Source organism: Diadema setosum, chromosome 16 (assembly GCF_964275005.1).
Source record: "Diadema setosum chromosome 16, eeDiaSeto1, whole genome shotgun sequence".
Classification (NCBI taxonomy): domain Eukaryota; kingdom Metazoa; phylum Echinodermata; class Echinoidea; order Diadematoida; family Diadematidae; genus Diadema; species Diadema setosum.
Window position 1 is genome coordinate 35,063,984 of NC_092700.1, and position 144,179 is coordinate 35,208,162.

At 37.9% G+C, this 144,179-nt stretch overlaps 1 protein-coding gene and 1 pseudogene across 1 annotated transcript; one reads left to right on the forward strand and one right to left on the reverse strand.

Moving 5' to 3' along the window:
• Positions 1 to 5,505: 5,505 nt before the first annotated feature.
• Positions 5,506 to 94,125, reverse strand: LOC140239849 (uncharacterized). Its single transcript, XM_072319672.1, has 22 exons — positions 94,044 to 94,125; positions 67,122 to 67,394; positions 66,206 to 66,478; positions 62,670 to 62,800; positions 61,623 to 61,759; positions 61,140 to 61,261; positions 47,850 to 48,122; positions 46,982 to 47,254; positions 46,244 to 46,471; positions 45,453 to 45,713; positions 44,971 to 45,246; positions 44,213 to 44,485; positions 42,420 to 42,644; positions 32,706 to 32,966; positions 31,492 to 31,719; positions 28,504 to 28,779; positions 27,641 to 27,768; positions 26,496 to 26,718; positions 21,305 to 21,386; positions 7,845 to 7,888; positions 6,518 to 6,780; positions 5,506 to 5,601 (listed from the first exon to the last, which is right to left on the reverse strand). Exons 1-22 carry the CDS (start codon positions 94,123 to 94,125, stop codon positions 5,506 to 5,508), a joined length of 4,428 nt encoding a protein of 1,475 aa, XP_072175773.1.
• On the forward strand, positions 68,990 to 72,471 carry LOC140240173 (uncharacterized; annotated as a pseudogene).
• Positions 94,126 to 144,179: the final 50,054 nt, after the last annotated feature.

Consider the following 144,179-nt stretch of genomic DNA (forward strand, 5'->3'; position numbering starts at 1 on the left):
TACAAGAGAATAATACGTGTTGGATTACTGCAAACTCTAATCCACATAACGATATCATATACTTTGGTAAAGTAGCATGTTTTAAAGAATGAATGAATATTATACACAACCTCTAATTTACATACAAACATGGTTTTTGCATAGTGACATTATTACGATGTTATCCCTTCACCAATAATCGATTTGAAATTACCTTCATAACAAGCATATAGTTGTAAAGAAGAATAAACATCTATTATCAATGTATCATGGCCTCGAAAAATAGTCTAAGATATTACGTCTTACTACACAGTAAGAGCTCTCACGTGGTTTCAAACGGTACATTGAATCTATTTCACCATTAGGTACCATTACACCTTTTAAAAATACTCAAACTTTACTGGTCCATTTGGGATTGACAAATGGTGTTAAACGATTTGTCAGTTTGAAAATGTAAAATTCTACTCGTCTCGACGTAAACCATTGAGAAATCACCACTTTAGTTACACAACATTGAGACTCGTAATGGACTCATTAGGTTTCTTTTTAATTGCTTCTGTAATGCAATTTAGAAGTGGGACGTCCGCCTTTTCCTGTTCACGATTTTTTTTTTTTTTTTTTTGGGGGGGGGGGGGTCCTTGAATCTAATCCATGTATGATGACGATGAGTCAACTTTGTTTGTTTTTTATTTGCTTTACGTTGCTACAATTTGGTTCCGTTCAATTGAATTCAAATTAATTTTTATTGCTCGATGAATCATATGTATTTCACTCTTTTTGTAACCAAGGCAAGATACAGCAAGATACAGCGAAACATTACAATGGCGAGACAGTGTAAAAATGAATGAAAAACAATAACACGTAGGAAGCCTTTATGATTATCTTCACCCTTGAGTGTACGAAAAATTACGTATCATTGAGAAATATCTTAACAAGTAACCGATAAAGCAAAGACTAAAAGTGTATGTACATAATGGTTTTCACGGTTTATTGGTCAAAAAAAAAATGGCATGTCCTCAAAAAGAAAAATGTAAGATTAAATTTGAAGAAGTTTCATTGTTTTTGTAACGTACTCGGTTTCTGTTTCCAGATCATGTTTATTCGGTTTGATGGTTTCCGACTTTATATCCATGCACGAATGACACTGTGTCAAATTTATTTTCTTGCTTTATACTGCATTCATTTCAATCCAAATCTCAAAAAAAAAAAAAAAACTATACAGATTGTTATGCAAATAAGAAGCGTAGATTGTACACGTCAATTTTAAAGGAAAAGGTTGATTACAAAGGCACATCGTCAGATTAATAGCAAAGAAAGACGAGTACTAAAAAAGACACAGCCATGTTGAGACCTTCATAGAAGTCAAAGTCTCACGCTTCAGACAAGAGACTCACGCCCCACAAAATAAAACACACACACACACACACACACACACACACACACACACACACACACATCAATCATGGATTTCCGACCACCAAGAGAGTTAAATTTTTAGGCAATTTACATTTTTCTCAGAATCAGCCAAAATATTACAAAAGTTAACAAAACAAAAATATATGCATTAATAAATAAATAAATAAATAAATAAATAAATAAATAAATACAATAAAATAGATATGTTCAGCATGTACCAGAGCCTAAGACTTACACCTTAAGGAGCTAAAGCTCCGTACTATTGATGGGGGAAGGGGGAGAGGAAGGCACTCGCTCCAACATCATCCCCATCCCCTGCCCCATTTCCTTTTCCTTTCTCAAATTATTCATTCATTTTGGTCGCCCATTGTCAAATCTGTGATCAGGTTTTTGACGGACAGCGGGTTTATTTCAGGAGATAGTTTATGAATTTGAAGCTTAATCTCAGGTATTTATAGATGAATTAGAAAAAATACATTGGGCGTAGGTGTTACTATGACGAAAATAACTCTTTTTTAAGAACATCAGCCATAACACGCAGGAACTTTCATATTCCTGAAAGCAAAACCAATACTTGTTGTTGTTTAGATTTGATTTGCCTTTTGTATTGCCCCAGGAATAAGACAACTTACAAAGGAAAGAGGCATACGCGAAACAAATAGCTTTAGAATTTTCAAATAATAACGTTATTCGTAAATATTGTCATGACCTTGCAAGAGTAGATTCAGAACTATATCATGGAAGACAAACAGTACACTAAATTCCGTATTCCCATATGTGAATGAAAAGAAAACTACAGGACACCCCACATGCATGGAAACTTCAGTAACAGCTAAATAAAATCTTCCACAGTCAATCACACATGTATCAATTATTACGGTACCATTTCCCCCATTATGACCTTGTCTCATGACTGACTGGCATGACTGATGTGATCAACGCTAAGGGGAGCGCTCTTGCAGATGAGCTTATATCAAGATTGGAACCTCCAGGCAAACTCATATTATGGCAGCATCGTTACGTCAAAAGTTGTACCTGCTGCATAATGAAGTCATGTGCACTTTGGGCCTTATACCCTGTTTTGTTTATTTGTTAGTTAGTTGGTCCGTGTGCAACATAACTCAAAAAGTTGTGCACGGATTCTGATGAAACATCATACAGGAAAGGTTGAGAATGACACAAGTAACAAACGATTAAATTTTGGTAGTGATTCAAGAATTTTTTTGGGGAATTTATGAAGGATTTTTGATATTTTGACAGGTAGGGTCAATGAACTTGGGAGTTCAGGCTGCGCATTTTTGAGATTTTCCAACGCGCACTAAAAAGTGCATGATTTACTAGTAGTTTCTGCTAGGGTGAGGCGCTCCACTTAGCTATTTCGAAAGGGTTTATGACGTAACAAAGGCTTCTATGCGTCCCACTGGTTCCTTTTTTCCGACATGTTTGTTAACTTACAGATCTTAACAAATTTAATTTGTAGAGGGAGACAAAGTGAGGTTCTAAAAAAGTGCAACAAAAAGTTATACATGCTTCGCTCCCTCAAACGTTTCCACCTCCCCACAGCTGATTTAGTTACTGTATACTCAGGATACATACGTCCTGTTATTGAGTATGGCTGCCCAGTGTTCAGTGGCTCCCTCACAAAGAAACTTGAAAGTCAGTTGGAAATGATTCAGAAAAGAGCCTGCAGAATAATATTAGGCAAAAACTACACATCGTACATTACAGCTCTTGAAACCTGCAAGTTGGGCACTTTAGCTGAAAGGAGAAGACAGCTGAGTCTAGAATTTACTTGTCGGATGGTTAAAAACCCGCTCGTATCCCACTGGCTACCTGCTAAACACCAAGGGCATCAATACACATTGCGTTCGAACACAAGGTACCAGCAATACAAATGTAAAACAAAACGGTTTCAGGACAGTGCAATTCCATATTTCATTAATCTACTGAATAATAAAGATTAGAAGTTTTTATGCATTTGTATATAAAGTAGCATTTCAAGTATGATGTTTTCCGGCTGTATGTTCATCAGTCTATTTGCCTGTGTTGCTTTTGATATGGTATTATTTGTAATAGAAAAATATATTGCGGATTTGAGTAAATGACCGGATATTTGGTACATATGAAGTAATAGTGAGAATTTAATTGATCTTATCAGTTTTTGAGCCATAATTTTTTATGATTGTTATAGCAGAGACGGGTAGATTTCGCTTTTCTTTTTTAATGATTATTTTTTTATGAAATGAAATTTTTTAATGATTAGTTGTGTAATGATATGTTGACAGTGAATTTTTCCCTTTTCCTCATTTCTTCTTTTTTCGTTTTTTCTTTTCTTTTTGAAAAAGTAATCCGAGTATTGATGGGCTGGTACCCTCACTGATTTTATTATCAGTTGTAATAGTAATGATTTTTTTTTTTTATTCAGTGTTGAGCAGTGTTGCCATGTTGACAGGATATTTTTTATCTCCTTTTTCTTCTCGTTTTTGTAAAAGCAATTTCAGAATTGATTGGGCTGGTACCCTCATAGATTGATCACTTCTTGTGATTTACCACATGTGACCACTGTAATATTTGTTCTTTTTTATGTCATGTCCTTATATCATTGTTTGTACAGAGCACCGAAATAATCTGCCTATTTTTATAACTATGATTGTAAAACATGTGCAATTCAGCCTTTGGCTGCCAGACATGATTTCTAATAAAACCTGTTCAATCAAAGTGAAGAAACTTGCACCTGAACCTTCACCCCTCTGAATAATATCTTTCTTTCAAATGCTTCTTTATTGGGAAATCGAGCAATTTTTTTTTTTTTTTCAGCATGTATACCTATGAGTGTGGAAATCAGTGATCTCTATGGAAGAGCGCAAAGGGATTTTCCCCGGTGGTGGACAGGAGAAAAATGTCTTTGGGAAGAGTAAGATCATCGGTGGAAAGTAGCTGCTTGGCGGAGGTCTTCGCTCTCAGATTGCTTTTCTAGTTTCCTTATTTTATGGCTCTATACAAGACCCGGCGACGCCAAATAGAACTGAACAAAGGGAAAATATCACTTACATTGTTGCAAATAGGCCTAAACGTTTATTTATGCAATCAAGAAGGTTTATTCTAACTGAAAAAAAAAATACACATCGTTATAAATCCGGTTACAGCTCGTTATTCCGAAGGTTCGTTATTCCGAAGGCTCTTCAGTCCGAAGATTCGTTATTCCGAAGGTTCGTTATTCCGAATTTCACTTTCGGATTACCAAATCTTCGGAATGACGAACCTTCGGAATAACGCCACAAATGTTCGGATTAACGAACCTCTGGGTATAGGAAATTTGTGTGTTTCGGATTAACGAACCTTCGGAATAGCAAACCTTCGGAATAACGAACAGCACCCATAAATCCTACGCAAGGTTATAATCTTCTTGTAATTTGACTGATCATTATTGCCTTAATAAGTGCCTTCGTGTTCTACCAAACACGATAGTATTAGATCAAGATGTTACAAAGTAAGTGAGCTTGTCAGGTCTAGATGAAGAAGATCATCGAGTTGGCGACACACCAGAAAGAAATATAAAATAACTGCCAGGTAATGGTGTTGCAAAGTCGCAAAACCATAACAAGTTATACAGGCGCCTATTAAAGTTTTCATCACCCTAATGATGGCTGTGATGTAATAATCATAGAGTAACGCCAAATAGAATGGCAGAAGCTTCATGAAAATTAAAGTCATTATTTATCATTTGCAGATGAAACAACCAGCATTAGTGCTTCAAAATAGTCCTGAAATGTGAGTTAGGTGTAGAAACAACGAATGTAAAAATTTGAACCGGTATAATCAATGTTAAGTGTTAAGTGTTGTTAAGTATACACAATGTGAACAATAGTTGTAGTGAAAATGATTCCAGACTAAACCGTTTACAGTTATGGTAGGATGAGAAAAATAGTGATATTTCATTAAATTTTAGGCTTTATTGGAAAAGAAAATACAGATTGATTGATTTGAATTCTGCAATAAAAAAAAAGTACATCGCGTATTATCATAACAATACGAAAGGAATTCCACCATTTGCATTATTGTGACTCGATGGTCATACTCATGATATCGGAGTAATAGGACCATTTGCATTTACTCAGGTACTTTGTCGTGGAAAAACCTGCCATGATAGAATGAAGTACTGCGAGATCCGTCGATGTGGTTCGGGTAATAGGGTGAAGAGCTTTTCTGTTTATGAAGAAAACACGAGAAAAGTAGATATAAACGAACAAGAGAAAAATAGTAAAATGAACAGACCTGGAGAATAAAGAATATTAAATTTGTTAAAACAAGACCGTAATCTCATATGAACATTTTATATGATTGTTTTTGATATCAGAAGAATATTACGTGTGCAGAAAAAAGAAATATCACATGACAAAAGTAATTTTGTTAAAAAAATGAAATGCGAAACACTTGGAGGTGGATAAATTCTATATAAGCATGAGAAAAGAAGCGTCAATTCTAAAATTAAGTACTTTCGATCTTACAGGAAATATTTAAGTTTAATAACAGAAATATTTGACAATTTTTTTTTCTACTTTTGGTCCGTCTCGTTCCTTCATCTATTCAATGATTTTATTTATTTTATTTATTTATTCAGTCTTTTTTCAACAGGGTAGCCCCATCAGTAGGCAAGTACTGTTCTTACTGGGGGCCCTGCACAAACAAACATTACAGTTGACAAGACATGATTTTGTGATTACTTAGCTAAACAGAATCAATAGTTATTTATCTCCCCGTGTCAGTTTATATCTATATAATTTATGTAGTTTCCGAAAGGTTTTGTTAAAGATTTTCTCAATTTCTCTCCGGCTGTTTTATTTTCTTCATCTTCTTCTTCCTCTTCAGGGTGACAGGTGTGTGGGGTGCCACATCTCCCCCCCCCCCCACTATCACCGTAATCCCGGTTCAGCGACCCCTGCACCGTCTTCTCCGGTAGGTGGCCGTTATGGACAGGTGTATGATAGTAATTATCGTTGTAAACATGGTAAATGTTGGGTGGCGCAGGTGGTGCAGAGATGATTATGTAGCGAGTGACAACATGTGTATATTCGAAATAATAATTCTTACAACAACGGCAGAAGAATAGTGTCAAATTTACCGAATTTCTACTTTTAGTACCAAACTGGAGCTCGAAGTTATTTTTCACCGGTATCACCGGTTTCTTATGCACAAAGAGTTCGTTCCATTCTGTGCTAGATCCGTTGGAAACCGAAGAAGAGTGAAGCGACTGCTGACTGTAAAGTGAGGCGTGCTTTTTGGCTCTTGTCTGCAGTATCCCCGCATGGATGATTAGGACCACGGCGACAACAACAACGAATGCAACAGGTATACCAACGAATAGCGCAACCGATGGAGTCTCAGCTTGATAATAATAAGAAAAAAAAGAAAAGAAAATGAGGGGAATTGCACTCGTTATGACAGAAGACTACATTACGTGACATATAAACTATAAAGCATTGAAACTCGTGAGCGGATATCACGCCATGTAGGCCCTTCATTACTTTTGCAAACGGTGGCAAAGGCAATACTATTCATATAAGATATCAGTGAGGTGATTCAGCAAACATTGCCTTTGCTGCATAGAACATTGCGTTATATTTATCGCGTAATAATCACCAGTGTGAGCAAAATAACTGAATAATTTCATTTTAGGCTATCGATGTTAGCGATCCAACACCTCACCATGTCTATTCGGACAGATATGTATGATAAACTAATTATAGCATTATGATATCATAGCTTGATGCAAGATGAATAGAATTGATATGGTATAATCTGAAGTTTTTACGGTGTTAAAGGGAAATGACACCCCAAAAATGGATCGAGCAAATGCGGCAATACCTGTAGAACATTTCAGTGTTTGTTTAAGGAAAAGTGGACAATCCGTTCGAAATAACATTTCAGGTTGCTAGAGAAGACTATCACAGTTCGTGACATCAGGTTTAGACAAATTTTGAAAGAATAAGAAAATTTCTTAAATTTCATTGCTTTTTTAATGAAAATGACACAGTCCCTCTCCTTGATATCTGTGATACAATTTCCTTTGTTTGCTGAAAGAGCTCAGTCAAAGTTTTCTTCATTACGGAAGAAAAAATAAAGGAAATATACGTTGAACTCTCGTTGTATTTTGTTTTATATCGTATGTTCAAGAAATAAGGTAGCCTTCACATCCATCAATGGCGGCACCGAAACATTAAATACTCATAATATTTGAACGGATTATCCGATTTTCTTCCAGCCTAATGACTCTGCTAATACTGCTGTATTCACTCAATCCACATTAGATTTTGTTTTTATCATCCAGTAAGGAGAGTGAGTACATCACTATGTTTGATCCAGTTTAGGAGCGTATTTATTGGTAGTGAACTGAATCCTCACTAGATATAAAAGTCATGAAAAGGAGGACTAAAGGGGCGCGACTTTACCAATTCGTTCCGTGCAAAGGTTTCCGGTCCAGTCCGAGGTACAACTGTAGACGAAAATACGCAAACAATGTACACCTTTAGGCTAAATAAATTATCACACAAATATACACCAAAATCAGGTATTAAATTGAGGAACATCACATCTAAAAACAACTGAGTTGAATTGCAGATTACATAGTTCATTATACACAGTTGCAAGTAGCCTAACGTTCTTTATTTCCTTCTTGCTGGTGTTTTTTTTTTTTTCAAGGTGCAAACATACATTCAGCAAAAAAGAAAGGAAACCCTTTTTCAAGTTTAGATTTCTCATAGAATAGAATTATGTGCTCTTCTATAGAACAATAGCAAAAAACAACAAATTTCACATAAAAAGAAACCTGAATAAAGTTGCAAAAATAAACCTTTGATCTCCATGATGTCTTTAAAGCCCTATGGAATGCCATTAGCGAAACAATACAAAATTCATTTCACTCCAGCTATTCATTTCACTTTTAACAAATACATTTCACTCACCAATATTCATTTCACTTTTTACAAAAAAACATTTCACTTTTAGATAAAAATTCATTTCACTTATCACAAAAATACATTTCACTTTTAAATGAAAATACATTTCACTTTTGAATAAAAATTCATTTCACTTTTCACAAAAATGCATTTCACTTTTAAATAAAAATACATTTCACTTTTAAAAAAAATACATTTCACTTTTAAATAAAAATTCATTTCACTCTTCACAAAATGTATTTCACTTTTTAACCAAATTCATTTGACTTTTCACAAAATTTCATTTCACTTTTCAAGAAAAAAAATAAATCATTTCTTCTTTCTGTAAAAAAAAAAAAATAATTTCACTTTGGCGTACCATATCACTCTGACGAAACCATTTCACTGCACTAAAACCATTTCACTCTGATAAAACAATTTCACTCCGATCAAAAAAAAAAAAAAAAATACGTTCCTCTCTTTTCCCGGCCAAAAGGTGGCGCCAGTCTGAGTGGAGTCGCTGCTATGGCACTTTGTTAGCACCAAAGAGCGTACAACCCTGGGCCGTTCACGCGGTTTTGCGGCAGCGGCAGCGGCAGCGGGGGCGGTTTGCCGCTAAACTCTGCCGCAGCGGCACGCTGTGCACACTGGAGCGGTTTGCCGCGCGTAATCTGCAAATTAGATTGTTGCCCTTGGGCACCTGCAGTTTACTAGTAATCAGTTACATAATTATCATGCACATGTATACCGTGAATACATTCCCCATGGATCTGAGAATTTACAAAATCACTTTTCCAAAACGAAACAAACAATAAAGGAAATCAAGGATGCGTAACATGCAAGAAGACTATTGGACAATCAGTACTGGAATCTCAGCTTTTCAACTTTTTGCTTAAAAAAAAAAGAACACTTTCAACACAGACTGTTCAATGAAACTGCAAAATATTCCTTGTGTTACTGATATTGGTATGCACGCAGAAATTATTGCATCGGACCACTGCCATATATACTGAGAAGGCGGTACATAAAATGTGTACATCCAACACCTCAATATCTCAAATATGATCTGCGAATGTCACATTATCCTTGTTCTTGTTTTATTTTAATTTTTTTTGTTTTGTTTTGTTTTGTGTTTTTTTTACAAAATTAGTCATCATCCAAAGTAATGATATCTTACGTGTATCTTGTTTCATGTTAATGAGAAAATGACTAGTATTTTTTTTTTGTTTTTTTTTGTGTCGGTAAAGTAGCCAACTGTATGAAAGATGAGCTCTTAAAAAAATAGAAAAACCAGCAACATACTTTTTTACTTGTTATTCCAATCTTTTACCATAGAATAGTATACTGGTACTATGATATAGATATTTTTTTTTTTTTTAGATCATCATGATTGTGTCATTCATTTTCATGTGTACTGATTTTTGTACTTCATAACTCACTTTTCCTACTGCGCCTTGAGCACGTTACTCATGTGGAATTGGCACATTAAATGTATACTGTATTATTATTATCATCATTACCGATGAACTCTATATGGATGAAATGTTAATGTTTGATTTGATTTCTGTCACAGTTCATGCTCTTTTTGGAAGTGTAAATCAAGTTACAAAGGTGAGGGGATGTTTTAGAGAATATGCCTACCATTCACTCTCCTACTCAAACCTACTAGATCTACGTATGTAGAGTATAATGTAATCCACAAACGGCCCATAATAAACTCACCCACATACTGTACTCTCAGCTATGGAAAAACAAGAGTAGCATTTTCACTCTCCACAACATGTGTTTTATATTATGCATGGGGAAGAAATTAATGGCAGTTTTGCATCCTCTTAGAAAAAACAAACAAACAAACAAAAACAAAAACTACACAAACAAAAACAAAAACTACACACACACACACACACACACACACACGATGTCAGTTTGGATTTCAAATTCATACATCTGCATTACACCATCACATCTACGCTTTCAGAAATCTGGATAGCATTGTAACAGATAGTCGATTTCCAAGTGAACCACACAACTGTTGGGTAAAGTGACTACCAAAAGCCAACTGAGGTCGGTTTTATCTTAAGAAAGTTTTGTGGAATAGCACTAAATCTTTTCTTCGAAATTTAACCACCGAATGAAAACATTAGTTAACAGGAATTTTGACCAACTTATGTCGGTAAATGACAAACATCACTCGAAATACACATCAAACAATGTACATACACTAATACAAACCACACATGTCAAATTTAGCACTTGAGACACTAATTCAGGACAATTGTTCCAACATACAATCTCATTTGATGTGATCTAATTTGGCAGTCTGTTGCACAAATAAAGTACAGTGGTATACTGTTAACATTTGCGAAGGGAAGTAATATAGCACATTCACATGTAAAATGAAAATTCACAAGATCTGACACTGTATGAGCAACTTTGTAAATCTGAATGGATAGAAACGACTTGTCAAAACAATACAGGAATGGTAGTATGGTACTGGATTTATGAATGATTGAAGTACATGTATGATAATTAGCACCATTGATGTAATTTGTATCTTGGACCAATTTTCTATAAGCATATTATTCTCATCTCCTACATCTGAAAAAAAGAAGAATTAATTCAGTGCAAATTCATAGCAGAAATGCATACTTTACAACATGAAACAAATCAGTTGTTTACATTTCACTTTCAAACCTCATAAGGACCAATCTCTCTAAGTAATTAGAAACAAAAATTACTTGTATGACATGTACATGGGTCTAGGGCAATTAACCCCTGGGCAATTACCGCGGACCCTTCCCCTGGTTCTAATCCTAATCCTGAACCTAATCCTAACCCTAACCCAAACTCCTAACCCTTGACCTAATCCTAACCCTAATCTTTACTCTTACCTTACAACTAACCAGTATTTAGCCAGGGGGTAATTGCTCTCTGGGGCAATTGCTCGGATACACGTGTACATACATGTAGGACAGGAAAAATATAGGAGAGAATAGGATTGAGAGAAAAGAGCAGTACAGAGTTCATCAAATGAAGTGAGCAAGAAAGAGCGGATACATAGGTGTGGATGACGCTTGAGATTTACAATGATATGGACATGTATTGAAGTTACAAACACAAACACAAGAAAATCAGGATAAGCAAAGGAATATACAACAAAAATGGGCACCTAGGTGCTTACATGGTTCAATTTAGCTAGTCAGATAACAAAATCAAGTAGCAAACATAATAGCAACATATTACGCATATAATGCAATGACCCGTTATGAGTTATCTGACATCAAATACTAATTTAATGCAAGGAAAGTACAAACTGAGTGTTCAAATTGTACATGTAATGAAAATAATATTCGATGCTATGTCAACTTTAAAGATTTGGGTTTACAAGATAAACTTGAAGCTTTCAAAAATCTGTAGTAACATGCTTCAGGTACACTATAAAGTGCTTGTTCTACTGCTAATTATTTTACTCATTGCAATGCAGCATAATACAATATTGCATCCATACTCCAAAATCAAATACACACATGTGACAGGTACTATGTAGGTGCATAGTGAAAAGGTGGAATTTCATCACATTTTTGAATATGTAGTATGTTGGCTACTGGCCTACTTGGGAGCAATGCACAGAATTCTTGTGTTGTGGGCCTGTACATGTATATGCTATCACATTTCTCCTGAGTCGAGTTCTAACTGCGAAGTGATACACAATAGCCTGCCTTGTATGATAATCATGAAGAACTTGATCACTTCTTACGAGCATAGATGAAATTGCTTGGGGTACATATTCACTACTCAAGTGATACATGAAGGATGCCAGTTGAAGACAATTATATCTTGTGTTTTCAAATTACCATTCACATTATAAAGATTGAAAGTAGTTTGATCCACAATATTTTGGTTAAATTTTCTATAGATTTTTTTTTTTCATTACCATGGAAACACATTAATTACATACCACATTACCTGTAATAGTGGCCACATATGCCAAGTTCTAGGTCAACTCCTAAAAAAGCAAGAGAGTTGTTGTAACTTGGGTTGGAACCAGGTGCAAGCATGGTTAGCAACAATAGTGTTGACAGATATTTGGGCCAGGTGAGGTCATTTAGAATTAGTTTCCATGGCGATGTCACAGTTTGGTGCTCTATACATCCCTTGTCAACTTGTACACACTATGTGTGGGTGTGGTGTGTAATAATGGTATTAGCAGCTTTTCACATATTCCATACTTGTCTACATTTTCATAAGTAAAACTAACTCCTTGAAAAGTGAATACATGTTTCAAAGAAGCATTGACCACTAATAGTATCAATATAGATGTACCGTATCATTCATACATGGTACAGGTGTATAGTCAAAATACAACAATATCCATCATATGACAAATGGCTTGTAAAATAACATGGCCACTTTTATGAGGAGACCACAATTAAAGGTCAGTGCCTATTTCCCTATAACATTGTACTTCTCAAGCAAATGCTGTTTATTATGCAGACTTGATACAGGAAGGGTGGAGATGATAAATAAATGGTTGCATTATGGTTGACTCAGCAAATTTAGAAAATAAGGGATGGATGCCAAAGTTTCAAATCCTCCTTGTTTGTACAGGAGTCCCTTTTAAAATGGTCTCACTGCCATGCAATGTGGCCAGCAGTTGCGATTTAGAACGAAGATCAACTTGAAGACAAGATCAGCTGCACTCACAATGCCTTGAGGACTGTGCCCTGTGCTCCACAACTGCAGATACATGTACCTGAAGAGGCTATTCTCCAATAAGGAGGATGAAGGGCTTTGACTGCGGATGTTCTGTGTCGACCACGTATGAGCAGTTAAAACAGTCCTTCCTGGAAGAATGAAAAAGGCAAGCATATATGGAAACAGCGTGTAAACATTTTGAAGACATATTGATGTGCACTATTTTCTTATGCCCTTATACACATGATATTTCCAGTAATTTTGTATCATATATTTACTAGCAACTCCAGCAAACTAGAAGCAAGAGTGACCAAGATCAGAAGGTCATTCTTCAAAGCTGAAGATCTACTATGCACATACAGGAGTGAGTCAAACATGATATCTGGAAACAGGGGGCAAAATTGTATCAAAAGGGAATGGGGAGGTAGTACAGGCCTGTAAGAAAGCTACAGATCACAACAGAACAATTCACACAATTCTGGCCTTCATGGTGCTATCTGTTTGTTTGTTTGTTTTTTCCCCATGTCTAGCTATCACAAACCAGAACTATCTTTGCAAAGAAGTGTAACTTTGTCTAAAGTCAATTTTTTTGACCAACTCCCCCCCCCCAAAAAAAAACAACAACAACAAAAAAAACAAAAACAAATAAATAAAAGTGACACACAATTCTACATTCAAAGTTACATTTGACTTGCATTTTCATGTCCTACGAAACTGATTAAATTGGTACCAGTACGGGCCGATTACTAGACCTAGGCACCTATGGTACACTACATGTATAATATACACTATTGAAATGATTGATTGGTCCACGCTGCATATTGTGATACCTGTCAAATGTATGGGATGTTGCCATATACATTATAAAGAAAGAGAAGAATCTACATACATGTACATTTCCTTTGAATGAAGGGGCAGGGTAAAGATTATAAGAAGTGCCTTCACAGAAATTTCACTCTTAAGTTAAGTTCACTCTTTAGTTCTAGGTGACATACAAAATATGTACACTTGTACTTGTGTTGTCATTAGAATTATCTGGTACGGTACAATACATGTACCATCACTTCAAAAAAAAAAGAGTTTTTTTTTTCCTCCCACAGGAGTAAGGTCAAGTTCTGAACAATGGTTATGGTATAAATGTACCTAGAATGTCAATCTTTTGAATAATGCACTTTCAGTAAATCCTGAAAGCTGAAACTCACAGCTTTCCAGTCAGTGAGTGAGCTTGCATCAAAGCCTGGTCAGAGATGCAGCCTCCTTTGCATGGTCTTTCCGCATTCGCTGAATAGGAGGGAAGCAGATTCAATAACTGTTTACCTGAGGGTAAATAATATTCATACAAGTGAGGTGTTATACAAATGATGTGTTATACAATGCATTATTACGTTATTTCCTTATATGAATAGGGGGAACTTTTTACTCAGCACAAAGAAAATGTAATATAAATGGGTCTCTTTTAAAAAGCACCTTAGCCCTTCACTCCAATAACCAACACCACATGCAGGAATTGATTACCTGAACTTTTGGTATCTGATTTTTGCTCTTAAGTTGCTCATTTTGCAGTACAGTGTAAGTGCTACTAAAATGCCAAGTGCTTATATCAATGAAACTATTCATGAAAATATACATTTGGTATTGCTACCAACATGAATTAACGCACTGAATTACCTGCAGAACACAATACAGAGGTTCATCTTTCCTACCGAGGAACACAAAGGACTGGCACAGCCTCCTAGAAAAAGTAGTGGCTGCTTCAACCCTTGATACAATATGCCAAGGGTCAGCAATTAACCAACCACTGCATCGCTGGGCATTTTTGTGATTGAGGGTACCACCTATCGGCACCCTATGAATTTGCAGCTCGTTTATTCCAAAAGTATAAAACAAATTTGTTTTTCCTCAAATAAGCTGTAAATACTGCAGTTTCAAATCTCGTGACTGTTCTGTTGATTCTGAATCTCCATTGTAAAATTATGCAATTTTTCTTCGCGTGGCTGAAAAAGGGTAACTCACGATCTGCACCCCTTCCCTCCATAGGTAATAGTGAATTTCATAGTCTGCGTTGTTGCTGAGTGGATATGTAATTGAAACATGTTTACTTTGTTTTGTTGGCTTGATTTTCGTTTCTTTGTTACTGTTTTCATAGCTATAAAATGGCACTTAATCCCACGCGTACCTTTTTGTTCTATACGCAAACAGCCATGATACGCAGGGTGTCGATGTACCCTGCCGATAGCTGGTACCCTTACCACACATTGAAGAAACCGTCCAAGTCTATTGATTGTGGGAAATGTGGGCATCTTTAAAAAAGGCAAGACAAGATAATGCACATGCTTACCAGCTACAGTACAGTTACAGTTAAAGTGATTTTAAAACATTACCCTTAATTTGGTCAGACTCAGCCTGAGAGGATTTGATTCACCTTTCTAACAAGACAAATCAGTCCTACTTCACTGCCTGTCTGATGATGCGAGACTGAACGCGAGTAAATTCAAGTAGATCGGCTTTGTCATGCCAATGTCAATGGACAAAGTTGTGGTTATGTGTACGCATTACCAGTGCGGTGACAGTATGGCAGTACAAAAAAAAAAAAAAAAAAAAAAAAAAAAAGACTACGTAGTACGTGACCTAGATCTAGGCCTGTATAGAGGCAGAGTAAATACCCAGAACATACCTTTTAGTGCCTAACGCGCGTTAGGTCTAGAAACTCGAGACTAGAGTCTAGAACTATGTCTAACGTTAACAGTCAGAGTATCAGGCCTAGAGGCTAGGTGTTTCTGTTGTTGTTTCTATTTGAATCTATTTGCCGTTTACCATCGATCATTTTTTCCCTGTATTAATTTACGCCAAAATTCTACTCATGAATTACTTTAGAAACTTCTTCTAATTCCAAAATTTTCCCTAGGCAGGGCCTGCATTATTTTAATTTTATTAGAAATAATTAAAAAATACCAGGCAGTACTCTATGATATCAAATATATCTAACGTTAGAGTGTCTAGTCTACTAAGAAGCATATTATAAATAGGTTGTATACGTCTACGTACCTATAAATTTTTTTTTTTTTTTCTAATGAGGATGTTAGGCCCTACCGCCTGCCTACCGCTATACAATCGACCATATTGTGGTCCATATGAGAAGTCCTCCCCATTTATGGACCCATACATTACTGGTCATTAGTAGGTGTGGGACTATTTTTAGTCGGACAGTAGGAGTGCTCCTACTGGACCTAGTAGTTCTAGATCTACTCTAGAGTAGACTTCAAGGCTTCAGCACCACGTTGGCAGAATACTATATCAGACATAGATAGGCGTATATGGGACTGTGATATTGATAGACTGCTTTCTTTCGCTGGCGAGTCTGCGTCTATGGCAAAATACGTGCAAGAGAGTGACCGCTGTCAAGGGTCGAAACAAATGGCAAAACCTCGAGAAAACCAAACGAGCAACTTACCATTTAGCCCGATTTCATCACCAATGGTCTCCAATTCGATATTTTCCTCAGGAGTGTTTTTGTGAACATAATTGAGTTTATTGTACAAAAGTTGTCTTTTCTGGACGTCTTCGTTCCGCACCTTTTGGCCGGGAAAAGAGAGGAACGTATTTTTTTTTTGATCAGAGTGAAATGATTTTATCAGAGTGAAATGGTTTTATCAATCAGAGTGAAATGGTTTTCTGCAGTGAAATGGTTTCGTCAGAGTGATATGGTGCGCCAAAGTGAAATTATTTTTTTAACGGAAAATGAAATGATTTATTTTTTTCTTCTTGAAAAGTGAAATGAATTTTGTGAAAAGTCAAATGTTTTTGGTTAAAAAGTGAAATACATTTTGTAAAGAGTGAAATGAATTTTTATTTGAAAGTGAAATGTATTTTGGTGGAAAGTGAAATGTATTTTTGTGCAAAGTGAAATGTATTTTTGTAAAAAGTGAAATGAATTTTTATTTATAAGGGAAATGCATTTTTGTGAAATGTGATATGAATTCCTATTTGAAATTGAAATGTATATTTGTGTAAAGTGAAATGAATTTTTATTTAAAAGTGAAATGTATTTTTGTAAAAAGTGAAATAAATGTTGGTGAGTGAAATGTATTTGTTAAAAGTGAAATGAATATTGGCTGGAGTGAAATGAATTTTGTATTGTTTCCCTAATGGCGTTCCATAAAGCCCAAAAGACCAACGAAAGCTGAAATAATGTAGGAAAATAAAGCATCTTATGTCAAATCTAAATTCAATGAAATTAGAGAAGAAGCAATAATTAACAACAATGTTAGAAATTTTAGGTTTTTTAAAATTAGGAAATTGTAAATAATGTTTGGTTCTTGAAATTGTCACATGGGTTTTAAATCACTAGATTCAAAGAAATAAATAAAGAAATTCTGCTCATTTCATCATCTTTATGCTTATCATTTCCTATGTCAGTTGAAGTTTGACTTGACAGAAAATTCATATTTTCCCTTTTAGTTTCCAACTTGCTTTTCTTAGAGGTTATAAAGAGAAAAAGAGAACAAAAAAAAAAAACCGCTTATTTTTTCCTATTTCATTCATGTCTCTCATTGTGCTAAACTGGTCTTTTGTTATCAAAGTTACCATGAAGGGCATCGGCACATGAAAGAGAACATGTCAATTTTTGCAATTTTTAATGCTGTGCCTTGGAAAAAACCCCGAATGTACTTACTCATGCGCAAAGTTTTCTTTATGATTACCTTACTAGATTAATAGCCAATTAAATTACCTTTAATATGGTATATAATACATTGATTTTTATAAAAATATTCTATGAAAAATATGACCTCGAAAAAGTGTTTACTTTCTTTTTTCTTTGCTGAGTTTATTTATGCCGAGCTTTATTTCGATAGCTACCAGCGGTTCGTAAGTTACGTCGTCAACATAATCAAAAGGGAGTTTTCGCAAGCATAACTCAGCCGGCAGTTGAGCGTGCCGTGTGCAAAATTAACTTCTGCGCCTGATCAAGTCCGAGAAACGTCACGTCCTGAGGAAAACAAGTACGGTACTTGGCAAAAATAGCGTTCGGTCCCGATGCTGGGCAGGAGTGAGCCAGCCAGCCAGTCAGCCAATCAGCGATCTTGTCCCCACGCCTCCGTCCTTACAGGAAAGCGAAACTGTTTAGATATGCGGATGGGCAGTATTACGGGAGTCGGAGTGCGGGGACTGTCACAGCTGATTGTTTCCGCGGACTCTCGGTCTTCCCGTCGTGTAGCGAAAACTCCCTAATTACAGAGAGAAGGACGGACAGACGGACGGACGGCGTACAACTGGAAAACATAATGGGGAGTTTTCGCAAGCACGACGCGGCCGAGAGTTTAGCGTGCCGTGTGCAAACTTTGCTCCTGCGCATGATCAAAGCCCAGAAACATCCCGTCCTGGGGAAAACAAGTACGGCACTCGGCGAAAATAGCGTTCGGTCCCGATGCTGCGTAGCGAGTGAGCCAGCCAGCCAGCCAGCCAATCTGCGATCTTGTCCATACGCTCCCGTCATGTACAGGAAAGCGAAACTGCTAAAGCGGGGTTCCCACTATCGTGCGATCCATTGCGAACGCCACGATAGGACATTCGTAACTGATCGTGGAAAATTTGTTGAACTCGTCTGAAATTTCACGTTTGGATACGGGGTTATGCGAGTCAATACGTGTTGGTACGCTTGGATGCGATATGGTCACGATTGGTCTATTTCAAGCGATACGATCTGTCACGATCTGGTCTCCCGTTCAAATACGATCCGACAGGATTGTCCTGATTGAGTTTACGATTGGTACCGATCTAACATGACCATTACGATCAGGATCCCCGATCTGGTACGTGCAGCAACGTACTGATACGTTCCAATACGAATACCGCGAACCAATACGGGCTGCTGAGATAAGATACGATATCTTTTACGATCGGGATCAGAAGCGACCCCCATTTAAGGAGCGATTGGACCCGAATGGGAATATCATAGTCCGGCTGACGATGGATTTCATTGTTTCCCTTAAATTATGCAGAGTGATTAGACCTATTAATTTTATCCACAACCATTGATGATGGCAAGGCTTGACAGGTTGACGATGATGACAACGTATCCTTTGCAGTATTGCTAATGACGATTATGTTCTCAGAGAGAAAGCAGCACCCAGGCCAGCCATAACCTCAGATATTCCTTCGTCTAATATTACACGTAAAGAAATTAATAGATTATTAAAACGATATGCTCACCCTCCCCCCTCACAAAAAAAAAATGAAATAACGAACCCAAATACATAAGATCAGATGATTGCCCCTCTTCCCCAGAAAAAAACAAAACAGCAAGACAAAATGACCTTTCTCTCCAACACATGAAGAAAATAATTATATGATGAAATGGAAGCTAAGAAAGAGGATGGGATCATTTTGAATGTTATGTAACATAGTATTATGTGTTATATACGCTCGATATAAGAAAGTTGGCCGAATGGATAGCATTGCTTATGGTGTTCGATTTCATATTCGCAAAGTGTATGTATCATATGCCTTTTTATTTCAAAATGTCGTTATCTCATGGGTTATTAAAAGTTTGGTTTATTCGGCTTGAGTTAGTGTTTTACTTAACAATGTTTAACATAACTGATACACACACATAACAGAAAAGTGACTCCCTAATCAAAATGATGTCACTTTTTAACAAAAAAGGAGGTTTTACGCAAAATTATTTCGCAGGGGTATATTGCTACACTTATTGAATAACTATTGTGAAAAATAATAAGAGTGCTCTTCATTGTCATAACCATACGAGTGATCTCACATCCACGACAATGGTCACTTTTACATTTGCAGTAATAATGAGAGTTGAAAATAACCATTTCCCTCTAAAATTGTGCTCTACCGAACATACAAAAAAAAGACATTGAAAAGTGTCGAAATAGATGTAAAGGGGTCAAACGATGGCTGATGAAACAACAACTCTTAATTACTATGAACAATACACAAACAGCAGGATACTGCACCCCCCAAAAAACAACAACTCTGTAATATACTTCTAAAAATTAACCATTTGCCTTTGATATGTACCCATTCAAGCACGATTCATTAAATTATTATCATCTTTGTACTGAGGTTAGTCAATACGTGCAGACATAAATTGCCATTTTATTTTTGCTCATTTTTTGTTTTCGTTACAAAAATTATCCCATATCCTGTTTTGTGTGTCTGTATAATGGTTATAGCAACTCATTAATGAAAACATCATTAACATAATGTATGAAACATCTAAAAATCTGTAATACAGCTTTCATTTTATGAAATCATAAAAAAAATGATTTTGATAATGTACCTTAAAAATTACGACAATTAAACCCCACACCGTCATACAATTTACCGTTTGGAAATAATAATCTAAAGATGCAGGCTACCACCTATCAAAATACAAAATAAATCAATTTATGAGTAAAATAAGGGCAAATGGGCAAAAAATAATGATAATAAGCGGAAGTGAAGTGAAAAAGTCGATCCCGATCAACACGATTAAGAATCACGATTAGAAGGGATTTCATGCGTTTCGATACGATCCTAGACGATCTGATGATCACGAACAAAAACTAATCGTGTTAATCGTAGAAAATTTTTGAACCGTCCAAAATTTTCCTACGATTAACGCGATTGCCACGATTGACCTCAAGATCTGATACAACCTGATAAGACCATCACGCTTGCTGCACAATTAAGACCACGATTTCAATCGTGGCGCCAATCGTGATAGTGGGAACCTCGCTTTAGATATGGGGACGGGAGTCCGAGTACGGGGACTGTCACAGCTGATTGCTTCCGCGTATTCTTGGTCTTCCCGTCGTGTAGCGAAAACTCCCTAATGCCTCTACTGACGCGTACGTTGAATATCACAATAGCTCAGTAAGTTTTTTGAAATAACTCTAAGGCTCAGGAGAGCTGAGAAAGAAAATAGGAAAACGCCACTACAGTTGTGTTTTTTCATCACTATACTGTTATGAAGTATATTTACACAACCCACAAAAACACTGGTTGATACCCCCCCCCCCCCCGTAAAGACCAGGATCCACATAGGTATTATGCATCAAATCCAGCTTGATTTTAGTCCATGAACTATATTGCAGTGTATCTTGCACATGTGTGTACCAGCGGATACGTACTAATCAGGGTGTTCGTCGGAGTACGCGATGTGTCACGCACATAGTGACCTGTATTTGCAGAATTCAATTCAAATTCATTCCAGTTCAAATGCATATAATAGATTGAAACTACCAATGTGAATTTCGACTGGGGAGAATAGGTACCGGCATTCATATGGAGCATTCACTTCATATCCAGAAGGAACACACGTTGCTCCATTGGCGCATGAGTTGTTCTCACAAGGAACTATAATGGGAAAGAAAGCACGGTTAGTCAATAATGTTATTTTGCATCGTTTAATCTCAAATCATTTTGAAGTAGTTTCGGGGTGTGCTTGTTTGTTCGCTTGTTTGTTGTATTATGTCACTCAGCATTTACGTCGTGTGCCAGGTAGAACGAAGCGAACGCATGCTAGGCCCGTATGGCAGTACATCGTACAACCAGAAGTCAGTTCAGGATTAGCTCATGTGCAGACAACATGTGACAGATGGGTACAAATGACCTTTCTTCTTTCTCAGTTGATTAATCTACTAGTCTACAAGTAACAGACTACATTAGCTTGCCCAACGTAACAATGTATGGAATTCATCAGTCATGTTCAAACAACAGATGAACTTGCATAGATCAGGTGACTAGAATGATCCATAAATTGGCATTTTGGAAAGCATCCATTTCATTATTTTGCATTGAATGTAATGGCAAATCATTTTTCATTGATATAGCCAAATACTGCCTTAATGCTGTCAGGTAGATGTGATGGTAAGTGCAACTTGCAAGAACTAATCCTTGAATAATCATAACATCACAGATGCTGATCTCAGTGAATTTAAAAACCAACACGCTCTGCTGGTACCAATGACCTTTTTCCGCTTATGCTCAAAGTGGAACGCCGAACTGGCTTATTTCCTTCCTTGCTGTAAAGAAATACAGCGTCTCAGTGTGTATTTGCACTGTAACTGTTCATCTCGTAGACTTATGTGAAAATGCTCGAATTTATTTCACACTGTGGTGCGTTTTTTTTCCACAAGGTATTCACAAAGTAATATTCTGTTTTACACTGTGAAGTGATGATTCAAAGTGTGTTCACACTTGTAAAACACTTGATTTTAACAGTGTGAAGAGATTTCCCAATGTGTGCACAATGTGTTTCACATTGCATTTCACATTGTGGGACACTGTGTTCTTTCCAGCATGGTTAAATCCATGGGCGTCACCGGGGGGGGGGGGGGGGGTGCGCTGGGTGCGAACGCACCCCCTTTCAGAACCTTAAAAAAAAAGAAAAAAAAAGAAAAAAAAACCGCTTCAGTCTGCGAGCGTCGTCAACGCCGGACGACAGATAATTGTTCTTTGCTTTCATTTTTCTTATTTTTTTTTTTTCACCAGTAGGAAAAACAAAAACAAAACAAAAACAAAAAAACCAAAAACAATCGCACCCCGGCTCTGGCAGCACTGATACTATACATACATCACGTGTTTACTATCTATCGCCCGTACTGTATACGTAAGGTATATTTCATTCATTGTGCAACGGATTATCCCCCCAATCCGCTGGTTTAAAAAAAAAAAATCAAAATGGTAATTCAAGGGTTGGTAAACTGCTTTTGAAGGGTGAGCAAGATTTTTTTTTTCTCTGAGATTTCTTTTAACCATAATTAAAGAGGCATCAATAGTTTGAAACACTGTTCAAAAAGCCTGGAGCCGAATAAAAGATTGTGATTCAGCGTGATTCCTGGTTGGCATTCTGAATGATATGATAAGCAGGATGGAGCAGTGTACTCAGAACATCCGAACAGCAAAGAGTCGCTGCAATGTTGCGCAATGTGATGTAGAATGTACACCTCTGTACCTCACACTTTGTTATATCAAAACTAGATCACGGAGTGTTGCTGTCTAGTTTAATGCCTTGCATTGCCAATAATAAGACTTGACCTGGGCTATTTCCCAACTTTTCCATGTATAAAACACACACACACACAAACACAAACAACTAGGGAATGCTCTAAAGTGCAGATTTTGGACATCCTTCCCCCGCTTGGTTACTTCGACGCCCCCTCGCTGGTCATACCTCCCCCAATCATGAACATAAACCGACATCCTTGACTACCAGTGGCGCACCGCCCCTCCCCCTTAATTTCCAAAGCGAAAAAAACATAGCTACAAACGGCAGATTTTGGACTGTAAAATGTCAAAATTTTCACTGTCGCTCGCTCCGCTCGCTCGTATTTTAACGCTTTGCCATTCTCCTGATGTTGCTGCCTGTATTCAATAATGCCAGCAGTAGCGCCCGGTGCGCCACCCCTCCTTGATTTCCAAAGCGAAAAGGAATAGCTATAAACGGCAGTTTTTAGACTGTAAAATGTCAAAATTTTCAAGCTCGCTCGCTCCGCTCGCTCGCATTTTAATCAATTCAATTCAATTCAAACTTTATTTCATTTTTCGAAAAGAACATTAACATTTCACTTTCTTTGGTAACATAAAATAAGGTTGCATAATCAAAACAAAGTAAATAAAAAAAAACATAATTGCGGAACCTTGGGTAACAAAATTGCCAACAGTTGCGCCCTGTGCGCCCCTTAATTTCCAAAGCGAAGAAATATAGCTACAAACGGAAGTTTTTCTGACTGTAAAATGTCAAATTTTTCAAGGTCGCTCTCTCCGCTCGCGCGCATTTGAATCTTTATCCCATTCTCCTGATGTTGTTGCCAGTAATTGCCAGCAATTGCACCCTGTGCGCCCTGCTTAATTTCCAAAGCGAAAAAATATAGCTACAAACGGTAATTTTTTTAATGTAAAATGTTAACATTTTCAAGCTCGCTCGCATTTAATCGCTTTGCCATTCTCCTGATGTTACTGCCAGTAATTGCCAACAGTTGCGCCCGGTGCGCCCCCCCCCCCTAAAGTTTCAAAGCGAAAAAAATGTAGCTGAAAACGGCATTGTTTTAATTGTTAAATGCCAAAATTTTCGAGCTCGCTCGCTTCGCTCGCTCGCATTTAGTCGTTGTGCCATTCTCCTGACGTTGCTTCCAGTAACTGCGAGCAGTTGCGTCCGGTGCGCCACCCCCCCCCCTCCATTAATCTCCAAAGCGAAAAGATGGAGCTAAAAATGGCAGTTTTTGGACTGTAAAATGTCAAAATTTTCAATCTCGCTCGCTCCGCTTGCTCGCATTTAATCATTATGCCATTATCCTCAGGTTGCTGCTAGTAATTGTAAGCAGTTGCGCCCGATATGCCCCCCTTCATTTCCAAAGCGAAAAAATATAGCTACAAACCGCAGTTTGGGATTGTAAAATATCAAAATTTTCAAGCTCGCTCGCATTAATTGTTATGCAATTCTTTTTTTTTTCTTTTTACAAAAAGTCCCTCCGTGGGAGGGGTATCCCCCTCCTACACCCTCTCTCGCTCGGTTGCTTCGCTCCCTCGCCGAGGATCTCACACCGTCACATATACCTTTTACAGACCTCCCAAAATGCAGCAAAACATTAAATATGAACCTCAGGGTACTTGTTTAGGCCACTGCTGAGAAATTTGGAAGTCAACAGTTATCTACAATTTGAATAATGCACAAAACTCAACTACTCAGTAGTTCTGTGTGTCAGCCACACTTAAGCCTTTTTGTTGCAGTTTTCTGTATTTTTTATCTATAGACACAAATCTAAAAGTATAAGAGCTGATGTAATAACATATAGAGTGTGTGGCAAGAATGTATATAGAAATGTTTGTAAGTTTTGTGGAACTTTATTCACAAAATATACATGATGGACATACATGCAGTGCATGGGTCTGCAAAGGTAGCCTAGTAATGTACTGGAATTTACGGTGAGCCCCGAAAAAAATTCAATTCAAAATCTAACGGTCAATAAAAATGTACTAAATGTTACCTTCCACTTTCAATACTTTATGGGAGTTTCTGAAATGATACTCTCTTCAACATGCCACTGTATTTACACAACTCTTCATTTAAGGCATGCAAATGGAATTTCCTACCTTTAATAGTCCTTCATAGTATTTTTATTTTCACTACGCTCTGTAACTTTTACACTCTTGTTTTTACAAAAAGTTCCTACCGTGGGAGGGGGTATCCCCCTCCCACACCCTCCGCACTGAAGGAGCGGAATGGATCATCGCCAAGGATCTCACACCGTCACTTAATGTACCCCGTATAGTCCTTCATAGCGAAAGATTCGTGTATGTATACAATCACATGTAGAGTATGTGTAAATGTACATGATGACACAGGAGCCAATAAATCAATAAAAAAAAAATCTCACAGTTTACATTTACTGTCAAAACGCACCCCCCTTGAAAAAAAAGCTGGTGACGCCCCTGTTAAATCTCGTGGGTTCTCGTCGCTCTTCCGGGCACATGACACACATGATTTGATTTGATTTGATTTGACTTGATCTGTCCAAAATATGCATACATTATACACTACATATACCTGGTGTATACATGGAATAGGCATTAATTTTCATAATACATATAGATATATAGGAGTGGATCGTGATTATCCAGTCTGACAGTAGGCTACAATCCGAACTCTCCTATCCGGGCATGTCGGGACCGGTGCTCATCCGGGTAAAGGGTTAGGCCGGACACGGGAGACTCAATGTTTTACACACCGACACGCAGCTGCCTACCCAATGGTGGCTACATGCAAATGAATGTAGTTTTAAGTGAACATGTCAAGTCCTCGTCTTTTCTGTTAACTTGCTCAATAAACGATCGCCTGTAAGGTGCCCTGATTCTAAAACCGAAAAATGTTCTGTCAATGTACTTGCTGTGATTTGGGGTTAAATGGATGTTTTTTGGATTAAAAATATTATTGGTAATATTGATAATATTGATATATAATTGATAATAGAGAGATCCGGATAAAGGGAGGCCAGATAGGAGAGGTCGGACTGTATTCAAAGCGTGACGGGGACGTCCATGGGGTGTGCACAATAGATATAACTTATACACCTTTTTACATAAAAATGAAATGAGAAATTGATCACGCACTTTCAGTTTCATTTCAGAGATTAAGATATGGTAGAAGGAAAGGGGAAGAAAGAAAAATTTAGAGGAAAGTTGAAAGTAATTCATTTCGATCGATTACACTTGCTAATAACATTCTCATTCGGCTTTAGAGAAATTGTTCATAATTGCAAATAATAACCTGGTATATCAATAATAAAGTTGAAAAGAGGGCAAATCTACTAGCACATTACTGCTTTTTTTTTCTTCAAAAACTACAATTTCCAATTTTGATGACAATATGAATTAAAAAAAATTATATATCGAAAGTACTCACAAGAAGTCAAAAAGAAAAAAAAAATACGAAATGATTTTTTAAAAGGAAACTGCAGTACGTACACGATATACCAAATGCCTTGCTGTTGAGAAGAAAAAGTCCAGAATTGTTGTTCAGCTCTCTGCTTGTGGAGATCGAAGCACTGAGGGCATTCATGACCATCTCTGTTGTGATGTTACTGCTGGCGCCGAATATGGCAACATGATTGACGACTATGCTTCCCTCGGTAAAAGATTCGACAATACAGCAGCAGAACCCAGGGAGGTCACCGTAAATTCTTTTACACTGGGGGAACATAAAAAAAGGAACATGCATATCTGAATTTACATGTATCCTTATCATTGCCTATCCGTCAATGTATTATACTAACGTATCATTCTCTCAATCACATACGCTAATGGTACATTTAGTCATGTATTGTCATAAGTAATTGAAGATCAATACTTTAAGTTATAACCTATAGCTCTTTCCTCGTATTCTCCATCGGGCATGTCGGGAATGGCGGAGTGATCGAGGAATGCTTATTGTCATAAATAATGATCAACATCTTTTCAATCGAAAAGTCTTATCTTTTTCTACGTCCTCGACATCCGCCCTGACATTCATATTCATAATGTAATTAGAGGCGAACTTGAATCACAACAAATGTTACATTGCTGCTTTTCAGAGAGTTCCAGATTGAGGGAAAGAAATCAACTTAGATTGTCTTTGAGAATATGTTTTCAGTGCATGAGTGAATTTCGATAATATTATTTTTTTTTTGAAATATTTTTGTATCTATTGTATATTGTCATTTGTAATTGCACCGGGGAAGCTATTGCACATTACGACGTGACCCCCTACATGAGAACATTCTGGTACAGTATTCAAACTTTGATTTCAGAAGAACAATGCTTCCTTAAACAATGAATTTAATTTGAAGAAATTACGAAATGAATGGTCACTGACGGTTGGACTAGCTTTCCCTGACCATTTTCCAAATATTTTTTTTTTCTATACGTCCTGTTGCTAGCAAATCCACATGTAGCCGCTATGCTTATGTTTTGCTGGTTTGATACGGACAAACGAGAATAATTTGATATGCTGTTTTTGAAGTTTTGCAAAACCAGATGCTATCATACCAATTAGTAATACCTTGCTAAAAATAGTAATAATAATAATTCGCTATATGATCTCAGATCGTTATACACGTTCAAATGTTACTCACTTCTTTTTCGAAATGCGCTTTCAAAGTGATATATACACCTGACGCGTTGTTGTTGTGAGCATCTGTATAAATAGCTTCGGTGCCATTGATGTCAATCAAGGTAACATTCACGTTGATTTGAATAGTTTCTGCAACAGGAAATAATCCAGGAGAGGTGCAGCAGAAATGGACAGAAATATGAAGGTTCACTTCATGGGAAATTGAACAAGAGGGGATGCACATTGCAGCATTTGTGTTTCTACTGTATTCAGCCTGTGCGCCAAAAAAGTTTTTAACAATAAAACAATATAGGCTAAAGAATAGTCATTACTTCACTCTTTTCCTAAAATGTTCATCTTAAAAAGTATTTGCATGAACACTTGATGAATATAAATATGTACCCAGCTAGCAAACTTGTCCTTGTTATATACGTGTATATATGTATATATATATATATATATATATATATATATGTATATATATGTATATATATATATCTATACATATTATACATATACATTATATACACAATTTTTCTATTCCCATGCCCCATACGTTTTGCGAGATATTTTCCTGTTCCTCCTTTTAAAACTCACACATGTCTTTATAAAATCTTGAATGCGATTATTTATCTGTTTTTTGTGTGTAAATGAATAAGTTGTGTAAATGAATAAGTTAGACTAAATTAAAAGTGAACGACAATTATGATGTTGCTATATTATTTTCTGGTCGTATTGGACCTTTCATCGTCATTATTTTATCAACCCATAGGGCAAAGACACCTTCATTTAATTTCTTAGCATAGCTGCGAATCTTATCTTAGATTTAGTTCTGCGACTCTGAGGGAAAAATAAGGGTCAGAACGAGGAGTGAACAAAACTCACGTTCGAAGTTGATTTCGTGTTCAAATGAGTTACTTAATACGCCATCGGTGACCGTAACACGCAGGGTTTGAGTATCAGCGGAAAGGTCGTAAGGTGGTCCTGGAAGATTTTCACCATTGGCCTCATAGTATGTGAAGGAGAGTGGACCATAAAACTCGAACTCATTCTTTGTCAGGTTGTCTTGTAGACGGAGAGGGACAAGAATGGTGTGGTACTCTCCGTCCACGATAAAGACGGTCGCTTTGGCTGAACCTGGCTCTACTGGCAGCATTGTCACTGGTCACGTGTGAGAAAAATTATGCTAAGTAAATTGTACAGATTAATGAATAATACGACTTGACGAAGCTAGAGAACTCGCAATCGAGCACATGTATCCCCCGAACCCGTCTCCCATACCCCATCTGGATTACTTTTCAGGCAAGAATGTTGTATAATATGGCAACTGTCGCAGGATATAATAATATCCGATGAGAAATGAGGCTAGTATATACAGCACATACAAGAAATATGACATGTCCTCCTATTAAAGTTTGAACAATGAGAGCGCTGGCAATGAAAACTTTTGTTACCTAGAATAACTCCCCATAACCTCCATAGCAAGTCTGAATAAAATCAGACAAGAAATGTGGCGTATAGAGCATATACAAGAAGTGTGACATGGCCTCTAAGTCGGACCACTGAGAGCGCAGTCACCACAAACTGTTGTGTCCTACATGTAGAATGACCACCCCTACACCACTTTAGCAAGTCTGAGTAAAATCCAGTAACAATCAAGTTATTGCCTTTAAATAAACATGCATTTTCGCACATTTTGACATGATCAGGGTGACCTTTGACCCTGTAAAAGGTGGAACAGTAAGGGCAGCATTATCAATACGTGTAGTTGTATAGATTTAACTATGATACATTTACATACCAAATAAAAAAAAATGATCAAGAAACAAGGCCAATGTCGCACACACAAGCAGACCCTGTTAAATTTACCTTTTCATGTATACAGACGGAACAAGCGAGGGCGCCATCACCAAAAACAATAGGCTTCTTTGTTTTACCATAATACACCTTCATGCCAAATTTGAAGATGATCAAAGTAGAACTGTAGCCAGTAGAGCGCTCACAAGAAAATCTCTGCAACGGACGAGGACGCGGACGCAGCGCAACGAGGCCAAATCCGTAGTATCCTCCGAACTCTGTTCGGGGGATACAATTGAGCATATGAATATAAGAACGACCCAAGTCCATGGAAGATCATTTCGAGTAAACTGAAAAAAAAAACTTCATATCTTTTTTATTTGTCCAATAATATGCTATTTAACTGTGGTGGGAAGGCAACTATTATACAAATTAGAACATATATTATTATGGCAATTAACATTTACATTAATTGTGGAGAGGCCATTTTGTGTGGTGGACTTGGGTCGTTCTTTGATTCATATACATGATATTCTGCTATACAGATGGGAGAAGGATGAGAGAGGGCGCTATTATATGAATGTAAGAATGACCCAAGTCCTTCATTCGTACATTAATATAAGATTTAACTCATTCATTTCAGGCACTTCCGGGGGTAATGAGGATTTATCATTTGCACACAAGATGAGTCCATGCATAAGCTACAATTTCCCATGTCAAACTGAATCTGGCCAAAAATTGGACTTGGGTCGTTCTTATATTCATATACTCAATTAGTATGGGCGCCATGTACGTGCATTATTTTTTAAGCATATCACATTTACAGTGTACGCTGTAAAGCTGAAAAAAAAAAGGTTACATGACAACACGCTGACGGACAAATTATTGTCTGATTTGAATTAATTGATGATTGATGGAATTTAATAAAATAGAATTTAACCATTTCTTAGAGATCCTGAAGCAGCTACTAAAAGTAAAGCACGAATAGAAGATATGCATATCAAAATTTCACTTTTATCGTCATATGCTTACAAATATCATATGCCTCTAATTATATTAGTTTCAATCTGAAGATCAATATCAATAACAGCATTGATATGAATACCAATTCCTATACCTCAATATCAATTCATTTCATTTTATTCTTCATCTGAGACGATCGCTATACAGAGCATGTATTCAGCTGCAATAGCTGGTCTTCCATTGGGTCCCGTTTGGAATGTGAGAAGGGACCACTTCATCGCATTATGCACCCTGCTCTTTGTGATGAATGAATGAAGAAAGACAAGCTCTCCAGAACTTCTTTGTTTTTTTTTGTGTGTGTGTGTTTTGGTTTGTTTTGTTTTGTTTTGTTTTGTTTTTTGGGGGGGGGGAGGAGGGGTGGGGGGGGGGGGGCAAGATCTCGACGGTGTGCGATCCTCGGCGAGGGTGCGAGCGAAGCGACCGAGCGGGTGAGGGTATGGGAGGGGAATGCCCCGCCCCCTCCCATGGTAGGGACTTTTTGTAAAAAACAGAGGATAAATGTCGCGTTTCTGGAGCATTTTAAGTTAAATTTCTAGGAAATTAAACATAATAAAAGAAATCACTGCGAGGACTATGATCTGATGATCTTAAGTTATGAAAACTATTTTTACTATGACAACGGGCAGAGCGAGCGAGCCACTTTCACTTTGCCATTCGTCTGAAAAGTGTTCATTTAAAGCTTAAACGTGATCGCATTGTTCGAGCAACAAAAATATTCTTGTACTGCTAGAAAGCAGAGAAGAAAAGAAAAAATGTAAGGCTTCCTAAAGGTATGTTTCAGCGGGAACAATCGAGGATGCGAGGAAACCATATTATATACACTAAATTAACTCATAAATTAATATTAGTGTATATACTAGTACATATAATATATATTGTTCGTGTATCATAATTCTCACATTTTCAGTTATGAAATTGACAACATTTAAACAAGAAAATGCATTTTTTTGTTCATTTTGTTTTTTAAATAATGTTTCTTTTTTTTGTCACAGGGCGAACATCTTATGGGGGGGGGGGGCAAATGCGGAAACGGAAACGGAATTGAACACTTACTCTGGATGTCAATGAGAAAATAGCACGTAGCATTGTTGCCAGCTGAGTCTGAGGCATTGACTGTCACGTTCGTGATTCCAAGCGGGAATCTGCTTCCGTTCTGAACGGAGTAGGAGGGTTCAATCCTGCCATCGACGCTGTCGTTAGCGAGAGCCATGTCGAACCGCACTATATTCCCAAGCGCCAAGGCAACATTGGCAGGGCAATCAAGATCTGGCGAATGACCATCTGTACGAGTAGGATAACAAACGTTAGCGTACATCACAATTTTGTTATCATCTCATGATTAACATCTATACTTAGATTAGAAGCTGTTTAAAATTCACGCTAAACAGTGATGATAATAGTGATGATGATAACGATGATGATAGTAACAACGATTATAGAAATATAAATCTAATGCAACTAATGAAAATGAAGATAATTTAAGGAATGATAATCAGAATGATAACATTAGTAATGACAATCATTCTTATTAAAATAAAGCATTACTAAAACAAATTGCTGCTACTGGGAATGGTACTTAAGAGGGTGATGACAATTTTTACATCGAATGTTATCAGACTACATAATTATGTACGTCAAAGCTATTCCCGCCATTGATTTGCTTTCATGACCAAATGACTTTGAAAACAAACTTGACTTTCAGCTAAAATGTCAAATGATGTCAACTGATAGAAAATATACGTCATACGCCTTTCGAAAAGATATGTAAACGAAACAAGTGCACATAGACTGTTCTTCATATCATAATATTAATATCACATATATAAATATATATTATAACTATAAATATATTGTATCTATAAATATGAATATATTCCATGTACATAACTAAAATAATCCCCAAACTATGGAAGAGCTTCACTACAAACCTTACATTACAACAGACTTAGAATAGGCTGAATGCTCTCCAAGAAGGTCCTTCTGGGATCTTTTCAGAAACTCGCTGTGCGGAATCTTTCTTCTTTAGGAGCATGTGGTTAGGTACAGAAAGTTTTAGAATTTAATGCAACTTTTCTCTTGTGGTTTTCTATATATTCACTTTACATGTAGGACAGTAAAAATTAGAAAAAAAAATCTCATTTTTCTTTTGCCTTCATTGTGAGAAACAAGTTTTGAACTCTAGCTTTGAAATTTTAATGTCTTTAGGCGTGTATGGTCTTGCTGACTTTATTCATAGTATTCGATCGCAAAAGCAAACGTAAATGTACCTTGCACATGAATAAGTAATCTGCATTCTTTCTGAAGTCTTGTGTCATGTACATCGATAATGAGAGTGTGAATCCCCACAGGTATCACGGCGTTAGAGGAAACGTTTGTAGAAACACGGATGGAAACATTGCCGTAGAACTGGTAAGAACTAGGGTTCCTAATAAGATCCAATGACGTCAGTGCAGGATATGTGTATGTGGACTCCCCTTCTCTTGTTTCTTTGACTTGGTCGTCGGGGCATTCAATTGGAAGCTCAGATACTGTCAATTATGAGTGTGAACATACAAAAAGAAAAATGCGCAAATGTGAGTAATATATCTTACCCTCCATATCTGTTCTCTAATTCAGTTCTTTGAAGTCAGATTCACATCAGGCCCGTGCACGTACCCAATATTTTCGGTGTATGAGCCAGTGTGGGAATAACGTAAACAATGTTCATTGAAGTCTTGGTTACTTTATGAGATCATAGTTCACCATAATCTGACATTATCATGGTGGATATCGGGCAAATCTGAACAAGACAATACACGAAACAAACACTCAGCAGCATTATTGAACTAAGAAGATTATACAAGCTCCGTCTGGGAATAATGGTGAGGAAATGTGCCAAACATAATGCTTACGTCACCTGGAAGTGCTAAGGTATAAAAAGAAGGAAAACAAATGGGCAATAGGTAAATCATTATAAGCTTACCTAAATTAAACATTAATCGAAATGTTAAATGTCTTGTTTAAAGTTCAAATTGCGTGGAATTTTGACGGAGAAATGACAGCTGGCAATATATGCTGCCATATCAGAGACTGACGCCGAAACGTCAGTGACGACTGGATGTAACGGGCAGCACTCACACTTTGAAAATACATGTAATATATTTTGTGTAGCCCCCCCCCCCAAAAAAAAAAAAAGCTACTGAAAACTGCTGATCCAATAAAGGCGAGCCAATGGGGTAAAATGGAGTCAAAAGGGGCCTGAGCTTTCGATCCCAGCAGAATCTTCGTCAGAGGCAAAATGACAAACAAGCAGGGAAAGCAATGACATATAAGGACTTCACACAACAAAAACAGTCAGGGACAGGCTGGGTACACAGAACAAAGAAAACAAAGGAGAGGGGGGAGGTCACAGGGCAAGGAGCCCAACAGGTAAAGGGAGGGTGATAAGGGCAGGAGGATGGACAGACAAAAGGCAGAGGAGGGTCAGTAATGATCATGAGGATCATGGGGGCAACCCACAAAACTCTTAAGAGTTTTGTGGGGCAACCACAGAAGGAAAAGGATGAATAGGGAGGCAACATCAAAAAAGATAATGAACACCAGAGGGATAAAGAAAGGGAAACAGTGAAAAAGCAACAGCAAGGGGAAGGGGGGGGGGGGGGAGGGTGGGGTGAACAGACAGTGAGCCCTGAAAGGTGTACCAGGAGGAGGAGGCAACAAAATGAAAGTAATCAAACATATCAAAGTATACATACACACAGCCATGATAATAATGATAGTTATAACAATAATGATAAAGATATTGATAAAAGAAATAAAATAAAACACATATCAAAACAGGGGGGGGGGGGAACAAAATCCGAAGGAGAGAAAATTGTATACATCAAAAGAAGTGTAACTTATATGTTTTGTCGAAAAATGAAATAAACTTTGAATTGAATTGAATTGAATTGAATTGACTTAAATTGAATACATTGTATGTTGACAAGCAGGCATAGGCATAATAAGCACAAATATGTATATAAAAAAAAAGCAACTGTGTGTATGTGTAAGTGGAAGAAGGCTGTATAAAAGAGAGTGGGACTAGAGGAAGGAATCAGTTGGGAATTAAAGGGTTTGCAATTGGAAAAGGCGCAAAGAAAGAACAAAAAGAAATTAAAAGATTAATATATTTGTGTTTGACTAGGTAAGTAGGTTTGTATGAGTGCGTGTCCCTTGATAATGATGAATAATCATAACATTTCAGAAATTTTGTGTACATTAATTGATAACGATACCACAAAAAAAAAATTCACATGGTGTTTCAGAAATAGAGTGCAAGCACTTTAAGCATTGTTATAGTCTATGTCAATGAAGCAAAACAAAAAAATACAACAGTACAATACAGCATTGAAGAGTATTTTTTCCTTCACGATACCACATAAAATGTTTCTTACTGTATTAAATCCGAACAAGGATGCTCGATTTCAGTGTTTCAAACGTGTCATTTAATTGAGTCAGGGAGATGTGTGAGAGAGATACACCATCCTGGTTCAGTTATATCTTACAGTCGTAAACTGTGAATAGTATACAAATATATAATGAATGTTTATGAGTGCAGTGCAGAGAATATTTCATTAGGTGAAAGATGAAATGGTCCATTCAACGAGGGGCAGCCGAGATAAATGGATCAAACATTTTTCACCGAATGAGATTTTCTGTCCATTGCACGAATGAAAAACATTTATTATTTGTTTGATATAACGCCTAAAAAAATGCTATTTGATGTTTTATCAATTTAAAACGAGAGAGTCTGAGATCGCGAGAGTGCTTACTGAACAAGACCACAAATTAGTTGAATCAAGTAACTGGAAATAAACTCACTGTTTGCGACGTTTCGCCAATTATCAATTGGCTTCTTCGGGCGAATGAAGCTCCCGATGATGGAATGGCCCTTAAATAGTGCGAGATTGTGCAGAGCGCACTGGACCTTGTCCAGCGCGCGAAAGACGGCTTGGGATTTTGCGAACGGCCCGGTCCCACGCGTGCGATAAATTGAAGCGGAGACCTCCTCTCTTGTTAAGTGTAGGTCTCTCCACACGTTCCCAGATGGCTTCCCTGACGCCCCTCTCAAACCACCTGGATTCCCTATCCAGAATAATCACTTCATTGGTGTTAAATGAGTGTTGGCTGGCGTTGATGTGTGCCTTAATGTGTTGTGGGGCTTGAAAGCAGTAGTGATGCCCTGTTTCTGAAACAGCCTTTTGATCTTGTCCGACAGATCATACACGTACGGGATAGTGATGGTGACTCTCCTTCCCTTTACACCGTGGGTTCTCCGTGTGTTCTTGCTTGGTTGTTTCGGGGTGTCGGCTTTAGAGAAGGCCCAATCTGGGTATCCACATCCAGCTAAGGCGTTTTTGATGTTGGTCTTTTTTTTCAACCTCAGGTGGACTGTGAACTAGTGTCTGCTCTGTGGAAGAGGGTCCTGATGACTGCAAGTTTGATAACCAAGTAAAGAAGATAAACCAATTAAGATATTTGTCCGTATGGGTCGGTTTTCTGTACACTGAAGTGGAGAGGGTACCATCTGAATCGACGTGAACCTCAACATCTAGGAATGCCAGATGTCCATCCTTGCATGTTTCTTGTGTAAAGGAAATGTGCGTGTCCAAGGAGTTGATGTGACCGAAGAAAGACGCAATCTCTTCTTCATGGAGGATGACAAAAGTGTCATCCACCTAACGGATCCAGATACGTGGTTTGTGTCCAGAGTAGGTACATAGTGCTGCGGTCTCAAATTCTTGCATGTAAATGTTAGCTACTATGGGAGAAATTGGTGAACCCATAGCACAACCATGTTGTTGTATGTAGTGCTTGCCGTTGAAGGACATGCAGGTGGACATGCAGGTGCAAACTTAATCGCTGGAATTTCTCATTTTTTTGCTGGCTTTGTGACCCTAATGTGGTGAACATCTCTGTGTAAGGGAATGAAGAACACTCGCTGCTGCACATAAGGCTGGTTTGCTGTGGAAATGAAACAGAAAAGGAAGGAAATGGAGAGAAAATCCGATGACGGAGAGAATCCATCCTCTGAAAATCGACGTAGCGAGAGACTGTCAGCCCGGCACGGGGACGCTCCCGGCCGAATTAGCACTGAGAACAGCAATGGTTCTTCCCTCAACGCAGCTGGTCAACCAACCATCAAGGCGAACAATGATAGCAGCAAAGCCATTGAAACTGACCATGAGCATACAATGGCCATCAGGGACCACATAAAAGAGGTAATCACCTCTGAGCCAATTCTCAACAAGCTCGTCACCCTCATAGCCGACGCCATCATGGATCGAGTTTCGCAAAACATCTACCAGGCTCTCAACCACGATATCGCTGCGAAAGAGAACGAAGTGTCTGCACTCAAGAAAAAGGTGAAGGACCTAGAGAAGTCCCTTGCTGATATGCAAAACATACAGGAGGAGCAGGAACAGTACAGTAGGCGAGAGTCCCTCAGGATCTACGGAATGCCTGAAAAGCAAAATGAGAAAACAGATGAAGTAGTTCGTGGTGTCGTGAAGGAGCACCTTGACATCGAACTTGGCCTTTCAGATATTTCACGGAGTCACAGGATCACAACGAAGTCGAGACCGGGAGCGAGATCTACTGAAGGGCCAAAACCACTCATTGTCAAGTTCAGCACGTACAACACCAAGCGAGCAGTGTTCGACGCCAAGGCCAGACTTAGTGGTACAAGGATCTTCATCCAAGAAGACCTGACTCAACATCGACGGGAACTGATCAACGCTGCCAAGCAGAAATCAACAGTGAAGAGAGTTTGGACAAACGATGGAAAAATCACAGCGTTGCTGTCTCTCCCTGGATCACACGACAGAAAGATCACCATCAGAAACTCCAGAGATATTGAGAGACTGGAATGATTCGAGGTGAGAATCAACATTACTCAAAAGAGCAAGGAAAATAGACAGGATGGGACTAAGCTATCCATGCATACTCTGTAAGAAAATGGTCAGAAATAATCAAAATGCTCTTCTTTGTGTTAAATGTCGTGAATGGTGTCACTTAGACTGTTGTGGTGAAAGTAATGATGTCTTTCAAAGTGATATAGATTGGATATGTACTCGATGCTACTTAGTAGAATTACCAGGATATGATGATATGAAATCAAAGGACCCTGAAATACAAAGTGATATTGACATCTCAAAAACAAAAGAGAGATCGTTGTCTGTCGAATCACAACTTCAATCTGTAAGAGCTGAAAAAGGATTGAAATTATCTCATTTGAATTGTTGTCCCTGACTAAAAATATTGATGAAATACGTAAAATTGTAGATTTGTCTGATATTGATGTGATGACTCTAAGTGAGACACATTTGAATGTAGAGATACTTAATGCAGAAATTGATATTGATTTATATGATGTGATTAGAAAAGATAGAAATCGCATGGGTGGAGGAACTGCAATATATATAAAAAATGCGATTCGTTATAATGCAAAGCCAGATTTATGTGATGAATCTTTGGAAATGATTGCAGTTGAGGTTAAACCATTGAATGTAAAATCAATTGTTGTTATTGTGTGGTACAGACCACCAAACGCTAATGCACGAGCGTTTGATTTGTTTGAATCTGTACTTCATAAACTGGACGATCTGCAACAGGATTATATCATTCTAGGTGATCTGAATTGTAACATGCTTACAGGTCATCAGTCCTGGCAAAGTAAGCATCTGAAAGAGTTGACTGAAGCTTTCGGATTAACCCAAGTTGTATCTTCACCTACACGAGTTACTGTTGATACTTTGGTTGATGTTATATTGGTTAATAACCTGGATAAAGTTGGAAGAGTAGATGTGATTCCAGTCTCATTAAGTGATTATTATATGGTTTTCTGTACATGGGGTAAACAAAAAATGTGTAAAGAACACTCACATAGATTTAAAGTTAGCAGAAATATTAAAAAAATAGATATTGTTAAATATGCGGAAGATATAAGTAAATTGCGCTGGGACTGTGTATATAATGCCACTGATGTTAGTACTGCGTACTCTGCTTTTGAAAGAGAACTCTTGAAAGTAATAGACCATAATGCTCCACTGAAACGTAAACGTATTAAGAAAAAGGAATCCCCATGGATTACTGATCATGTATCAGTATCTTCGCGGAAATTGGAAAAACACTTCAGAATAGTATCACTAAGAACGGCGTTGATTATGTTGATCTTGACAACGACCTGTCTGATCATTGTAATGAGTCATGTTTATCATCATTTAAAGACATAGAAGAGCATGAAACTCTTGAAGTAATTATGAAGATGTCAGTGAAAAAAGCTTGTGGAAACGATGATACCCCAATGTCGCTCATCAAACCGGTTGCTCATTTAATTGTTAAACCTCTTACACATATACTGAATATGTCAATTAAACAAGCCTCTGTTCCAGATGAACTGAAAGTTTCTAAAATTACACCTGTCTTTAAAGGTGGGAATAAAATGGTGTTTGGAAATTATAGACCAATCAGTATTTTATCTGTTTTTGCGAAGATTTTTGAAAAGATAATATTTACTGAACTATATGATTATTTGACCAGTCATCATCTTCTCTGCGACCAACAGTCTGGTTTTCGCCCTAATATTTCGACTTCCACTGCACTGTTAAAAGTAACAGAGGAATGGCTAGACAAGCTCGATAGAGGTAATCTAGTTGGGGTAGTAACATTGGACCTGAAAAAGGCTTTCGACACTGTTGACCACAAGGTATTGTTATCCAAACTGAAAAGACTGGGTGTCACCGGTAATGCACTGAAATGGGTAGAACACTATTTATTCAGTCGCGTTCAGTATACTGTTGTGAATGGTGTAAAATCCCCCATGAGAGTTATTGAGTGTGGCGTTCCACAAGGGAGCACCTTAGGTCCTCTGTTGTCAACGACCTGGCGGAATGCCTTAATGAATGTAAGGTGTCTCTGTATGCTGACGACACCTGTATATACACTGCACATAAGAATGCTGAATCTGTGGCCGATACTTTCAACAAGGATTTAGAAGCAGTAAATCACTGGCTTAAAGAGAATAAACTTGTACTTAATGTAAATAAATGTGAATGTTTGCTTGGTACCAAAAAACGACTAAAAAGTGTAAAGCATTTTAACGTACATATTGAATCATATGAAATTAAACGAGTAACACATATTACATATCTTGGTGTTAATTATTGATGAACATCTAAAATGGGAACAGCATATTGGAAAAATATCAAAGGAAATAATAAGTAGAATATATCTATTGAAACGGATACGACCTTATATAGCACAACAGACAGCATTGATATATTATAAGAGTATTGTACAAGGAAGATTTGACTACTGTGATGTAGTGTGGTCAAATTGCAGTAAAATGATGATTTATAAATTGCAAAGATTACAAAATCGGGCACTGCGTACCGTTCTGAAGGTTAATTGGAGGTTTTCAACACAATTGATATATGATCAGTTAAGTATTTCTACTATTAAAATAAGACAGAAATATAGAATGTTACATGCAATGTATAAAATTGCTCATGGGGTTTACCCCCAAAGTCTGTGTGAGTTGTTTTCATTTAAATATACAAATTATTTTTTCAGATGTAATATGTTAAAATTTGAGTTATGTAGATTTTCAACTAATTTCAAACGTAGGAGTTTACAGTACAGGGGATGTAAAGTGTGGAATGATCTCCCAGATAATATCAAGATTATGAGTTTTAATAATTTCAGGTCTTATTTGAAACAGCAGCAGTTCTAGTTTGATATCCACTGCGTTATATATCATATTACATCATATCAATTATCATAACGTTTCCTATTATGTTACGCGATGAGTACTATTGACATTTGTTTTATATCAATCTCTTTTCAATGTCTGTATTTTTTTTATTCATATGCTGTTATATGTAGATATACTTTTCCTTTTCTTCGCGATTTTTTTTTTCTCTTTTTTCTTATTTCAATCATCGCTATATATTACGCTGTTACTGAATCTATGTTTCGTTCTGTTATAATGTATACATGCACGGACTTGCAGAATAACAGCCGATGGCTGAGCAAGTTTCCTTTTTATTACCGTGTTGAAATAAAATGAAAATGGAAATGAAAATGAAAATGAAGGAGAAATAGGTTGTACTTAAACAAACTCCTAACGCTTCAACAATCTGATCTATGGAAAGTGAAGTACGATCCTTCCAGCTGTTATCCCGACTAGGACATGTCTTAACCACTTACTGCTTCTGATGAGGGAATCGATGTAAATAGAGCACTTACATTATATGATACTAAGATTTCGTCGTCCGCTAGTTTGAGATGTGAAATCTTCTCAACGAAATCTTGGCTGTTTTTCACGTGGTGAGGCGACTTTCCTACTAAGGGACTTAGAATGTTGGCCACGTGTTTGGCGAGGCTGTAAGTCACAGAGCCAATGCAGCTTACAATGGGTCTCACTGGAATGGGATCAGGTTTATGTACCTTTTGCAAGCCATAAAATCCTGGTACTGTAGGTTCTGTAGGTGGAGTCAAGAACTGTTTTTGTCTATCGCTGAAACCACCTTCCTTGTGGATCTTGTTAATGACACCAGTTACTGTCTTCCTATATCCATTGGTCATGTTGGTAGGATTGTAACCTATGCTCTAATATATGTCTTCTTATCGTCCAACAAATCTAGACATTTGTCAATGTACTTGTCCTTGTCAAGTACAACTACACACCTCCCTTCGTCTGCTGGTACAATTACGATGTTCTTATCACCTGCTAACTCTTCCAAAGCACGTAGTTCTTTCTCTGTGACGTTCGGTTTCGGTAATTCAGAGTGACATAATAGGGTACTCACGTCATGCCGTAACTCCTCTGCAGCATCAGGTTTGATGTTACCTAGTCGGATGGCAGACTCTGTAGCGGTAATCAGTTCCGATACGGGTGCGATAATTCCCTTGATGACAGATTTCTCACCCAACTCGATGGGATGCTGGATGACACACATGTAGGCTTGCTACGTCTCCAAGCCGTCTTTCGCGCGCTGGACAAGGTCCAGTGCGCTCTGCACAATCTCGCACTATTTAAGGGCCCTCCATCATCGGGAGCTTCATTCGCCCGAAGAAGCCAATTAATAATTGGCGAAACGTCGCAAACAGTGAGTTTATTTCCAGTTACTTGATTCAACTAATTTATGGTCATGTACTTCGACTAGATGAATGAGAAGAATTTACATCAGTCTGCTTACTGAGCACTTTACGATAGCGTGCTGTTGTATTCACACACGGCAAGCGCAAACGTTTCACACGCGTAGTGTGCAGTGATCTCAGCGAGAGTGCAATGAAGCAAATCTTATGGATCCAAAACTCTAAATGGATCCACAATTGCACGGATGATGACGTCATAGTGAAATGGGCCGAATGATCAATGTCACACAACCAATCAAATGACAAGGATATCTTCAAGCGTAATAATCATACAAGTAGTGGATGGTCACGAGTGCGAATCATGGTGTCAAGATTTCGCACGAGGTGAAAGATAGAGGCGCTCTATTCAAGCCGAGTTGAATAGATCGCCTCATCTTTCACCGAGTGCGAAATCTTGTTCCACTGCACGAGTAAAGACCATACACCAAAGACGTTCTATATGTAACCTCTTTACCATACACCAATTTGTTTCGCGCACACAGCGCGCGATTGGCGAGCTGCGAGTGTACGCTCGCTCCCATCTGATCCCTGTGTGCGCGCGAGTCTACAACCCGCCGTGTGCGAGCGGCCTTTGCAAAAGGCTAAGGTCAATGGTGAATTTTACACGGGAGTCAATGGAAATAGGTGATGTCAGCCAAGCGCTATATCCATATTTTGTTCATACGAAATTGGACGGCTGACAGCCACAGTATAGACGGGACTTTTAACTAAATGTCACGTGATGGGCAATCAACCAATCGGATAGCTGTGTTCTAAGTAGGTGATGCATAATAAGTGTGTGAGAATAAAGTTTGACTTACTTGAAATATTGACAGAAAACTGACAACTGCCATTATTTCCCGCCTTATCAGAGGCATACGCCGTAACTTCAGTGACGCCAATATCAAACCTACTGCCCGGTGAAGTCGAGTATTCGATGGTTCCGTTAGTGTCGACATTATCGCTGAAGTTGGCTTTAAAGCTGACCACATTCGTTGAAAGTTCAACTATATCTTCAGGACAGGCAATGTTAGGTGGCTCCCTGTCTGTGTTTTATATGCAGTTTTGGTATTTTAAGAATAACGAGGCGATATGTCAATAAGAGTCGGAGATTCATGTTCATGTAATTACTGGCTATATCTTTCAAAATCTCATATTATTTTGATTATTGTGTTTTTATTATCATTATCATTATCGTTATCATTATTATTGTTATTATTATCATCATTATTACAGTTATTACCATCATTATTATCATTATCATAATTTATTCGGCATTTGCAAGACAATACAAGCGATAACAGATTTGTAATAAAACAAGCAAAATACAAGGATACAAGATGTCAGGTTTTTCGTGGTAGGCTTCCCTAAGTTGTCCGGTTGGAAAAAAAGCATTCAAAATCACTATAGCCCTTGGGTAACTCCAACCAATAAGATTGGTGTCCTTGTGATAGCTGCCGTTTTGTCTTGCGGAGATGTGAAAGAAACATTAAGTAAAGATTTTTTTTTTTTTCAAATTTGATTTGATTTCATTTGATTTATTTCTGCTTAATTCCGTTACATCAGATATGATTATGTACATGTCATTTATGACAAACAGTATATCGACACAGAGTTTTTAGTACAATTATACAAGACAAATACAAACAGCTTATGGAACTTAAACAGATATCAGATAATCAGATCTGAAAAATGGATATCCATGTATATATTATTGCCATAACCTCTATTATTTGATTCTTCTCAATATAAGTTGTTTTTTTTTCATCAAAGAGAAACACCCAATTGATTTTCAAAGTCACTTTAACAAAATCATAGTCAAGGGGTAATTTTGTATTTTTGATCTGAAAGATAATTTGCGTATAATATTTTCCCATGGCGTCAACGGACGCCGCTTTGTTCCTTCAGAACTTCGAGAAGGTAACAGACGTTCCCTTTCTTTCTGTTTCTCTAAACTCTTTCGATTCACCTTCTTCGGATTATCAAGGCCTACCTGTTAGGTTCAAAATTACTTCACAACAAAAGAATTACCTTTGCCTTTAATAACGATCTTAACATCCAACCCCTTTCTTCTCACTTGTGTCTCACTTTGAATAAAAAAGCCAGGTATATATATATATATGTATATATATATTGAGAATTCACGTATTGGCTCCACAAAGAAATTAAAACGGCGAACGCCACTGAAAATTTGAGTCCAATAAACTCATTCTTTATTGACAAAAAAAAAAATGCATTACAAGTTTATTTCTTCATTTCTTCAGTATATATATATATATATATATGTATATAAGTATATATAATATATATATTTATATATACGTGTGTTTGTTTTACTCCAATTTTACATGCACTCTCCTACGTCCAACAGTCCTCTTAAAGTTTGTACCACGAAGCGTTACCATATACTGTATATGTATCTATGCTCTCTCTGTAAACTCAATTAGTAAAGTTTCAGAACAAACTAAAGCTAATTCAACAGACATGATTATTTGTTGCTCCGAATAAATGCAATCACGATTTTTTTTTTTTTTTTTTGGCGTGCATTTCCGAGATCAAAGATGAGAAAATAAACAAAAGCGAAGAAGAAAAGTAATGACAAACAGATAAGTACCTTCAACGAGGATGTATGACGTACAGGTCTTGTTCAAAACGTCATCTGATATAACAGTTGTCACAGTATGGTTACCAAGTCCTACGTCACTACCGGGAGGTTGACCATCGATGCTCATAGTGACATAAGGCCCACCACCGACGTATCCGTAATGACTCACACTTGTTATGACATCGCCAGAATGGAAGGTTTGCACGAAAGTAAATACGCTTTCTCCAGTGTTAGTACCGACTGTATCATCCAGATCCGGACTTATAACTGGGAGCTCGTTCACTAGACAAGAAAGAAGTTTTATACATCTCATCAGAGAAAGGATTGAATCATTTGCATTTGCTAGGTTGATGATGATGATGTCTACAATTATTACAATACGTATATAACACCAGAGATCAAAGATAACATTTTGCATTTTCAATCTTACTTGATGAATTTAAACCCCTCCTTTAATCAAAACAGAAATACAAGAAAAATAGTTTCGTTTTGTGAGTAAAGATATTGTGTTTTGCTGTTGTCTTTGCTCTTTTTTAGGAAGCACTTACACAAATATTTCCAAGTATCGTACTTACAAGACAACGACACTGACATTTATACTGTGGGCAGAAAATGCCATATATATATATATATATATATATATATATTCATTTTGATAGCACCATTAAGGTCAGCCTATTTGCCTATTATCATATGCCTGCATTTTTATGAACTCGATTCTGATTTAATATAATGTAAAAAGAAAGTTACAGAGAGAGCGAGCGTACAATTGTTGAACACGTAAAAATCACATGTTGCTTCGTTGCCGAAAATGTCCCTCGCTATCAGAGTAACAGGAGTGTATCCAGGAGGATAACGATGGCCGTTGAAGCCCGTTGGTAAACTGTAGTTCACTGCTCCAGCTTCTGGTCGGTTTTCATCGTAGTAGGTGTAATGTCCTTCAGGTGGGGGAGACTCTTGTGTCCATGACAAGCCATGGAAGACGTTTGGCGTTGTTTCATTCAGCGTTACATTTGCGCATTCCACAGCTGGCGGGGTAGTATCTAAGTAGAAGAAAAGAAGGGATACGTAAACGCTCGCATAAAGTTTGTGTGTGTGTGTGTGTGTGTGTGTGAGTGTGTGATATAAATTTATTTCATTATTGTTCTTTAAAATTTAGCAAATGCCTCGTGAGCATTGTGTCGCTTTTTGAGCTTTCATGGAAGCAAAAAATAGGCTAATTAGTACGGCTTGATAAGAAAATGATTACCTTGTACTATGATGACCCATCTACAGGTCTTTTGGAGGACTGTGTCATTGATAACAAGAATGAGCTCATGACTCCCAATGGGTATAACGTTATCTGACGTCACGTTGGTGGAAACGTGGATGGTAACTTCGTCGTAGAACTGGTAGGAAGAAGGGCTCAGCGTCAGATTCGTTGCAGTCAAAGTAGGATACGTGTAAGTCGTCTCGCCTTCGTCAATTTCGTGCACTTCATCCCCAGGGCAAATCACAGGCAAAACTGATACTATCAAATTAAACACGAAGAAAACACAAAGTAAACAGTGATTAAGAAGCTTCTGTGTTTCTGTTTTCGCTTGGGCGCTGTTTGTTTGTTTTTTTGGATAATGTACCTTTATACCATTTCAGGAATTTTCAGCACAATTGATAATTAATAACGAGTTGCACATATTTCAGAAATAGAATACTTAGAGCAATATGGTCACATGTCAATAAAAATCAAATGGAAATGAAATGGAAACAATACTTGTTTTTAAGAGAAAAGTTTCTTCTGTTCACGGAAGTGCAGCAAGTGAAAATGCAGTACGGGCCTGTATTTTACGACAAACGTTTCTTCCGATTACGCTACCTATCAACAATAATTCTTACTGCTACATTAAAAAGCGAAAAAGATGCCATATTTCAATCTTACAAGCGTGCCAGTCCTTAGTTAAGACAGAGAGATATGTGTGAAAGAGACACACCAACTTTGTAGAGGCTATATCTTACAGCCGCCACCTAACAATACTACATGTGTGATAATGGAGTTTAGCTTACATGAAATATTGACAGAAAACTGACAACTGCCAATATTTCCTGCCGTATCGGAGACATTTGCCGTTACTTCAGTGACGCCAAGATCGAATCTATTTCCTGGTGAAATCGGTGAGTATTCGATGGTTCCAGTATTGTCGACATTATCGGTGAAATTAGCTGCAAAACTGACCACGTTTGTTGAGAATTCAAAGATGTCTTCGGGACAGGTTACCTCAGGTGACTCCTTGTCTGTTTTCGTCGTCATTGTAGGTTCGGAATAAGAAATAGAGAGATATCCGAGTAAAGTAAAGGATCTAATGCAATCACATACATGTTTTGATTTGTTTGTTGAACTCAAGCTTTACATCTTGTTGACGTTAATGTGCACAATACAAAATCACGCCAAAATAACATGAGCAGTAAAACTTTGGTTTAATTGGGCAAGAGAGCTAAGCAATTTTAAATTTGCGCGTTTTTCTCTCGAAACTCTGATATTCATCTCAAATATGTGACAGCATCATAATCCAATAATCTGCCTTAATTTGTATATAAATACATCACTATCCATTTTGTACAGCAAACCTGAGTGTTTGGTATTAAATCAATAAAGTCTGCTCCCGAAACTCAGAAAATTATATCAATACGTGTTGTGTAAATCTTTATATAGTAATATCAAACTTAAATGAATCCAATTGCATATTTTATTTCATTTTTATTGAAAGAATAAAAATTCAGCAACATCCGAAACCATAAACTTACCTTCGACGATGATATATGACGTGCAGCTCTTGTTCAAAACGTCATCTGATATAACAGTTGTCACAGTATGGACACCAAGGCCTACGTCACTACCGGGAGGTTGACCATCAATACTCATAGTGACGTGACATTCACCGACGCACAGGTAGTTTTTCCCACTTGTAATATTGACATCACAAGCACAGAATGATTGCTCAAAAGTGAATGTGTCCTGTCCAGTGTCAGTAGCAACTGTGTCATTCAGATCTGGACATTCAACTGGGAGCTCAGTTACTGAAGAGCAGGACAAAGAGTTTAGAGAAGAGGTCGAATCATTCAAAACGTATAATCAAGCTTTAACCTTCACAACGATCACTTTAGAAAAGCATGCATGCTGCATCAAGGTTTCCAGATAGAAACATGAAGGTTAACGTCTCCATGTGTCCTTCCATCGAGACTTTGAGGTTTAGTGTAAACCTGTCAGTTAATACAAGCAGGATTACAAGGAAAGACAGCTACAGTATTCATCCAGTGTATCTAACACTGTAACGGAGGCTACTTGGCCGACTTGGCCGAAGAGAAAACCCCAAGCACGCTGATACAGCCCTTTGCAGTGGAAGTAGATTGTTTGACCAAGGGCAGAGTTTTTTTTTTTTTTTTTCAGCTTCTATTGCTATATAGCAAACGCTCGGACATTATCTATGCATCCTCATTTGAATTATACTGAAAACGTTAACTTCTTGAAACAAAATCTTATTTTAATCCTGTTGACGTACAGACAGTTATGATCCCCCGTAACATTATCTGCCTATTGAAATTATGTATATGCCCGCCTCACTATTTACCATACAACAATATCCGGAGGAAATTGAAGAGGAAGCTAACTTACATGTGTTTGTGACGTAAAATTTGCAAGTTGCTTCGTTGTCGGAAGTGTCTCTTGCTCTAAGAGTAACCATAGTTTCTCCTGGTCCATAACGGTAACCGGTATATGAAGTTGGTCGATCGTAGCTTGTTCCGTTGTAATTAGGGTGTTCATCATAGTAGTAGTAATGCCCTTCAGATGGGGAAGGATCTTCTGTTCGCATTAAGCCCCAGAAGATGTTTGGCCAATCTTCAGTCAGTGTTGCGTTTGCGCATTGCACAACTGGAGGTGTAGTATCTGTCATGTCAGTGGAGTAGCAAGTCACGGTATGAATCATACCCATATCCATACCCATTTATAATATGTATATGTATATGTATATGTATATATATATATATATATATATATGACATCTATTTTATTCACTGCACAACATTCACTTTCTTTCACTTGTGTGTGTTTAGTGTTTTTGTTAGCTCTCCTATGGAAAATGTGCACATGTTCACTAAGATATTACAAAATTATCCTCAGAACGATAACGGGTCAACTGGTTTTAGTCCAAGCATTTACACGTCCGTGATGCAATGCAAGCAAGTTCAGGGAAGGTTTTCTTCTTCGTCGTCGTCTTCTTCTTCTCATTTCTCTTCCTTTTCTTCTTCTGCTTCTTCTTCTTCTTCTTCTTCTTCTTCTTCTTCTTTATTTGTCTCTACGACTGCGATGAGAGTCATTCATGTTTAAAAAAAAAATGTGTAACATTTTCCGTTTAATATTGTTTCAAGAGCTACGATCATAACAAATAGTTTTCCGCACATAATTATGCTCACAGCTACAAATGTTAATGAAGTGAAAATGTTAGCCGAGGTCCATCCATCCCCTCCTGAGTAAAAGGACAAAAAAAAAAAAAAACGACCTTATCAAAGCAATAGCCAAATTACAGAAATCACTGCGGAAGCAAAAACTATACACGTCTTCAATTTAGTCCAAGTAAAGACATTTGTGACTCAAACTTCTCTCTCTCTCTCGTTTGCCACCATAAACCGAGCAAAAGACGGAAAAGCTGAAGGGAGGATTTGTATCATACCGCAGACCTGCTGGAAAGAACACATAGTCCCACAGTGTGAGAAACACAGTGTGAACACAATGTGAGTCATCAATTCACAGTGTGAAACAAAGCATTACTATGTGAACACTCTGTGAAAACCACACCACAGTGTCAAATCATCTTCGTACTGTTAAATTCAAGCGTTTTCACATAGTCAACTATGTGAACACACTGTGAACACATTGTTGAAAACTGTGTTCTTTCCAGTAGGGATCATCATTGCGATTATTATTATTATTATTATTATTATTATTATTATTATTATTATTTCGTTTTATTTATACAGGATGGCTCCGTCAGTAATCAAATACTGTTTTCCAGGGGGGCCCTGTAAACACATACATACGAGGTAACAACCAATAAAGTTAACATAACTCAATTGGTCGTACATCAAACAGAACAGAACTGTTCATGACAATGGGAAAATGAAGAATGACCCTAAATCCAACTTACTGTCTGAGTTTATAAAGAAAAAATGCATCCCCTATAATAAGTATAAATATATCATATATATCAAAATATACGTGCCTGAAAAAAAATACAACCATTACATTTTTTTTTTCTATCAATTTACCAAATCAAAAACTATTATCTATACTAAAATCTCAATTCACCTATACATTATACTATTCTGTACTTCAAAATTCAACATTCATTTCTAACAACGAAAATCAACTACACTCAACATTAATCATCATACAATAATAAACAACATACAATCTGCTTCTTCTACTACCCTCCGGTACAATATAAATCAACATCCAGCGAGAAAAAAAAAAAGATGAATTTATTACCCAGAACACCATTTCAAATACTGTGAACGAAAAGCGTTCTTACTTTGGTCATTTCGCACTTGGCGTGGCAGGCTATTCCATAGTAGAGCACAGTTAACTGAAAGGACACGTTTACCACATTCTGTTCTTACTCTTGGAATGATAACATTAAAATTCTCCGAACTTCGCATTCTATATCCATGAGTGCGGGTGGACAATGAGATTATGTCAAACAAGTAACAGGGTGCACTGTCATTCATGATATCAAAAAATAGTTTGTTTTTCTGGAACTCCCGTCTTTTTTCCATGTCAATCCATTTCAAGACACGGAACATTCGGAGGTAGAAGTGAGCATGTTGTTTTAAGGACAATTCTTGCCATCTGCTTATGTTGCTTTCATAATCTTTTGTTCCTGTACTGCAGTTGCTCCATGAGATACTGCAATAGTCATAATGTGGTAGAATAAGAGAACTGGTGAGCAGTTTGGCACTATCTGTGGTAAGGTACTTTCTGACTCTTCGCAATAGGGCTAGCCTAGAATCAATTTTGCTTGAGAATTAAGATAATATTTACATGATCCTGTCAAGTTATGTGCTGGTCCAGCCAGACTCCCAAATATTTAACACGGTTAACCTGGCTCATTAATACATCAGACACATTAATTTTTGATTAGTGGGTGTTGCAATTTTGATAATTTTTGTGGTGTTCCCACATCATCAAACATGTTTTTCGGTATTCAGGTTGAGGTGGTTTCTTTCTAACCACATTCTCACGCGATTCAGATCATGATCAAAGCAGGTTTCAATGTCCCTTGGATTGGAAACACAGTACATAAAGAGCAGTGTCATCAGTGTTTGTTTGTGGAAAAGTGGACAATCCGTTTGAAATAACATTTCAAGTTGCTAGATGAGAAGACTACCACAGTTGGTGACATCAGGTGTAGACAAATTTTGAAATACTAAGAAAATGTCACAAATTTCATTGCTTTTCTAATGAAAAGGACACAGTCCCTCTCCTCGATAACTGTGATATAATTTCCTCTGTTTTCTGAAAGAGCTTAGTCAAATTTGTACATCACATCACATCACTATATTTGATCCAATTTAGAAGCGTATTTATTGGTAGTGAACTGAATCCTCACTAGATACAAAAGTCATAAAAAGGAGGACAAAAGGGGGCGCGACTGTACCAATTCGTTCCGTGCAAAGGCGTCCGGTCCAGTTCGAATTACAACTGTAGATAAAAAACGCAAACAATGAACATCTTTAGGCTAAGTGAATTATCGCACAAATATACAAGAACATCAGGTATTAACCTGGGGGAAAATCACATCTGAAAACAAGATTACACAGGTCCTTTTAGACATGAGTTGTAAGTAGCCTTACGTTCCTTATTTCCTTCTTGCTGGTGTTTTTTTTTTCTTTTTAAAGGTGCAAACATATCTATACCGAAATTTATTTCGATAGCTACAGCGGTTCGTAAGTTAAGTCGTCCACAACATCAACTGTACAGAGAGGACGGGCGGGCGGACGGACGGACGGACGGATGGACGGCGGACAACCTGAAACCATAATGTTTAACGGTGACACTCTGTGTTGGAGGCAAAACATCGCTGTACTTACGTCGTAAGTTGAACATCACAGTAGCTCTTTTTGAAATAATCCTAGGGCTCAGGTAAGCGGAGGGAAAAAAAAAGAATATTAAATCCACGATAGTTTTTTTTTTATTGTGTTCTTATAAAGTTTTCGTTACCAAAGCAAACGGAAGAGAAAAGAACTGTCGTCTACACTAAGAATCTTAATACTGGTAGGTCACTGGTTCAAAAAACAAATCCTAAGGGCCAGAGTCTACATAGGTATTATACATCAAATCCAGCTTGATTTAAGTTCATTAACTATATTACAGTCTACAATTTATAATATAGGTATATCTTGCACATGTATACCGTACCAGCTGATGCGTGATCTGGGCCCCGTTTCATAAAAGATCTTAGGATGGCAACTCCTGCTGGAATGGCAACTTCCAATAGCAACAGCCAATCAGGAAGCTGGATTCTCATCGTTACCATGACGATTGCCATTCTAGCAAGAGTTGCTATCATATCAACTTTTTATTAAACGGGGCCCCAGTTGTTCGTTGGAGTACGCGATGTGTCACGCACATTTACGTGACCTGTATTTGCAGAATTCAATTCAAATTTATTCCATTTCAAATGTATATAATATATTGAAACTACCAATGTGAATTTCGACTGCGGAAAATAGGTACCTGCATGTATAATTATCATTCACTCCAAATCCAGATGGAACACACGTTGCTCCATTTTCGCACGAGTTGTTGCCACACGGATCTATATTGGGAAAGAAAGCACGGGTAGTCAATAATGTTATACATCGTTTCAATCACAAATTATTTTGAGGTTGTTTCGGGGTTTGTTTGTTCGTATGTTTGTTGTATTTTGTCACTCATCAGTTACGTCGTGTGCCAGGTAGAACGAAGCGAACTCATGCTAGGTCCGTATTGAAGTCCATTGCATAACAATAATCCAGCTCGGGATTAGCTCATGTACAGACAACATGTGACAGATGGGTACAAATGACCTTTCTTCTTTCTCAATTAGGCAATCCACTAGTCTTCAAGCAACAGAATGCATTAGCTCGTCCGACTTTACAATTTATGGAATTCATCAGTCATGTTCAAACAAAAGATGAACTTGCGTAGACCAGGTGACCAGAATGATCCTTCAATTAGCATTTTGGAAAGCATCCATTTCATTATTTTGCACTGAATGTAATGACAATATTTTCCATTGATATAGCCAAATACTGCCTTAATGCTGTCAGGTGGATGTGATGGCAAGCAACACTTGCAAGAACTACTTGTGCATCACAGATGCTTATCTCAGTAAATTTAAACACCAGCATGCTCTGCTGGTACAAATGACCTTTTTCTGCTAATGCTCAAAGTGAAACCCCGAACTGGCTTATGTCCTTCCTTGCTGGAAAGAATAAAGCGTCTCAGTGTGTGTTTGCACTGTCACTGTTCATCTAGCAGACTTATGTGAAAACGCTCGAATTTATTTCACACTGTGGTGCGTTTTTTTTTTCACAAGGTATTCACAAAGTAATGTTCTGTTTTACATTGTGAAGTGATGATTCAAAGTGTGTTCACACTTGTAAAACACTTGATTTTAACAGTGTGAAGAGATTTCTCAATGTGTGCACAATGTGTGTCACATTGCGTTTCACATTGTGGGACACTGTGTTCTTTCCAGCAGGGTTGAATCTCGTGCGTTCTCGTCGCTCTTCCGGGCAGATGACGTTAAATTGATTTGATTTGATTTGATTTGATTTGATTCATGTAGATTATGCATACATTATACAAATACATAATTATAAAAGGATGTATACATGGAATAGTCATTCATTTTCATAACATTATGTAGGAGTGGATCGTCATTAGCTACAGTACAGCCCGACCTCTCCTATCCGGGCATGTTGTGACCGGCACTCATCCGGATAGGGGGTTTGGCCGGATACGGGAGACTCAATGTTTTACACACGCAGCTACCTACACGATGGTAGCTACATGCACATAAATGTTAGTTTTACGTGAACATGTCAAGTCCCCGTCTTCTCTGTTAATTTGCTCAAACGATCGCCTGTACCGTGCTCTGATTTTAAAACCGAAAAAAAAAATGTTCTGTCAATGTTCTTGCTGTGATTTTGGGAAAGTGAATGTCTGAATGGATGTTGTTTGGATGAAAATGAATATTGATATGAATGTACATTAATTTTGCTGGAAATGATATGTATTTTATTTTAGTCTGGGTAGGATTTTTTTCAGAGTTTGGATTCCCTATTTTCCCCGTTAATATTAAATTGAAAAAAAAAATCACGGTGAGATCGCGTCCGGATAAAAGAGAGAGACGGGTAAAGAGAGGCCGGATAGGAGAGGTCGGACTGTATTCAAAGCGTGACGGGGACATCCATGGAGTTTGCACAATAACTGATACACCTCGTGTATAGAAATTGTTCATAATCGCAAACAATAACATGGCATTATGAATGAGAAAGTTGAAAGAAAGGCAAATATACTTGTACATTCCTTTTTTCTTAAAAAAAACTACAATTTATGATTTTGATGAGAATATAAATGACAATGATATATCTAAAGTAGTGACAAGAAGTCAAAACGACAGAAATAAACGAGATGAAGTTTTTTTTTAAATGAAACTACAGTACGTACTCGCAACATAAAGTCCAGAATCTTTGTTCAGCTGATTGTCTGTGGAGATCGCAGCATTGAGGGTTTCCATAACCACTGTAGATGTGATGTTACTGGTGCTTTCGAAAGTGGTATCAAAATTGACGACTATGCTTCCCCTGGTAAAAGATTCGACATTACAGCTGGAGAACCCAGAGAGGTCACCTAAAGTTTTGTTTAACTGGGGGAAAATAAAACCAAAAATCAAAGTAGGGAACATGCATATCTGCATTTACATGTATCCTTATCATTGCCTATGAGTCAATTTATTACCTCGGCCAAGGGAGGAGGTGATGTTTGTGTCATGATATGACATGTGTTGTATTTGTCACGTAATAATTTGTCTTCATTTATCAATGTTCATCCTGTAGATCATGTAAGAGATTGATGTAATTGTAATGGCTAGAAAAGCAGTGCAGCTTTAAAAAATAAAAGCCTGCAGCAACATGACCAAATATGGAGATTTTGCGATCCGAATGAAAGCAAAAGACAGTGTTTTGGCATTAAATGTTTTGGGGCTGAGTAGACCCTACGTGACGTCGAAATACGAGGAAAGGGTATCCCTGGTAGTATGCCTCATACTATCTGGTATGTGGACGTCATTCACGACGTCAAACACAAGTTTCTAGCTAGGTCAAAACAGGACCATTTCAAAGAAATTTTGTTTCCGTGGACAGGAAGTGATGACGTCAAGCGGAGGCTTGACCAATGCAAAATGAGATACTCAGGAAAGTTTTGACAGGCAGAAAACGCCAACCTATAAAAAAAAAGGGGGCAGGACTTCTGTAAAAGCTTTCTAGGAAGTCACTTCATTAAATTTATTTTACAAGGAAACCTATGGTCCAACAAATGTATAAATATGCAATGTTTAGGTACAAAATTCAGATGCCATATAATTTGCGGAACACTCAGGACCAGGCTACGGTACTTCGAGATTGCGAAGTTGGAGAGTAGCAGAGTGTTATTTGGAATCAGTGTGATTCAGGGATTGTTGCATTTCGGCTTGGACAGCCTGACCGTCCAGAAGAGAACCTAGGAGGATTCAAGTTTAAACACCAACAACTGTTGTAAGTACCTGACCATTTCATTAAAAATTGTTTGTGTATTGTAAGTTTCTATGTAAATCCCGATATGACATCGTATGTGTGAAGTTAATTGTATGTCAAGCCGAATTCTAATTGCATTGCGAAAGAAATAGAGACCTAGAACAACGACTACATTTTAATGGGCTGATTAATCACCCCTACTCAACTTTGAAAGATATTGATACTACATGGAACATTATCATGGAAATTATGTCACTCCTCAGTGGTAATATGATGGAATATAAATGTGTTTTGTTTAAGGTATATGAATAGAATCAGGAATAACCAAAGACCACAAATTAGAAGGGAGGTGTCATGTTAATAAATTAACATGGTGTTTAGGGTTCCAGAGAGAGAGAGAGAGAGCTACAGTTTAGGGTTCCAGCGAGGACGACAGTTCAGGGTTCCGACAAGGACCGAAGTTGGGAAGCCAACGATCAGAAAGGGGAGAAGACCCGCTATTCAGGCAGGGCATCGTCGACCACCTAGAGCAACCAAGCACGGGAGCTTCTAGAATAACAACCGAGCAGAGCAACCAAGCTCAAGAACAAATGGAATTGGATATCTGTACTCAAGTTTGTACTTATGTTATTATTGTAAACCATCACAACTCTGAAACCAGTATAATAAATATCATTGATTGTTTATTGTAAGAATACTGTGTGATTGGCTACTTATTTCGAGGCACATTAATTGCACAAGTCGAAAAAGTTGATTGAATGAATGGTCTGCTAATAATCTGTTGCATTTTGAGAGAGTCAACCTTTGATTAATAGAAAAGATCCCAGTCGCAGGGAGGACTTTTGTTCCCCACATTCAGAGGAAAGTCCCCTTGTGACAGTTTTCGTTACCGTTGGTTTGTGTGTTTGTTTGTCCTTGTGCAAAATAACTCAAAAAGTTTTGCACGGATTGGATGAAACTTGCGTTAAAGGTTGAGAATGAAACAAGTAACAAACGATTAAAATTTTGGCAGTGATCCGAGAATTTTGGGGGAATTTATGAAGGATTTTTGATATTTTGACAGGAAGGGTCAACGAACTTCGGAGTTCAAGCTGCGCATTTTTGATGTTTTCAAACGCGCACTAAAGTGTATGCTCTAGTAAACAGATTGGAGGGTCAAAATGTTAACCAAAATTCTGTTGATAATATTGCTCATTCCATCAAAGATATTTATCTTGATGTAGCCCATAAAAGTGGTATGATAAAATCTTACTCCAAAATCCGTTATTCCAAACAGAATAGCTACAAAAATAAAAGGAATTCAAAACCATGGTTTGATGAAATTTGTGCAAAACAACGTGCTCAATATTTTCGCTTGAAAAACCAAGTTAAATCGGAAAATTCAATCAGTATTCGCAATGCACTCACAAAAGCCAAGAAAATTTACAAAAAAACTCTTCGTTCTGCCCAAAAACAATTTGATACGAAATTCTTGAATGATCTTAGGGGACTTAAGAATAAACAGCCTCAAGCGTATTGGGATGTTATAAATTCCTCAAGCGGAACGAAAGCTCAGACAATTCCAATCGATACTGAGACGCTCGAAAAACATTTTCGTGACTTAAGTCAATCTAAGAATACTAATTTAACTGGATATATCAACGCTGAATATGAGAATATTTCCTCAACCAACCATGCCTTGAATTGTCCCATTGCCAGTGAAGAAGTTATCAAGCAAATTAAACGTCTAAAAAATGGAAAAGCGCACGGTGAAGATATGATTTTAAATGAATTTTTAAAACTAAGTACAACTTCTTTATTGGAAATTATTGTCAAACTATTTAATATTGTATTAGAAAGTAGTATTGTCCCAACGGCATGGACAATAGGCCTTATTCGTCCACTTTATAAGAAAAAAGGAAATGCCAATGATCCGAATAATTACAGAGGTATTACTCTACTAAGCTGTTTTGGAAAATTATTTTCCGCTGTTTTGAATGAGAGATTGACCTCTTATCTTGAAGATAATGAATTATTAGGTGATGAACAGGCTGGATTCCGTGATGGTCATTCTACCCTAGACCACATATTCGTACTTCACTCATTGATTGATTTACATTTACATAAGAAAAAGAGAGTGTATTGTGCTTTTATTGATTATAAGAAGGCATTCGATTTGGTTGACAGATCCTCTCTTTGGTGCAAATTGTTGGAACACAATATTGATGGTAATTTCTTTAAAGTAATCAATCATATGTACAAGCAGGCTAAATCATGTGTATTAACTGGATCTGGAAAATCAAATTTGTTTGTGTGCAACATTGGAGTACGTCAGGGAGAAAATTTATCCCCTATGTTATTCTCCCTATTCCTAAATGACTTTAGAGATTTCATTTGCAACAAATACGAAGGGATAGATTTTCTTCCTCACGAAATTGATTCTGAAGCATACGATATTGGATTTGATATTTATTTCAAGCTTTTTACTTTACTTTATGCTGACGATACGAATGTCCTTGCTAATTCTGAAAATGAACTACAAAATGCTCTCAATGCATTATCAGAATATTGTAAAAAATGGTACCTCCAAGTGAACACGAGTAAAACAAAATTGGTCATATTTTCTCCTGGAAAAGTACGGAACATTCCCATTTTTAGATTTAATGGTCATGTCGTAGAAGTTGTTGATGAATACGTGTATCTTGGCACCACCTTTAGTTACAATGATAAGTTCCGTAAGGCACAATCCAAACAACTCAATCAAGCGAGAAGGGCAATGTATGGCCTTTTATCAAAAACGTATCATTTACGTTTGCCTATTGATATTCTTCTAGAATTATTTGATCAATTAGTAGTACCAATTTTGCTTTATGGAAGCGAAATTTGGGGGTTTGATATCGTTAATGATATCGAAATAATTTTATTTCATATGAAATTTTGTAAACAAATATTACATGTTCGAAAAAATACTGTAAATTGTATGATTCTAGGCGAGCTAGGAAGGCTGAAATTAGAAAAATACATTGAAAGTAGAATGATAAACTTTTGGAGCAATCTTGTACATAGTGGACAAAGTAAACTATCTGGTAAAATCTACTTGATACTGAAATTACTTTTTGAACGAAATATCTATCGCTCACCATGGCTCATGAAAATACACACGACGCTTAATAATATAGGCATGAACAACCTGTGGAACACGTGTGAAACTACAAGTCGTGAATGGATCAAAGCATCGGTAGAGCGCCGACTCGTTGATATACACAAACAAAATTTGTCGTCCACTATCTTTGATAATTCACAAACCAAGACTTATCGTATATTCAAACAATCACTAAATTCTGATATTGAGAATTATTTGATTGAACTCCCGAAGAGGGATAGAATTATTCTTTGTAGGTTTAGGTGTTCAAACCATCACTTACCAATTGTTTCTGGGAGATACACAGATACTCCCAGGAACATGAGGATCTGTGGTCTTTGTGATATGAATACACTAGGTGACGAATTTCATTACCTATTTGAATGCCCTGTTTTCGACAACGATAGGCAATTATATCTAAAAAAATATTTTGATACTAGACCCAATACGTTTGAAATGGAACAAATGTTTAACTCCTGCAGTCCTAGAACACGTTCTAATTTAGTTAAGTTTTGTCATAAAATAATGATTTTTTTTCAAGAACTCATAGAAAACTTATGGTAAACATTGTTACTATAATGTTAATTTCCTGTCTGATTTGTCATTTTCGAATATCAATTTTCCGCATTGTATCATCATTTACTGGTGCCAACCAGGACCATCCCTGTTTTTTGCATTGTTTTATTATTTTTTCTTATACAGTTATGTTACAGATTTAGTTATTTGGTTATTTGGTTAATTGCATAGCATTATACAACTTTTTTTCTTTCTTTTTTTTCCCCAGTAAATTTATGTACCTTCAGTGTACTTTTTCATAATTATTTATTTTTATTTTTATTTATTTATTCTTTTTTTATTTTTTTTTGTTTGTTTGTTTTATTTGTTTGTTTGTTGTTGTTTTTTTTTGTCGATATGTAATCTCAAATGTATAATTCACATGGTTATCTCCAATATGGGTGACATGAGATAAATAAAATTCTCATTGTCATTGTCATTGTCATTGTCATTGCTAGGGCGAGGCGTGCCGCGCAGCAGAGGGTTTATGACGTAACAAAGCCTTCTATATTGGGAAATCGAGCGATTTTTCTGCATTTACACCTATTAGTTTGGAAATCACTGATCTCTATGGAAGAGCCCAAAGAGCTTTTCCCCAGTGGTGGAGAGGAAAAAAATATCTTTGGGAAGAGCAAGATCACCGGTGGAAAGTAGCTGCTTGGCGGAGGTCTGCGCTCTCAGAGTGCTTTTCTAGTTATACTTGTATCATTCTCTCTATCACATACGCTAATGGTATATTTAGTCATGTATTGTCATTATTGGAGATCAATACTTTAAGTTATAACCTATCTCTCTTTCCTCGTATTCTCCATCGGGCATGTCGGGAATGGCGGAGTGATCGAGGAATGCTTATTGTCATAAATAATGATCAACAACTTTCCAATCGAAAAGTCTTATCTTTTTCTACATCCTCGACATCCGCCTTGACATTCATATAGTCATAATGTAATTAGAGGTGAACTTGAATCACAATAAATATGGTATTGCTGCTTTTCAGAGAGTTACAGATTGAGGGAAAAAAATCAACTTAGATATGATAGAAAACAATAAACAAATAATTATATATGATATATAATAAATTATAAATCATAAATGGTCACTGAGTACTTGTTCATACATAACGGAAACATAATAGACACCTTCAAAGGAATATAAAAAAACAACAATCATAATTGTTATCTTTCCTATCAGATATCCCCAGTAGACGCATATGTCTTTGAGAATATGTTTTCAGTGCATGAGTGGATTTCGATTATCTTAAAAGGAATGGAGTTTTTTTTTTCTGAATTATTGTATCTATTGTGTATTATTATCATTTCTAATTGCACCGGGAAAGCTATTGCACATTACGTGACCCCCTACATGAGAACATTCTGGTACAGTATTCAAACTTTGATTTCAGAAGAACAACAATGCCTTAGACAATGGATTTAAATTTGAATAAATTACGAAATGTACGGTTAGCTGACAGTGGGACTTTCCCTGACCATTTTCCAAATTGTTTGTTTGTTTTTTCTGCGTCCTGTTGCTAGAAAATCAGCATGTAGCGTTTATATTTTGCTGGTTTGATACGGACAAACGAGAATAAATGTGCTATGATGTTTTTGAAGCTTGCAAAACCAGATGCTGTCATAGCAATTAGTAATATAGGTTTTCCCGGCCAATTTCGCACTTTTGTCAGTCCATTTGATAAAACGTTCATTCAATATAGCGAAAATCCTCGTCACTGCACATTCTGTCATTCAAAATTGCAACTTGTTCATTCAATTTAGCATTTCGATCAACGAAAGTCGCACATGTGCCTTTCGAATTCGTAAAACGGGCATTCAAATTGGCACGTGCTCTTCATTCATTCAAATTCGCCAGCACTGGCGGAAAATGGTATTTCGGTCATTCAATTTCGCGTATGGGCAGTCAAATTCCAAACATGTTCATTCAAATTGGCGTAATGTTATTTCTATTTTGAAAAGGTGAGAACCGTAATTTATACGTATTTAAATGTGAATTTTTGTTTCATCCACACACTGTTAAGTATAGTAAAGGTGTCTTTGACCCTAAATAACTCAAGTTTGTTGTTCTGTAACGCCCCTCTTCTTTCATACATGTTATAAGAACTACATGCACCAGTACCATAGATTCACTTCGCTTTCTTATGTCCAGTCATGGCAGCACAAGTCAGATACAGGCGTATCTCTCAAGAAGACAGGGAAAGAATCATAGAAACATTTGAGGGTAATAACCTTGATTATCTAGAACTGGCCGACACACTTGGAATAAAACGCTCAACGGCCAGATCAACTGTGGCCACCTATCTTAGGACAGGAAGACGCAATAAGCTGCCAAGGGGAGGTGAGCGAAACGTGAAGACGGATGACGAAATGAGAGCTCGCCTCCAACACATTATGAACAATAACCCCTTAGCCACCCTTGAGCAGATGAAGAGAGATCTACAGGCAGTTTTTCCGCAGAAGCCCCCTGTATCTGTCTCCACCACTTCAAGAGCACTAGATGGAATGCTCATCACTTTTAAACTAGCCGAGGATGTTCCTGATGCTAGAAATTTACCGAGGATCCTAGACATGCACGTGGAGTGTGCACAGTGGTTCATGACCGAGGGTGTCGTTGCACAATGCGTTTTCATTGATGAGACCGGATACAACGTCTGGACAAAACGATCTTTTGGGAGAGCCCCACGAGGGATCCCTGCACGTCGAGTAGTACATGGCCAACGCGGTCGGAACTGCAATGTCACTTTTGCAGTTTCTAGTGAGGTTGGGCTGGTTCACCACACCATTGCATCCGAAACCGTAACGAGGGACACATTCGAGGCTTTCCTGGCTACCACCGCTCATGAATGCCACAATGTTTTCCCTCCGAATGAGGATGTGTACCTGATCTATGATAACGCACGTCCTCACGTCAGAGCTGAACTACCTGATGATGCGAGCCCGAGGATTCATCTGAAGCGTCTTCCTCCCTATTCTCCGTTTCTCAACTGCGTGGAGATGGCCCATTCTGCATTCAAGGCAGCCATCAAAAGAGATCTGGCCCGCCCGGAGTTGCAGCAGGGGCTAGGAGACAGAGGGGCAGCACAAGAAGCTGGGGTTAACCTCCAGGAGTGGAGAATCAACCTCATTCAGCAAGCAGCTCAGCGAAATACAGACGCCATAACACAAGAGAAGGCCATCCGGTGGTTTAACCACACTCAGACCTACCTCCCAAGATGCCTGGCCCGCCAAGAAATAAGATGGCTGATCCAAGAACTTTATTCCTAATGATGATTAACGCAATATAGCACCCACCAAATGAAAATAATAAAACATGCAGATGAAAGGAATAATCACGATGTAAATTGAAACCTCCTTCTCCCAATTAGTGTAAAAACAAATTTATGATTAATGTATCTGTGAATGAAATAATGCTATCGAACATTAAAAACACATACACATATTTTGAAAGTGCTGTTACAAAGGTGATATCAGAATAAAGAATGAATACGAAAATATGAAATGTTATAATGCTTTCAAACAATACCTATGATGAATGAAAATGAAAAAAAGGAATAAAAGCATAAACGTGTCTGCTAAATTGACTGCAGTAAATGCGAAATTGGATGCCCAAGAATGAATTCGAATGAACGAGGGCAACGTATACGTGATCACGTGGCTATATCATGCTAAACTGAATGAACGGATTGCGAAATGGTGCTTGTGTTACGAATTTGAACTGAAAAAGTGCTGATTCGAATGATCTTAATGGTAATTTGAATGCTCCAAAATGAATTTGAATGAAAAGATTATAAAATTGAAATACCGAACATGCCATCTAGGCTAAATTGTGCTAAATTGAATGAAGCAATTAGGAATTGGACTGAAAATAAAGTACGAAATTGACCGGGAAAACCTATACCTTGCTAAAATAGTAATGATAATAATTCGCTATATGATCTCAGATCGTTATACACGTTCAAATGCTACTCACCTCTATTTCGCAACGCTTTTGCAAGGCCGTAAATTCGGCTGACGCGCTGTCGTTGTAAGCATCTGTATAAATAGCTGGGGAGTCATCGATTTTAGTCAATGTAACATTCAAGCTGATCTGAATAGGTCCCGCTACAGAAAATAATCCAGGAAAGGTGCAACAGAAAAGGACAGAAATATGAAGTTCCACTTCATGGGAAATTGAACACGAGGGGATGTACATTGCAGCATTTTGGTTTCTATTGTATTTAGCCTCTGCGCCAAAAAGTTTCAAACAATTGAGAACAATATAATATAGTCATTACTTCACTCTTTTTCTGAAAAGTTCACCTAAAAAAGTATTTGTATGAACACTTGATGAATATAAGTATGTACCGAGCTCGAAAACCTATCCTTGTCATATACATAATTATATAAATCTATACAGGTATATATATATATATATATATATATATATATATATATATATGAAGAGTTCGGTTTCAAAAGGTGTTACATCCATAATTTCAAGTTCTGAGAAAAACGTGATTTTTTTTTTAATTATCATATTTAGGAAGCTCAGACTGGAATGATATTTCCCCCTATTATACTGCTAGATGATACAACACTAAAACCACTCTCTAAGAAAATCTAGGTCCATTCATTTATTTTTTATGAATTAAACATTTTTATATATTTGTGGATGTAGTACCTTTTGCAACCGAAAGTGGATGTAGTACCTTTTGAAACCGAAATTTCACATGCCATAGATATATTTATTGTGATGTTATCGCATGTTTCGCGGATTTATTATTATTTTTTTTTTTCAGCAGTGGTGTTGATGGGGATGGGATACGAGGTCAAGGGGGCCTAGGTAATTGACAATGCCCTGCCCTATTTAGCATCAAGAATAGCAAACCAATGTGCATCGCTAATGCCCCACTTCTCCCTTGCTGACTAATATTGTGAATGAATGACTGTCATTGGTCATAAGCATGGGGGGGGGATCCATTATGCGTGAACGGTTATAGATTGGGAGGGGTCACAATATCTCACAGGTGATTTCTCTCTTCCCTTTTCTCAACTGGTTTTTGTCTAAGCACTTACACGTTCATGATGCAATGCAAGCAAGTTCAAAGGAAATTTTCTCCTGCTTCTTCTTTTGTCTCTACGATGCCGATGAAAGTCATTCGTTATTTAAAAAAAAAAAGTCAAAGTTGTCTGCTGCCGACATATGCACTTTGTCACTTTTAAGGTTTTATTTAAGGAGAGTGCCGATGAGGAATTTCCAAGTAAACTCTTTGCTGATGCTGCCAGGATCAATACTAATAACAACAACAATTAATAATAATAATAAAAAAAAATCTTCTTTCATTTTACGATAATTGCTAGCCAAATTAGTTTGAAGCATTTTTTGGTTATTGTCCTGGTAACGAATGCCCCACAATATACAGTATACAAACAATATTTAAATTTTGATGTCACTGCCATCACTCAAGACACTTAAGCTTTGTTTCTGAAGTAATTGACCTCTCACATTCCAGAGACCTGTTACTATAAACCAATGCTCTGTGAAATATGCATACATAATTTGATCAAAACGTCAAGGCGGATTTGTACATGATTAAGCATTTACGATTAAACCACTGAAGCCAAACATCAATACAGGTAAGCCTTCACAAATTCTGATATTCTAAAAGGTCAAAGTTGGATATAATACACAGGGTAATGACCAATGTTCCATGGAATGACAAGATTCTTCTATTATAACATAAATGCTAATAGCATAGTGCATGATTGTACATTGGGTATAAATTGACCATTGACTATACATGAAATATCAATATTCTGATTTTTTGAGGTCATTGACCTATCACAGTCCTCAGAGATCAAAGGTAGAGACACGTAATTTCTCTTGCTCTGTGGAATAGGAAAACAATTCAATTGTAATACAAATGAATGTGACATCTTAATCATGATTATCATCAACCAATTGCACCAAATATCGATGTTCTGATATTTTGAGGTCATCAGAGGTAAGGTAGAAACCTGACTTGAAAGGCTCTGTGGAACATTGAGGCAATTCCACTTTAAAAAAAAAAGTTTTTAGCACTGTGTTTCAGTATTATGAGTGAAGCATCAAAATATCAATTTTCTGACATTTTGAGGTCATTGACCTCTGGAGGTCATCAGAGGTCAAAAGTAGAAACCTGTCAGGGCTCTGTAGAACATGAGGACAATTCCATTATAACAAAAATTAGTATTAGTACACCATTATTGTGTTAATCATTAAACCAATAATGCAAAATATAAATTTTCTGACATTTTGAGGTCATTGACCTCTGGAGGTCATCAGAGGTCACAGGTAGAAATCTGTTAGGGCTCTGTGGAACATGAAAACAATTTCACTGTGACAAAAATTAAGTTTTAGTACATCATTACTGAGTTTATCATTAACCAATGATGCAAAATATCAATTTTCTTACATTTTGAGGTCATTGACCTCTGGAGGTCATCAGAGGTCAATTCAGACTTACCTCCCGATCTTAAAATTAATCTTATAGCATGTACTAACAATGGTGAAAGTTTCATGCTTTTTTAGTCAAATTTTGCACAATTCTTCGGCTTATCTGCTCTACTATTAATGGAAGCAGTGTGGTAGCAGACGAATGTTATAACCGCGGTAAACCGTCGTGCGTGCGGGCTGCATGGTCATCTCAGGACCAGCCTACGGTGGTGTGAACCTAATAGTGTTGCGTTCGATAGGGATAGTAATAGTGATGTGGATATAATAGTGCGGAGTTTGATAGCGATATTGACAGTGACAGTGATTTGGTATTGAAGTTATAATTACTTTGAACAAGTGTCAAGTCAAAATTACAGGTGAAACCGGACCAAATCAGGGTCCCGTTCGCACAGTTGTTGAACATATATGCTGTTATAATTTAATCTCACTCAGAATTTTGGCTTTGTACTTTATGTTGGTCACAACCCCTTGAGTTCAGTCCTGTAAATACTTCACAAATTGTTTTAATAAAGTGTATATAAAATTGAATGGCACGAGTGTGATTGACTATCATTTAAGTCCGCCCATGTGACAACACCTCTTTTTTTGTTTGTTTTTGTATGACTGCAAGGTCTCGTATGTGTTCTTAAAATAAAACTTTCTTTCCTTGAATTGTTGCTGAATTGATATATGTAATTTATTATTAATTAATTTCCAGTAGTCAAGCTTTACATTATGTTGAAGATAATGTGCACTGCAGAAAATCAAGTGAAATGACCAGAGCAGTGACGCTTTGGTGAAATTGCGCAAAAGAGCTAAGCAATTTTACATGTGTTCGATTTTCTCTCGAAACTCTGATGATCATCTCAAATAAGTGACAGCGTCATAATCTAATAACGATCAGCCTTATTTTGTATGTACACTATGAAACCATTTTGTATAGCAAACCTGAAACCTGTTTGCTATTAAATCAATAAGGTCTGAATGAATCTAATCGCATATTCATTGGATTAAAAGAATGAAAATTCAGCAACTGCCGAACTCACACGTACCTGCGACGATGATGTATGACGTGCAGGTCTTGTTCAAAACGTCATCTGATATAACAGTTGTCACAGTATGGACACCAAGTCCTACGTCACTACCGGGAGGTTGACCGTCGATGTTCATAGTGACATAAGGCTCACCGACCCACAGGTAAATAATCCCACTTATTCTATTGACATCACCAGCATCGAACGTTTGCACAAAAGTAAACGTGTCCTGTCCAGGGTTAGTAGCGACTGTGTCGTTCAGATCTGGACATTCAACTGGGAGCTCAGTTACTGTAGAGGAGGACAAAGATATTAGACAAGAGGTCGAATAATTAAAAAACGTGATATCAAGTTTTAATCTTCACAACGATCACTATAGAAAAGCACAGATTTTGCATCATGGCTTCCAGATAGGTACATGAAGGTTAACGTCTCTGTGTTTTCTTCCATTGAAACTTTGAGGTTTAATGTAAATCTGTCAGTTAATACAAGTGGGATTAGAAGGAAAGACAGCAGTAGCATTCATCCAGTGTATCTAACACCTTAACGGAGGATACTTCGCTGACTTGACCGAAGAGATACCCGAAACATGCTGATAGCCCTTGCATTCGAAGCAGGTTGTTTGACCAAAGGCAGAGGGTTTTTTTCAGCTTCTATTGCTAGCAAACGCTCGGACATTATCTATGCATCCTCATTTTAATATTATGATACACTGAAAACCGTAACTTCTTCAAAGAAAATCTTATTTTGATCCTGTTGATGTGCAGACAGTTTCGATCTCCCGTTAAACATTATCTGCCTATTGAAATTATGTATATGCCCCCTCACTATTTACCATACAGCGCTTAGAGACATTTTATGTAATAACGCGCTATATAAATGTTGTAAAATATACAACAATATCCAGAGGAAATCAAAGAGGAAGCTAACTTACATTGGTTTATGACGTAAAATTCGCAAGTTGCTTCGTTGTCGAAAGTGTCTCTTGCTCTAAGAGTAACCTTAGTGCGTCCCGGTCTATAACGGTGACCGGTAAACGAAGTTGGGTAATCGTAGCTTATTCCGTTGTAATTAGGGTGTTCATCATAGTAGTAGTACTGCCCTTCAGATGGGGGAGAATCTTCTGTTCGCAGTAAGCCCCAAAAGACGTTTGGCCAATCTTCAGTCAACGTTGCGTTTGCGGATTGCACAACTGGAGGTGTATTGTCTGTCATGTCTGTGGAGTAGCAAGTCAAGTATGAATCTGTACCCATATCGATTTATACAGTATCTATATATATATATATATATATATATATATATATATATATATACATATATATATATATAAACGAGAGTAAAGAGGCGGTAGACGTTGCTTAATCCTCACAAGTGATTTTACTCAAGCTTTCGGGCTTCCTGCCCTTTGTCAAGACTGGGACAAGATACAAAACATGGATATCATATACAAATAGAAAATAATAATGATGATCAAAACAATAGTGGAACTGATAACTACAGTGAAAGAGGCAGAGACGGCAGGGAATAATTACATAGGTGGGAGTGTATATATGCCTCAATCTTGCATAATACAACTTGCAGATATACAATCATACAAAAGCATTTACAAGTACAATGTACGTATGACTAAAATTCTGCATACACACCATGGATGGTCAAGAGGTGTGCGCACAAACACAAATGTGAAACTCCTCGCGTATGTCACAGCAGGCAACCATGTAAACAATAATGGCAATAAATGAAATCATAATATCAATTAAATTAAGGAGTGTATGCATGAATAAGCGGAACATAGGTACACACAAAAAGAGCACATAAGTAGCGTTCTTAACCGGGAATGGGTGTATAATAATGTGTTGAACAGCATTCAGGGTTACAAGATCTATAAATACGTACGGTGTGAGTTGCACACTTAGCCCGGTTACATGCCAGCAGTCAATTTGCAGCCGGTTGTGGGGAACCGGAACAATATGGTGGTACTGGAGAAAAACATAAAGGAGGGGGTGGGCTAGTGGGCAACTAGACATAGTGACAATACTGAATATTCGGAACATTATGGGTTGTTCTAAACACTTCGTGAATTGAAAAAAAGTGCTGAATGTTACTTACTGTGGTGGTGGTTGGAGTTAGGCCTGCTAGCTAGGGTGAGGTGTTGTGTGTGGGCTAGGAGGGCAGCTCAGCGAGGTTGTGCGGCTAGTGATGGGGTTATTGGAGCATGAGGTGGGGTTTAGTAGGGTGGTGGAGAGTGTCTGCGTGTGCGTGTGCGTGTGTGTGTGCCTGTTTGTTAGTATGTGTGTGTGTGTGTGTGTGTGTGTGGTTGCAACTGCCTGCATCCATTTTTTGGCAAGATTGGCGCAGTGTGTGTCGCAATTCCGCTGGGATGAACAGGCCAATGATCAACTGGCGGTGGGGGAGTGGGGCAAGGCGGGTAGTGTCGGGGGCTAGGCGGACACAGTAGGGTGGAAGGGCTGTGGGCGCCAAGGACAGGTGCGTACGGTCGTGGGCGTGAGTGGAGGGGGGGGGGGGGAGGAATTGAGAATATTGCGCATACAGGGCAAGTGGGCTAGGGGGCTGCCATTTGATGGCGTGGGGGGGGGGGGGGAAAGAGGGGGAGGTAGGGGGAAGGGGGGGGGGGGGCTTGTCCGGGAGAAAGTGTAGCATGCCATTTACTGTCGCGTGGGTGTGATATAGAACCCGAGAGTCGTTTTTTTTTTCTTTCTTTCTCGTAGAGGGAACAGTAACTTGGCTTCACTTTGAAAAAAAAAAAACAAACCAGGACAAAACAACGAATAAAGTATCAAAATGGATGTAACCAAGCTCGCGAAAACTGGTGAGAAATTAGGATTTAGTGGATCTGAATTAAGAGCGTTTGTCAAAGAACAACAAGACATAGCGAGAGACGAGCGAGCAGAACAATTAGAAATAAAACGAGCTGAAAAGGCAACTGCCGAGTTAAGGTTGAAAATTGTAGAAACTCAAGAAAACGCAAATGCATCCACTTCCAACCCGGAAGTGAACAGGCCGAAGGCTAGGACCCCTAAGCTGCCACCATTCCACGCAGAGAAAGACGATCTAGATGCTATTTACAACGCTATGAAAGGTATGCGCGGAGCCAAGAGTGGCCCCAAGAAGAGTGGGCTGTTGCGACACGGATTGTCGCCCCCTACACGGATTGTCGCCTGGCGACAATCCGTGACGCTTGTGCAGTTCCCAGTTTTTGACCTCGAAGGCGACAATCCGTGTTGGCAAAAAAATTGTTGCGACACGGATTGTCGCCCCGGGCTCGGGGTGGTTCCTCCGGTGTTAAGCTTTGGTGGGATGGGTATGACTGGTAAGTTATGCGTATGTGTGTGTGTGTGTGTGTGTGTGTATTGTGAGCTGCATGATATGTGATGTGTATGATTTGTTGTGTGTGTGTGTGTGTTTGTGTGTGTGTGTGTGTAAATGTGTGTTTGTGTGTGTGATTGGAGTATAATAATACAATATGTAGAAACTGTACATGTGTGGTGGTCATAGTGGTAGTGGTTTGTTTGTCTGTGTGTATACGTGTGCCTGTATGCTTACGTGTGTATGTGGAATATAGCGGCGCTACTGTGGCAATACAAACGCCTTCAGAGTGTATGAGCACGTGTTTAAAAAATTCACACCAGCGTTGATCTAAAGATAGTATGGGTGTGTGAACCAATATCAGCGGTGAGGCAGGCTAGGCGAGAGAGAGACCGAGAGAAAATACATACGAGGGAAGTACCCTCCCCAAATGTTATTTGTCTTTGTTCATTTTTCACTGCAGTCATTTTCTTCCATCAGTCTTATAAACTAGAACGTCTATACCACTTTTCTTTGTCCCAGAATAGGTTTGGCATGCTTTATGCATGAGCGAATACTTTCCACACGCCGTAAAAAAATTGTCAATCGTTAGTTGATTTTAGCACAAACGAACTGCCATTGCACACCGCTAATACATACGTAATACAAACAAACACCAACAAACACTCAAACAAATCCTCATAATGCAAATAAACCAACTCAACACTTTTTCCTTAATATTCATTGATTTCATTCAAATCATTCATAAATCGACTCATTCTGGGTGTAACATGAAAAAAAGGTTACAAATGGCAATTCGAAACAGAAACAAATCCATTTGTCAATTTATACCACAAAAAATCTCACTTCAACATAGATAACTCGATTATAGACCAACCCTACTAACAATTCTTCACGAGAAAGTTTTGACATGTAGGGCCCTACCAAACCTATATTCCTTGAATACATTGGTTTGGATCATGTAACACCTTCTTACTTACAAGGGCATATACATAAAAAACACACAAATACATTACACGAATCTAGAATGAAATCAGTCATAAAAAACCCGACCACCCCCTCCCCTCCCCATCCGAAACACATCTAGGGCCTACATCTATCCTAAATATTAAATCCTACCAACATCTGTCATACCATTTATAACTATCCTTCTTCAAATCCAATCCCCAACCCACCAACCCCTGATTAAACAAAACCTAAATAATCCCACACCTACATTCACCAACCCAAATACATACACACACACACACACACACACACGAAGGTTCCGTTATTCCGAAGTTTCGTTTTTTCCGAAGTTTCATTTTAATATCCGAAACACACAATTCCATATAATACCTAGAGGTTCGTTGATCCAAAAATGAAATTCGGAATAACGAACCTTCGGAATAATGAGCCTTCGGACGAATGAGCCTTCGGACGAATGAGCCTTCAGAGTAACAAACTTTTGCAATAACGAAATGTAACCCCCTTCCCACATACCGACGCATACCCGAACCGATACCACATTCCCTCCTGATGAAACGATTTCCCAATGTTGATAAATAAGACATAATGGACCGTATGCAGAAAAGCAGCATCTGCCCGCACGCAAGCTCCACTCCGAATTCATAATTATACAAATCTGCCAAACAAACTCATCAAATTCAAAGCTGCTGACAAAATCAATATCAACGTTTATGCCAGCAACAGCTTACTAGTTATCCTTCCCCACGCGCAGCTAAAAAACACATACGCAAAAAACTGACATAATAAACACATTCTTCCATCACACACACACACACACACACGCACAAACGGACACTAAATTATCATGTGCACGCGCACATACACACTTCCTTGAAACCTCACCATGACTTTTTACATGGCATGTTTGCATGGATGTAGCCATGTAAGTTATGTGTTAGTATTTCAATGATTATGTCCAGAACGATATTACCCAGCAAAATGTGCTTCGAGGGTGGGCGACAATCCGTGTAGGGGGCGACAATCCGTGCCGCCAACGCCCGTCACGGATTGTCGCCCCGAGCAGGAGGCGACAATCCGTGTAGGGGCGACAATCCGTGTCGCAACAGTGGGCTATAAATCTGAGCGCGTTGTTAACTGGTAGTGCGCTGGAAGTGTATGCACGATTGTCGGCGGCAGATGCAGACAACTATAAGGTGCTCAAAGCCGCGCTATTAAAGCGATTCCAGTTAACCGCAGAGTCTTTCCGTCAAAAATTCCTCACTTGTAGACCAGAAAATGGTGAGTCAGGGCATCAATACGCTACCCGCCTTGAAAGTTACTTAGAGAGATGGATTGAATTATCAGGGACTGCCTTCACGTTTGATGGGCTGAAAGATCTACTCCTTCGGGAACAATTTGTAGAAGGCTGCCCACGAGAACTAGCTTTATTTGTAAAAGAACGGCAGCCATGCACGCTAGATGAAGCTACTTCTATTGCTGAACAGTATCTGGAGGCGAGGGGCGGTACCTTCAAGTTTTCCCCTGCTCCGCGAGCTAACGCTCCTAGAATGCTACCTGGAGAGACGAAGAGGGCTCCAGGTAAGACAAATGCTAACGCGCGATCACTGTTTCCCCCTCAGACGCAGAACCAGCGACAGTGCTTTTTGTGTGGTAGGCCAGGTCACCTCGCTACAGACTGTCCAAAGCCAGGAAACACTCAATCCCCACCAACATGTTTTGTGTGTAAGAAACCGGGACATTATGTAAGGGACTGTAGATTAAATCCCAAGAATGTCGCAGGGACGGTTGCCCATGGTACGTGGTCTGAGATGCCCCGTGAAGAATCTAACTCCTTTCCGGGTAAGTATTACTCTTCACCCCCCTTCAACCCCAACGACAACTTACAGGGAATGATGAGCGGAGACCCTACTGTAAGTAACGCCGTCATCCCTCCAGAGGGCCCATGTGCCGGGTGCAATTGCCGTGTGGACATTCACTGCCCATGTTGAGTGCGGCGTGTAGTGAAAACGTCGTGAGAAAGATGCAGGTGGTGATTGGTGCCGTGGGAGGTAAACGAGCCACAGTTTTGCGGGACAGTGGGTGCAGCAGTGCAGTGATAAGAGAGGATCTCGTTGATAAGTCTCAGCTGACAGGTGAGGAAAATACGTGTGTTCTGATAGATGGCACACTAAGGAAGCTACCTATAGCTATGATCAATGTTGACACACCATATTTCACTGGCAGTATCGAAGCTTTATGCATGAAGACACCATTGTATGATTTGATCCTAGGCAATCTGGAAGGCGTACGAGCACCAGGCGATCCGGACCAAAACTGGACCTTGTCTATTAACCCGGCTGGAGCCGTGGAAACTAGAGGTCAGAAGAAACAGTTGGGTAAGCCATTCCGTCCGCTGAAGGTACCTACACCCCTCGAGGAAACTGTCACACCAGCATTGTTGAAACAAGCCCAAGCAGATGATGACAGTCTTCGAAAGCTCAGGGAATTAGGGAAATCACAAACAGAAAAGGTGAGTGACCACTGTGCAGTATCATCTTTCTTCTATGAAAATGGCATCCTGTACAGAAAATTTCATTCACCCAAAGTCGAGTCAGATACTCTTTTCACACAAGTCGTAGTCCCAAAGCCCTATCGTGCCCAAGTCATTAGAGCGGCTCACGAAACCCTGCTTGGAGGACACCAAGGCGCAAAGAAGACCCTAGACAAAATACTCTAGAACTTCTTCTGGCCAGGAATTACTGGAGATGTTTCGCGATATTGTAGGTCATGCGATGTTTGTCAACGCACACTTCACAAGGGTAGGGTTCCAAAAGCCCCTCTAGGAAGAATGCCCCTCATTGAAGTACCCTTTGAGCGCATTGCTGTCGATATCGTGGGCCCAATACACCCGATGACTGAGCGCAAGAATAGGTATATACTCACCATCATTGACTATGCGACGCGATACCCCGAGGCCATTCCACTGCCTAGCATAGAAACAGAAAGAGTTGCTAAGGCCCTTGTCAGTGTTTTCACTAGAGTAGGGATTCCTAAAGAGATGCTAACAGATCAGGGTTTGCAGTTTACCTCTGAGGTAATGAAGCAGGTAAGTAATCTCCTGTCTGTAAGGCAAATTACCACTTCACCCTACCATCCCGCCGCAAACGGCCTAGTGGAGCGGTTTAATGGAACCCTGAAACAGATGCTCAAGCGTATGTGTTCAGAACGACCCGTTGACTGGGATAGATATGTTGAGCCACTCCTCTTTGCCATTAGAGAATCACCTCAGGATAGCTTAGGCTTCTCTCTCTTTGAACTCTTATATGGTAGGAAGGTGAGGGGCCCAATGACCATCCTTCGAGAACTCTGGACGGGGAACATAGAGACAGGTGAGATCAAAACAACATGCCAATTCATGTTCGACCTGCGAAACAGACTCGAAGAGACATGTCATGCAGCCCGAGATCAACTTCAAAGGTCAGCATCTAGGTATAAACGCTACTACGACAGAAAGTCTCGACAGAGACAGCTGGAAGTGGGGGACTTAGTCCTCCTTCTTCTCCCCACGGACAGGAACAAGTTGCTCCTCCAGTGGAAGGGTCCGTTTGCGGTAACAGCCAAGGTGAGTGACACAGACTATCGAATAGATGTAAAGGGCAAGTCAAAAGTGTTCCATATAATAAACCTGCTCAAGAAGTATAACGAGAAAGTTCCCTTCTCATTTCAGATCCCTCAGCTGACGTTGCGTGCACAGCTGTTCTTGAACCAGATGACAACGAGATGACCAGCCCCAACCTCCTTCCGGAGATGTCAAACTCAGCCCTACTCCAGCCCTACCCAATGGAGGCCAAAGAATCACTGGGTGATGTGGACGTAAACAACGACCTGACCCCGAGTCAAGCACAGGTACGTGAACTCATGGGGAAAGTATGAGGATATTTTCACTGATATTCCTGGCCGTACCTCCCTTGGTGAACATGGCATCGAACTCACCGTAAAGGAGATCCCAAGATCAAAACCCTATCCAATTCCCCATGCCCTAAGAGAGACGGTTCAAGAAGAGGTGAGGACAATGCTGTCACTAGGGGTTATTGAACGTTCAAATAGTCCGACCGCTTCGCCTATTGTTTTGGTGAAAAACCAGACGGAAGCAACCGCTTCTGTGTGGATTTCCGACGACTTAACAAGGTGACTAAGTTCGACTCAGAGCCAATACCAGATCAAGAAGAGCTGTTCACTAGGCTAGCATCCGACAAATTCTTCACCAAAATCGACCTTAGCAAAGGTTATTGGCAGGTCCCAATGTCTGAGAAATCTAAAGAGCTAACAGCATTCATAACACCTGATGGTTTGTATCATTTCAAGGTAATGCCGTTCGGCCTAGTGAACGCGCCGGCCACCTTCAGCCGGCTGATGAGAACCCTTCTCAGTGGACTGAAGGGAGTTGTCAACTACATTGATGACATCCTTGTACATTCGGACACATGGGAACAGCACCTCGACACCCTGGGCCTACTGTTCCAGAGGCTGAGGGACGCGAACCTCACCGCAAGGCCAAGTAAGTGTTCAGTAGGTCATTCTCAGGTCGAGTTCCTCGGTCACGTGGTTGGACTCGGCCAGGTCTCACCTCGTCCAGGAAAGGTGGAGTCGATCATGAAGGTAAGTCGACCAGAGACCAAGAAACAACTCAGATCTTTGTTGGGAATGACGAACTACTACCGTAAGTTCATCCCGAATTATGCAGCCATCGCGGCACCCCTCACAGACAAAACAAAAAAGGCGGAACCAAACAAACTGGAATGGGGGGTCCCTCAGGAGGTTGCGTTCAACACTCTCAAAAACAAACTTGACAATGCACCTATCCTCCACCTGCCTGACCTAAGCCTTCCGTTTGTGTTGAGAACAGACGCCTCAGAGATCGGTGTGGGCGCGGTCCTACTCCAAGCCCACGGGGATACGAAGTTCCCAGTAGCCTACATTAGCAGGAAACTCCTACCAAGGGAGAGAAATTATTCGACCATCGAGCGCGAATGTCTAGCAATTGTGTGGGCCGTTAGAAAACTTGAACCATATCTCTACGGCAAGGAGTTCGTGCTAGAAACTGATCATCACCCTCTCACGTACATGCAAAGTGCAAAGGTGATCAATGGACGAATCATGCGATGGGCGCTTGCCCTACAACCATATAGGTTTAAGATGGAGGCGATCAAGGGTACCGACAATGTCGGAGCAGATCTCCTGAGCCGCATGTAGTCAGTGAAAAGAAAACAAAAAGTGGAAGTGTAAATACATTTCTTGAAGGGGGAGTGAAATGCCACAGGAGAAATGTATTTGGTTTTTTTTTTGTTTCTATTTTATTAGAATATATACCAGTGAATAGAGTAGGAACAGTTGCCATTGCTGGTGTAGCATAAGTGCGTTGAAATGTGATGAAGCGCGATTTGTGTTGTAACAAAATGACGAGTGTGTTTTCTATAACCCACTGCAGAAAGCTGTGTGGGGAATGCGATGAGACAGAAGCGATGCGACAAAAGGGTGAAATTTCCACAGGTGCCAGATTCCGCGGGCGAGCCGTCCAGGGTTTCTATGTAGTACATTGTGTAGTTTTGTACATGATAGGGTAAGAATATTTTAAGTGTGTGACAGACTGAGCAGGGATGTGGTCGAAGGAGGAGTCGTAGCAGAACCTCGCCAGTTATTAATCCTTTTAAGCCAGTCTGGACCACTTGAAGTCAGGGTTCTTTTTCCTCTCCACGGAGAAGAATATCCGACTATCCATACAACCAGCAGTAAGGTAAGTACTCTCGGTTATTTGTGTATTTCTTTGTTGTTGTTTTTTTATACAGGAACAATAATGATGTGACATGAAACGCATTATTTGTCATGTATGCCGTGTGATATTGAATATCACTAACGTGATGGTGAAAACAGCGTTATAACAACATGATATTATTGAAGTTAGGTATGAATAATATTGATACATTGATGTGTACTGTTTAGAGTACATGTTACATCGTGATATTATACGAAATTGAGTATTTAAGCATCAAGATTTATGTACAAAAAAAAAAAGTCAGCTGCCCGTAGTATGTAAGGTTTCGTAATACTGCTTTGATAATTTAGATGGCAACTGGGTTTCGGCACTTCGCCCCAAAGTCGGCAATGCCATTCAAGATGCGGTGAAGGCTGCTGTCAACTAATATACCGGCCAGTGGAAAACCTGTTCACTGGATGTGCTGAACGTTGGCAAAACTACGCTCTTCAATCCGCCTGTCGACACTTCTGTATGCTTTTTCGCGTCCATCAACATTTGTGATGTACACTGACAATTGAACACTGGATATTTCATGTACGGTACTAGGAACAGTGGCCAAACAAGTTACCTGGCGATGTTATGCGCCCGATTATATTTGAGTTGGCTCATCACGTTGCAATTTGGAGAGGAGTGAGATGTTCATTAGTGCCTAGGATACACGTCAACAATATATTTTTTTCATCATATATGGTGCGACCGTGAGGTGTTCTTTTTTTTTTTTTTGTGGGCATGACTGACAAGATAAAGGGATAAGAAGCCCGAATGATTATTAGCTCAGCAAGAGCTTAATGAGTTTATGTCCCCTACACGTACACGCCTTCCTATGGCAAATTGTGAGTGATGTACCTGGAAGTTTGTTTGAGGAACCGTGTATAGTGAGCTCGAGCATTTGATGCTCCATTGTGATGCTCTTTTCGTAGCATTTGGAGAAGGTTGAGTGAATATATATATTTTATTGTTATTCGATAACATAGATAACTTAGAAGTTAAACATTTAATGATATATCAGTAGGAGGATATTTAGTCGCTTCATGTGTACCACTAGGACCACATAAGTGGTGGTGGTATATAAATGTTAATGGAGTAACGATTACCCGTGTGTATAAGTACAATTATAATTTCTACCCCCCCTTTTTTTTTGGAGGAAGTGTTACAAGTGTTATCGAATCGTGTTAAACATGAGTACGCTAGCCCATGTTAGTTAGCTAGGTCCCATACTCGCCCTAAGTGAAAAGGTGAGTTGCAGAAGTGGTGTAACAACGTTTTGCAACAGTTGTAACAGTAGTAAGGGCGACGGAGTGGTTATTGATGTATCAATATCACAGCAGGTTCATATCAGAAACCTGAGATATCCCATAAGGTACTTGTGTATGGATTTGAGAATCAAAATTCGTGTACACGAATGTGCAACTCAGTTGATGAGATATAAGTTAACGATATTTTGAAGTTGTGAAGTCCTGAGGGTTGTTGTGTTCGAGTAAACACTACAGATTGGTTGAGATACTAGATCAGTAAGTGGCATGTGTGATTATATCCGACTCTGGTTTAACCCATGTGACAATTATAGATCTTGTAACCCTGAATGCTGTTAAACACATTATTATACACCCATTCCCGGTTAAGAACGCTACTTATGTGCTCTTTTTGTGTGTACCTATGTTCCGCTTATTCATACATACACTCCTTAATTTAATTGTTATTATGATTTCATTTATTGCCATTATTGTTTACATGGTTGCCTGCTGTGACATACGCGAGGAGTTTCACATTTGTGTTTGTGCGCACACCTCTTGACCATCCATTGTGTGTATGCAGAATTTTAGTCATACGTACATTGTACTTGTAAATGCTTTTGTATGATTGTATATCTGCAAGTTGTATTATGCAAGATTGAGGCATATCTACACTCCCACCTATGTAATTATTCCCTGCCGTCTCTGCCTCTTTCACTGTAGTTATCAGTTCCACTATTGTTTTGATCATCATTATTATTTTCTATTTGTATATGATATCCATGTTTTGTATCTTGTCCCCAGTCTTGACAAAGGGCAGGAAGCCCGAAAGCTTGAGTAAAATCACTTGTGAGGATTAAGCAACGTCTACCGCCTCTTTACTCTCGTTTACATACACACTCCAAAAAGATGCGACGACCCAGGGGTTCATCATTAGCTGAAGACACACAACTCACACTATATATATATATATATATATACATACATCGTATGACATCTATGTTTTAAACATTGTTCCAAGCACTACGACAATAACAAATAGTTTTCTACACGTATTCTCACACCGACACATGTACATGAAGTGCTTTCATGAAAGCGAAAAGCATGCTAAGTGGTATGGCTTAATAGGAAAAATGATTACCTTGTGTAACTTTGATGACGGATCTACAGGTCTTTTGGAGGACTGTGTCACTGATATCAAGAATGAGCTCATGACTACCAACGGATATGACGTTATCTGACGTCACGGCGTTTTTCTCTCAGGACTTGGGTCATATTTACATTCATATTATAGCGCCCTCTCTCATCGCTTCTCTCATCTCTCACGACCCAAGTCCATCACACAAAATGGCCTCTCCACAATTAATGTAAATGTTAATCGTCACAATAATATATGTTCTAATTTGTATATACAATGTTGCCTTCCCATCACAGTTGAATAGAATATTAGTGGACAAATAAAAAAGATCTAAAGTTTTTTCTTTATGTTTACTCGAAATGGCCTTCCATGGACATGGGTCGTTCTTATATTCAGATACTCATATACATAGCATGACATTCACTTTCTTTCACTTGTGTGTGTTTATTCGGCCAGGAATGACGTTATGTTTTACACTGTTATCGCAGCAGTGAAAAGTTTCCCTCAATTTTCGCTTTTCATGTACACGACAAATGGTAAATGTTGGAGGTGACGAAATCATTAGCTCACACATTTGCATAATATCGACAAAAACGGTTTGGCAAATACAAATAAAAACTTAGAGCTTGCATAGTTTGTCTATTTTTGTGATGGTGATCAATTTTTCACTATTTCACTGAAAAAATGTTTTCACATTCACCTAAAGCTGGTTTGAAATTCCCACTTTTAAGTCGGTACGGCTCTAGTGATCATGGGCTAGCTTCATGCATATTGTTTGTTTTTTTTTCTTGAAGCTCCATGAGCAGCGAAGGTGGGCATGTGCGCTTTACAACTGGTCACTATTATTATTATTATTGTTGTTATTGTTATTATCGTGATTATTATTGTTATTATCATTATTACCATTATCATTGTTATTACTATTATTGTTATTACTATTACTATTATTATTATATGAAGTTCGAACTGCATTCCGCGGCAGCAAGATCCTTTGGCTATAGAGGTACTTAATTTTTCCCCATTTCTTACGGAGAATACCGAATGATGTCAGTCCCCTGTGTGGGAGAATTAGGCCCTATATCTTTAAAGGCACTTATCAAAGGATATATCCAGTCCAAATATAAGTTAGTGTGTGTGTGCTTGTGTGTGTGCGCGCCCAATGTGAAAGCTGTATGTGTTGTTGACATGGATCAACTAGATAACACAATTCACCGTATGGAACGTTCGTCGCACCCAATTATCTCATAAGTCCCAAAAATCCGGCGAAATTTGTAAAATGACTGCATTTACAGAAATTGGCGTAGAATCAAAAAGTACTGAAACAAATTTAATGGTTTTGGTATCATTGTCTTTCGCGGAAGATGTTCTTTTTTAAGATGTGAAAAAATATGTATTAGTTTTAGAACGCAAGGTACTGAAATTCCACCGTTTCGCTTTTTGGGACACCCGGTATAATCATATACCCCCATTCGATTTTATAATTAATATCAAAACAATTCATTTATTTTTAATACTTCAAAGAAATTGTTATGCATTTGACATCTTTGCCGTTTGCCATAAATTTTGTTTGGGGAGTCTCAGGATGATTATTTCTTTTGATAAATCACAGACCTGACGCAAGAAATGTTATAGTCTGTATTACTCATTGTCATATTCACCCATGATTCTCCTTTTAAAAGCCTTGTATTGATGTGCAATGCCGACGTGTAGTCAATATCTTAGTGTTTTCTTCTAATGAATGTGCTTATTTTTATTTCAACAGAAACTGCAAACAAACAACTTATTTAGTAGTATCAAAAGAAGACGTTCAAGCCATCTAATTCGAAATTACAAACTGCATATATCTTTGGAGGGTTTTAAAGTGAAAATGATAGAATTACAAACTTTTAAATAATCATGAAGAACATATATACATCATCACATAAGGAAAGGATCTTTCCTTTAACTCTTCATGAGTGATGGTGGAAACCTCCTTTGTGCCACATTATTCTGAGACACTGACGGTTTCATGCTTTGAGAAAACATTCTGTTTATCAAGTATTTGTAACTTCTATAGATTTCTGTTGAGCTGGGCAAATAGTGAGTAAAGATGTAGAGAAAATGCTAAGCTTTGCTTTGGTGTATTCATTGTATGACAAATCTTTGATTGTTTTTCTTTCACCTGACCAGTAGCTACATTACTGCAAAGACATGACTTTTGCACACAAAACAGTGACAGAAACTTAGAAATTACTCTCAAATCCAGTAGAGAACACCTCTTGGTGTTAATCACTATATACATGAAATGCAAGCTATATGTGAAGGGAACGGAAGCGCGAGAAACGCTTTCATTGTACCGTGGCATTTGGCGATTTATCGATCGGATTCGGTGGATTGGTGCGTTTGAGCAGAATATGCGAAGTCGACGTCGACGTCGAAGATGCCATCGACTGAGTCGGACGTGCGAACGTGGCACATAAAAAGTTAATCACTTACTTTCTATTTGCGTACCATTGTTTATAATATATATACACACGTTTATGCTTACATGTCAATACATTCGTATAGCAATAATAATAATATGCATTGTTTAGACTTTGTTTGTTTATAATCTATTCTATTATCCGGTCAGTAATAGATGAACTCATTCATTCACTCTTACTATTTTTTTTTTTTGCTTTCTGCGTGAAATCGACACAGCACTGACACGGCGAAGTGACGACGAACGCCGATATTCTCTGTGCCAAGCATGTATGCATGCAAACACCTCAAAATTTACTTGCAATTTTAGGCTTGTTTTCCGCTCTAATTATATAAAAACAGCTAAACACTGAAAACCAAGTTATAGGAAAATAATATTTTGCGTAATCTGTAATTTCTGTGCATTTAAATTTCTTTCTGATGAGGTTTTGGAGACAATTTGCACTGATATAGGTTCTGAACGTTTCGCTCACGGACGTTAGGTCCGAGAAAGGAAATTTCTGATAACTGCAAATATATCACTGTTCATTAAGTTAATGTCACATGAAAATATTACCAAATCACTGAGTCTCTCATACCCAAAAGTGAATAACGTTCAGCATTCAATTTACCTGTAATAACAAAAGGAAAACGTTTTGCTCACGGATGTTTGTTGGTAGAATATGTCCATGGATTACATGGTAGGAGATAGAGGAACAGTGCCACTTTTTAGTGACAGATGCTCCCCGTGTATATCTTTTGAGTATAACGGTAGCTGCCATCTCAAACAGAACACATCCAGTTTTGGTCTCCATCACGGACGTTCGCTGTAATTGTCACAATATTTTATGCCTTGATACATTCTTATTTTTCTCTTCACAACGATTTTCTCTCATTCCCTAAGTAGCCTGAACATGTTGCGACCAAACAGAAAAAACCCCAAACAAAGCAAATCCGAAAAGTGCTACGCAGTCACATTCAGAATATATTATAACAAAAAGGATGAAATTACGGAACAAGTCTGTAATGGGGATGTGTCAAGGAGAAGCGTAAAAGTTTCAAATGGACGTGGAAGCAGTTGAATGAAAATGATAAGAAACAGAAAAATGATCGAGCTCCAACACACAGAGAAAAGAAATGCCAGTGCACTCCCGTTATACCGAATTCATCTGGAGGGGCTTTTTTTTTTTTTTTTGGTTGTTTATCATTTATTTATCGAAATGTCGTCATAAGCGAACAAAAATAATGCAGTATACAATTATTGTCTGATGAAAACACGCAAATCCTCCACTTATCATGACATGGTGTTTTTTATACTCATCAATGAAAAGCAATGTTAATTTGCAATTCTGTCCCAGATTTTTTTTTTAACTTTACATTTAAGAGACAGAGAGATCGTCAAGTTGTTTGTGCTTTTGTGCTTACTTGGAAAACACATGTTAAAAAATTGATGATTTAGAAAAAGGTTTAAGGTCGCACTTTGATACGTTCGCTCTTCCAAGGATTCGTTACTCCGAATGTCTAAAGGTTTGTTATTCCGAAAATGAAAAAAAAAAGGTTCGTAGTTAATTCAGGGGGCTTCTTATTAAAAATGTTCTTATTCCGAAAGTTTGTTAATCCGAAAATTAAATATCAAGGTTCACTATTCTTTAGGTCCGTTCTTCTAAAAGTGGAATGGGCTTGATATTCCTCTAGCTGAAAACGATTATTTTGAGGTTTTGAAATCTGGGGGATTTGGTTGTTAATTTGTTTCTCCACACTTGGATAAACGAACCTGATTTTTCATGTTCCAATTAAAAAAACCTTTGGAGTAACTTTCAGAGATTCCTATCATTTACCGACTAAAAGAGCTTCATGATTATACGAACCTTAGTCAATTTCAGATTGACAAACCATATGAATAACGAGCCTCCGAAATGAAGCGCTACAAAATGTTTGTTATAACGAACAACATTGTACAATTTCGAAGTCACAAACATCCATCCAAGTTATATGGACTTACTGTGTCTTGTTATGACGAAACATCGGAGTATCGGACTTTGTATTATTTCTGACTAATATAATAACACAAATGCTCCTCGGTAACAGTGTGTAACACAAGGAGCAAACGCAGAGGGATTTCTTCATATAAACATTGAAACGTATTCGTTTGCCCTCCCCAGCCTAACTTCGTATTTCGATAACGGAGCACATTTTTTTTCTATGTCAATTCTTTCAATATTTCAATATTTAGCTGTGGTCATGTTCGTTAATTTTGCGTTGTAGACTTTAGATAACAAATTTAGGACCAGAATCTTTACTTCGTGATTACGAAATTTTGATAAATATATTCGTTCTCAAGGATGGACTACGTCACTGAGATTACACGTATGTTTCTACGTTCATTTACGAGAGATGGAAAAAGTGTTTTCTTTGATTCCTCAGCATGGAAAGACAAACAAGCTTTTATAATTGAAAATTGGCATTAATTATTTAGGATTTTGCGGAGGAGTTTGTTCTCGACATGGAATCGCTGTTTGTTGTGAATAGAATGCGTTTCCAACTCAAGAGAACTGCATTGTTCAATGTCTTGTTTGTTCCGAACGTCCGTGAGCTATATGCGAACCTCCGTGATGAAAACTATGTTATGTTTGTTGGGTTATAGAGACTGCCTAGATCAGATACTAGTACATCTTTAAAAAGTATCTTATTTTTGGGGAGTAAGGATTAAAGTATGGGATGGTGAAATAACAGGTCCAAATATTGAGTTTCTATAGAATGCGCGTAAATTGGAGAAAGTGTTTAGCGGAAGAGTAATATTTCAACAGAAATGACGAATTTGGTTAAATCATCAGTTATCTACCATTACGTACAGGTTAAGAGTACAAGTTTAATATTCTGCCAACACATACACATGTCCCTTAAGATATTTCGTTACGATTTTGAACTGAATCAGATCGTTGCAAGATATATTAGATGGTATTCAAATGTATGTGCAGTACTATTCCTCACGGACATTCGCTGCTCTGGACATGGTAAACTTCCGCGGTGAATAAAAACGTGTTCCTCTGAGAAAATCCTAGTATAATTGGGTTCATATTAAAAGCTTGAATTATATTCTTTTAGGTAAGATAAATGATTTGGAGAATTTCTACTTTTTAAATTTTGCGTTGTTTTTACTCAATTGTATATCGTTCAAAATTGTGACACATATATGTATGTATACGTGTATACAATTACAGCAACGAAATGTTTGGAAAGTTGACATGAAACTAATTAACACTACTACAGTAAAAGATAACGTTTCACAACTTCGTGTATTTTTATTTACAATTTTTATTTGGTAGGATTTACACACTGTGGTCATGCGTGAGGAAAAGGAGGCATGAATCATCAAGATAGTCTACGTACACTGAAATTAGTTGAATTGATTACAAATTCCCGAGGTAAAAGGATTGGTTACTTTTGATAAGGGATCTAGTCCAGGCTAGGCTCCATAGAAAGTGCACCTAACCTTGTTTTTTGATATATACAATGTGTTTTGATGGTTTCTTGTCAATTCGAGGGTGCTGATTCCAAATCCGATTGATGCCACTCGCGTAACCTTGAGCATTTTCAACAAAATGCAAAAATCCAAAATGGCCGCCAGATGTGCTAATTTGGTCATTATAATCCCAGTTATTTCAATTTTATGACCAATTATTCCATCAAAGTTTTTAAAATTTTTGTTCCTTGAGTAATTCTACTCGTACATGCACGACATTTTTCATTTGAAGAGGTACATTTAATATTTCAAGCTTATTTTCAATTCAAAATGGCCGCCACTCCTATACTCATGTACTATATGAATGGCAAAAAATATGCATAGAAATAGAAGACGAATTTTCAGTCACATACCTACGCTTTTATCAAGTTTTGCATGTGCAATGCAAATCTGATGAGTGCCACTAGCAAAACAAGCAAAGAAACAAAAAAATTATTGTTTTTAGGTTTATTGTATTCTTCTTTATACAAAACTTCAAAATGGATCCCACTCACATACCCTTGCACAATATGAACGGTAAAGTGTACATGGAAATAAACAAATTTTCTTTTATTTCTGTCACTCAGGTACGCTGTTTATCAATTTGTGTGCTAATTATAAATCAGAAGGTTGTTAGTAACAAAAACTGTTTTTTTTTATGCAAACATCCAAATTTGCTACCTAAATCTGATTTTTTCCCTAGGAATTTGGAAAAGTCCACCAAAGCTTGAATTGACGCCAACATCAAAATTGTTTATCAGGAAACATTACATATTATGAACATTTGATACCTACTTGCCTTGAGATGTTCAACATCATAATATTCACTCTGATTTACTGAATTAAAAGGCTGAATCCTAAATGATAACACAAATAAAATTTCCAATTACCTGTCCTGTTCTACATTATCTAAAAGCGATATCATACACACTTTTCAGTCCCTTCATCCGAGAAGGAACATGAGGCAGGGGAAAGTGGAAAAAAGGGACCACCTCAATTCCTGTCGTCAAATCTTTGACATGAAAACAATGCCCAAAAGTTTTTCATGTTAACCCAAATGAATTATATATGGTAGATGAATTTTACCACCGTCTTTTTTTCGGAGTGAATGTGTTTGCGTATAATTATGATGTCAAGGGAGACTCTGAGATCTGTACAGTGCTGCCTCATTCTGAAAGCAGTGTTATAACAACTTCACACGGCTTGTCTTAAATCTTCAGCACTTGCAGATTCAGGATTGCTCTACATGTAGGTAACTAGACCAGCTGTGTTAGGACTCTGAATGATGGCCTCCTTAATGGTGGCTGTAAACTAACTCCACTAGAGCTCTTTTTTACATGGTGACATAACATTCACTTCACGTAGGAAGTTTGCAGATGATCTTGACTTTACGTCTCATAGAAAGTCCTTGGATGACATCAGCCGAGTACTGACCCATCTGAAGACAATAGAGGAGTACTTCACCTTCTGGAAACTTTGCCCCAACCTTCATAAGATTATCATCAGACCCATGCCTTCCATCTTACCAACGCTATGTTCAAGGTAGCCCTCTGTGGCAAGCCTTCCAAGCATAGGCTAAGGAAGTCTACCCTCCTTCACTGGCACTCGATCACTCTCCCTCACGCTGGAAGGAAAGGATGGCAAGTGTCACCAGTGCCGTCAACGCATACCCTGACTTTCTAAACACGATAGCATGGGGGCATTTCATGAAGCGTTTTGTCTGACAAATTTGTCTGACAAAGTTGCTCTCAGCCAATCAGATGCAGGAATTTTAGTAGCTTATAACAGTTTGTCAAAAAGAAAAGATCTGACCAAACGCTCCATGACATGCCCCCTTGAACAACCTACCATCAATGCGTCTGAAATCCCACAAGCCTAGATTTCCCTCCCGTAACTTGAAAGCTTTGACCCCAAAACAGGTTGGTGCAGATGCTGGTCGGATGTCATCTCTGATACCACCCAAGTTACCTACAACTGTCTCTGGCCTGGCAACAAAGCCATAGGTCTTCAACGGGTGGTGATCAAGCAAGTCTTCATGTCTTCATTCTGTTTCTATGGCAAATAATCGTCCTCTGACCTCTAAGGAAGTGCTGAACATCACCAGATGTGGTTGCAATTAAAGCAATTGCAGGACTAATATATACATCTGTAGCCTGAGGATTCTGCAAATTTGGGGGCTGATGTCGCCTTCTGCCAAACATCCAATTAAAGGGTTCTTTAAAGATAATAAAAATAACAGTTTTAGTTTTAAGACAAGACTGAATGAGATCATGATGTCAAAGTGTATATTATCAACACCTGGGAACTGTGAGAGAACTGAAAGAGGTATCTCACATTGCTCCTTGGTTGATGTTTAATGAATAGTTTGTATGGTATTGCGTTTGGACAGTTTCGTTTAGGCCTTCACCAGTTTTTGTTGTTTTAATTCAAGAAGAAAAATCAAGTTTGCTCGATAATATCAAGGCGGTACTTCTAAATTATATCATATCAAAGTGATGGAGGTTATGATCCATTTCAAACTCGCCTCAGGACTCCTCCCTCCCATCCCCCCCCCCCCAACTCCTTGCTGGAAAAAAAAATACATTGAAAGGGTTTTTAGTTACGTCATTAATGTCCGATGTGTTTTTGTCTGCAACCATGTATCTCTGCACTTACTGTGTAGGATTTTTCTGTACTTTGTTGATATGGTTTTATGGGAATGCATATTAGAAGCTTTGCTTTCTAGCTTCCCTCCATTTTCAAAATGATTTGATAAATACCATGCATCTATTCTTCTTAATATATTGTGCTAGTATAAAATTTTATATTCAACCTCCATGTAGAATATGATGGTATATTGATTTCTTGCGAGACGTTTAGTGAACTTATAGCTGTTGTTGAGACAAAATGAAATATATAAGAAATTGTGTTAAACATCGTAAGGTTAATGAATATTAAATGCTCAAATATACATGTAGCCCCTCTATATTGTAAGTGACACCCAACATATTTGTATTACACATGCAACACTTCATGACAGCGCAGGTACGGGACTGGAAATACAGTAAATTTGTTCTATATTTCCATGCATATGTTTTGCCATTCATATAGTACATAAGCATAGGAATGGCGGCCATTTTGAATAAAAAATGAGCTTTAAATACTATGAACTTATATGAAATGAAAATTCTCTTGCGAATGCAGATGGAGTAAGTCTAGGAACAGAAATGTACAAAGTTTGGTGGAATAATTTATCATATGATGTACATTATTGTGTTTATCACGGCCGAATTAGCATATCAGGCGGCCATTTTGAATTTTTGCATTTTGCCGAAAATGCTCAAGGTTACGCGAGTGGCATTAATCGGATTTGGAATCAGCACCCTCGAATTGACAAGAAACCATCAAAAAACATTGTATATATCAAAAAACAAGGTTGAGTGCCTTCTAGCCTGGACTAATCCTACCACAAAAAAAAAAAATTAACTAAAAAAAAAATCCAACAGATAACTGGGTCCTTATTTTGACATTAAAGGCATAATTTACCATTTGCAGATGAAAAAACCCCCAGCATTAGTGCTTTAAATTAGTTCTTAAATGTGAGTTAGGAATAGGAATAAACACTGTGAAAAATAAGACCTTTAACCTTATAAAGCCCAAGCTATTTTGACCCCTTCCAGGCCCAAGGGGGGTGGGGGTGGGCACATTGAACCCTTATATAACTTCTTTATTATATGATGTATGACCGTCATATTTGGTACATGAGTAGAACAACTCATACTCTACATGACCCAGCATTTGAAATTTCTCAAGGTTATCCACTGAGGGCGCTATTTACCAAAATATAAAGAAATACATAGGAAATATGCTTAAATCATGTGTTTTCTTTATATTTCCTTATCCCAAGTATATTATGTTTTTATTTCATATTAATCATTTTTATATTTACCATAAAGGAAAAGCAAGTCAACCTTCACTGTTTGTTATGGTTAAAATTTCTCAAGGTCAACATATAGGGGCGCTATTCACTGCAATATAAAGAAATATATGAAACATATGATGTATTACTTGGAATGGGTACTGATTATATTGGTATCACATTTTCCAAAATATTGAAAGTTTGAGTATGTAGATTGATAAAATGAAAAACAAATGATATTACAGGCAAAGCTTGTGTGAAGATAACACAAAATAATATGGTATTGGAAAATGATGTGTTTTCAATTATTTCTATTATATCTATTGTTTGATACCTATGCCATGTAAGAGATAAGATAACTCACAACCATAATCACTTCACATTTTAGTCCTTCAGCAAATTACAGCCAAGAAAATTTCATACATTATTATATTGTTAACTGGAATAGGAACAGAAAATCATGCAAAATCTGACGAGCATCTGGCAACCAGCAATATCAGACATAGCTAAATTATATATCAAAATGTTCGCAATAAGATTTTAGAAACAGTAACCAAATTTGGTTGAAATCGGGAAAAGGATGTAGGAGTAGTTGCAAATGAAAATATGGTAGGGGGCACAATGTGCCCCCTTGGGCTTTATAGGGTTAAGTGGTTGAGAAGTTCAGATGCTCATGGATGTGTCTAGTGACGAATTTGTTGTTATTTCCCTCTTTTTCCTTATTGTTATTATCTCATTTTTTTCTTCTCATACCCAATTTCATCGTCATTATCTTCTTAACCTAACATTAAATTCAATTAAGAGTGCAATGATTTTTTGATACAGTTGATGGATTTAAAGCAGCCATCCTGTTTAGAGTAAAACACTTTAACTTCTGACAATAATTATTATACAATTACGGAATTTGTTGCGAATTTTAGAATCTCGAAGAATTTTATTTCGTTACATGCAAACTCTAGGAGTTTAGATAAGAATTTTGGATCTTTTGAAAGCGTTCTTTATACCGTAGATAATATTCCTTTCCCAATTATTGGTATCACAGAAATTTGGTAACACTCTACTTCAGCAAATCCATCAAATCAAAAAAAAAATCATAAGTTTAGAGCAGACCGTGAAGGAATTAGAGGAGGAGGCGTAGCAGTTTCAATTCATAAAAACCTGCAATACAAAGTAAGAGCTGATATTTAATTTGAAGAATGTGAAGTTTTATTTGTAGAAATAGATCAGTTGAAAAAATACGACTATGGGTTTGATTTATAGACTCCCTAATAGTCATAATGAGTAACTTTTTGAAGAATATTTGAAAAACGTTATGCTGTGTTTTTCACCTGAAAATAAGCAATTATATCTAATGGGCGATTTTAATGTTAATTTGTTATCAAAATTTGATAGTGATAAGAAATTTTCAATAGTTTCTTTATTTGATGCATTCAAATGTTTGTTATCTATAAATTAAAAAAAAAAGACAGCAAGAATAAACGGTATTTCATTGACTTTGATAGATAATATTATAATATAATTTTCCAATAAGTACTATATGTTGTAATGACCCATTCATAGAAAAAAAAAATTAAACTTGTAATATTTCGAAAGGAAACACCTCGAAATGTTGAAACCTTTATACAAGATTTGGCATCTGAACAACTGTTGATGGTTTCATAATTACATTGAGTTTGATATGAATATTTTGTGTGAAGTTTTAAGTAAACAATACAATATCATTACGATAAAAATTGTCCAGTTATAAAGTTTATAAACATGGGAGGGTGTCATATATAACAAAATTGATTTTGCGCTCTATACTTTATAGAATGAATTGGCTTTAGAAGATTTTTATAAATGATCCCACTGATTTAATTTTAGAAAAAAAGATATGATATACCTTAATGAATTAACTACGTCACCCACCGAAAATATATAACTCTGATAGATTAAATTCGTTTTTTTATTAGTTTTGGTCCTATAGGCTTCAAATAAACTTGATTTTGTAAATGAATTTTTTTAAACATTTCTCCCAGAACTTAACTCTTCATCGTTAGTTTTAAACCCTACAAATCCTATAGAATTAATCAATGAAAAATAAAATGAATTTCAATACGGCAAAGAGCTGTGAAAGAATAAGCACATCAGTTCTTAGATATATTATGCATCAAATTGTTTATCCATTAAGTCACATTTTCATTCTCTCCATATTTTCTGGAAAATTTCCCAATTCTTTAAAAATTGCAAAGGTAAACCCAGGTTTTTAACAAAGACGATCCTTGTTAAATAAGTAAATTATAGACCTATTTCTTTTCCTCATATATCCTAAACTCTAGAAAAAAATGTATATGACATTAGGTTAAATGATTATTTTTTTTTTTGCATAATCATAAAGTTGTTAATTTCAATCAATATGGTTTTCGAAAGAGTTATTCCACAGATTAAGCTTTGGTCCAGTTATAAATATATGACAAAATTTCAAACGCAATGCAAATAAAGACATTTTATAGGGATCCTAATGGATTTATCTGAAACCAATTGATTCGTTACAAAACGATATCTTACTTTAAAAAAGTGATAATTTTATGATGGTCGCGGAGCTGCTTTCTCGTGGTTTAGGGATTGTTTATCATGTAGAAAACAATATGTTATTCACAATAACATGCTATCCAATTTCTTAGAGATCAAATGTAACGTGCCCCAGAGCTTAATATTATGACCCTTTCCTTTCTTGTTATATAAACTATGAATGACGACGTTAATTCGTGGTTTATTTTACCAAAAAAAAAATACTTTAAGCAGACGATATCAATATCTTTTTATTCGCATGATGATGTAGATTTGTTAGTGTCAACACTTGATAAAAAAAAATTCTAAATGTATCAATTAATATTCATTTTTAAGTATATGAAAATTTACTCAATTGGTTTTGTGTATAATGAGCTATTATGTACCTCATCAATGAAAGCCTTATTTGCAATGATCACATACGGAATTTTACAACCTGTATTTCCAGATATATAGGTTTTCTTTGTGAGACTTAAAGTTATCTTCCTGAACATACCCTTTTGATGTTTTACAATTCCCTTATCGTACCGTATACTCTGTACTTTAATCTAGTGTGAGCTACAAGTGCGAAGACTAAACTGAACTCTATTCATTTACTGCAAAAGAATGTCATTCGCATCTGTACTGGTTCACAATATTTAGCCCACACAAATTCGCTCTTTAAATAAAATTACAAACATTGAACATAGTTGACATAAATACATTTCAAATTTAAATCTCTATGTCTAAACATTTGAACAAGTTACTCTTTTCCCGATTTTTTCAAATTGAATGAAACTGTTCATTGTTATATCTCACTCGTAATTTGTTAAATGTTCATTCCTTTTAAAAGCAAATCCCAAGTTATTAATTGCACAAAAATCCATAAGACATAATGGACCAGACCTAGAATACACTTCCAGATTATGTTAACTTATGTGAAACGTTGTTTTTAAAGGATAAATTAAAACTATAATGTTACTGTCAGACTACAATCTTTGAATATAAAATCTAAATATTATGGATTTTATTTAGTTTGGTTAGATTTTTTCTGTGAATTTGATATAAAACTACAGAAATTATACACATTGTTTCAGTGCCTACCATTTTATTTATCTACATTACATTCTTACCTTGATAATCACAGCCATCATTTCATTTTTATTACCAAGTTTTATTTTCTCACCATCACATTCTTACCATTTTCAATAATTTGCCATATCTTTTTTCGTATCTGTGCACTTGAATATAAAACAGAATGCATTAGTATGTTCAACTCTTCCCAATTCTGCTGATCCATTAAGACCTACTTTTCCCGGACTGCTACGTGTTCAATCATCTGCTGATGATGGCAGTCCTTCTTCTGCATTATTTTTAGGTAAATATTTGCAAATTAGGTAATACGATATATATTTTGTTATGAAATTAACTTACGCACTTATTTGCTTTCTTCGAATCATGTATAATTGTAATCTGTATACTGATATTTTATGTGATATTGTTGAAAAGATTCTTGATTAATGTATGAAACTATGTTGGAAGAAAAAGAAATCAATCAAACAAACACACAATATATACATCTACATATAACATCATGCGTTCGCTAGTTTTCATTGTGTAGTTTGGTTGATAATATTGTCAATTAAAGGGATCCCGCTCTGAATAGACGATACATTTTGATATAATGTGTGGGTTACCATATCCACCCGAGGAAAAAAAAATTACAGTGCGGCTTATCAATCATGTGCTTTAAAGCATTTGGCAATTATTGTTTCTGGACAAGTCTGAATCATACTGTTGCTGGTCTTTGTGCTTCACTTTCTATTTCAAACTTCTGACAAAATACGTTTCTGTTCACGTTTCTGTTATTACATTACAATGATATAGACTCTGAAATTATGAAAACTTAAAGTTACAGCAGAAGAATAAAGAGGGATTGCAGTTTAACACTTATGCGAATTTAAGTGGCACTTCAGTGAGCTAAGATGTTTGAAGATTTTGCGACCCCCTCGAAATTTCAATTCATTGGCTAAATATCATGTTGGGGCATAGAACATAACCCTTCGTTGTATCAATATTGGGCAGAAAAGGGTGTTTGCAAGTCAGGAAAAAGGATAAATCTTTGTATGTTTTACTTTAATATGTTTTTAAATTAGCAAAATATACGAAGCAACTTGAGTACACGGCTCGTGGATGCTTCCGTCTTTATTTAGAACGGAATTTTGTTGCGGTTTATGAATGTGGACGGGTATGTACCTCAAATATGTAGGTCTTTGAATTACGATGTCTGGAATTTGAGGAGAGTTAGGCGTTATATTAAACAGACACATGACTCACTGCTGTTAGGGCCTTAGTTACATGTCGCTATAGGCTATTGCAAATCCGTCCTCAATGGCATCACAAATGAGAATTTGAGTCGTCTTCAATCCTCGCAGAACAAAGCTTTCAGACTTCTATACATGACATGTAAATGCACCAACTTCCCCCTTTAGCTCAATTTCGACCCCTGCTTAGAATACGCGAAGAATTCAGCCTAAAATATTAACCATTATCTTTAAATCTATTCATGGATAATCCCCACAAGACATTTCATTTCATTTCATTTATTCATTTCCAAAATTACAAAACATTTTCATACACAAAATAACACAATATCAATACAATGCAGTAACAAACATTACTGAACTACTCCATACCCTTCATTCCCCACTATTGGCAAATAGATCACCAACAAGTAATTCATGGTTCAGGGTTCAAGGAACATTTAAAGTGTAATGCTTGGAAACATGTCAACCTTTTTTTTTTTTGTGTGTGTATTAATATCACTTTATTATGTCTCATAATTATCACGTTAAATTGTTTTTCATGTATAAAGTGTATGATAACACTTTTGCTTCAGTTTTATTCCAATAGATAACGTTCCACCTGGCAAAAGTGCAAGAGTGTAACCCATAGCCAGCAGTGACACCATTTGTAAATAACTCTTCCAGTTTTCAGGAAAAAAGAGGTCGATTTACATGATACTCACCTTCAGCTGTTAAAACTGGGACTGGGCAGTTGATGAATATACTGGAAACCGAACACGCTATCAAAACCATCCGTAAAGACATTGTGATCCTGCATGTGAGTGCTACAATCTCGTGGTGTAAATTCCCAAGTTGTGTGTAAATATACCGTCTCCTCTAGCACGAGGTAAAAAATGTTTGTCCTTCTGACAGTACAATAAATTGGGCTCCCATGTGTGAGCAAGTCAAAACTCGGGCACCAAAGCCAAAAATCCCGCTTTACATAGCAAAGAGCAGGGAGAAGTGGTCCGCCTCACACCCATCTGGAACTATGGGAGACTCGCTAGCCCAGCTGAAAAGGGCTACCCAGCCCTTTTTCCAGAGTAAAATGAAATGAAATTTGATGTTCGTGTTTACGCGTGAATATTGACTTGCACCAACTATTCAGAATGGTTGTTGGTTCATTCAGTCAGTTGAAACTTATTTGTGTTTATATCACTTGCAACCAACAAAATTGTCTGAAGGCAAAAGAATCCTCGGGTTCATTATCAATGTAGCTTACCCTACAACGTTCTGTTGAATAATGCAGTTAACCAATGGCTGGTCTGCTTTTTAAAAGAACGCTGAAAAGTGAGCACATCGCAGCACGTCAAAGCTCGTTTGTTTACGTCTCGACACAAACCACTCCCAATCGGGGCGCATATCATACGTCTGACGTAAAAATGGGGTAGTACTCAACTATTGTCGTGTGCTCGTCGATTGTGGAAAATCATCTCGCTCGACGGCGAATGGAATTATGTAGACCTTCAATTGCATTGAACTACGTGTTAACTCATGCGGAAGCTGGTGGAAGTTGGAACGATAGGGCCATGATCTGTACAAGAGTACATCCCCAGGTCGAAAAACCAGTAGAAACCAGTAAAAACCAGTAAGCATCTTCAACTGGTCTTTACTTGTTTCAACTGGTCTTAACTGTTTCAGCTGGTACCAGTTGAAACCAGAAGGCAACTCCAACTATCCAGTAATAAAATAAGCAATTCTAATTGAAACCACTTGATACCAGTTGAAGAGGTACTGGTACCAGTTGATACCAGCTTAATCATACTGGTACCAGTTTTATACCAGTTGAAGTTGCACTGCTTACCAGTTGAAACCAGTAAAAGTCTACTGGTGGCTAGTTGATACCAGTTCGAGTATACTTTACCAGTTGGTAACCGTTCCTGCCAGTTGAAGTCTTACTGGTACCAGTTGATACCAGTTCAAGTACCATTCCGTACCAGTTGATACCAATTGAAGTCTCCTGGTCTAATTGATTATGGTAACAGGTTCCCCCGTTACTTTGAAGCTCTTAGTTGTATCTGCGAAGAAGAAAGAAGACACCCAGGGAAAATGCAACTTAAACAACTTTTATGTTTTCATGTGTCACGGCAATTCCAGATTATGGTGTATGTAATCTAGCTTTCATGAAAAAGGATAGTTAAATGTATAAAAACTTGAAAGTTCACAAACAATGTACATTTTCCAGTAGAATTTTGCATTGATCTGTATTTGCATGAGGGTTACAAAAAGAAAAACAGGCATTGACCGAAATATGTAGGCTGCATAAAACACAGTGGAATTGTCGGGAATTGGCGTTTAAAGCATTACCACAATTGCCGATATCTGTAGATGCACTACGTTATTACAATAATAATAATAATAATAATAATAATAATAATGATAATAATAATAATAATAATAATAATAATGCATTTGTATGGCGCTTCATACTGGCGTTTCTAAACGCACTTGTACTATTCATACAAAAAGACTAGAAAACACAATAACATTACCAAAACCAGCATATCACCAGTAACAAAGGAAGAAAAACAAAAGAAGAAAAAAAAAAACATTATGATACAGTGATACAATAGTTAATATGATACAGTGATACAATAGTTAATAACTGACTGTGTGTGCCTCCAGGAAAAAAGAGAAAAAATACAACTGATTAAACAGATGAGTTTTGAGAAGAGTTTTTAAATGATTCAACAGATGAGGCATTCTGAATATAAAGAGGGAGTTTATTCCAAAGGGTGGGAGCAATGGAAGAGAAGGTTCGGTCACCAAAACGGGTTTTTGTACGTGGGCCATGAAGTAATTGGAGAGAGGAAGATGAACGGAGGGGTCTGGCAGAAGAGGAGGAACAAAGAGAGACTAGGTTTTGAAGATATGTGGGTGCAAGCTTACGTGTGATTTTGTTCGTCAGAAGTAGGATCTTGAAAGTAATACGGGAATGGACCGGTAGCCAATGGAGTGAGCGGAGAACAGGAGTTATATGGTCATGTCTCCTACTAAGGGAGACTAATCTAGCGGCTGAATTTTGGATACGTTGGAGAGGGGATATGTGAGAAAGAGGGAGGCCGGCAAGGAGGGAGTTGCAGTAGTCCAGATAAGAGGAGACGAAGGCATGGACGAGCCGCTCAGCTGATGATTGATCAAGCAGACGCCTGATCTTCCCTATTTTGAAAATACCCCAAAATGCAGACTTACAGATGTTTGTGATATGGTGTTAAGTGTTTGTCCAAAGTAAAGCCAAGGTCTCTAACACATTCAGAGACCTTTATAACCCCATCCTGAGTAGTTAGATCTGATAGAGGATCTGGGCTCCTAAACTGCGATGAGAAATGGATGAGTTCAGACTTGTCTTCGTTCAGACGGAGTCTGTTGGCAGTGGACCAGGCTTTGATGTCGTTGAGACATTCTCTCAGTGAGTTAACAGCAGCAATCCTATCGCCAGGTGACATAGTTATGTAAATTTGAGTGTCGTCCGCGTACATAGCGTAGGTGACTCCATGATGACAATTGATGATTCTGGTGAGCGGACCTGAATAGAGGAGAAAAAGAAGGGGGCCAGCAACGGATCCTTGCGGAACTCCGCAGCTGATAGAACTAGGACGTGAACAGGTCCCATGGATTATCACCCTCTGTGTGCGATCTTGAAGATATGACTTGATCCATTGGATGACAGTGCCTGTGATGGAATAGTCATTACTATAAAGTCGTTGTAGTAGCAACGTGTTGTCGAGCGTGTCAAACGCAGCCGAATAGTCAAGAAGAAGAAGAGCAGCCTCATTGCCCTTGTCGACAGCAAGAAGGGGATCGTTGAGCACTTTCAAAAAGGCAGTTTTTGTTGAGTGGAAGTTGCGGTGTGCTGACTGGTTTGCAGGAAGCAGATGATTACTGTCAACATAAGACATCAGCTGTGTAGACACAATCCTTTCAAGGAGCTTACTCACAAATGGAAGATTAGCAATTGGTCGGTAATTGCTCAGGACATCGGGATCTAGGTTCGGTTTCTTCAACAGAGGGGAAACAAGAGATGTCTTGAATGGCAATGATGTGTTAATGATGTTTTTTAGAACCGGGGGCAGCTAATCAAGGCACTTTTTGAGCAGCCAAGTTGGAAGAGGGTCCAGACTGCAAGATTTCGGTGGAGATAGCATGATGAGACGTCGAAGCTGAGCATAAGTAACCGGCCTAAACTCGCTCAGGTTACAGTTCAAAGAGTTCCCAGGAGCCTGGACGGATAACTCCAAATGGTTAACGTCAGATGCAAAGGAGGACACAATATCATCGATTTTCTTCATGAAGAATATACTGAACCTATGCGCCAGTTCAGAATTGGATGAATGTTCAGGGTTAATAGAAGACTCAGAAGGGGTGGACAGTTTCTTCACGAAGTTGAAGGTACTGGGACTTTGCATCAGTGATCAGACTGTATAGTACAACTCACATTTTTTCTTGACGATACAGGTCCATGTCAATCTGCATGCCGGACTTCAACATGCGACGTTCAGCACGGCGCCTACGCCTCCTGACCTCCCTAATCTCATCAGAGAACCAAGGGACATTGGGTCTGATTTTAACAGTCACGGTTTTAACAGGGGCATGCTTGTCCATCAGATTACTCAGCATGTCATTAGGTGATCAGAGTATCCTTCGGATCACCTTCTGTATCTGTACGGAATCTTTGTTTCTGGACAAAAGTTGTGCAGAGGTTAGCTCAGAAAGTGCAATGCCTATCATTGTGAAACTTATACCATATATGTATCGTGTCCCAAAGACGACAGATCTAGTAAAATCATTGTGATCAGTTGTATATGAAAAACATTCTCATTCATATCTCATTAATGGAATGGAATTTTTCAATGAAATTTACGTCACATAAAATTCAATTCAAGGGAATTCTACTCATGTTTTCAAAATTCATCCTATCGTTAAGACGTGCGCGTACGCGCGCGTTAAAATATTTGTATGCTTCAATCGAGCTCAAAATTTTTTGCACACGTTTTAGACCATTTGGAGCATTTTTTGAAAAATTGAAAAAATTGGACGGACGCGTACGCGCGCGCACATATACGCATGCACAGCTCATATGCAATAGAAATTTCCCGTTTTTTTCACACGGATCGGATGTCTGAAATGTCAAGGAATATTTCTACCAAGTTTCAAGTCAATCCGACTCAATATGACGTCATACGGGCCCGTCAAAGTTGAAATTCCGCGCACGCGTCAATGGCGCTATACAGTGCAACTATGCCAAAAAACTGCCAATTTTAAACCCGATTTTACTCGTCAGGATAGACGGTGACCCCCCATTTTCTTTACATATTCTGAAAGCTGATGAGTTATACATGTCATTTCATGGGGTGGCAATGCTGGCAAAATGATTAAAAGATATCAAATTTCTTGATAAATTAAAAAAAGTAAATTTTCAAAATGACGTCATCAAATTTCAAGTTCACTCGAGCGTATCTCACTTATCCTTTGCCAATTTTCACCCAGATTTCAGTATGTTGTAGCTTATTAAATGTTCTTTCACTTATGTTATAAAACATCTTGACTGGAGGACGGCGTCACCTCGTAAAAATGGATTGAATGTAATCTTGTCAACTTTGACCAGTTTACGTGTTATCTCTATGGGAGTGCAGTTTTTCTGGAAATGAAAATTGACATGACTATCTTTATCGAGCACTAGCTCACTTATGCTTCGGTGAATTTCTCCCAGATTTTGATATCTTGTAGCTGAGACTTTGGGCTATCGTTAAAGTGGCTTTAATTTTTTCATACGGTGTCGGGATCACGTCCAAAAACTTGGTTGAAATTAAAGCTTATCTTCGATGTATTTTCATATTAATTTCCTTTTGCAACTTTCTTTGCAATAACTCAAGAAAAACAAGCCCTATCTACCCAATATTTCGCACATGTTTAGTTCATGTTACGTACATCATTTCATAAAATAACAATTACTTGATCGGACACAATCTTCGGTATATAAACTAGGGTCAAAGGTCATAAATGGTTCATCCTGTATCTAAGTGAATACATGTCCTATCTCTCCCATATTTTGCACACGCAAAGATCATGTTACAAGAATCATTTTACAAAATAACCACTCTTTGCTCAGATGCCATCTTGTCTGTGCAAAGTGGGGTCAAAAGGTCATAGGTACTTCTTTCTGTTTCTTCGTTATGACGTGTTATCTCTATGGGAGGGAATTTTTCTAGATGTGAAAATTGACATGATTATCTTTATCGAGCACTAGCTCACTTACCCTTCGGTGAATTTTTCTCAGATTTTAATATGTTGTAACTGAGACTTTGCGGTATCGTCACATGCCCTTTGTTTTTTTCATATGATGTCGGGATTATGTTAAAATACTTGGTTGAAATTAAAGCTTATCTTCGATGTATTGAGATATTTCTATGTTTCTGCAACTTTCTTTGCAATAACTCAAGAAAAACACGCGCTATCACCCCCATATTTTGCACATGTTTACTTCATGTCACGTACATTATTTCATAAAATAACAGCTACTTGATCGGACAACATCTTGGGTATGTAAATTAGGGTCAAAGGTCAGAAATGTTTCATCCTGTATCATGGTGAATACATGTCTTATCTTTCCCATATTTTGCACGCGAAAAGATCATGTTACAAGAATCATTTCACAAAATAACCACTTTTTGCTCAGATGCCATCTAGGTTGTGCAAAGTGGGGTCAAAGGACATATGTACTTGTTGCTGTATCTTCGTTATAGTGTATACATATTTGGTACCAAAGATGGCAGATATGACTCTCTTTTCTAAATGAGAATCCAAACATCACACGGCCAATGTCTCTGAACACAGATGAAACCTGCATGGTCATGCCTATTGCGATCAGGAGTCGAATCATTGATTTAAAAAAAAAAAATCAGATCACCATAATTTGTCAGTGATGACAAATTACAATCTCTAGTTATACATTGTAATTGCTTCTGCAGGACAAGATGTACACTGGGAAGTCAACAAAGCCTGTTTAATATCATGGCGGAAAGAGTTGGTGTCTATATTGCGAAGCTTTCTAAAGCTTACTTTCCATCTAGGAGTTGATGGGCCTTTAAGATTAATGGCGGAAAGAGCATGGTCAGCTGTAGTGATTGCCATAACAATTGCATAAGCATTCGGTTTTTTTCTCACATTTTCAATTCTCTCATCATTGTCCTTGCTGTTTTGATCTTTTTAGTTTTCCTAGTCTGGAAGAATACCAAGGAAACCAACAAAAATCTCACTTAAAACTTTCCACTTGAGAATCACTGGATCTTTTTCGTGAATAGATGTTGCTCTTTCTTAGGGGGATTTGGCAACATGACATAATTAAGAGTTATGTATGACTTTTTTTTTTTTTCAGGGAACAGACATTAACATTACCACGAGTTTCCATATAGCAATGGGAACAATTAGGGTACATAGTTGAATTCTATTACTTTATCTGTTGAATTTTACTTGTAGAGTACTTCATTCTGTATCTGCTTTTGGTGGAAATTGCATCCATCTTTCTGGAGTTCCTTATAGATTGTTCAGCGTGTAGGCATTATCTTTTTTCTTTCTGCCAGTCTTTCTATCTATTCTGTCGTGTCGTGTCCCTTATTTGCAAATAAGTATTTCATAACATTTTTCTTTGAGTGGTTCAAAATGTACAAGCTTGCTTTTCAGTGGATCTCTCATTTTTTTTTCTCATTTGAAACATAACTGTTTTTTTTTTTGCTAATATGCATGCATATATCTTTATCTGTATCATTTTTCCTCTGCGAAGTCGAATGTATACATTTATGATATAGTTCCTGATTTATTCTGTGTTGTGTTTTGTTGAAAAAAAAAAGAATGAATAGAAAGGAGTTGAACTGAATTATCTACACTGCATTATGCATTGTCTTTGATGGAGTTGAGATCCATTAAGTGGCATGGGAAGAGATTAAAGCGTTGCAAGTGCAATAACTCTTTACTCCAACAAATTCCACATGGAGCATGTGCCTATATGTATTCTTTTTCATTTTCATTTTGATACTGTCTTGGAAGTATGTGGGAATATGTATGTTGCAGTTTTGTTTGCATAGTGCATGCAGTGTACCGGTACTTCTTTGTACATATGTGTGTATTCGTGTGTGCTTTTGCACATGTAGGCCTATGTTGAATGAATGAATGTATAATTGGAGTACTCTTACCCCAGTGACATAATTCTAGTTTACTTTTGTAATTTAATTGTAAAAGAAGGGTTAAAATAGGCCATGATTAATTCCATCCTACATTGCAAGTATAAAATCCGCACATTTGCTACATCTAGATTGTATATTTTGCAAAAACACATTACATCTTGTACGTGTGACAGTGTCGGGATGTTCCGTTAGGCCTGCACAAACACGGCTGCATTCATTTTTAACCATGGCCCTGTTCGTAGCATTTCAGCTATATCACACACCCAGCCAAACACTCATGTATGCAACTTTTTAGAATATAAAGCTTGTTTATAGACCTTTTCACATGCAGAGGAACACAATAATGGCTTAATATACAGTCAAACACATTCAAACTTTATTTACATGTGTACATTTGACATGAAAGACAAACAATATGGTCCCTTATCCTCTTCCTGTCTCAGCACACACATACACTCAAACACAGACAGACAGACAGACAGACACATAACCATACAATATACATACGCGCAAGTGCACACAGAAGTACACATGAAGTGTTTGAAACCGATAAGTCCATTTTTGAAGATTTTGAAGTACAGTCTCTGTCATAAAGTACAAAATAATACCTTTTAAATGATATATTGGTCACTACATATAAAGGTTCACTTTTGAAGTTATGGTCAAAAGAAGCAAAAATGTTCTTATTATTCTCTTTATTTTTCTTGACCTTTAATCGCAAATATCTCCATTTGGCAAATGTGGACTTATCGGTTTTTGCGAACAAACTCTTCACATATACATACACACACCCACTTTCACATGCAGGGGAACACAATGATGGCTTAACATACAATCCAACACAAACATTATTTGCATGACTGTAGTTTACATTAGACACGCACGACAAAAACATGGTCTCGTATCGTCTTCATGTTTCACTCACACACAGGCCTACACACACTCAAACACAAACAGACAGAAACACAAATTTACAATGTACATACATGTAAGTAACACATAGGTACACACACACACACACACACATGCACACATCTACTTCTCAATCGGATACATTCTGTTACCATATCCAACGACATGTTTCTCTAATGCGTGTTTTATACTGAAAGCCCTAATTCGTTTAGAATTTGAAATGGAACTCTTATTTTTATGGGTGTCATGGCAACGATGATTTCATAGAATACCTAATTTTTGCATCATAATGTATATCATCCATAACAAGACTGGGGGAAAAGATAACAAATTTGATGAATAAAGGACCAAAACTGTGGGACTATGAGCTGTTAAAGGGGCACAGTGTTCCCCATCCATGACTTTCGCGCGCGCATGCATGAAGTGGCAAGATTTGGGCAAAACATGCTTTTGTAAATTTCATAATTGGGGCACTTAGGAGTGGAATTTCAGAATACGGTTTGCATGTTTAAATGCATCAGAATTCTCTCTTCAATGTGGCGGTGAAAACTCAAATTCGGTATTTTACGGCGTAAGGGCCCTTTTCTCGCGTCACGGCCCATATATATATATATATATATATAGTGCGAGAGATCATCCCCTTCCCAAACGTACTCGGTGCCTCATTGTGGGTAGCATATACTGAAAGAAATTGGACTGAGGCGGACGTTGCTCTTGATCTTGAGTCTCCCTTTTAATCAGTCAAGCTTTCGGCCAGTCATCAGGCCTTCATCAGGATCTGGGACGTGTATCATTTGACGTGATGTCCTGCATCACAGCACCGTGTGCTCATCTTCTGTGTTGAGTTATGTGTCCTGTCTATCATGGCCGAGTGTTCTGCTACATTTTGTACGGGTGCCTTACTATGAGACTCATTGTAAGGCACCCGAAGCAGAAACATTTCTTCTTTCCAGGCAGCCCATGTACAACATCCACACACACACACACACAAAAAAAAAAAAATCGAATGAAAATATTCACTCTTGAAGGAGTGAATTAAAAAAAAAGAGTGAATTTAAAATGAAATTGGGGTAAATTTTGAGTAAAAATTTTCATTTTGGAGTGACCTCAGGGATCACTCAAAGATTTTGGAGTGATCCCTGAGATCACTCCAAAATGAGTGAAAATGAACATTTTCACTCAAAATTCACTCTAATTTCACTCTAAATTCACTTTTTTGTGTGTATTTACTCCTTCAAGGGTGAATATTTTCACTCGATTTTTTTTTTAGGAAGAAAACATTGCGGCCTATGTCTCTATAATAAATGGGTGAGAATTTTGAACGATGTACAATTGCATATTTTCGCATTTTATAACATTCTTTCCCTTAGAACACACCAGGACTATGAGACTCATAGTAAGGCACCCGTAGCAGAACACACAGCATTGATTAGACAAGACACATAACTCAACACAGAAGATGAGCACACGGTCATCACGTCATATTATACACGTCCCAGATCCTGATGAAGGCCTGATGACTGGCCGAAAGCTTGACTGATTTAAAGGGAGACTCAAGATCGAGAGCAAGGTCCGCCTCAGGCCAATTTTTTTTTCAGTATAATATATATATATATATATATATATATATATATATATAATATTTATATAATATGCATGTGTCTGTAGATGGATTTTCTATGAATACAAATGGTAACTAGAAATTGTAATTTGTCATTACTGACAAATTAAGGTGATCCGATTTTTTTTTTTATCAATGATTCGAGTCCTGATCGCAATACGCATGACCATACAGGTTTCATCTGTGTTTAGAGACATTGGCCGTGTGATGTTTGGATTCTCATTTAGAAAAGGGAGTCATATCTGCCATCCTTGGTACTAAATTCTGTATACACTAGATAACGAAGATATATATACATATGACATATACATATGACCTTTGGCCCACCTTTACACTCCCAAGATGGCACCTGAGGAAAAAGTGGTTAATTTGTGAAATGATTCTTGCGACATCGTCTATAAGTGTGCAAAATATGGGAAAGATAGGACAGGTATTCACCAAGATACAAGATGAAACAGTTATGACCTTTGACCCTTATTTACATACCCAAGATGGCGTCTGATCAAGAAGTCGTTATTTTATGAAATAATGTAGGTGACATGAACTAAACATGCGCAAAATATGGTGGTGATAGAGCATGTTTTACTTGAGTTTTTGCAAAGAAAGTTGCGCAAAGAAAGAAATATTTCAATACATCGTTGATGAGCTTTAATTTCAACCAAGTATTTTGACGTGATACCGACATCGTGTGAAAAAACAAGGGCATTTATATGATAGCACAAAGTTTCAGCTACAACATATTAAAATCTATGAGAAATTCACTGAAGCATAAGTGAGATAGTGCTTGATAAAGATAGTCATGTCAATTTTCACATCTAGAAAAACTCCCTCCCATAGAGATAACACGTAATAGCGAAGATTGAGAAAGAAGTACATATGACCTTTGACCCCACTGTGCACACCCAAGATGGCATCTGAGCAATTAGTGATTATTTTGTGAAATGATCCTTGTAACATGGTCTTTACGTGTGCAAAATATGAGAAAGATAGGACATATATTTACCAAGATACAGGATGAAACATTTATGACCTTTGACCCTAATTTACATACCCAAGATGGCGTCTGATCAAGTAGTTGTTATTTTGTGAAATAATGTTCGTGACATGAACTAAACATATGCAGAATATGGTGGTGATAGGGTATGTTTTTCTTGAGTTATTGCACAGAAAGTTGCAGAAAGAAAGAAATATTTCAATACATCGAAGATAAGTTTTTTCACGTGATCCCGACAACGTATTAAAAAACGAAGGGCACACTAACGATAGCCCTACGTCTCAGCTACAACATATTAAAGTCTTAGAGAAATTCACTGAAGCATAAGTGAGCTATAGTGCTCGATAAATATAGTCATGTCAATTTTCACATCCATAAAAATTGCACTCCCATAGAGATTACACGTAAACTGGTCAAATTTGACAAAGTTACCTTCGATCCATTTTTTCGAGGTGATGTCGTCATCTAATCAAAATTGTGTAATCACATTTATGAAAGAGCATTTCATCAGCTACAACATGTTGAAATTTAGATGAAAATTGGCAAAGGATAAGTGAGATACGCTCGAGTAAACTTGAAATTTGATGACGTCATTTTGAAAATTTACGTTTTTTTACTTTATTAAGAAATTTGATATCTTTTAATCATTTTGTCAGCATTGCCAGCCCATGAAATGACATGTACAACTCATCAGCTTTCAGAATATGTCAAGAAATTGGGGGGTCACCGTCCATCCTGACGAGTAAAATCGGATTTAAAATTGGCGGTTTTTTGGCATTGTTGCACTGTATATCGCCATTGACGCGCGCGCGGAATTTCAACTTTGACGGCCCCGTATGACGTCATAGTGAGTCGGATCGATTTGAAACTTGGTAGAAATATTCCTTAACATTTTAGACATCCGATCTGTGCGCAAAAATGGGAAATTTCTATTGCATAAGAGCTGTGCGTGCGTATATGCGCGCGCGCGTACGCGTCCGTCCGATTTTTTCAATTTTTTTCAAAAAATGCTCCAAATGGTCTGAAACGTATGCAAAAAAATTTTGAGCTCGATTTAAGCATACAAATATTTCAACGCGCGCGTACGCGCACGTTTTAAAGAATAGATGAATTTTTAGAATATGACTAGAATGCGCTTGACTTGAAATATATGTGACATAAATTTCATTGAAAAATTCTATTCCATTAATGGGATATGATTGAGAATGTGTGTTCATATAATGACGTCATAGTGACGTCAAGGTCAACTGATCACTTTGATTTTAGTTCGATTGTCGTCTTTGGGACACGATACATATATGGTATAAGTTTGACATTCATAGACAATGCACTTTTTGAGCTAACCTCTACACAACCTTTGGGGAGAAATTAAGAAAAAAAAGAAAGAATCAGTACAGATACAGAAGGTGATCCGAGAGGATACTCGGATCACCTAATTATGTATACATGCACTACAAAGATATTATATATCGAATTCAAATGAATTGAGTGAAATTTGACAAACGAAATGAGAATGCTTTGTAGAAAATCACTTTAAGTCTGTTTCCTATTATTTATTTTCCGTTTTAAGTTCTATGATTGTGCCGGACTACATCACTGATAGTATCTTCAATTCGCACAGGTAGAGGCCATTTTTTTCTGGTCATTTGTGAGAGGAGGGGGGCTAAAACCATCCTTAGCAATATGCAACCGAAGAATAACAACAAAACAATTCATCTTTCCAGACAGCCCATATACAACATCCGAACAATGCCATGGGTCATGGTGTGTGGAGTCTACTACCCATGCTCACGCCCTTACATGTATGCGGCAGTTTCATGTACGGACATAGCTATACAAAATCGAATTCTTTAGAATTCGTCTATCTGGCTCAGAGTGGTACCCTCTAACAATATTCTCAACAATATCAACAACCAGAAAAAATTGAATCACACACGCATGACTGAATATATCAACTAAAAAAAGATGTCATAAAAAAAAAAATCGTGATATGATGCAATGTATGCGACGCATGCATTACGAATGATATTTTCGGGAAAACAACATCGTGTGCATCCTTTGTTGAAGGTGTGTTGTATCAAAGTGAGAAGTGAGTAGAGTATGTTCCATGGAGACGGACCCAAGTTACCAGCTACAAGTGCATCTGAAACATACGCCGATGAATTACCGCATTTTTCGTCCAGCATTGCTTGTCTCAATCACAAACTGTCTATAAGCATATAGGGCTCACATGGGTAAATGATTCCCCATAGAGACGTGCGTTAGAATTCAAAATTCAAAAAATTCTGTTAAATAGCTGGGAGAAATGAGGTGTTTCATCTTCACTATAAACCTAAAAAAGTGAGATTTACCCTTTCATCCATCTAATTTCAAAGGGGGGTTCTCCAGCTCAAACTCTGTCCAAGGCTTCCCAAAGCCAGACTACGAGGTCTTATCACTCAAAAAATCACATATTTTCTGTGCATGCTCCCAATGAAATATAGTCCCTTCAAATTCCATGAGAAAAGCATCTTCATAACAGAATGCAGTTTGTATAGGAATTCATACTAAATATCTCCAGCTATTCAATTTGTTTGTTTTTTGAACAAAGTGCATTTCTGGTTTTTTATTACTTTTTCTTCATTTATTTTAATATCTTTGGTACTATTTTGTGAAGCGGTCAGGGACATTCCATCTTATTTACAGGTGTGAGCCCTATACTGTAGCTCCTTTTGAAGAAGCTTATGTATGTATTACAACAATTCCATTGATAATCATGACCACAAGAAGTGTTCCATGTCTGAATTGTTGAATAAAAAGGAATGGTGCGTACAGGCACATTGTCATTTTTATAGTGCTTGAATGATATTTGATCATATACGTATATTTGAAAAGCCATCGCACAGATGAACACGGTGCAATAGGTCCCACTCAATATGACTGTTGTGCTATATAATTAAAGAATGAACTTTTGAAAATGTCGCACCTGAATGTACTGTACCCCCTTTAAAAGTGTGGTTGGTTTCATTTCGATCTGTTTTTCAAGTATCATTTTTTTTTCTCTGTCTGTCAACTTTGTAAAGATTTAATGACATATGAGTTCCCCGTTTAACAAAAGACGACGTACAAGTTGTACATGAATGTGCAGGTATTTCTTTTTCACAGCATTTTGTTCATTGTCTTGGTTTTCGTGTGTGTGTGAGTGTGTGAGTGCATTGTGCATGCATGTGCATACTTCTCTGTTCTTTTGGGGCATTTTTCTCTCCCTCCCTCCCCCCCCCCCTCCTCTCTCTCTCTCTATTGTTCTCTTTTTCTTTTACTTCAGCGGCGCGCTATTAATGTGCACATGCAGACGACGGGAAGTCACATGGCAAATATTTGTCATGTGCCTTTCTAATTATAATCAGGTTGCCGTATTGTAGATAGGCCGTAGTTGTGTGTGTGTGTGTGTGTGTGTGTGTGTGTGTGTGTGTGTTGAAGTATGTCTTGGTTACTACCTTTTGTTTCTCATTTAACTCTAGTATGCATCTGTAACTTCCTCAAACAACTGTCGAGGGTTTATATCCTCGGGCTGCCTTTACGCATAGTTTTGTCGTTGCCGCAGTTTTACAGCCACTTTGAAGATGTTATGTTCCTGTGATCAAATCTGAAACCTATGAATTTCGTTCATTTTTGTAAAAGTGGGATGTCGCTTATACTGAAAAAAAAAAAAGTTTGTCCTTTGCTGCCTAAATTCACCCTGCGAATCCTAGCTTTTCCAGGATAATGCATGCCTTTATCAGTTTATCAGTTCTCATTCCAAAAATCCGATCATGATCACTTGATGATCCCTACTGGAAAGAACACAGAGTGAAATCTCTTCACACTGTTAAAATCGAGCGTTTGAACAGTGTGAACACATTGGGAATCATCAATTTACTGTGTGACACAGAAAATTATGCCTTGTAAACACTCTGTGAACACCAAACCACAGTGTGAAATCATCTCCACATTGCTAAATTCGAGCGTTTTCACATAGTCGAACATGTGATAGCACTGTGAACACACTGTTGGACACTGCAGTGTTCTTTCCAGAAGGGATTGCAGCATTTTAAACGCTTTTTTAGACTTTGAACCTTATGTTTCATTGTGTATGCGATTCGAATACTTCAAAGTGAACCAATCTGGTGTTCAGGTAAATATTGACCGCATTTTCAAGCAGTTTATGAGAGCATCACTTCAGTGTACATACACACGCTGAACTATACAAAGAACCTCTCATTTGTCATAAGAAGGCATGATTTACCATTTGCAGATGAAACAAAAAACCCAGCATTAGTGCTTCAAGATAGTTCTAAAATGTGTGTTAGTGATAGAAACAACCAATGTTAAAATTTGGACCAGTATAATCGATGCTAAGTATCATTAAGTATACAAAATGTGAACAATAGTATAATAAAAAAATGCAAGTATGTATTTCCAAACTAAACCATTTAGAGTAATGGTTTAATGAGAAAAAAATGGTGATATCTCCATAATGTTTTAGGCTATAGTGCAAAAATCTTATATGGTAGGATTTGTGATGCAACTGACCTACACAAAGGCATCACAAGTGATATCTTGAACATTTTTTTAAATCACTGCTCCAAAAGGTAAACAGGACGTTTAAAGAGACCTGCTAATAAGGGTTGTGCTTGCATAGATATATTAAGCACGTTAACTTAATATTAGGAGATAAAATAAAGGATACAGAGCGCATCCAAACTATTATAAAGTAATTTGTGAATACGACTATGGGAGCAACGTGGCATAATGAATATGGCTCCAGACATTCGAAAGGGTTCCCGAGTTCTTCTTCTTCTTCTTCTTCTTCTTCTTCTTCTTCTTCTTCTTCTTCCTCTTCTGGTTAAGTATGCCTCCTTCAACTAGCTTAATATTCAGCATAAGACTGTGTTATTTACATTAATGCAGTTACTATACCTCCTGGCTTGTTTGTTTTTTTGCAAAATAACTTTCAGGAAAAGTCGATAATGACACAAGGAACAGACGATTAAATGTTAGTGGTGATCCGGGAATTTTTATGGATTTTTGGAGGATTTTTTTTAATCTTTCGGCGTATAAGGTCAATGAATTTGGGAGTTTTAGCTGCGCGATCTGGGCCCCATTTCATAAAAGTTGACAAGGTTGATACCATAGCAACTTTTGCTAAAATGGCAACTTTCCATACCAACAGCCAATCAGGAAGCTGGATTTTTGTCGTTACCATGACAATTATCATTCTTGTAAGAGTTGCTATCATATCAACTTTTTTTTTTTTAATGAAATGGGGCCCTGGAGATTTACATACGCGCGCTAGAGCGCATGCGCTGTTGATGACGTAAACAAAAGGTTGGCCGGCTTGGCGGAGGTCTGCGCTCTCCGAGTGCTTTTCTAGTTTACAGATATTTGCAAGCACATGGATAGCAAATATAAAGAACTGGCCACTGTTATATCAACCGTAAGTGTTGACTTCGAATCCCGTCAAGTGCCTGCAGTGGTAGAGCAGGTGCAATACTACAAAGCCTACCCTTGATAAAGAAGACACATTATCATTATCTTTACCATACAATAACAAGCACTAGCAAGATGTGATGAATTTAATTCCAAAATGCACTAAGCATATTCGCCATAACGACTGGTGGTCATGCCCTGAAACATTTCCATCCATGATACCTACGTATCATGACGTACCTACTGATACGAAGAAAGCATGCATCTTTTTATTCTTGCGCCGACCAAATGAAAAATATTGCATTGTATATCTGTACATGAATTTGCATCGTCTTGCCTACTTAATTGTTTATAACAGGGTACAAAATACTGCCTACCTTGAGGAGCTATCTAATTATGTACTAAGGTATACCTTTCCGATTTCCAGGTGTGTAGCGATGTTCGCTGAGAGCTAGTAATGAATTATATTCTAGTGAAAGGACGACAAACTGATTCTTTACGTTTTCCGTACGAAAAGTATCTACCATGAAAACAAATAATTTTTACAGGACATGCAGGACCCAATATCTGGAATGATCAGGACAGCGAAATAATCGGACCACTGTCCGTTGATTACATTAATGCATGCAGGAGCTCAATTCTTCGTTCTAAACTAACGGGATCGTATAGTTTTTGGTTGAGACCTAATTTCAGGTTTCTAACATTTTTTGGTGAGATAATGATAAACCACTTAAGAAATATGAAAGAACATATAATCCCATGAGGAATTCAACGTTTATTTGATGAAAATTGGTTTTGAAATGGCTGAGATATCAAAAACAGAGTGATTCTGATAAAGTGTGGGACCAACATTTTATTACGATCGCTTTGTTTTACTTTAGTTTTTGGATGTTTCAGTCATTCCCAACCCGATTTTTATCAAATAAACGTTGAATGTGTTTTCTTGGTATCTCGCAAAAGGTTAAAGTCCACATCTCATTTCCACCAATACTGTACCATTCCTTTAATATGCCGGGCATACTATGTTTATCCTTTGCATTTCTTCGTTGTCTGTGGCTCGGCGGGGGATTCACACGGGTGGTGAGCTATGGAGGCTGACATTTGATTGCAAACACTCCAATGGTTGTCTTATGGTCGCTGCCAAAACCTGCAGCGCGTCTGGATCTAGTACCGCGCCGTTCTGTTTTACTTATGGCTATGGTGATCACGCCACTCCTTTGCAGACAAATTAAATGGTTATATTTGATTACACTCTTGTTTGACGTGTGCATTTTTCCACTTCATAAGTTGAGAAGCTGTCATGCGTTACAACTGTAGATTTCATTTAAGAATTCAATTTATTAGCTTCATGAAATCTATGCCATCGATGCAATGTTTCAATGACGTTGATTTCTCATATAGTTATATGAAGTAATTTGACACCAATGCTTTATATACGTTGTATAAAGCATTTTGCCCATTTCATTTTAAATACGTTCATAATGTAGATGTAGCATTTCTTTACAAAGAAGACCACAGCGTAACGATGTTATGAATTGACATGATTAATTACATGACCTTCAAGGGCAACTTTCATGGACTTTACTTACGTACTCTCTGAGCATGTCTATATCATTGTGAATCAATTGTCCTTCACATAAGAAAAAAAAACAAAAAACAAACCACAAACAAAAACACTGCCGTCTGGCATACAGTGTGAAATGCATTTTGGCGCCTGGAACGCATGACACATCATACAAAGAAATGCTGATATTCTAATATGAATTGCTTAAATAGCCTCTATTTCCTTCAAGAAAACTTTCTAAAAGCGCGTTAAAGGTCCTCGCACAAGTAGACAGAACACAATTTTGAAACTAGTTGGTCGACATAATGTGTGATGACGTTTGAAACGGACATATGAAATGTTAAAAATACCGCATGATATCAAAGACGGCCATGTTTGAGGAAGTAAACTGGCATTACGAGAGTGACGACATTCAAATTTTCTCTGAGAGTTTATTCAGCTTACAAGACTTGAGGGACAAGACCATTTGCTGTTTAAATTTTAATGAATAAACACGTATCACAAGGTGTTCTCTTTAAAATGAAGAGGAGATAAGTGTTAAGTACTGGGCGATTCTAATCTCTTGTATAATGCATGTCGATGAACTGCATATCGTGTATTGTAAATATTTTTTGATAGCAATAAACCACGAGAGCAATACAGGTTTAACCAAATCCAATGCCTAGACAAACTGACACTCTTATACGCAAGGTTAAAAGAAGAAGACGAAGAAGAAGAAGAGGAGGAGGAGGAGGACGAAGAAGAAGAATCCATTATGTCAATTATATCATTATATTACTTTTAATTTGATTCTGTCATTATTTGTTATTCTGTAGTATTATTTCTCTTCAGAAGATTGCGGGGAAACTGGTCAAACACATTCTAAAAAGTCCATTAGTATATCAAGTCCATTTTTGTATTTTTTTTTTCTCACTAAATCTTGTTCACGTATACGTGAACAAGATTTAGTGAGAAATCAATACTAGCGATATAAGCAGAGGCTGACGTAGACTGGTTTAGATTGCAGAAAAATCTAGTATTTCTTATTTGATATTTCTGGAAAGTAAACGCATGAAAAGGGAGAAATATACCTCCCCGATGGGCAAGTCATACAACAAACAAACAAACAAAGGTAGTATGAAACCCTGCGTTAACATGTTAAAGGCTAGTGCTTACAAGGTTCTTGCGTTCAATGCTGTTTCTTCTCAATGCTCGCCAGCCTCTTCAAAAAATGTGTCCGACTACCCGTGGCCAACAAGGCAGGGAAACTGAATGTGTTTTTGTTAAACTTATGTGAGTGGCAGGTGGCGTCACGGTGGGAAAAAAAGTAATGGTGTGACCTTAGGGCTACCGAGCTCCATGGTATAAGTAGGATTGGAGTATAAATGCAATGTCGAATCGAGTCTCGAACCATTATCTGGGTTAATGATTAGAAGACTTTGTACGAAGCTTTGAGCACTGTCAAGACACCCGGATGTTATAAGTATAATCGTGCATTTCACTTTAACTTTGGTTTCTTGTCGTAATTTCCAAAACCGATTATACTAACCAGTATATGACATGGATGAATGAAACTGCGCAGCAAGGGATTGAGGCAAACAAATCTCTCGGCAACATTATCGTGGATCATTAATTTTCCCAATAATCGCATCCCCAGCCGACACTTCAAATAGAATATTCTATACAATGTCAATAAACGTCACTCCCACATAGTTTCTTTAGAACAAAATTGTCAAGCTTCGTCGGATTCACCATTGTATTATAAAGTCGAGTGTGACGCTTTTTTTTTTCCCGCATTCTATTTTCTTCATGTTATTCGTTTCTCAAGATGTTTGTGGAGTACAGGTTTGTTGATTAGGAGATGTGGGGGAGGGGGGCAACAATGAACTTGTTTTCAAGCTGTGCCCATTCAGACCTCAGCCAAGTAGTGCATGTCAAATTATATTAAGCAGCAGTAACATAGTAGGGTTTTTCCATAAAGTTACTTTGCTGAATTGCACAAATACAGTGTCACTGGATTCAAACCCAATAACACTTGCGACACAACTATATGCGTGGGGATTCAGTTTTTGTTTCGTTAACAGCCTTCATTAAATTCTGTGCTTTCGAAAGTTGTTCTTGGTTTGTTTTTGCTGTGTTGCTGATGGTTCAATGTGCCTTGCATTGTGTTTATTATGGCAGCTATAGCTGCTTGATTTTGACGATGAAATATAAATGTAAAGAAGTTGCTTCTTCTGAAACTGTGTAGTGCTTGATATATGATATGTAATTAAGAACCAAATGATCAAACATTTTTGTCTTGTCAAAAATACTTTTCCTGTTGTGTTTTTTTTTTTTGTTTTGTTTTGTTTTGTTTTTTTTTGCTTTACCATGTCTTTCAGCCTTGTATTTTCCTCCAATCGCCATAGTATGCCAATTGTGGTCTCAAAGCCTGTGCAGTCTTCTTCTGAAACTGTGTAGTGCGTGATATATGATATGTAATTAAGAACCAAATGATCAAACATTTTTGTCTTGTTAAGAATACGTTTCCTGTTGTGTGTTTTGTTTTTGTTTTTGTTTTGCTGTTGTTGTTTCTTTTTTGCTTTACCATGTATTTCATCCTTGTATTTTCCTCCAATCGCCATAGTATGGCAATTGTGGTCTCAAAGCCTTGTTTTTCACCTACACTGTACAGTCTGACCCTTGCCATATATATATATATATATATATATATATATACAGGGCTCCACACTAACTTTTATTTTTGGTGGCCCAAAGGCAAACATCCGACCTTTTTTGGTGGCCCGACGTGCATTTTTGGTGGCCCCGGGCCACCGGGCCACCGTTAGTGTCGAGCCCTGATATATGAGATTAAAACCTAAAATGGCATTAAAACGCTTTATCCTGGCGAGGAAAGCGCATGTTTTTGAAACAAGACACCAAACAGGTTAGTCATCGCATTCTTCATCAGCGGCCAGGATGCGATGTGATGTTAGATTAAAATCCGTTTCTGAAGCAGAACATACACACAAGGGTATACGTTTGCTCCTGGTCGGACGGATTTCAAAACTAACCTGCTTGTGATGGAGTGCGTCTAAACTGGTGGTAGTTGTTGCCACAGTGCATGGTAACCGCGCAGTTTGTATGTGCGCGTTTGGCGTAGCAACGACGCATCCATGGACTGGTTCCCTCCACGAAGAGCCAAAGATGAAAGGATGAAATCAGTTTGAAAAACATGACAAACATGAATCCCTGATAGCTTTTCAATGGACTTACATTGCCAACGTCATGCTCCGATTTACTATCACGAAGATAAACGGTTCAGAGACCCACCTCATCTTGTCTTTCACTGACGCAAACTCACACCTCCGGCCCCCATAGAGACATCCCAGCCAGTAGTTGTGCCTTGTCCGTGATGGAATACTGTATCAGACTTTCCTGATAGTCAACGGTCTTTCCCGTAGTCAATCAGACTTTTCCTGATAGTCAATCAGACTTTACCTGATAGTCAACCAGCCTTTCCTGGTAGTCACTGATCAATAACGAACAGAAGTGAATGAGATTAAAACCTAAAATGGCATTAAAACGCTTTATCCTGGCGAGGAAAGCGCATGTTTTTGAAACAAGACACCAAACAGGTTAGTCATCGCATTCTTCATCAGCGACCAGGGCCCTGTTGCATAAAACCCTTACCGCTGGACTTACCGCTCCTTTCTTGCGGTAAGTCTTCAAATTAGCGGTAAATTTTGTAATCCTTGACGCTGATTGGCTGTGACGCCTAATTTTGACGGTAGTTACCATTGAAATTCAATGGTAAGTTTTATGCAACGGGCCACAGGATGCGATGTGATGTTAGATTAAAATCCGTTTCTGAAGCAGAACATACACACAAGGGTATATATATATATATATATATATATATATATATATATATATCGTACGTAATCTCAAATCTCTGAGCCATGCAAGTCACCAACATTACCTCGAGTATCCCGTGGAGGGATTCACAATCATAATCATGCAACTCAAACAAAATGAGATCAGTCGCTAACATCTCTAATGATTCTCGTCAAACCTGCATGACCACAGTTGTCTAGCTATTCACGTCAGATATGGTAACCTTCTAAAGTTGACACCCCCCCCCCCCGCCCAAAAAAAAAAAAAAAATGATGTCGTCATTGTTTCTTTTTTAATCTTTCTGTATTGAAATGTATATACAATGTGAATAAACCTACCACAGATTACAGTACAAAAATAGTGGGCACACATGGAGGCCTACATGTACAACCATTGTGATTTCAAACACGGATACACCTACCAGTCACAAAACATATTAACAAAAGTACATCTTGCAAATTTCTCTAAAGTAACTGTTATTATCATAGACGGGATTAATCTATAGAAAACACCGACCATTTTTGAGGGTCGGTTCCCAATATTTCTCCCTCTTTTGGGCTATCCAGTACTCTGTTTTCTGCTTACATTTTACCAAGGCCAAAAAATGTTCAGAAACTAAATTTTCTTCTTGGAATTTACACCTGTATAAAATGTCATTTAACGAATTGTTGTTTAACGAATTAAAGTTAAACTAAATATCTGCCCTTAACTCCGTGAATGTATTTTCAGAGGAACCTTGATGAGAAACGTGACCAGAAGAGTGTGTGAGGGTAGGGATGGGGTGGGAGGGGAGGGAAAATCGTCAAAGACCTAATAAAATGCTTGCAAAATGTTTTAATATGCAAAATAAATGTAAAATATATGTCATGATCATCAATGTAAATATGTTTTCAGTGTCGTTCCGGTTTTTATCGCTTCTAGAAACTCCCCCAAATATCACATTTTTGGAGGACCTCGTTGCAGTTTTTGCGAAAAAATACGTCACGTGACCAACACCCCTGAACCGATTGATGACATATAAGCACGGAGTTGTGCTCAGTTAGCAGACGCCGCTCAGCACTAGCACTTAGATTACTAGCTTGGTACACGCGCGTACACGTTAGCTAGCCCGGCCAGGCCCGGTGCCCGGGCCCGGAATGTGCGCTCCCGATCGACCCACTGACTCCGGGTCACTGTCGACATGTACATGTACGCATTAGTACCACGTACATTATCACCAAGTTAGCTTGCACAAATACCTGGTACCTCGAGCATAATGTCTTCTTCGACATTGATGATGATGATGAAGATTGCAGCTCTGACGATAGCGGAGAAAAAGAGGAGTCACATGAAGTTGAAGGGGAAGATGGGGAGGGAGAGGCAGCCGATGAACTATATGGAACGCTATATTGGGGCTGCACCTTAGTGTCCTTACCGATATGAACCAGCTGCATCTCCCGCTGCCAGTGCAAGAGCGAATGAACATGGCACCAAGTCCGAGAATATAAGACCTCACGGAAACGATCGCCTGGGAAATACAGAGTGGTATATGTGGTATGCCCCCATAGTTTAACATTAGAAAGGATATACTGCATTCTACATGATTGACACTGTAAGTTGTAAATGTTTGTCTAGTAAGTAGTAGAAGAACAGACCCAGCTCGCTCACAAAGTGAGCGGCTACAACTCCAGCCACCGCAAGCGGGAGCGTCCCGGCCGTGGCCTGGCCTGTTGGCTGTTGACGCTAGCAAGTTAAACTAACACGTAGATCTAACGTTAGTAGTAGTCTACTAGTAGTAGTAGTCTACTAATGTTAGTACTACTACTAGTAGTAGTACTAGTACTAGTAGTAGTACTAGTACCACTAGGTCTAGTAGACTAGTAAGTAGTAATAGTAGCAGAATCTTTGGTAGTAGTACAGAGGCTACACTCTATACATTAGGGGGGTTAGAGTATGTTACAGGGTGGGTCGTGGCTCAAAAAAAAAAAAAAAGGGGGGGGGGGGGGCTAGGCCTAACCAGTTCCCCAAGGTCGGTTTCTGCAATAATTGTTATCAGTCATTTAGATGCGCGATTTTCTAAGAAAAATCATACCAAGATTAAGAATGATCGTCAATTTTGGTCGTGTAGTTTTTTGTTTTATGATACAAATCATACTGTGGAAGGAAGCCCCACCGCCATGCTTATCTACCGATGAACGCCACGGTAGGGCTAAATTCACGAGTAGGCCTGCCCTAGGCCTATAAACAGGCGAGTCGCCGTAGTATTAGTACAGACACGCAGTGGTGGGGCCTATTTCACGAGTTTGCCTACAAATCTATGTGAGCTTAGCGTTGTCCGTGTGCGAAGTATCCTTTTCTCGCCACAGTCTTCACGGTCTTACAGTGAAAATAATGGATATCAAAACGTACCACAGTTGTAATCTGTATTATTGGCAGTATTAAATCCGATACAATTCATTGAATATTCTTTTGTCCAAAGGCTTAGCCAATGACAATAGTGCAGCGCAGCGCTAGCTATGCGCTCGCTAGTCGCAAGCTCGCTCCCCCGCATTCTGCGTGGACCTCTCCGAGCATCCCCGCCCCTCACCCGGAAAAAGGTTTGGTCGTGCTCAAAACTTGGCTGCGGTGTAATGGGACTTACGTGCGCACCTCCGGACAACTAGAGGCGAGATACGCGCTAGGTGCTGTCATGTGCGGACCAACTGAGGAGAGCCCCGGGTAGCAAATTTGTTTCCCCGCAAGCCAAGCTGCAAAACTTCCCCAGAAACGGTATGACAAGGCCTCGAGAATGCTCAAAACTTGTTCCGAGTGAGTCGTGGGGGTTCACTTGCAGAGGTACACGCAGAACACCAGTAGGAGACCCTTACCGGCAGCACCTCTCAGGCAACTCCAACGCAGGTGCTTCTCAGTACCTGTACGTCGCTTGTAACAGTAAACGGATCGGTTTCAAAGCTCCCAGGCAGGTCACACGGAATACACGCAAGTTGAAAATAAGTAGCACGCGTCTAGTAGGTAAGAAACAAGTGCGAAAATCGCAAACATTCTTGTCCGCCCGGGGAAATTCTCCTGCGTGTTGGAAAATCCCTCCTCGCAACAAGCCCGAGTGGCTTGCCCGGACAGGTGTGACACGGCCTTTAAGGCCGTGTCACACCATGTCCGGGCAAAGGGCGGTGAGTTGGCTCAGTCGGTAGCGCGTCTGCCTCACGATCACGCGGCCCGGGTTCGAACCCGAGTCTGGACTGAGCAATGTTGTGTGTAAACATACCGTCCCCTCTAGTAAGAGGCAAAACACTCTGTCCCTCGGATAGGACATAAAATGGAGGTCCCGTGTATGAGAGAGTCACAGCTCATGCACGTAAAAGATCCCGCTTCATTCATTCATCGCAAAGAGCAGGGTGTCTAACCCGGTGAAGTGGTCCCACCCCACATCCAACTGGACCCCATGGAAGACCAGCTTATTGTAGCTGAATATGGGCTATCCAGCCATCTTCACAGATGGAAAATGAACAACAACAACAACAACAACCTTGCGGAGAACTTGCGAAAAACAATTTTTACTACCCGGAGGTCCCCGCAGATGACCCGCACATGGCAGGACCTAGCACGTTTCTCACCCGTAGTCGCCTGCAGGTGGGCACGCAAATCTTTTTACCCGCAACCATGTTTAGGCCCTGTAACACCTTTCCGGGCAAGCTAGGCGGGCTTGTTGCGTGTAGGGGTTTTCCAGCACACCGGACAATTTCTGAGGGCGGACAAGGATTAAGGCAAGTCAGTGCATGTGTCTTACTTGCTGGACGCGTTCTACTTAAATTCTACTGGAGGGTATACTATGTGACCTGTGTACCAGGCACGTGGTGGCTGACAACTCAGTGAAGGAATTTCTCTGAAGGAATGGCAGAAATCCCACAGAATGTCATTATCTTGGCTGCATACGGGGACTGCGAAGTACCTGCGTGGGAGTTGCCTGAGAGATGCTGCCGCTAAGGGCCTCCTACTGGTGTTCTGCGTGGACCTCTCCGGGCATCCCCGCGACTCACCCTGAAAAAGTTTTGGTCATGCTCAAAACTTGGCTGCGGTAAAATAGGGCTTGCGTGCGCACCTCCGTTCAACTATGACAGGCGAGATACGCGCTAGGACTGGTACTGTCCGGCGCGGACCAACTGCGGAGAGCTCCGGGTAGCAATGTATGTTTCCCCGCAAGTCAAGCTGCAAAACTTCCCTTGATATGGTATAACAAGGCCTTGAGCATGCTCAAAATTTGTTCCGAGTGAGTCGTGGGGGTTCGCTCGCAGAGGTACACGCAGAACACCAGTAGGAGACCCTTACCGGCAGCACCTCTCAGGCAACTCCAACGCAGGTACTTCTCAGTACCTGTACGTCGCTTGTAACAGTAAACGGATCGGTTTCAAAGCTCTCAGGCAGGTCACACGGAATACACACAAGTAGAAGATAAGTAGCACGCGTCTAGTAGATAAGAAACAAGTGCGAAACTCGCAAACATTCTTGTCCGCCCGCGGAAAATTCTCCTGCGTGCTGGAAAATCCCTCCTCGCAACAAGCCCGCATAGCTTGCCCGGAAAGGTGTGACACGGCCTTTACCAATGATGGGATAAAGATATGTATTTGTTCAATATGAATGCAACCTTTCATTCCTCCTGAGTAGATTAGTGGGACGATTTTTCTATTAATATCATTATCACTAATGGAATTTGCGCCAAGCCGCAAATTCTCTTCTTTGTTCATTCACAAGGTTATGTGTTAAGCATACTTGGATTAAACTGAACTTCTGAAGATCAAAACTCTTTATTAGGCAAAACAAACATTCACCTCGACCTGAACCTACATAAGGAATTTCATAACCAGGGCTTTGATAGACAAACTTATAATATCATCCACGTATTAAACTGTACTATCATAGCGACATTTTTGCCCGGCTCAAGTTTAATTTATATCATCAACAGAAAATGTTGAAATCGTAGTTCAGCGTGTTCACTGCTTTTTGCACTTTTATCCTCTTTCTTAAAGTCGATCAGCTTGTTTACTTTCGAAATCCTCACGCATTACCTATCGCTTTGTTGTCTTGGTTTAAGTAACTGTCATGCATATCTGAGAGGGAAATATCAGAAGTAGACACAAGGGTTACAGAATAATATACAGAATTGGGCTATAATCGAAGTGTGTTTTAAGTCAGATCATGTTGCCACGCCATTATTGAGAGCAGGTCGCCTCGTTGAAATTCGCGTGGGGACACGTATTCAATGCATGTATGTATGTATGTATGTCTGTGTGTGTGTGTGTTTTTTTTTTTGTCTTACCTTAAGATATGAAACGCCCGGTGTTGTATTGTCCACTCTTAAAAGCGACAATCTTCGCTCAAGTAGAGCACTTTCATACTGTACATTGTCTTTATCAGTCTGACATTAGAGGAAAAAGCGGGTGAACAAACATTCATTTCAGTAATACTACAAGGAATCTGTCGTTACGTTTTTCCTTGCGTTCAAACTAGTTTTAACAGTCAACTTGAACTTGGTGTGGAATCGCACTTTAAATGTTTGCCAAATATTACCACACGGAACATTTTTTTTTTCGGATTTAGAGAACAAAAGAGCAATCATCAAACTATATGACAGCACTATTGACATACCTGTTCCGCCTCTGCAATGTCCGAATATAATCTTGCTATCCAGACAAAATGTGCTGTGTCGAATCGTTCATTTCTGTCCCGGGTGATTGACCATAAGGAGCGACTGTCTAAAGCTGCGGTAAATTCTGAGTACATTGTAATTGAAACGTATTCTCCATTACGTCCAATCATCCATACTGGACGTTCTGAGGGTATAAACGAGAAAATTGAAATTTATCCCAAATAGATTTGTAGATTGAGAGAATGCATAACAGGAACAAATTACATGTATACCTAATATGAATACAGACAATGATTAAACTTGGTGAAGTTTAATGCTCTTTTTTATCCAAGTTGAAGAAAAGAAATAGGCCACAACAAAGACCCTGTGCAACAAAGAACACTTATAAACATTAATTCCAATATATACCATGCTTGGTCATGTATGAGATCTCACTCATTTCTTTTTGTCTACATCTATCTATCTATCTATCTATCTATCTATCTATCTATCTATCTATCTATTAAACCATTGGGTAATGACATGTGTGGAACTTCGCACTGACGGTGGTTATATAGGCAATGATAGGTGTAGTTGTGAATAGCTATTATGGAATGTCACATGTTTGTACCAAGAGTCGAAGTACAATGTACTTCACACATCCGGCACAGCGAAAAGGATCATGAATATCGAATATGTATGGGATACATATATATATATATATATATATATATATATATATATATATATATAATAGCATACATACTTATGATACAGGCCGGCAGTGCATGACAAAAGTTATAGTGCACGCAAAATATAACGATTGAAGACGATAACCCACTATCGATTTGATATCGGTTTTTGTTCCCTCATTTTAATCATCGAGTACTGAATCCCGCACCTCATTGACGCGATTGCGCCACAACCGCGATATGCTCGATATTATCGTTATTCTCGATTCTCGCTGACTATGCCAGCAACTTATCTGTGTGGGACTAGACTTTCAGCGGTAGATTTAAACATGGAAGCTGAAATGAACAGGTTCGCTATTTTTACAGAGACTGATCTATATAAACAGTATCTTAGACAATAAGGACATAAAGGATGCCATCAAATACGCCCTACGAATTTATTTTGGACTCCTACTTTTCCGAAAAAGGAATCAATCCGACGGATATTGAGCAAGTCAACCAAAGATTTGTGCCGCTTTCTCCGTACATTCTACGCGGAAGTGCGCCGTGGAAATGGGCAGCGTGTGTACGGTAGACTATACGCTAAGCGCCCTTTGATCACGCTACGCTATGAACTTTTACTACGACATTCACAACACACTCTCGGAATCCACTTGTGTAGCAATGGTGACTTCAATGATGCCTGGCACGAGCCTTGTGTTTAAATCCAGTAGATCCCTAATCCTACAAAACATCATCTAGTCCTGGTCCTGGACCCACAGTGCAGTAAGTAAACTTAGGGCGTCTAACGTGTTACTGCTAGTGCTAGATCCATGGTAGACCTACTGTATTGTAGGGTCAAGTGTTAACTAACGTTAGCTCTGTCGCTCGTAAGTGACGTAGGTCTAGTAGTATAGCGTTAGGCCAGGGCCCCTAGACCTAATTCTGTCGTAGGGCCTAGAAATCGTTAGATATAACCACGTAGACCCTAGACTCTATAGTTGAATTTGGATCTTCAGGATTTTGTCTACACAGGTTCAAAGAAACTGGTATTATTGCTTGTCTAGATACGTGTAGAGTCTTAAATGATCTAGCTAGGCTTTCGTATTTTTTCAATTTATCTTGCCTGGGTATGTATGCTATTTTATATAACACATAGTGCATGACATCTTATTGCACTATAACAAGTACCAAGCACCTCCAAATTCTGAATTTGCCCTCAGGCAATTATATTCAATTCGGCCTGCGGCCTCATTGAATATAACTGGCCTTCGGGGCAAATTCAGAATTTGTCGGTGCTTATATTGTTATAGTGCATTCAGCCTCATGCACTATATATATAATATATATGTATGGGATACATATATATATATATATATATATATATATATATATATACATTGTACAATAGTACAGTGCTTAAACAGCGCATATCACTACCGTTGTGTCTCTATTCGCTTCAAGGGAGAGGGTTGAAAATGGAAAAAGGATACTGTATGTACCGTAGATGTTGCAGTTTGCAAAAACCAAAACTCATCCACAATACCTTCAAGACCCTTTCAAAATAGTGGTGAAATCAGATAGGGTCTACATAAGTTGAGATACCGCGTCACACGGCAGTGATCAAAATGTCTGTAACTTTAATTGCCTGTTTTTCTCACGCCTTCAATAACTTACTTTTTTTATATATTGTTGGCAGTCGTAACGCCAGTTTAATTAAATCTGAAAAGTGACGACGTCTTCTTGGAGATAAATAATTTACAAAACAAAAGTGGAAAAATGCCTCTGTCTTCATATACAAGGGTTATCACGGCTTCAGCATAATAGCAAAGTCGTAATGAAAGACAGACATCCGGGATTAAGCTCAGAAGTGTTTTTAATTTTGTGTCTCGATGTATACTGTTTAATGACTGATTAACTGACTGGATGATTTATAATTTCATTAAGTAAATCAAACTAATATTTTCTTTTCAATAATATCACAGAAAACATCAATGTATAGAGGGGCCCACATTCTACAAGCTCTGTCTTTTTAGTGGGTCTCTCCATTTTTCGCACTTTAAGCAAAGTTATACATGTACTTCATTTCGATCACTTCTGTTTCTTTCTTTACAACAATGTATAATTACTATAAGGTCCTCAATTGTTGTACATTCTTTTCAATACATAATGTTCTGTTTACCTTATTCTCTTTTGTCAAAAGAAGTGTAACTTATGTTTTGTCGGAAAATGAAATAAACTTTGAATTGAATAGATTACGATGAACAGGGTTCGAAGAAAAAAAAAATGTGAAAATTATAATTCCATTAACAAAATAATGTGTATTGTATCAACAAATTTGCAAATAATGATTAACTAAGACAGGACTGTCACTATAAGCGACTGTTTGAACACGTGGGCCCAGCCCAGAAACTCTACATAGGAGGGGGGGGGGGGGAGGGATTAGAGCGGGGAAGAAACGTTTATTTCGTTTAGCAGAAAGGGGAAAGACACCTGTTCATGTATAATACATTAGGTTCTATATTCTAGTGCATATTATACTAATGAAGATATGGAATTTATTATAGGTTTGCCGGCCCAGTTTCATCAGATTGGCATTCGATTTAACAATGCGATCATTCATATTCAAGTGAATTCGAATGATCACCAAGATCAACATTCAAAAAGGTAACTAGTTCATTCAGTGTAATTTCATCAGCATGCGATTTCATGAATTGCTCAAATAAACGTGTAAAAAGGGTGTTCAAATCAAAAATGCACGTGCAACGCATTCAAATTCGCATCAGCTCAGCCGTGAAGAACGGGAATTCAAATTCACGTTAAGGCAAACATTTATAACACATAGGCAGTATTTTTCGTTGTTGCCTATATTCTTTGTAGTTGATACTCGTCTGTTTGAATATGCAAACTCAATGTGCCTTTAATTAAAATGCGACTTTTGCCTGATGATAGCTAATCGCTCGTACATGTATAACTCCACTTTCAAGCACATATAATTACATTGTATACATTTTATTCACACATGACTTACGCGGCCGCTAGAGCAGAGTTTACATGAATATCTCGAATATGGACAGAATTAGTGAGCAGATGAAACAGGTCTAGAGCTGAGTCGATTGTGGTAACTTGTCATATATACACGAGGAATGTAGGAATAGAATCCAAAAATTAAATGTAGATGTGGAATACCAGAAGTTATGATGTATGCCCATTCTCTTTAGAGGAGCCGATATAAAATACAATTAAAATTAATTGATTAGATGAAACCGTGAAATACAGGATTCGTAGAAACGCGTTGAAATTTACTGTGTCAATTGAATTCAAACGTTCAAAGTGCGAAGTTGTGTTCCTATAAATGAAATTGAAATTGGTACTTGGGACGAAATTGAACGTCTATTTAGCTGGCGTAAAATTGAATGTCACTTTTAGTCATTAAATTGAATTAATTCCTCTCTAAATTGAATGAAATAGAATCTAAAAGGAATTGCATAAAACAAAATTGAATGCTCAAAGAATTAAAATGAACTGTGGGAGTAGATCAGTTACCAAAATCGCTTGAATTTGAGCGCCTTTTCCTTAAATCGAATACAAATCTGATGAAATTGGGCGGGAAATCCTATATTATGAAAATGACAAGGTGACGATGAAAAGAAATCGTGATGATAAAGATGATACTTTGTTTGTTAGTTCATATATTTTCCATTTCACATTACAAAGTACAAAGAAAACTTAACTCATACATAAATAATCAAAGATTACAAAATGGATGTCTTGCCCATTTTAGATTCATTATTAGAATGAATCTGTTCTTTTATGGGATCCAATATATATACATAAATATTAAAAATTATAAAGTATAGTAAAACACGAATTCAAACATACCCATAAATAATAAAAAAAAATCATCCCTCCCATAACTAAAAATTTAGATAAAGTGATGGTGGTGATGTTGAAAATGCTACGTTCCAGTTGCATATCGAAAGGGTTGCATGTTGAGTTTGAAAATGTAAAATTTCTAAAAGGTAACTATCTATGTGAGCTTTTCAGGAGATTATATTACTGACAAACACACCCCTGTGGATGAATGCAGACAAATACAAGCAATTACAAGCTTGGGAGGTGATAATTACAGGAAAAAGCCACAAAAGAGACAAGGGCTTACCGTAATCCTGCCCTATTTCCAAGCAGGAAATAATTATAGAAAAAAATAACTGAAGAATTGGCATTCAAAAACAATCCCCATGGAAACAACATAAGTAAATTCAGCTAACTGCGCAAGATCTGTGAACATAAAGACAAGCTCTTCTCGCCTGAATAAGCATAAAAGACTTAAAATCTGCAGACCGTAAAGGGAAAGGGATGCCAGTGGTGGTTTGGCTTTAATAACAACAAGTCTTTTCAGTATTTCATGCTTTGCTCGGTAGAATCAGTACTTCCTGTCGCCATTTCTCCTAAGTGTGTTTGTGTGTGTGTGTTTGTGTGCGTGTGTGTGCGTGTCCGTATGTCCGTGTGTGTGTGTGTGAGTGGGTGGATGTTTACGCATTCCGCAAGCAATTGGTAACGATAATTGAATGGAAGTGGAGGATAAAGTGAAATTCACGCACAGAAATATTTGTGGGTGAGGGGGAAGGGTGTGAAAATAGTTTTGAAATAGTTATGTGTTTCAGTGAGTCATTTTTCTTTGTCAGCGTGATTACATACATATGAATAATTTTGCCGCTAAGACCACAGCAGTTCCTACCTAATTTCAGAGTAGTTTTTCCAATATTAATTTGTCACCTTCCTTCTTTTGCTTTCAAGGGGCATGTGTTTGCGAAGATGCTATAAAGAAACGAACGTATCTGGAAAGTCGGTTGACAACAAACTTGCACATAAAAGCTTGTGTGGTGTTAAGATCAGCCAAGATCAACGAATAGGTTAAGAACTAGTTCTGGTTGTATAACCACATGCATCTCCCCTGTGACTGCTTCATAAGTTTGTTTGTTTCTTTTTTTTTCTTACCCTATATCAAAGAGGATTAACCCAGAGCAATGTAGCCTGACTACTTTTTTTTTGGGGGGGGGGGGAGGCAGAAAATATAGGCCCGATCGACAATATCAGAATAAAGAAATGAAAAAAAAAGAAAGAAAAATGGTTGTGACAGCGTCAATAACCTGTTTGGCCACAGCACGATAGTTCTATAGCAGCCAAAGAAAATTTATAAGGTTTATACTATCTCTCTGATACCAGCACGGAACAATACATAGCATAGCCTACTTACTTTGTTAGGAAGTTGAACGTGCACAAAAAAGAAATACGAGCGCACACACACAGACACAACACATACATATACTGTCGTGACTGTGTTGCTTAATCAACACAGCTGCTGCACATGTCGCGATCACATTCGCTTACCCTATTACCCCCATATTGGCCTCAATATTATGCTACTGGGAAGTGGGGAGAATATAATGACTCTGAATAAACTTTACCTATGTCTTCCCAATTTTCCCTGTTTTCTGTTGTCTTTAAAGTAAACACTTTGATTAAATCATATTTCTTTTAGCATGTTTATTCTTCGTTATGTAATCATTAGAATTATTTTCAGTATAAGTGTTATTGTTATCTACTATTATTGTGATTGTTATTGTTATAATCATGAGAATTATAACTATCATCATTATAGTTATCATTATTTAGGCCTACATTACGTCGATCAACGCATTCGCACGGAACCATCACATAACCCGAATTAGCAGATATGTAAGTTGGATCAACAATTTATCCTCGAGTGATTGCTTGACAGAGCTTCATGTGATTATGGGTATTTTACGATATATCAAAATGCTTGCTTATTGAACACTCACTGGCTTACCACTTGCAAAATAACGTCACTCTTATGACAACATTTTGCAAATAGTAATTGAAATGGAATTAAATTGCTTAATGTCTTTCATTCAAATCTGTCATGTGTGATTCTAAATTAAGCAGGATTTAATTTTTTTTTGTGTGTGTGTGTGATACTTTATAAAACCACGTTATTCTATGTGCCCTTTTAAGAACATAAATATGTTTTATCTTGAATGTATGTATTCATCTCGTCTGGAAAGCATATGTCTGTCTGACTTTCATTACCAGGTACATAGAATATATAACATGAAAATAATGTGTGAATGAATAACAGTATGAAATAAAGACAATAATCGAGTTTCATAAGCAGTTGATGAGAGCAAACAGTGATTTTGTGAACATCTAATATTTATCTTCAACAAAGACAATATTCGAGTTTCATAAGGCCAAACTATGTTTTCTTCGACATCGAACATATATCATTGAACGAAAAGTGCATTCACTGAACATTCCTACTATCGAACGAACATTGACTAAAATTGAGTGCTATGTAGCAATGATTTATGGTGTGTTCTTTAATCTTGTCTTTTGACACATACACACATGAAAAAAACACAGTATGGATCTTTTAATGGTGTTTTTTTTTTTCATCTAAAAGGTATCAAAATATCAAAATACTATACCTATTCACTATTTTATTATGTATTTTCCCGTTTGTCTTCATTCTAATAAATGGTGCCAAGATTTCCCCGTCTTGTTTGCCTACGTGGGACGACATTTATGAGTTATTCAATTCATCCTTCTCTGACTCAGACTCTGTCAATACATTGTTTGTGGCGTTACCATTCTCTTTTCAACTTGTGTTATGTGAACTTTCATGGGAACCTTGAACCTCCTGGCAACTCTGAAACAGATAAAAGAAAAACAAAGAAAGCAAACCAAAAAGGAAAATCTAGAAAAGAATTATGATACATCGGTTTTGAATAATGTTTTACATAGTAAATATATCGGGTTTGCACACTGATATCTCTGACTTTGGGCAAAAACAAGAAAATACAAAAAGAGGTGGAGTAGGAAATCCCAATTGAATTCTTCTAAAAGAGGAAATATCTGTGAATGACCAACGGTTTCACGGTTGATTCCAGAGTCGATACAATTTCGGTAAACCATTTCGGGAAAATTGGGTCAACATTCAAAATTTATGACTTACATGATAAAAATACCATAAAAGGTTATTTTACTATCTATCAATGAAAAGTTTCCTACTTTTCCTTTATCAAAGTTACCTCTGCAGAATTAGGGGACAATTTGTTAGATCATGGTTGTGCCATGAATAACAACCTGCATCTGCACTTCATCTATATCTTTTTTTTCCTGTTTAACTCAAAGAGAATTAAGTGATATTGATTTTGTAAACCTGAATATCTGCAGTTAGTGATAAAGTCACCTACTGTATGATAATTTCAAAATGCGGCATATTTGAGTATTTCTTCATAAGTCAAATCCATGTTACAGAGCTCAACAAGAAGAACACAATGAAGTTTTGTAGGAACAGAGTTTACCACCACCATGTCACGTGCATGTGGAATCAGTATGGCGTAAAACGTCCTGTTTGCCAATTTGGCGCAATGAACTGTTCACTATGGAGAGATTAGAAAGATATACTATTATTTTTTTTAATTTGTTCTACTGAATGATTTTATGATGTTAAGCAATGTCATCCTTTCAGACAAACAAAAGAAAACTCAAGAGTCCGTGACATTTGTGGTAAGATTTCCAGACACAACTATTAATTCGATATTGTTGGTCTACAATGAATACTTTTGCTTCATTAATCATCTATTGATAAGACAAAAGAGTACTAATTGTGTTTGCAATTACGGTACAGTGATATCCGAAGGGTAAGTCTGTTGATTGCTTTTTTCTGATATTGAAACAACTTGATTGGTTCTGTTCTTTATATTGTACTTTTAAACGAACACATCAACTCAACGGTGTCTTCAGCCATCCGTGGAGAGATTGAAGCGGCTATAATTTTTGAAGCATTCTCACACAAATATTTATAATGTTAATCTCTCTACAATGCTCACAGTTGGTAAATGAAAATTATTAAGGGGAAAAACAAATCCAAACTGTTGTGTTTGTTTTAATCGGCATTTCATCAACTCTTGATAGTGGATAAGAATGTTTATAGTAGTAGCTCAAAGCCAAAAAAAAAGTAAAATGAACACCTAAAATCAATTTACAGATGATTAAAAATAACTCTGACAAACACACACACACACCCACACACACACTCACATCGAACGAACCCAGTGTCCCACAATGTGAAACACAATGTGGGACACAATGTGAACACATTGTGAAACATCGATTTACAGTTTGGAAAAGAACATTGCTATGTGAACTCCCTGTAAAAACAAACAAACAAACAAACAAAGATAGAAGCACTTTACAGTGTGAAATCATTTTCACACGGTTAACATTGCTTGAAAGAACGCAGTGTTCCAAAGTGTGGGTAACAGAGTGTCAACACAGGGTGAAATTTCTTCTCACTGTTAAATTCGAGCGTTTTAACAGTGTGACCACAATGTGAATCATCAATTCACAGTGTGAGTGTGAAACAAAGCATTACTATGTGAACACTGTGTGAAAATCACACCACAGTGTGAAATCATGTTAATAACAATGTTACATTCGAGCGTTTTTACATAGTCGACTATGTGAACACACTATGAACACATTGTGGGACACTTGGTTCTTTCCAGAAGGGATTCTCAAGCGCTTTACGTAGCCAACCATGTGAACACCATGTGAAGAAATTGACGGAATAAAAATGAAATTAATCTTTTGATACGTTTTTTTTTTTCAGTTTTATCTCTCGCTCACGGTCTATAAGGCATTTCCGTCTTTATTTCAACTTCAATAGTGCATGGCACTGAAGCGGAGACTCAAGAAAACTCATGTTCTCCAATGTAAAGTCAGAGTAGTTAGAACTGGTGACATTTCAGAATTGCTCCGAGGTACAAGTGGGTTTTATCCAATAGCCATGATAGCTGTGCAATGAAATTTTGGAGTTATCCCAGAAGACCGTGTCACGATGTGACTGAGAGTGCGAGTGTGGAATGTGTGAGATTCCTTTGTTCAGGCAAGCCATCAGGTGGGAAATGGGGACAGCAGGCGTACACAGCATAGAAATTCAGAATCGGGCAAGCAAGGTGGAGAGAAGTGGTTAATGGTACGTTCCCACTGCCGATCAGATCAACTCGATCAATCCCGATCAAGCTTTTTTAGCCTGGTCGGGCTCGCTCGGCATTGGTATTCGGGGTCGATCTACCTTGATCGGCATCGCTCCTGCTTCCTTCACGATAATTTTGGACATGTCCAAAACATTCGAGTAGGAAGCCCGAACACCAACAGCTCGGGTAGTGATCGAGAAGAGATCGAGCTTATCGGGAATCGGTCGTATAGAAATCTAGTGTGGTCGGGACGGATTTTTTCCCGAGCTCAGTTCCCGATCATCTCGAGTTATACTCGAATGTGACACGATTGATGTCAGATCATCTCGATCCAGGATTCATCAGTTTCATGAGTAACTCGACCGCTGCACGACCGCTACAGGACTGCTGTCGATTGATACTCGACTAAACTCGATCATGCTTCGACCGGCACTCGATCAAATACCGAGCACTTTTTGATAGTGGTTGCAGCAGGTGCAGACGTACTTTCTTAGCACTCATTTATTGTTCATGAAAATATATGCAGTCCTTGATCACGTTAAAAAGTTAAGTGTCGTCAGTATCTTCAGCCACTCCTGGCCCACTGAAGAAAAGAAAGGGCCACGAAGAGAGAAAAGACAACAAATCCTAAACAGCAGACATGGTAGAATTATACTTTCCAGACAAAAATTTCAGAAGAAAGAAAGGAAACACGACTGAAACTGACAAAAATTCGGTATTCTGGCAATATGAGTGTAACGTGAAAGGAAATTTTCTAGATTATTTACTTAAGTTATAAACTGAGAAATGTTTCTTGAATTCTATTGCTAGCTTGTCTGTTTCAAAGTTGAAGTTGATTACGTTGATATAAAATCTATTTCTTACGCTGACGTGTTAAAACGGTAGTTGTAACTTAGATTCATAAATGCTCAGTGACTTTACTTTTATTTACGTAGATGTTACACTTTTGATTCGCTTAATAATGTTTCTTTTTTTTTTTCATTGAGAGTTGTATGTACATACACGCATTTGTAGCTTGAAGTCCACCTTGATATCGATTGGCTGGGATGAGCTGACAAAAAATAAACAACCAAGATTTTCATTATTTTTGCTAATGTAAAATGTAATATTGTTTTAATTTTCATAATAATGTACTCTGTTCCACATATCAGCACACTTCATGAATTTAGAAATTAATGTGATACATGTATTTCCTTTTACACACTCTTGGGCTTATACTTTATCAATGAATACATACACATTTTGCATTAACTTTTTCATTCTTAAATAATGAGAACAATAATGACAAAGATAACACGACTCAATAGGGTTGTAGGACAGTCATTTTTTAAACTCTATATAATGGTGCATTTATGGGCATATAGGCCTATGTTTCATTTTAGACCAAGTTAATTTCAGCCCACCTATATATAATGCACTTACGAAGCGTGGCGGTATAATTTTTTTTCTCTTTTTTTTCACGAGAGATCAAACTTTGATTTGCTATTCTTCACATCCAATGCAAATATTGAATGCATATGAACGAACCTATTATATTATACATGGTGTCCCGGCCGGCAGACAGAATGCTACAAAACTGTCTCTTATTTAAAAAGATATGAGCGACTGAATGAAATCGTTACATTGTTCAATAGGAAAAAACGCCTCAAATTCTATTTGACACAATGATAATCAATCTTTATGCAGGAGCTTTGACCTCCATGAAAATTTGTGATTTACAAAATCTGTAACTTTGGGCACTGATATCCTACTTGACTGAGCGATAGTGCAGCCGTAAAAACTGATAACGAATGCGTCAAAAAGTAACTACTAAAAACGGATAAAATGAAATGAATACAAGTGAATGCATTTTTTTTTTTTTTTTTTTTTGGGGGGGGGGGTACCTTTTTGAGTGGCTCACAAACAGAGTGATCAGTCTTTATTATCGTTTTTTTTTTTGCAGGAAAAATGACTATATAATCGAAACGCCTGCGCGAGAATTGATAATTGTGGTTTCAAAATAGGAAGTGTTCTTCTATCAACTATAGGTTTTCCCGGCCAATTTCGCTCTTTTGTCAGTCCAATTCCTAATTGCTGAATTCAATTTAGCAAAATATAGCATAGATGACATGTTCGGAAGTTCAATTTTATGATCTCTTCATTCAAATTCATTTTGGAGCATTCAAATTACCTTTAGCCTCATTCTAATTAACACTTTTTCAATTGAAATTCGTAAAACAAGCACCATTTTGTTTTTCGTTCATTCAGTTTAGAATTATATAGTCACGTGATCACGGACATGCTGCTCTCGTTCATTCAAATTCATTTTGGCAATCAATTTAACATCTTTTGCAGTCAATTTAGCACGCAAATTTATGGTTTGGTTTTTTCTTTTTTATAACTTAGTTACTGTTCTCCAAGCGTCATTACGTTTCATATTTTCGTACTCATTTTAGACATTTTGGCACCATTTTTTTTTTCTTTAATGTGCTTAGTGACTCTTCAAGTCCGAAGATAATGCAACATGTGCATGGCCACAACTTATCTCGCCGTTGAGCGCTTTATTCCCTGTGTCGGCCACTTCTAGGAAGTCAAAGTTATGATCATCAAATATTCCTATAATTCTTTTTCTGTCCCCTTGAGAAAATTGTAATACGTCTGTATCTTAACTTGTGCCGTCATGACTGGAAGAAGATGAAGTTAAACTATATAATAGTGTTAGTACATGTAGGCCTAAAATGGCATGTATGAAAGAAAAGGGGCATTACAGAACAGCAGACTCGAGTAATGGTCAAAAATACGATACTTTTACTGCTTAACAGTGCGTGGATGAAACAATAAGTCACATAGAAATACGCGTCTAGATGTTATCAACTTTTCAAAAAAGAAATAACATGGCATTAATTTGAATGAACATGTTAGGAATTTGACTGCCCATATACGCGAAATTGATGACTGAAGTACCCCTTTCGCCAGTGGTGGCGAATTTGAATGACTGAAAAGCACGTGCCAATTTGAATGCCCGTTTTACGAATTCGAAAGGCACATGTGCAAATCTCATGGATCGGAATGCTAACTGAACGAACAACTTGCAATTTTGAATGAAAGAATGTGCAGTGACGAGGATTTCGCTAAAATGAATGAACCTTTTATCAAATGGACTGACAAAAGTGCGAAATTGGCCGGGAAAACCTATACCAAAGATAATCATTTCTTTCGTTCATTCATGCTTTTGCAATTAATAGTCAGTTTTATAGCACTCTTTTGGTCCATGCCGTATTCAAGTATAAATACTGAATATTGTCTCATATAACCAAACGAATAACTGTAACCAATTCTTCTTTCACTCGATCACTGTACGAACCTGCCGACCCGTTCGATGCAAGATCTTACACAGATCGTGTCATGTCGAGCTGGTCTAAGAAGTCTAGTAGAAATCGAGTATTGACCGTGTAGCGATCGTGTATTGATTGTGTGTAGGTCGGGATGTTCGAGTAGAGATCTATGTGGTTGTCGAGGAGAAATTCTGGAGATGTCGAGAATGGTCGGGTGTGGATCGTACAAGATCGAATAGCGGTCGGGAAGGGATCGTGTTGAAGGACGATCGAGCATTTGGTCGGGATTGCTCTGGTAAAATTAGGTGATCGGGATTGATCTCGCTTGATCGAGTTGATCTGATCGGCAGTGGGAACGGGGTATAAGCCCCCGTTCCACTATCACGATCTGGAGCCCGATCTGTCCCGATCTAGCAGATCGGGAGAGAGCGGCAAAAGCGTACGGGGATCGGAAGCATCGTAGCAGCAGCGTGTTGAGGTCGGGGTTGGAGCGGGCATTTCTTCAGATCGGGAAGAAATTTTTTCTTCCCGATCTCCCCGATCAAAATTGACCTATTTTTAATCGTACGGCAAGCGGGGAGAGCGTAGTGACAGCGCAAACGCAGCGGGATGAGCGCAACAAGGTCTTTCTGCGCGTAGTAACATCGGCACAAGAACGGGAAGAAAACTTACACAAAAATGTCTGCCAGAAGAAGATCAAGGAGATTGAGAGGCAGAACTGTTGAGGAGGAGGATGGCATTGTCGCTCCACCTGCCAGGGCAGAACATGAAGAAGAAGGAGCTCAAATTTTCGAAGAAGGAGACGAGATGAAGAAAAAGAAGAGAAGAAAGCAGCAAAGCAGCTACACAAAAGGCGAAGAAAGAGAGACTGCACGTGATGCTTAAAGAGGAGGAAGAGGACATAGCAGAATTTTGAAGAATATTAAATCATCTACAACTGGAGGAAGCCGGACTATAAAAGCAAGTACATCAAGAGAAAGCCTTGGAAAAATCAGCACGTCTTTGTTTATAACAATGCATTGCTGCAAAAGAACCGGGAGTTGAGGAGCCTCTTCGAGGTCCACAGTATATTTCTTCGGTTCTGCATGATAATAAGTTGACTGACTGCAGATCAACAGTCGAATCAGGGTACATCGGGGCACATCGGGCACTTTTCAGCTCTCTGAACGGGGTGACAGCGTGATCTAAGATCGTATAGATCGTTCAGAGCGTAGATACAGCGTGCGTCGATCGGATAACATTGGCACCATCGCACTGACAGCGTAGCTACATCGTTCTAAAGCGTAGCTGCAGCGACAGAGATCGTAATGCCTCATTCCCGATCATCGTAGTAAGAGCGTAGCAAGCACGTGTTAGTCGTAACTGCAGCGTACTTAGAGCGTTCTAACATCGTACTGTGTCCAGATCGGCTCAGGTTTTACCCGATCCTTCCCGATCTGAGAAAATTGTCAAATCGTAGCGAGAACGGCATAGTGGAAGAGGGGCTTTAGGGAGAAAGGACAGTGTGGAAGAAAGAGGGAGGCTCAGTGGAGTCAGGGTAGAATGGCTAATTTAGAAAGGGAGAGTCGGTAGGAAAGAATAGGTATTCAGTTAGGGTGAGATAGTTGGGATAGATAGATTTAACGCAAAAAGGGGGAATTAGTTGGAACGAAAAGGGACATGTAATAAAAAGGCGGAAGCTAGTTGGAACCAGTTAAAGCACAGTAGAGGGTGGAGTTACATTAGTGGCAACAAGGAAAGTAAATTTGGAGGGAAAAATCAGTTGGATCTGAGCATCTGTCAGGGCAGGACATGCTCTTCTAACGCACTGGTGATAGGAGTAGAGAGGGAGCTGATCGGCCTACAACGCAGCGCTGCATTTGAGGCAGGAGAGTCATGGCACAGCAGCCCCACGCATAAGGGCAGGGCACGCGCAAGACAATGTTGCAGGCACTGACAACAGCTGAAGTCTCCTCCTCACCATTACTTTAGGGTCTGAACACCAAATCAGACATCGAAACCGACGAGCTGGGCTAGACGGCATAGCTAATACGCTCGACGGAATCATCGTTATCTCGACGGGGTCACCGTCAGGTAACTTGACGGCATCATAGTGACGGCATCACCATCACTTCCACGGTATCTCGGTTAGCATGAGGGCAATTCCCGCTACCCGGACAGAATTCCCGTACCTACATGGTAGTCCTCCGGTGCGCGCGGTGGCATCTCGGTCGACACGACGACAATTCCCGCCAGCCGGACGACATCCTCGACACCGCGATTATCTTGACAACGTCTGCATTACCGTACGGACTATTTCACCACCCGCTTCACCCCCATCCCCGTTGGACAATATAAAGTAAAACCTCACGTGCCCACAGTAAAGTATTGAACCACAGGTAGTTGGTTACACCCGGGTTTATAAGATTAGTCTAGGATGTGTTTACATGACTTTAGGATATGTTTATATGAGTCTAGAATTTATTAGTATAATTATTTTATTGATTTGCTCCTGAACGATATTATCTCATTGGATTGCTCCTGAACGTTTCAATGGGTTTTTTGTTTTTTTTGTGTGTGTGTAAATACGAACGAAATTGTATTAGGGTTTTTTGGGGAAAATATTGTAAATACATGTATATATTTTTGTATTGGATTTTCGTTGGAAAAATAAATAGCACAAGAAGCTGCATTTTTTGCTCAGTAAACTCACGGAGTGTTGAAGCGTATTATTTGCAGTGTATCTCATAGCAGAACCAGACTTATCGTCTGTCGTAGATAAATACAGATCTTAGACCGACACCCACGAGCCATACAACCCACGAGTTCGAGAGATACAACACAAGGCTTAATGTGTCGGTATCGTTGGCCTTGTTTGCTTAGTGTCGATTTTATGGGCTCTTTTTGCCTATATATAGCGTATAGGTGTCGAACTTGATGTATGACTCTTAGGCGGTATAACTTGTGGGCTGTAAGACTCGTGGGCTGTGTGACTCGTGATGGTATGTATGACTAGTGGGTGTTGGTCTGGTGACGTGCACCCGAAATTTCATTTGCTTGTTTTTGTTTTCTGTGTAATTCTCCTGACCAATGTTATATATAGAATTTTAGTTCTATTAGTTCATCTCTAGTCACCAGAGATAAATAGAATTCAAACAATAAATTATTTGAGCACAGAGCGTCCTTGTCGCTTGTCAACATATGGCACTTTTCTAAACAAAAAAGTAAAGAAAAAAAAACGAAGTCAAATGGAATACTGATCTGCAAAGGTGGACTCTATTTCATCGGCAATTTTTGGCTATTTCATCGGCAATGCCTAAAGCGAGTCACCATTGATCATGTTGATAGTTTTCGGTTTTCAGTGTTGTTTTTTTCACCGAAGCGTCAAAGAACGTATAACACACACACACACACACACACACACACATACATCGATATGAGTATACAATACAAACCATCATCATAAACAGTAAAAAATAGAAAAATAAAATAACAAACATGTACACAGGTTAACATGCACAATACTATTGAAAATAGGCAGTAGCCAAAAAGGAAATGGCCCTTAAACTTTGCCGCTTGCCTATGAAATATTCATAAAGTTTTAAAATATTTAATGCATTGCAGGCACGTATAAAGTAAGAATATGATATTACAAAGACAAGGCAAAACACAAAATGACAAATAAACAGGACAAGATATCTAAATATTAGGGAAAATGCTTTTACATCAATAATTTTGGTATCATTATTGAGATAACATATTTTTCTTAAAGGAGATTTGAACGCCTTAGATTTAGAATTACGTATTAAACATGAGGAAGAATTCCAAAGGATTGGACCATTGTCAATAAACTACAATACGGCACTCTAGGGACTTTGTGACAAAAGGAAGTCTATAGGGTGTTTTTTCCCCTTTTTTACACCATTGTAATCGCCTTTGTCTTTTCAGATCTACCCAGGATGGTGTTTGAAGGAACGGTAATTTTGTTCGATTACAATTATACAATATTCTTTAACGTTCAGAAAATATCCCGTATAGAACATCATAATGTAAAAGTTATTGGTTATACAGTTGACTCTTTGGAAAGTCCCTAGGTAAAAGTATCAAAACTATTATTATCATCTAAATGATAAACTTCTGAATAAGAGTTGTCGTAAGTCATGCCTATGCGTGGGTAGACATCTGGCGGCTGTATTTAAAGGGATGGTACAGTATTGGTGGAGATGAGAATTTGGCTTTTAACTTTTTTGCGAGATACAAAGAAAACACTTATGATATAGTACAGAGCATACCATTTTAAGAGGAATTCAAAGTTTATTTGATGAAAATCGGGTTTGGAATGACTGAAACATCCAAAAACAAAGTAAAACAAAGCAATCGTAATAAAGTGTGGGTCCCACACTTTATTAGAATCGCTCTTTTTTGGATATCTCGGCCATTTCAAAACAAATTTTCATCAAATAAACGTTGAATTCCTCATAGAATTACATGTTCTTTCATATTTCAGAGTAGGTTTCTCATTATCTCAACAAAAATGTCAGAAACCTGAAATTAGGTCTCAACCAAAACTATACGATCCCTTTAAATAACTTGATTGATTATTTACGCTATGTGTATACTACAAAGTGTTAATAAAAGTTACACTCAAAGTGTCGTTCACAATGATTATAGTCTGTGTAAACTGAAACAACCGATTAAACTCAAAATGTTTTCTACGATCATTCGACCGAAGGTTATTCATCGAAAGACCATGAAAACTACGGAACGATGGGTTATTTCCTATGCAAAAATTCATCTGTGCGTTGATAAAACTTAGGACGGTGTACTCCAAACTTGCCAGACTATAGCCATGAATCTTTCGTGCCAATGTTATATCAATTAGGGTATGTTGCGTCGAGTAGGGAACGTGAATATAGATGATCGACGATGCGCACCATCATTTTCAAACTGCGCGCGCACACTCAGCGTACTAGTGGGAACAGTGGGAAGGGACCTTATTGTTCATGAGACCGATGTTTGTAACCAGTCACAAAACGCTTTACTAAACATGTCACGCACCAAGTTTTTTTTTTATTGGGTAGAGTGCGTTCGTAAGCCACACCCCTCTAAGGAAAACTGGGGTCAGCTTGGATGAGGAAATCTCTCCGTCTGTTATGAAGATACTCACTCGCCAAAGTAAACAGTTATAAACATCCTGATATAAAATTACAGTGAAAAAAGCACCCGAACCAAAAAGAAAAAAAAGACTAAAAATCATTTTTTTATATAGTTTTGTTTCCTCTTTTCACGCATGAAAGAATAATCATAAAAAGAATGACGGGACAAACAACATTAAAAAACACGGAATCAACATTCTTTGGTATCAGCACACAATACAAGTTTTTTCTCAAAGGAGACAGGCTCTTTCTCGCCTGAATAACCATCAAATTCACAAAATTTGCAGACCATAAAAAATAGCTATTTTTTTTTTTTTTTTTTGGGGGGGGGGGGAAGTTTGGCTCTCCATCAAGTTTCAAGGTGGGGCGGGGAATGACCGAAACATAGACTGTTTGTTTGTTTGTTTTTTTGTTTTTTTGTTTTTTGTTTTTTTTCATTGCGTCATTCCTCGACTTTTCAAGAATAACTTCATTTGTATTAATTGCTTCTAGTCAGTCTAACATATACATGTCCTCCCTAATTTTAATGTCTTCTTTGTTGGAAAACCTTCTCTACCCTTTCGCTTCACTTGACAAGAAGTCGTAAGGATATTATGAACAAAGGAGAACAACTGGAAAACTTCTTGATATCAACTAGAAAGCGTGTCTGCTATTAGTTTTCGCAACTGACAAGTCAAGCAGAACAAAGTTCTTTTGTTCATAAACACGCACATATTGCACATCATACACTCCACTTTTGTTCTCTCGTGTGTGTTTTTTTTTAAGCCACAGATCAAGGATTATTACACAGATTTGAACCAAGCTGCTTTCAAATTTCTTAAAATTTCTTTTTTTCCCTTCCACAGGGTGTTTTATTTATACACATAATTATTCAGAAATTGACATTTACAAATATTTTTCGATACAAAACAGAAAGAGAATTAAATAATAATTCAATCATCGACAAAAGGTGACCTACTGCACTTACACATCTAATAACAAAATTTCTTTAACTATTTTTACAACATATAATTGATATTATTCTTTTTTCATTGGCAGAAGCAACCCTAAAAACACTTTTGGTATTATGTAACTTTGATTAAATGTTCAAAAACACTTAATAATTAAAGCCCATTTTCACAAAGTTCTGTTCTCTACATTTCATTTGACTTATACATTTTTCCATCTCTAAATAACATTTTATTTCAAATATTATGTGTTCGAATGACGGAACGGTTTTTGTTTTAATTTCGCGCAGAAAATTTCTCTTCTTATAACAATCATCATACAGTTTAGTACACTGTTGTTGAAACCATAAAGTCCAAATAGCTAATGTTGGTTTGTAAATACAATTTGTTTATCTTTAGGAGTAACCATCGCTCAAACTTATTCCATATAATATTTGAATAAGGACATGAACAAAATATATACATTATGGTTTCCTCACTATCATTGCAAAACGTACACTCATTCATCTGTTACAAAACCAAATTTTAAGAGGGCGTCTTTCATGTATGATATTCTATTCAGGATCTTGAATTGGAACCACCTCATATAAATGTCAATAGTTGATTGAAAAGGAATTAAACAGTATAAAAACCATGTTTCATCATCAAGATCCAACATACTACTCCACTTTACAAAGCTGTTACAATGTTTTGACGTGTGTTTTAAAAGCGTTTGATAAATATTAGAATAACCTTTCTTGTGTTTTGATATTACATGAGGAATAAAAGGGTAATCTTTTGATGAGACATTCGATTTCCGTTTCTATCACAAAATATAGGGCCTATATTTAGTAAAATGTGCATGGGAAGGTATTCCCTCCCACAAGAGATTTTTTTTTTTCATTTTTCAGACTTTAAATTTAGAGGTCTTGTGCAACCTTTTGGTGAAATAATTGATTTTTGTTTCTGTTAAGAAAGTAAGGAAATGTATGAAGAGCTTGCTTCCAAAAGGCGCTAAAATCCATAATTTTTCAGTGGATTTCGCGCCCTTTGGAAGCAAGCTCTACATATATTCAGGGAAATGTGTGGGGGAGAACTTTTTGCATTATTGGCTTATAAAAAAGTGAAAGATCTGGTGCACAATTCGTGAAAACATATTCGACAAAATGTCAATCTCAAACGTGTACAAAGACTATGGATAGGAGCGATTTAGGGAGCTTTTAGATACTTTATGATCCCAATTCAACAATATGTTGCAAATACTTCTGGTGGAAAATTATGACAATTTTCGGCATCAAGAGAATTATGGGGGAGGAAATTGACATGTTTACCCTCAAAATATTCGAGGAGAGGGGGGCACCGCCCCTTTTCTGTCATGTTTTTTTTTTTCTGTTTTAACAACTGAACCGTGCTTACCGTTGATATATTGGGAGCGAGAGCTTGTAAACGACAACTGTTATTGTACTTTATTCATATCACTGTGCTCACTCCATTCTGTATGATGGCCTTATTCAACGTGAAACCGCAGAAACAACACACCTACATGATACATCATGTCCCCACAAACAATATCTGTCAACATCTCGACCTCCACTTTGTTGCTTTCCAGAAGTCAAGACAGTTCATGTTCCTGAGTTGCGAAAACTGGTACATTTGGGGAATTCTCTATCAGAAGAATTTCCCATTACAGATCAGCTAACCCTTTCCATCCACGCTTAAAGAAACTCTGCCCAAATTTCCTGTAACTGCGGTGGTTATTCTGTTAGAACGCCAAATCAGTAGCAGCTGACTCATTTTTTTTAATCATCGATATATCACGATAATAGAACCTTCCCTGTCATAACTCGTCCTTACAATGTCTTTCATGTAAATTTCCATGTATGTTTACTTAATCGCTGTAGTCTCTTTGTGATGATTTATCTCTAATATGCAATGCAATTCATCACTAATAGTATGTTATGAAATTTATCACTAATAGTATGTCATACAATTCTATACCACTTTCTTGACCAATACATTCTAAAGATCCTTTAAAAAATATGTCATTATTGTAGAAGATGTTGGATGTATGCTTTCACATTGCCTAGACATTGCTAGATATCACTTGTTTTTCAAATCAGGGGCCTTGCTGCATAAAAAGTTACTATTGTGGTAATTTTGCCATCCGATGGTACCTATTATGATAACAATACTCAAGAGCCAATCAAAAGCAAGAATTACACGAAAGTTATCATTGGATGTCAAAGTTACCACAATAGTAGTTTTTACATATTTCGTGCAACAGGCCCCAGGTAGAATATGCAATATGAAAACGACGCCATGTACTTTTCTTGATGGCAAACAATATTTTCGAGAGAAACTAACATTCATTTTGATTTAAAAGTGCATGAACGGCAAATCATCATCTACCGAATATTGACTGAAATGACTATATTCAGTGAAGTGTAGCAACATTAGGCGTTTTGACATCAGTCCGATAAAAATCCAAGCTCGAAATATTTTCCGCGAAATATTTTCCGTGGAATGTCATTCAATTTGAAAGCATTTAGAAGTTATTCAATTTATCTTTCTCGGGCACACATTCTGTCATTAATATTCTTTTCGTATCATATGAACTTATTTATCCATTCCCAGAAGTTAATACATGTGAGCAATTCCATGGGAATGTGGACATGGCACTAAAATGTCAAGTTTATCATATTGAAAAAAAAATACTCATTATGTATTACCCATATATTGAAGTTAAAGAACCTCAAAGAATTATATCAATCGGTCAAATAGTTCCCAAGAAACAGCTACAAAAAATATGACGTTGAACACAATTTTTCAGTCATCCAAATTGCTAAAATGCATGCTTAACATAATATACATTTCTTGATAGAAAAATTCTGCTAGCACTTCAATTAGTTTATTCTAAAGAAGCAAATTGGTTCTACTCCAGTCTCCCATGAGGAAATTTCTATGCCATCTTCAAAAAATTTTAATCACCACATGAAAGTTCAGCCCTTGAGCCATGTAACGCGAGTTACCAAAACAAGAAATATTTTTCATTTTGAAGGAAGCAGTGGAGGCAATTTGTTGGGAATCATAATTTTCTAAATCCATCACACCCTGATACTGTATACAGGATGTTGACTTGAATAAACGCTGTCATCACATTAAAAAATGTCGATGAAAAGTGTAACGCGAGTTGCCGACTATAAACACAAGTTTCCACCATCATAAGCAAATTTTAACACTTAATTGAGCTGGATTGTGGTGAAAACAATCAAATACAGTGTTATGCACACTATGCTGTACTGAAGCAAAGGAGGGCAGCCTAACTGTGATTGTATAATACAAATGTGGAACTGAGCACATGCCACATTATTCATGAGTATAGCCAGGCTTTCACAGCATGTGTACATGTACATCCAGGGACTGAGAACATAAAATTTATCTTCTGAATTTCCTGCATCAGTATTACAAAATTTTTATTACAGGATTCTATAAAGCAGCAAGTGTTGGTTCTACCGGTAATCCTTATTCG

Excerpts from the sequence above, each read along its gene's own strand:
- LOC140239849 (XM_072319672.1), bottom strand. The coding sequence starts at position 94,125 with ATGTCTTTACGGATGGTTTTGATAGCGTGTTCGGTTTCCAGTATATTC. Across the intron at positions 61,760-62,669 it reads AAAAGCGTTGCGAAATAGAG|CCCCTGCTGCAACTCCGGGC; the intron begins GTGAGTAGCATT and ends TCTGTCTCCTAG. Across the intron at positions 27,769-28,503 it reads ACACGAAATCAACTTCGAAC|AAACTATTCAAATCAACGTG; the intron begins GTGAGTTTTGTT and ends TTCCTGTTGCAG.